This window comes from Panthera uncia (genome assembly GCF_023721935.1).
Source record: "Panthera uncia isolate 11264 chromosome D3 unlocalized genomic scaffold, Puncia_PCG_1.0 HiC_scaffold_8, whole genome shotgun sequence".
Taxonomy (NCBI): Eukaryota; Metazoa; Chordata; class Mammalia; order Carnivora; family Felidae; genus Panthera; species Panthera uncia.
In genome coordinates this window covers 70348138-70487342 of record NW_026057586.1, presented here as the reverse complement: position 1 = coordinate 70487342, position 139205 = coordinate 70348138, and the positions used below count along the sequence as shown (strand labels likewise).

The window sequence follows — 139205 nt, the reverse complement described above, 5'->3', positions numbered from 1 at the left end:
AGAAGAAGAAGAAGAAGAAGAAGAAGAAGAAGAAGAAGAAGAAGAAGAAGAAACTTGAAACCTCCCTTGGGGAAAATATTGAGAAGTAAATTCTATCTTCTGTTGACCAATAGGGAAGGAGTGCGGGGTAATGATGATGAGAAAGGGATCAGTGGGAGTGGTGGATGAATTCTTTTCCTCATAGCATTGTAAGGTCACTGGGTAACCTTGAACAAATCCCATGATCTCTGGAAGCTCCTCCTTTCTAAAGACAGGGACATATTGCATATGGAAACAGCATTTGTAAATGCTTGTTTTGGCAGCATGAGAAAAGTTCAAAAGATAGGTTCTTTCCCATGTGTCTCATCAGTATGATATTTCAGGAATGGTAATTTACAAATATGCATACAGCAGATCGTAAGGTTGGTGCCACTCTTGACCTCTGGAGAGCTCTGCTTCAAGAAATATGTTTCCTTAGCAGGACTTCTACCCCAGAAATTCAACTCACAACTGGCAGGAAGTATTGAGTCTGAGCTGAGGCAGATGGGAGTGGTCTGAGTTTCTGTGAAGATGACCTAAAAACCGCAGCTAGCATTCTCTGACATCCAGGGGGTGGGGCTTGACAGCTAATGAGTCTGGTTCCAGAAGAAACAGTGCAAACAAGGCTATCTAGAAAAGTTAAAAGAAACCCAGGAAATAGAGTGAAATAAAAGCTTAACAAAAGTAGCACAGCACAGCAAGGCAATAAAACAAACACTTCATAATTATTTTAAATGACAAAGGTACTGATAATACATATGATCCAAGAAGAAGTACATGTTCCAAAAAAAAAGGAAAATACAAAATACTGACCACAATACACAAATGTACTCAGAAGCACACTTGAAATAATAAAAGTAGAGGAATTCACAAAGCTACAGTAATCAAAACAACATGGTACCAGCATAAGGATAAACACATATATCAATAGAATAGAGAACTAAGAGTCCAAAAATAAATTCATACATCCCTGAACAACTGATTTTCCACAAGGTCCCAAGACCATTCAATGAGGAAAGGATAGTCTTTCAACAAATGGTGCTGGGACCGCTGGATATACACATGCAAAATATGACACCAAAAGTACAAGCAACCAAAGACAAAACAAACTAAACTTCATCAAAACTGAAAACTTTTATTCATCAAAGAACTATCAAGAAAGTGAAAGCAGGGGTCCCTGGCTGGCTCCGTTGTTGGAGCTTGCGTCTCTTGATCTCGGGGTCGTGAGTTCAAGCCCCGAGTTGGGTGTAGAGATTACTTAAAAATAAACAAACAGATAAATAAATAAACACATAAATAAATATTAAAAAAAAGTGAAAGCACAACCCATAGATTGGAAGAAAATATCTCATATATTTGATAAAAATCTACTACCAGATTACATAAAGAACTCTAACAACTCAACAACAAAAAACACAAACAACCCAATTTAAAAATGGGCAGGGGCTGGAAATGCAAGCTGGTGCAGCCACTCTGGAAAACAGTAGTTTCCTCAAAAAGCTAAAAATAGAACTAACCTGTGAACCAGCAATTGCACTACTAGGCACTTATCCACGGGATACAGGTATGCTGTTTCGAAGGGATACGTGCACCCCCATGTTTATAGCAGCACTAGCAACAATAGCCAACGTATGGAAAGAGCCCACATGTCCATCGATGGATGAATAGATAAAGAAGATGTGGTATATATACATACACACATATATATATACACAATGAAGTATTACTTGGCAATCAAAAAGAATGAAATCTTGTCAGTTGCAACTAGGTGGATGGAACTGGAGGGCATTATACTAAGTGAAATTAGTCAGTCAAAGAAAGACAAATATCATATGACTACACTCATATGAGGAGTTTAAGAGACAAAACAGATGAACATAAGGAAAGGGAAACAAAAATAATATAAAAACAGGGAGGAGGACAAAACATAAGAGACTCATAAATATGGAGAACAAACAGAGGGTTACAGGAGGGAGTATGGGAGGGGGGATGGGTTAAATGGGTAAGGGGCATTAAGGAATCTACTCCTGAAATCACTGGTGCACTATATGCTAACTAATTTGAATGTAACTATTTTTAAAAAATGGGCAGGGGCACCTGGGTAGCTCAGTTAGTTAAGTGTCTGACTTTGGTTCACATCATGATCTCATGGTTTGTGGTTTCGAGCCCTGCACTGACAGTGCAGAGCCTGCTTGGGATTCTCTCTCTCTCTTCCCACTCTCTCTGCCCCTCCCCCATTCTCTAAATAAATAAATAAATAAGTAAATAAATAAACAAACTTTTTAAAAAATGGGCAAAGGACTGTAATAAACATTTCTCCAAAGAATGGCCAACAAACATGTGGAAACATGCTCAACATCTTGTTATTACTCATTAGGAAAATGCAAATCAAAACCACAATGAGATACCTACCACTTTACCCCACTAGGATGACAATAATGAAATAAGGGGGGTGGGTGGGAATAACAAATGTTAGCAAGGATGTGGAGAAATTCTCACACTCACACATTGCTGGTGAGAATGTAATGGTGTAGCCTCTATGGACTGGCAGTTCCACAAAAAGTTAAACATAGAATCATCCAGCAATTCCACTCCTAGTTATATACCCCAAAAAACTTAAAACAAGAGGGGCACCTGGGTGGCTCAGTCTGTTAAGCGTCCAGCTCTTGACTTTTGCTCAGGTCATGATCTCACAGTTTGTGAGTTCAAGCCTCACATCAGGCTCTGTGCTGACAGTGTGGAGCCTGCTCGGGATTCTCTCTCTCCCTCTCTCTCTGCCACTCCTGACTCGTGTACTCTCTTTCTCTCAAAATAAATAACTTGTCCGACTTTGGCTCAGGTCATGATCTCACAGTTTGTGGTTTTGAGCCCCACATTGGGCTCTGTGGTGACAGCTTAGAGCCTGGCGACTGCTTCTAACTCTGTGTCCCTCTCTTGCTCTGCATCTCCTCTGCTCATGCCCTGTCTCTCTCTCAAGAATAAACAAACATTAAAAGAAAAAAATTAAAATAAACAAACAAACAAACAAACAAACTTGGGGAAAAAAAAACCCTTAAAACAAGTATCAAACAAGAACCCGTACATGAATATTCACATCAGCATTGTTCGTAATAGCTGAATGTGGAAAAAACCACCACCAACTGATGAATGGATAAAAAAGTGTGGTATACCCATACAAAGGGATATTATTCGGTCATAAAAAGGAATGAAGCACTGATACATGTTACAACACAGATGAATCTCAGAAACGTTAAGCCTACTAAAAGAAGCCAGACATGACAGGTCAAATATAGTATGATTCCATTGACACGAAATGCCCAGAATAGGCAAATCCCTAGAGACCTAAAGTAGATGAAGGATTGGGAAGAGGGGAGGATAGGGAGTGATTGCTAACAGATAATAACTTTCTTTTCAGAGTAATGAAAATGTTCTAGAATTAAGATGGTGATGATGGTTGCACAACCTTGTTAATATACTTAAAACTGCTGAATTGTAGCTATAAATGGAATTTTATAGTATGTGAATATAGCTCAGTTAAAAAAAGAAGAGCATTCATAAGTTTTTTTGTTGTTCAATTTCCTTAAGCTCACTCTATTTTGTTTTTAAATGTGTTTTACATGTGTCTGTGTCTTAATGGTGCAGGGACATACTGAAATCTGAAGGCTCATGTGCCTCTTTTTTTGCAACTCATGAGTCATCATCATTTCCCAACTCATCCCTGATCCCTAGCTGCATATCAAACCTCTAGCCATTACCAGAAGCCATTACCAAGGTCTTTCATTCTTCCACACCTGTGCTCATGCTGCTCCTTCTGCCTGGACACTCATGCCCTATGTCTACCTCATCGAATTCTATTTTGTCTTTCAATACCCAACACAAATGTCACTGGCACCTTGAAGCTCCTCCAACTTTGCCCTGACCCAATTCAGAGAAATGTTACTTTCTCTGTACCTCTCTCTGTATGTTCCTCTACAGCGGTATTTCTTATACTATATTGTAATGGTTTGGTGCCATGTTGGTCCCTCTTCCTCCCTCTTCCCTCTTCACCCCAGACAAGGACCCTGAGGAGGCACAGCTTTCCATTTCATCTCACTAGCACCAGTGTAGTGCTTAGAACAGAGCAGGAAGAGAAGAAACCAACACTGAATGAGCACCTAATAAGTGTGCAATGATCTTCACAACCATCCTGTAAAGTATACATTACCATCCCCATTTTACAAATGAGTAAACATGTTCGGAAAGGTTGAATAACCTTCCCAAGGTCATTCAGTTTTTTAAGTGATGGAGTAGAGGAGTTGAGATCAGAAGTGGACTTCTGCTCAAAGCGAGGGTTCTCCCTGTCAGTACAATGAAGTGGTTTTTAGCACAGGCTATGGGATCGGACTGCCTGGGTGCATATCCTGGTTCTTCTTCCACTTACTATTCTTGTGCTTTAGGCAAGTTACTTAACTTCTCTATGGTTGTTTCTTCATTTATAAAATGAGGATAATAATTGTGTCTGCAGATAGGTTTTTAAAAAAATTTTTTTAATGTTTATTTATTTTTGAGAGACAGAAAGCGCGCGCAAGTTGGGGAGCCACAGAGAGAGACAGAGGCAGCAGAATCTGAAGCAGCTCCAGGCTCTGAGGTGTCAGCACAGAGCCTGATGCGGGGCTTGAACTCATGAACTATAAGATCATGACCTGAGCTGAAATCAAGAGTCGGATGCTTAACCAACTGAGCCACCCAGGCACCCTTGCACATGGGGTTTTTATGAAGAATAGATGAGATAGTATATATAAAAATACTTAGAGCAGTATCTGGCACATACTAAGAGCTCAATAAATGTTATGATGCTTATTTTTACTGTTTACTGTTTGGTAAACAGTAGATGGCTGGGTAAAATGTACATCATTCTATGCAGACATTGCTGGATTATTCAACCCACTGTCAAGTGAGGACTATAGTCTCTTAGGAAACCAGAGGACAGATGTTAAAGCTCTAACAAGCAAAAATACTAATGTAATAACACTTGGACCTTTTTAAGACTTTTTGAGATGACGATGGAGGAAAAACTGAGAGGAAAGCAAATATTTTCAACTCCATTTCTGGATAATTTGGACTTGCTTAAATTATCCAGCATAACAAGAGCAAAATCAGAGGTTCAGCTAGACTCTAGCTTCTGATCCTAGATGGTATCAGTAACAACAACAACAACAACAACGACAACAACAATAGCAGAAGCTCTCTATATGTGTGAAGCACTCTTTTTAAAAAAATTTTTTTTTTATTGTTTATTTATCTTTGAGAGAGAGAGAGAGAGAGAGAGAGCATGAGCAGGGGAGGGGCAGAGAGAGAGGGAGGCACAGAATCTGAAGCAGGCTCCAGGATCTTAGCTGTCAGCACAGAGCCCAAAGCAGGGCTTGAAATAACAGACTGTGAGATCATGGCCTGAGCTGAAGTCGGACACTCAACCCACTGAGCTACCCAGAAGCCCCTGTGAGGCACTCTTCTAGATGCTTTACATATATTAACAATTTAATGTTTATTGGGGCAGATTTTCCTACTATATCCACGAGGGCAGAAACTCAGAGCAAAAGGCATGTTATTGCTCTGATAGCAGAGCCATTCTAGGAATGGGAGGCTTTCTCATAAATAACGATGACTTGTGAAGGTGACAAAAGGTTAGGCCACTCAGTGTTGGAGAGGACAAGATCCTGGAAAGTGGAAGTGCTCCACCACTGCCTCGGTAGCAACAGCCTGGCTGCAACTGGGCAAAATTTCTATTTCTAATGTCAGGATAATAAGGAAGTTGTGGCCAATACTGCATAAAACTCGAGACACTTAGCAGTGATGGCTGACTTCCAACTGAGCCATTAAGGTAAATGTAAGAGAAAGCTCCAGGTAGAAATATCATTAAGAATTCAGAGAATACACTGAGTATTTGAAGCTTGTACTTAACTTCCTATTATCGAACTCAGGGTCTTGACACGCTGGGGCCAATCTTGAGTCCACTTATGACACTCCCTTGCATCCATAATACTACTCATTTCTGTTATCTGGGCTTCACAGAGGTAATTAGGGCAGCAATCTCTTATGGCTGGGTCTCAGAGCAGGAAGATGTTGATTTTTCCTGCCCTTGCATTTCCTTCGAGTCACAATCATTCTATGATCTTCTTTGGGATTCTTTTTTTTCTTTTCTCCATTTTACTGTAACAGAGTCTGGAGAATATATAACAGTTATTAGTATTTCCTGACATACAAATCCTTTAAAGGATATCTCTTAAGAAGAGGTGGGATGGAGCCAACCTATGAGAAAAGATAGGTGAAGAGTTTCCAAGAGAGTAGTCCACGTGACAGTGCAGAGTGAGAGAGACACCTAGGAAGGAACTGAGATGATAAAAGGAAAAGCAGTCCCTGACACAGAACATACTCAAGAGCTGTTTGCTGACTGAGAGAATAAACAGTAATAGAAGAATGAAATACCAGGATTCTAAAGGTGGAACAGAAATATTTTCCCAGCTACCTTGTTATTCCCAGACCCAGCATATATTTAATAAACATCTGATTTACATATTGTTTACATAAATACAAATGCTAACTACAACCCTGAATGATAAGAGTAACTCATGGGAAACACCACAGTCAGGGCTTGGCATACCTGAAATACACAGATGAGCTTTATTTTTTACATTTTGAAGACACAGCAAAGATTAGGGCAAAAGTGGTGCATTCCTGAAGTTAACCTACAGGCCCATGCCACGTCACTGCCTAGACTAGGTCTAGCATTTGGCCAAGGTCAGTTGCTCCAACTCCAAACTCAGGCTTTCCTTTCCTGCTCCCTCTCCCTAATGGATTAGAACTCCTGGGCTCCATCTCTGAGCAACTATGTTAATTGCAAATGATCTTGATAAGCAACGAAGTCTGGATTTGAGGCTTGGTTTCTTACCTCAACTTTGAGACCCATTTCCCACCCACCAGCACCTGCCTTCATGGAGTCCACATACTCTCATTATGCTCATGAGATCTAAGGCTAGATCCAGAGCTCCTTTGAGCCTTCTTCCCAGCCTGCTTTTGTCCTGGTACCTCCTTAGCACATCCCCACTCACCTACATCTTACTCTGATTTTTCTGTCATTAGTCCCATATCAAACTGCTTGCTGGGCATTTCTACATGCATATGTCAAATTCAAATTCCCTATGTCAAATTCAGAAGCCCTGAGGCCAAATCCATTACTTATCCTCAAATCAGCTCCCTTCTTAACCTCCCTGGCATGGCTATGAGTCAATTAGAATGGATGCACAACCAGTCAGAAATTTACCTACCAGTCAGTAGTCAAATCAGTGCATTCGGTCCAATGTCAGCCTTGCCCATATCCTTCCAGCCACTTCTAGTACTACTCAGCTAAGCTTCTTGAGAGAGTTGTCCATTCTCACATTCTCCCTTCATCATCTCCTTTTCCTTCCATAATCCAAACATTTAACTCCCCCAGCCCCCAACACCAAAATTCCTCGTGACAAAGTCACCTATGGCCTTCTTTTTGCTAATACCAATGGATTCTTTTTATTTTATCTATCTATCTATCTATCTACCTACCTACCTATTTTAAAGTTTATATGTTTATTTTGGGAGAGAGAGAAAGCACAAGTCAGGGAGGGGCAGAGAGAGAGAGTCCCAAGCAGACTCTGCAGAGCCCGATGATGGGCTTGAACCCACGAACTGTGAGATCATGACCTGAGCTAAAGTCAGATGCTTAACTGACTGAGCTACCCAGGTGCCCCATATTTATTTATTCATGTATTTAAAGTTTATTTATTTTGAGAGAAAGAGAGTGTGCATGTGAGCAGAAGAGGGGCAGGGAGAGAGGGAGAGAATCTCAAACAGGTTCCATGCTGTCAGCGTGAATTCTTTTTTTTTTTTTTAAACATTTTATTTATTTTTGAGACAGGGAGAGATAGAGCATGAACAGGGGAGGGTCAGAGAGAGGGAGACACAGAATCCGAAACAGGCTCCAGGCTCTGAGCTGTCAGCACAGAGCCTGACTCGGGGCTCGAACTCACGGACCGCGAGATCATGACCTGAGCCGAAGTCGGCTGCTTAACCGACTGAGCCACCCAGGTGCCCCTTAGCTCTTATCTTACACGACCCTCCTGGTAGCATTTAATAATGCTGACCATTCCCTCCTTCCTGAAACACTCCTCCTTTAGCTTCTCTAACATCACACTCCTGATTGCAATTTGCCCATCTTTGACTGCTTTTTATTGGCCTTCCCCAACCTGCTTTTCCTCTTGTTCCTTATCTCAATGGCACCACCATCTCCTAAGCTTCCAAATCAGAAACTAACTTCCTTAGCTTCTCCTCCTACTTGCTCCTGACATCCCTCAGTCATGGAGTCTTACTTTTCTTCTTCCTAGTTTGCCTCTTTTCATCCTCATTACCTGAATTTGTGGAGCATTTACTATGTGCCAGGCAGATGTGTTCTCAGTGCTTTAATCCTCACAGCAAGCCTCTAAGGTAAATTTTATTATCATCTCCAATTTTCAGATTAGGAAACAGAGACATAGGGTGGTTAAGTAACATGCATAAGGTCACTTAGCTATTAAGCAGCACAGCAGGATTCAAACCCAGGTGACCTGACTTAATTCTGTATCCAGCTCCACTATTCTCTCTTACTTACATTAGTCCAACAGTCTCCTTGTTGGCGGTCTCCTTGTTGGTCTTCCAGCTTTCTGTCTTGACTTCTAATTCTCTACCCTGAAGCCTGAGTGATCTTGCTAAAACATGTCACTTTCTTGCTTAAAACTTTTAGTGGCTCCTAAACAAAAACAAAAACAAACAAAAAACTTTTACTGGCTCCTCACTGCCTTCAGGATAAAGTTGACACTCAGGAACCTCCATAACCTGGTCAGCAAGTGTTCACCTCTTTGGCTTCATGGTTTTGGGCCTCATTTTAGTCACCACCCTAAATTCCCCACTAGCCACAGTAACAGGCTACATTTCCAGGCTTCTGCACATTGTCTGACCTACCAAGAACACTAACTCCTTCCCCATTCAGATTTTACTTTTTCTGATAAACCTTTTCTAACCTCTTAAAACCAGGCCATATGCCCCTCCTGTGAGTTCCCACCACTCCCAGTACTAATCTCTACCATAGCATTTATTTCACTGTTGTTTTGCCTACTAGTATCTTCTTGAGAACAAGGACCCTGTAGAGTTCACCCTCTAGTACTCGGTACTTAGTGCCTGCCTGGTGCACAGTGGATGTTTAATAATCATTGAATCAATAAACCTTTATTGTCTTATCACATTCTTTAACACCTACTTATAAATATCCTGTATTGTTTTCATTTTCATATGTGTTATCCTGATCTTTATAACCAGATTCTAAGTTTCTGGAAGATAGCAAATATACTCAGTATTTGAAGTTAGAGGTTACTGACACAAAAACTGACACAGCTGAAATTTATTCAGGGATGAATGAATACCAACAATCCAATGGGGTAGGTATTATTCTTCTCTCTCTCAAATTCCATTTAAGGAAACTGAGTCATAGAGAATTTAGTAGCTTTCCTAAGATGACATAGCTAGTAAGTGACAGCTGGGATTTGAATCTTGACATTGGTACCTATACTCTTAACCATGATAATAACAGGCTAAGGAAACTCAGAATTATGGATGCTAAGTAATTTACCCCAGACCGTACTGTAGTGCTGAGACTGGAACCCAGGTCTTTGCAAAGCCTACACTCTGAATTATTTGACATAATGCTTCTCTTGCTTTAAATGTCAGCACTAAAGCTCATACTAGGTGTTGATAAATTTTAAAAGCTGCAGCTCTGGTTTACTGAGATTGAAGAATATTCGATTTTTCCAAAAGAGGCCTAACTGTAGCTTGCTGGGTTAATTTACCTTAAATATCAACAGCTAGACTAGTCTTACCAGCCAATTAAATTTATAGTCTCTAGTGTTATCCCTGCAACACTGAAGACTGTGTTTTCCTCAAAGTGAAAACCATGTTTTCTAAGACTGGCCTCTAAGTAAAAATCTACTTGTGTTTCAGAAATTTATTCTTCCCTTTATTTCTCAAAACCAGTTATGTGATACTCCCAAGTTCTCTGCTTTTGGGTGGCTTCTCAGTTCCTCAGTGTGGAATGTCTTGTTTCTGAAAGTGACCTGTGATCCACAAGCCCTCTTGGCTGTTTTGTTTACCCTTAAAAAATTACTATTCTCTGTAGGCTTATTAGACTCTTTGTCTTTATGTGGTACTCTGCTTTTCCCCTTTCCTTCAAACATTTATTAAACACTTAACTGTGTATCAAAATGGAAATAATCTAATTCATTGAAGGCCATACTTTCAAAGAAAATGGCCTTGGGGTTTAGATATTGGCATAATATTTCCTTAACAAGCTTCATAAAATCGTCTCCTGCTCAGTTTGCAATTATACACCCAAATATCTTTCAGCAAAATCTCAGTAGCTATATATATATATATATTATATATGTATATATATATACACATATATATATTACATATAATATATATATTATATTAAATATAATATATTTAATGTTTATTTATTTAAGAAAAAAATTTTTAGTATTTATTTATTTTTGAGAGAGAGAGAGAGAGAGGGAGAGAGACAGAGCATGAGCAGGGGAGGGGCAGAGAGAGAGGGAGGCACAGAATCCAAAGCAGGTTCCAGGCTCTGAGCTGTCAGCACAGAGCCCAACGCGGGGCTCGAACTCACAAACCACGAGATCATGACCTGAGCCGAAGTTGGACACTTAACCGACTGAGCCACCCAGGCGCCCTAATGTTTATTTATTTTTGAGAGAGAGAGAGAGAGAGAGAGAGAGAGAGAGAGCATGAGCAGGAGAGGGGCAGAAAGAGAGGGAGACACAGAATCTGAAGCTGGCTCCTGGCTCTGAGCTGTCAGCGCAGAGCCTTATGCCAGGCTCAAACTCACAAACTGAGAGATCATGACCTGAACCAAAGTTGGACACTAAACCCACTAAGCCGCCCAGGCGACCCAGTAGCTACTTCTAAAGCACATTATTATGGAGAGAATAGCTGGAGTCAACTCATTAGATCTTACTCCAAAGATTTTTACCAACACGTTAGCCCTCTTTTGCTGACAAAAGATTCATAAGTCTTTTAACAGCTTTATGGCTTCCTTACCAGAGCCCTTCCACTAACATACTCTGTTATCAAGATGAACTGCCCATCTTTCTTGGGAAATGCTTTGGAGGCTATTTCCTGAGTTAACAATACGGCTTTGTCTCTCTGGATCAGTACTGATTTAATATGAAACCAAGAGTCAAACATCCCTGAAATATTTAGTAAGAGTATTGTATTCACAACATTGTCCTCAGGGATATAAACAATCCAAAATGAGTATATGAGTAGTGCTGTATCATATTATTATTGCAGGAATATTTCCAGAAGAAATATGAAATTTGGAGTAACTACAGGTCATGAAATATAGCCATATTGCTTCAATACATGACACAAAGTTCAAAACTAGATCAAGAAAAAGACCCAAACATCGTCAATGATGATGAAAGGCACATCTCTAACTAAATCCAATTTCCCTGAGGAAAGAAGGTACTCAACTTATTATAATAGAATACGACTTTGAAGGACTGAGAAACATGCCTATCATTCTTGAAAAAAATCAAATCACACTGATAAATACCTTACAGGCGAGAAAAAAAAGAGATGACTAAACTGAAAAAAATCTCCTCTGGCCTGTCTTATATCTTTTCTAGGTAGTGCTGTACCTGATAAGACACATGGCACAAAATATGTTTTTTCTGTATATCAAGGTGTGTAAATTACAGCAGATAGTAGTTTTCTGAATAGGAAACTTAGATAACAGAAACAGGTAAAGAAGCTTTGGGATTCTGAGGAAGAAATACTGGCACCCCTATATGGACCCAGTAGATAATCTGAAAATGGTACTACAGGCTTGTGTATAGCCTGTCTCTATTGTAACTGGAGGGGAAAGAATTATAATCTGGCAGAAGTAGCCCTTCAGAGTCTGAGGAGCTTTTCATCAGACAATAATTGAGCACTCACTGCATACAAAGGCAATAGATTAGCTGCTGAGGAATCAATCCAGAAGAACCCCCTGCTGCTGTGAAATTAAAAACTGCATTCTCAGAAAATAGTAATAATAAACTGCATTCTCATTTTTGCAAACCTATATATTTTATGTAATGAAACAAAATGTATATCATATTTCTCTTGTAGTGGTGTAAGAGTAGGATCTGCAAGGAAAAAGGACCTCCTCTTTGGCCTTCTGCCTACAGAAAAAGCCTATTGGTTCCCTGAAAATAGTGTAAGCTTTCTTTAGCAAGTGAAATACACCCCATTGTTCTCTCCTTGATCCTTTCACTTTTTTTTTCATAACACTTAAGACCACCTGACACTTTATATATTTATCCTTTATCTTTCCCTACTAGATTGTAAGCTCAGTAAGGGCAGAGATTTCAAGTATTTTATTCACAGACAACTTCTCAGTATCTGGAACTATATCTAGTATGCAGTAAGTTCTCAAAAAATTGTAAAATTAATAAAAGTGTTTTTAAAAAGACCCCTGAATATTATGTGAAAATTATTATAAAATTTTGGCATATCTGTGTATATATATATACATGTGACTAAATTTACAGACTCTGTGTAATTTCTAGCATAGGCCAAGTCAGGAGTCAGAGGATCAGAAGTTTGTGTGGGGAGACAGGAGCGTGACTGCAAAAACAAAGCAACATGTTTTATTAAAGGGACTGAAGGAATCAAACACAGCAAACTTCTGTAAAAAGTAAACTAAGTTTATCTCTGTCCTTTCCACGTCTGAAATCTGACTGTAGTAAATTCAAATTCACTTCACAGTGGTTGGATTGACATTAGCTTTCTTCCTTGATAAAGCTTTTGAAACTTATTTAAGGAATTTTTTTTTTCTGCTCCCTAAATTACTGCCTAAAGATACAAGCCCTCCGATCGAAACAGTCTCTCATTTCTATTTTGAGATTTGCCTGAGTCACAAGGTAGTCCTGGAGAATCACTCTGTTCTGTCTCTACATTTACTGAGGCTTCAAACTGGGAACTCAAACTGTCAGCCAAACAGGAAGAGGACCCTTCTGCTTAACTCCAAAAGGCCTAAGTCATATGTATGTGGTGAGGTTTAATGATGGATATAAATCACTGTGAAAGGATTTCCCACAGGGTGGAGGGGGGAAAAAAAAGTAAACATTGGACTTAACTTCCTCTATGAATTCAGGGCTGGTAGAAAGGGTAGACTATTAAATATAGCTGAGCAAATGTCCCAACATTTGTCTAACATGTGTTTTAAACTAAAGAGACCTCTTCTGTATACCTAATATGTATGACACTCCAAAAATATAAACAAAGGAAAGTGACTGATCTGACCCTGGCAATGTCATACTGTTTTTTTTTAAGTTCATAAAAACATATAAACCACAAAAGCCCTTTTTCTTTTTCAGGAATGAGTATAAAGAGTTACTTCCACCTAGATACTCTTTTTTGTGCCCCTTATGTGGTCTTGAATTCCTCCTACTAGTGTAGTTAGCACATTGTCCACCCTTGTGACTATAATTTCAAACCCTTCTCCCCACAATGATGCCTCTTGGCAGAGTTACTCTTTCTGTACTCACACAAATGGAAACAGAAGAGATGAAAAGCCCTGGGGATGCAGTCAGTGTAGGTCTCAAACTGATCTTCTGCTAAACACAACCTGAACTCTGCCTCTCTCTTCTCTGGGGGGAGTTTCTCTCTTGGCTTAGTGATCTTGCCTGGCATAGGAGGCTTAGGACCCAGGGGGCGCCTTTCAGCCGAAAAACACCTCGCTGCAGCAAGCTGGCTGGGAAGCTCCCAGTTCTAAAGAGAGGCTGTTTACCAGAAGAGCATAACAAGGGCAGGTCTGACTGCAAGGCTGGGACTGGGAGGCAGAGCCGACGCCAAGGGGACCCCGGTTGGGCACTGGTTGGTCAGTCACCTGCAAGACGAAGGAGAGGAGGATGCTCTTCGCCTGGGTGAAAACATTCCTCATCGGCAACATGCTCCTAGCAGAAGCCTATGGATCTGGAGGTGAGATTACAATCTTCCTTCCTGCAGCAACTTCATCAAGTAGAAAGGGGTAAAGCTCCCTATTTCCTAAGCATGGCCAGGCTACACAGGAAGATGATAGGAAATGAAGCTTTTAGCTGGTTTCTTTTGTCCTATGAAGGCTTTTTTTTTTTTTTTCTTTCTCCTTTCCCTGTCAGTGGCTTGCAGCTCCATATTTGCCATTAAGAACAAAGGCAAGTAGCCACTTTCTTTTTCTTTTTCCTTGTCTGGGGCTCATGAGTGGGTGGAATTTGGGGTTCATCTCCCCTACTAAGTCCTACTCTTTCCAGGGGCTTTGCACAGGGTGGTTACAGCACAGGCCCTCCTTCCCCAGCGTCTTCCTGTGACTCTCCTGCTGAGGGGAGTGGGAGTTTGGAGTCACATCCAGGCAGCAATGAGGCAGGTTCCCTCCGTTTGAGGCTTTTGCCCGACGGAATTAAGGCTTTTGAAGAATTCTCTTGGGAGGGAGTGTTGCTTGTCCAAGTGTGGTCACATCCGTGAAAGGAATACCCGAGTTTATGTAACATGAAATTACAACACAGAGATGAATTTCAGGGCTGGCTGCCCCGGACCCAAAACTCCGAACGTCTCCAAACCCGAACCCAGACCTCCCCCACACCCTCCTCTAAAGTGGCCACAAGTTCCAGAGTAACAACCCCTTGCACTTGTGCAGTGCTTTCTGGCTTGAAAGAAAGAAAGAAAGAAAGAAAAGGAAGGAAGGAAGGAAGGAAGGAAGGAAGGAAGGAAGGAAAGAAAAGAAAGAAAAATGAAATGAAATGAAATGAAGTGCTAACAAGCTAACGTTGTCTGAGCAATGACTGAGGGCCGGCACCAGCAAGGGGCTTTAGAAGCGCTTTCTCTTTCTTCTCTTTCAGGCGTCACAACAACCCTTCAAGGCAGGTGGGGTTTTCCAAGTGAGGGCAGGGGGGCCCCGACCGGCCCAGCGTCGCCCAGCCGGGATAGACTCGGCTTCCCTGCCGGCCACTCAGTGTCCGGGGGGCTCCTCTTCATCACAGGCTGCTTCTGGGACAACGGCCACCTGTACCGGGCGGACCAGCCCTCCCCAGCACCGGGCCTCCGATGCCTCAACTGGCTGGAGGCGCAGAGCGGCCTGGCATCTGCCCCCGCGTCGGGTGGTGAGTGTCCGCCCCGGGCGGCGGGCGGGCGGCGACCGCGGTCTGGGTCCTGGCCCCGTCCCATGGCGCCTTCTCTCCCTTCCCAGACACCGGCAACCACAGCTATTGCCGGAACCCGGACCAGGACCCGCGCGGGCCCTGGTGCTACGTCAGGGGCGAGGCCGGCGCTCCCGAGAAGTGGCCTTGTGAGGACCTGCACTGCCCAGGTACCCTCCCAGACCCCGAAGCCCTCAGGACCCCAGAGCCCCCAGCATGTTAGGCAGCCTGGGAGCGGCCCTTACACCCGCTGCGCACGTGCGTCCGCGCGTTGCCGGTCGGCCCCGCCCCGCCCCCGCGCCACCCGATTGGCCAGGGCTGTCTCCAGGCCGCAGAGCCCAAAGCCCATTGGCCGCCGCCGCGTCTCTGAGTGAGCTCATCCTCCGCGAACGCCTTGTAAACAACCGTGGGAGGCGAGGCCCCACCCCTTGGCCGCGAGCTCCCTGCCTGGTGCGCAGCCTCGGGGAGCCCGCGAGACAGTAGTCCGGGTCTCAACGCCCTTAGGTAGCCCCTCCCTCAGCGTTTAGTGATCGTTTGGGGAGCGTATGCTGTGTGTTAAGGCACTCTATTCACAGTCCCTCCTGGAAAGAAGCTGGTTGTGGGATCTGAGCCTCAGAGAAGTTTAGCGACGTATTCAAAGCAATGGCAGGGTCCAGATTTGACTCTGTTTCTCAGACTCCGGAACGAAGGCTTGTTGCTCCCGAGGCAGCAAGACCATTCTCTAGGGTTAGATTAAATGGGATATATAAAGCATATAACATAGGGATTGGCAGGCAGTGTGGGCTCAGTAAATGTGAGCTGCTCACAGGGGTCGTGGATTGTTTCCTAGCGCAGAGGGGAGAAGATAGCAACTGAGCTGGGCCTTGGAAGATGGCAAGGATTCGAACAGATGAAGACGTGGGAGGCAGGAGAGGCTCTTTCTTATGTCCTTCCCCTCACATTTGCCTTGTCCCAACTGTAGTGTGACCCCATCAGACCTGGTCTTGCTCCTGGGGCAAGGATTGATTTCAGTATGTACAGACATTCTAAGGTGGACCCTCTCCCCCAACAGTTTCAGCTGTGGAGTTCACTCAGGCTACGCTAATGAGAGATATTTTACACTTCACCTCCAGAGACCACTTCCCAGTCCCCTCCAACCTTCACAACAGAAACTGAGGAGGCGTCTGAAGTGCCAAGTGGAGATGAGGTGCAGGTGTTCGCTCCTGCCAACGCCCTGCCTGCCCGGAGTGAGGCAGCAGCTGTGCAGCCAGTGATTGGGATCAGCCAGCGGGTGCGGGTGAACTCCAAGGAGAAAAAAGACCTGGGAACCCTGGGTACGATTGCCTCACCCATCCTTACGCGAATCATCAAGAAATATTTGCCGATGGGCTGGGGTGAGGCTAATGGGACCTTGTGTCCTTGGCAGGCTATGTGCTGGGCATTACCATGATGGTGATCATCATCGCCATTGGAGCTGGCATCATCTTGGGCTACACCTACAAGAGGTCAGTAGCTTCTCTTCTGGGCCCTCTGAAAGGACGGGAGGAAGGTACATAAAGTTGAATCAGACTTTTTTGTAGCATACATACCCAAAAAGGAAGTGAAGTATTAAAAGAGGAAAACAAGCTTAAGATGTACAGACTTGGTTCTAGTCTTTACCAGGTGACCTTAGAAAACCCCTTTCCTTTAGTGTCTTTACTCCTCACCCAAAAGCATTGTGAGGTAGGAGTTCTTGTTCCTCATTTTACAGATGAGGAAGCTTTCATCAGAGAGGTGAAGTGACTTGCCCAAGGTCACACTCCCTGGGAGTGGCAGAACCTAGATTCAAACCCAACTCTTTTGATACCAAATTCTCTGCTGTCTAATCCAACATGCCTGGTATGGAAGCGAGTGGCACTGCAGAAATCAGTCTGGACACTCATTGCAGGGTCCCAGAGATTGAATTATTTCTGTGAGTTATAAAATTCTACTAGAAAAGGTTCCCAGCTACTCCTTTCACAGTTTGGGCTTGAATTTCCTGGGCCATAAGCAGGGATCTCCTATTTAGGACAGGAGGAAAAAAATGAGCTGGAGGATATAGAACCTGCTACTCATCACTACATATGAGAAAGCCAAAGAGGCTCCTCCTGGGAAACTCAGGGACCTGACCTGTGGCTGGGACAACAGGAGGAGGAATGCTCATTTTGAGAGGGCCCCTGAAATATCATGTGGAAAAGGCTCTCAAAGTCAGTGATGGGTGCATGATAAGCCAGAGTTGCATTCATTTTTACAGTGCTGGCTTGTTCTGGGAAAATTATTTGCCGTTCTGGGCAAAATCAGGGGATTTGACTTCTAGCCCCGAGTGCTTTGATATGTCTCTTCTGAGGTCTGAGAAGGCTTCCTAAAAGGGATGTGACATGGTGGCCTGCATTTTCCAGTGGTAAGTGCTGTGAGTTCACAGCCCCAATGGATCACCCAGCATTAAATAAACCTGGGGTGTCCTTAGAGACAGTGTAGTCAACCTGCTCATTTTACAGATGAAAAGGGTGAAATAGTGGGTAAGAATAACAACAACAACAACAAGAAAGTGAACACTAACCATATGCCAGACCCTGCTTCAAGCAATTTGCATGCTTTAATTCAGTTCACACAATCACCCTTATGGTATTATGATTACCATAATTTAATTTAATTTTTTATGGTTACCTCACACTTTATCTTATGAGGTAAATGCTGTTATTTACACGTTAGGAAACCAGTTTACATGTTAGGAAACTGAGGCAAGAGACGATACGTACCTTGCCTGAGGTCACACACCTAGCATTTGGTGGAGCCAAGTCTTAGTCCTGTCACTAGCTGTGTGACTTTGGGCAAGTTGCTTCTATTTCCTACTGCAGAGCACTGCTGTAGCTAAGGCATGTGATTGCTTAGCTCAGTGTGTAGCAGATAGTAAGTGGTCAGTAAATAATAGTTGTTTTTTTCTTTTCTGTAAAATGTGAGTACTGTACTAGCACTCTCTGAGACCTTGTTTCTTCTCTGATTTTCTATGATTCAGGGAGCAGAGGTTCAAAGAGAATAAGAATTGACCTAAGAGGGTCTCTTGACTTCCATTCCAAGGCTGTTGCCCTCAGTGGGATGGTTAACATGGCAGGTCCAGGGACACCTGTTTGTTCAGAGAGTTAGAGGAAATGATGTGGTAGCCTTGGCCTACAAGTCATAATCAGACCTAAACCTGTTGGCTGAGTTTAGCCTTTGAAATATTTCCTCTTAACTCAGCCACTGGATAGAGTATGGCTTTACTCCAATCTTGTGACGGTTTCCAGGCCTCCAGGTATTTGAACTGACTTAAATGTTCTTAATTCTGAGCTCAATTCTCATGTGCAGTGAGGAAGCCAGGCCTTTTTTTCTTCTAAATTTGCTTCTTTAGGCTGTCATAGGACTGCCCTGAAGCCTAGCATTTACTATCCTGTAAACTCAGGGCAAGGCACCAAGTCACCAGACTTCCTGTCACTAACTACCGGTCCACCCCTTTCCTCAGCAAAAGTGCTCTGAGAACAGACTATAACAGGAAACCGCATGTGGTCTAGAGGCAAGCTCTCAGCTCCCATCTCTCTCCAAAGTCAGAGAACAGAGTGTCCTGGAAAGAGCTTTTGTGTATAGGTTTGGTCATTCCTCTTCACCTCCGTTTCTTGACTATTGAATAGGGATATATGCCCCCTCCATGCACCCATACCCACCCACCCAAGATTATCATAAGTATTAAATATAAGCAGTAGGACACCAATCATGTTAGATAATAATAGCAGCCAACATTTATTGCATGCTTTTTATTTTTATTTATTTTTATGTTTACTTATTTTTGAGAGAGAGAGAGAGAGAGAGAGTGTGAGTGGGGGAGGGGCAGAGAGTGAGGGAGACACAGAATCCAAAGCAGGCTCCAGGCTGAGCTGTCAGCCCAGAGCCTGAAATGGGGCTTGAACCCATGAACCGTGAGATCATGCCCTGAGCTGAAGTTGGACGCTTAACCGACTGAGCCATCCAGGCGCCTCTGTTGCATGCTTTTTAAACAAATAGGGCTCTACTGAATGCTCTTCCCTGATCATCTGGCCCAAGTCTCATGACCACACTAGAAGGATCACTTTTTATACTGTTTTACAGTGAGCTGCTGAGACCTAGAAGAGTTAAGTGCCACATCCAGGCTACACAGCCAGTAAGATGTGTGCAAGGATTAACAATATCTCCCAAAAGCTCAGCGAGGCTCAGCAGTGTCCTGCAAATTTGAATTGCAAAGGATATTAGGAAAAATGGAAACTTTCAAAATAAAATAACTGGACTTATAAGTCAAAAGAACCAGGATCTAGTTCTGCAACTGCCATCAATTCTGGGTACAACATTGGACAAGTAATTTATGTTCCTCATCTGTAAAAAGTGCAAAGGTAGGAGGTTGGATATGATGATCCTCTCAGTTCTAATATTTCCTAAAAAGGCAATATTACCTGTTGGTGGCTGCAGACAGTACGGGTTCAAATCCTAGTTCTGCTGTTTGCTTAAATAAATGATTTAACCTTTCTGCATCTGCCTTCCCATCTCTAATCCTAATAGATACCATACAGGTTTGTTGTGAGGATGAAATTAGACAGTATAGTTGGACATAGGTTTTGTGTTCATAGCCTTAGCTGCCTTGAGGAACTTTTCCTGAGTAGCAGTGTGGTATAGCACTGCTTTCAACTGGGCAAACAGTGAAAAGAATAATTGGAAGAAACTGTGTTGCCTGAAGAAAGTCTGGGGTGTCTCTGTCACTCCAAAGAGGATGTCAGATGTGGGCAGCAGGTCCATCCACGCTTGCTGTCTCTGGCCCTGGGGCAGTCATGGATAGAATTACTGTAACCCCTGAACTCTGCCAAAGACCATGAGGCTAATGGGATGGAGCTTTCCCCTGGCTGGGAAGGGCAAGCAGGAACCAGGCTTCCTCTCAGGGGAATAAGGATGGCAGGTGGGTGTGGGTGAGGGCTCAGCCTGTCGGGTCTTTGTCACGGTTGTCTAGGCTACAAGACTCAGCCAGCCAGTCTGCAGCTCCCTCTCCCTGCCCTAAGTGCAGTGTCTGTGCTATCCAGAGGGAGCATTTATTTTCTGATAAAAAGGCAAGGGAAAAACTGTAAGTCAACACCACTCCACCCCTTTAGGAGGAGCTGAGTCAGTGAATAAACCTTTTGTTCTATCTTGGCTGCCAGACAACAGCCTGCCCCCTATCCCCCCCCCCCTGCCCCCCCCCCCCGCAAAAAAAAGTCATAAGAAGGGGCTGAGCTGTTTGATGGTCAGTGCAGCAGGCCTGGTGGTCTCAGATCTTAAAAGGAGCTGGGGACATCCTCTGCATCTCCAGGACTCATAGGCACCATTAACAGGAGGCCTGTGGGGTTGGGTGTGTTTTGAGGCTTGTAAATGGATGAGACTGTAATCCAGATGAATCCCAGCATCTCCTTCCTTTACCCTGACTGTTCTTCCAGTCCTGCTCTGCTCCATTAATATGAATTGATTTTTTTCCCCCTAAAGACTTGTTTATGATGATGCATCCTGACCATTATCAATAGGTGGCCACAGCCAGATGCTTGGTAAAGGAGGTAGCTGAGGGGGGCACCTGGGTGGCTCAGTCAGTTAAGCATCCCCCTCTTGATGTCAGCTCAGGTCACGATCTTGTGGTCATGGGATCAAGCCCTGCATTGGGCTCCATGCTGAGTGTGGAGCCTCATTAGGATTCTCTCTACCTCTCTCTTTGCTCCTCCACCACATGCGTGCACTCTCTCTCAAAATAAACTTAAAAAAAAAAAAAAAAAGGTAGGGGCGCCTGGGTGGCTCAGTTGGTTAAGTGTCCAACTTCAGCTCAGGTCATGATCTCACAGTCCGTGAGTTTGAGCCCCGCGTCAGGCTCTGTGCTGACAGCTCAGAGCCTGGAGTCTGCTTTGGATTCTGTGTCTCCCTCTCTCTCTGCCCTTCCCCTGCACATGCTCTGTCTCTATCTCAAGAATAAATAAAAACATTAAAAAAAAAAAAAAGGTAGCTGAGGAAAGCAGGACAACTCCAAAGCCTCAGTTTGTCTATAAAATGTGGATAAAACTATCTTGCAAAGTTAGTGTGGAAATGGTACATGTATAAAGTGCATGGCATCCAGTAGGTGCATAGGTAGCTCTTCTCATCCTGGGTAATGGGAAGGTCATTTCCTGGCACCTTAGTAGGCACTCCGGATGTATGAGTTCTCACTTTCTCTCTTCCTTTAGCCCTTTAGAGTTTGAAATTCAGGCCCTGGCAAAGGAGACTTGCATACTCCACCTCTTTTGTTAATTGCCACTTGGCCTTCTGCTGGCTTGAGGGCTCCCTTAATAAAGTTAAACCCAGACCTACATAGGCAACCTTGAAGAATCTGGCCTTTTATTATGGAGGAAAGTGTTTCCTTCTGTAGTGGCAGCTGTAACTGATGAGCAGTGCCCAAGGGCAAAGTGAATCTTAGGCTGAGTGGGGATGCACTTGGTCCAGACAACTGTCTTCCCAGGTCCCTCCATTTCCTTTTTGGAGTGCTCTGGGGGTTATTCTGCTGCAGGAGTTGGTGGTGTCCAGTAGAGACAAATGATAAGGATGGGGCAAGTGCTCAGGGTTGCACATGCAAAAAACTCAGTCACCTAGGGTGACTCACAAATTTGTCTTCTGTGACCTTACGATGAGAATCAGGGAATCAGAGCACATCTCATATGAGGGATCATCTAGAATATCAGGGGCCTTGGAGGTTATCAAGTCCAACTCCTTGTTTTAAAAATGATAAAATTAAGGCCCAGAGAGGAGGGGAGTTGCTGAGGTCACATAAACAATAATTGCCTTGGCTGGTCAGTAGGAGTTTCCTTGGGAAACCATATTAAGATAACATTGCTTGGTGAGTCAAGTCATATTCAGGGCAAATCATAATAATCTCCTCTGTGAGTTTTACAGCAGTTCCAGTGTTTTCAAAATGCATTCACATTCATTGTTATTTTGAGGCAGATACTGTCCCCCTTTCATAGATGAGGAAACCAAGGCTCAGCAAAGCTCTTTTGCCGGGTGTCACACAGCCAAGGCTGAGCTGGTACTAGAATACAAGAAAACTGGTTGATTTAAAGACAGTTCTGAGGCACCTGTGCAGCTCCCAGGCCCCTCCAGGCCCTGCTGTTTTCTCAATACTGTTCTCCAGTCTCTGGAAACTTGTCATTGCACCTTATACCATGATGAATATGTAATCCATCTGATCTCAGTTATCTTCCTGAGGTCTGAAGTAGGCTTCTTTTCTTTCACCTAGTCATCCATCAGCTGTCAGTTTCAAGGCCTCTTTGGGGTGGGCTCCTTCCAGAAAGATTTCCCGTGACAGTTGAGCCCATGTTTCTAGTTGTGGCTTCAGAGTATGTTAGTGTGGACCCAGATCTGGGTCCTGGGTGCTGGTTGTGGTATGCAGTGTGTTAGGCACTCACCAAACCCTTCAGCCTGCAACAGGGGTAATCCAGGCCAGTGGGAAGGACCCTACATGTGCAGCCAGAAGACTGGGTTTGAGTTCCTGTGCCACTGTTTCTTTGGGGTGACTCTGATCGGTTCAGAACTTCTCTGAATATTAGTTGGAGTCCAGCAGACTTGGGTTTGAGCCCATTATGTTATTGGAGAATTCTTTCACTTCTCCGAGCTGTTTCCTCATCTGTAAAATGAATGGTAAGACCTAATTCTTAGGGTTTAGCCAAGGATGAAGTGTGGTAAGGTACACATCATCCTTAGCATGGAGTAAGCACTCCATTTGAGTAAAATGGGGCAACACCATGGCCTAATTGAGTCATTAAGCACCATGAGAATTCAAAGATGTGTGAGCCTAAAGGTGTCTGATGGTCATTGTCTCATTGTTTCCCACTGACCTGAATAGCCCTCAGTCCCTTTTGCCCACTGTGTGGGCTAGGGACAGTCCTTATTTCCAGCCAGGGCTCACACCTTCCAGCACTTTAGGACAAGACAGCTGTCTCAGAACAGGTCAGTTTTCTGCACAACTTTATGGGTTAGGACTGAGATGGTTCTCTGGGTCTCTTGGAGCCCTGGGCTTAAAGAACAAAATCGTTATCTTAAGAGTCTCTCTTCTATACATTATCTTCATTGAGCCTGTCTGCAGCTGTCTGAGATTCAGGCTGCTACACACCCATTTTACAGATGAGGAAGCAGAGACCAGAGGTGTAAGAACTTCGTGTCAGGGCAAAATGGAAATCTTATACCTCAGCTACTGAATTGCTGACCATGGTTAGCCTCAGCCCCTGCCTGAGCGCAGCAATGCTATTTAATGAGCAAAGCCATTCAGGAGGCACAGCCTCAATGCTTACCTCTTTTCCTGCCAGGGGGAAGGACCTGAAAGAGCAGCATGACCAGCGTGTGTGTGAGAGGGAGATGCAGCGAATCACCCTGCCCTTGTCTGCCTTCACCAATCCTACCTGTGAGATCGTGGATGAGAAGACTATTGTGGTCCACACCAACCAGACTCCAGTGGACCTTCAGGAGGGCAGTGCCCCTCTCATGGGCCAGGCAGGCACTCCTGGGGCCTGAGCTGCCAACAATGGGCAAGAGCCCATGCAGACACTGGTGCAGGACATCCTACTCTCCTTCAGCTGGGAGGATCTATACTTTTTGTTGTGGTTAAAATCCTCCCTCGACTTTTTGTTTTCTTAACTCTAAAACAGAAGCAGGTGGTGTGCTGAGGGCAAGTCTGGGTAGGGTCCTACCAATGCTCCTCCTCCATCCCTTGGAGCAGGGTTTTGCCTGTGGATGGAGACAGTGGCAGCCCCCACAGCAATGCTGCTGACAAGGGCTTCCAAACATTGCTTGTGCCCTGGATCTGAACCAGGGACAGGCAAGGAGCTCCCCCAGGCTCCTCTGTGCTTTATTATCTAAGATGGCCTCAGTCTCTGCCTTTCTGTTTGTTCTCTGTGTGCTTGAGTGGCGCATACTGTTATCCATAGTTCGGGACAGACAGATGAGGAGGCAGTATTTCAAAAATATAGTTTTTAAAATATTTGGGATGGAACTCCCTACTGACTTTGAGAACCAGAAATGAATTTGTACAAAAGTCAAAACTATGGGTTGAGAATGGGATCTAGGCTGGAGGCTCCTGGGGGGTGCTCCAGCTTGCTAGCAGTGATGTGCCTTGATAACTGTGGGCTGGCCCTGGGCCCAGGGACTCTTCCTGTTTTGAAAGGAAAGGAAGGGAAGAATCGCACTGAACATTCCACTTGGGAAGAAGGTAGAGAAGGATCTATGGCTGCCTTAGGCCACAGGACTCGAGGGGGACCTGGGGAACCCTAGACAGTCTGTTCAGGGTGGACATTGACCTCTTTTCATTTTGCAGAGGTAAGACATCAGCCAACTAACCTATGGGAATTACACTGTGGGGCCTTGTGAGCTGCTTCTGAGAGGTTAACTCAGAAACTAAGCTCAGAGGCAAGGTAATAAAGTGCTTCAGGGCTTGCACCTGCAGTGGCTTGAGTTTGCAGGTGGCTCTGTGGCCTCCAGGCTAATGCATTCCTGTGAGGGTAGTATGGCTAGGCTCACAACCCCTAACTTGTAAAACAATCAGAACCATTGGAAGGGACCTTAGGGTTCCTCAAGCCTTTTGGACACAGGGACCCAGAGGGGGAAAGTGATGCCTAAGGTCATAGAGCATAGGCATGGCTGAGAGGAAAGTAACATTTCTCCACAGCACTGTGCTTCACTGAGCCAATGGCTCAGCAGGGCCTCCAAGTCCTGATGTCACACTTGGAGGCCTTAGCAGTGCTCCCTACCCAGAGCTTCCTTCCACTGCCCCATGTGGAAAGGGGGCTTAGAGGGGCCCATTCTCTTCAGCAGACTATTCCTGGGAGTGGTTTGCTGAGGGGCCTAGGCCTCATGGGTCCCTTGGTGTTAGTGATGCTGAAGAAAAGAACAGTACATTACTGGTTTCTACTTTTCTATAAAAGCATTTCTCTGTGTACATGTTTTATATACCTCATTCTGATACCTGCATATAAAGTGCAGTAAATTGCTCTGCATTTGACTTGTATAAATTAAAAAAACAAAAAGCTGTGTATCACCAAGTTTTTATGGGGTGCAAGAACATTCCTCCGCTAAGCTGGAAGTTTTTAGTTACCTTGTCCATACCTGTGTGGCAAGCTCTGGCTTTCCCTCATTAACTCTGGCCCTGTGACTGGGAGATGGCAAGTGAGTGGTGTGTAACTGTTGCCTCTGTTCTGTCATCACCAGGAATCATTCAGGTTGAAGCTGCAGGGAAGATGGGTATGCTGGTTTGGTCACTGCAAATCCTCTCCCCTTCACCATTTTTCCCAAGGTGGAGGTAGTTAAAATGAACATCCAGGCAGCCGTTGGCAGGGGCTGGAGACAGGTGTGATTGGTGGTGCTGCAGCAGCAAAAGGGGAGGATGGATGTGCAGAGTGGGCTGGGTCCTTGGGATGCAGGAAGCAGCTCTGAGCAGAGAAAGGCCCCTGGGGATGGTGAGGGAGGGGGGTGGGGTGGGGTGAGGGGAGTGGAGTGGAACTCCTAGAGCTCTAGAAGAAATTACCAACAGGACTTTCAGCACAAGATTTCAACAACATGTTCTCTGCCTCTAGGAATACCCAGGGTGATCTCTGTCCATGCCTAGACATTGCTCTGTAGTTCTACAAATAAGGGGCACCCTAGAATATCAGTTTTGCCAGGAACTGGAGTCTGTCCTTAAGTTGAACTTAAGGGTATATGGATTTGTACTGTGTCCAGGATCCCACTAGGCAGATAATATCCTGCCCAATGCTTCACATCTCCCATGTGTAGAAGAATAGGTCTTCTCTCAAGCATTTATAGGAAAACACAAGGTGTGGAGGTGACTTGCATTCATTTCTTCCCTTTATGAAGGTGGCACCCAACCCTGCAGGGAGGATATCCAGGCTTATAGGAGTGTACATGCATCAGAGAGTGGAAGTATATGGACCCAAGGGAAGCACTTGGCTGGGAGGTCAGAGTCAGACCTGCTTGAAGGACTGGGTTGCCTCAGGTGGGATGTGCATGTTCTCTGGAGCAGGTTAGTGTCTATATAAGAGGGGATTAGAGTTTGGGTGTGTGTGAGAACTCCTGCTATGGGGAGTCACAGGGTGGGGCCTGAAAGTGGCCAGCAGACCCTCCACATGTACCCTCCTCCTGCTGAGCCAAGCCCCAAGTCACTTTCTCACTCTCCGTATCATCAGTTATGTTAACTGCTTAATTTATTTGGTCTGTTCAACGGCCCATCGTGGGCCCACCACTCCCATGCTTGCTGGGGACAACTGAGGCACAACCAGCCACAAAATGCTGACTTAGGGCTGCTGGGAGCCAGGGCTCAATCCTACAGCAAGCTTGCACACTCCACACATTAAGTATGGTCTATATAGCAGGTAAACTCTGTCCAGAGATGACATCTAATCCCACAATTTATCAGGTCTATGTACAATATTTCACATATCACCCAACAGATACAGCAACAAAATAGTTTTAACATCAACCACTCTCTTGGATCACTCCCCACCACCACCTCCCCCATCCCCAAAACAACCACCACACATTGCAGTAATGTCCCAAACCCATTCCCAATTTGTTAAATATGGTGCAAGCTCACAGGAGGCAAATCTATTTGTGTTGAAGAGTCCCTGGAGCTCTGGAAGCCAAGGTGGAGGGTGCCTCTGGGGCTTTTCAGCACCCATCAGCTGTGTCAGGAAGATACAGCCAGGAGCTAGTGAGCTGGGCCAACCAACAAGGGAGGTAGAAGCCAGAAAGGCCAGCTCAGGGAGTGGTCTCCTCCAGCATCCCAGCTCTGGAGCTCTGCCACCACCTCTTCCTGCCTAGGTTGCTGCCTGGACCAGGCATAGTGAAGAGTGAGCAGTGGTTGCCACAAGGACAAGACCAAGAGACTGCTGAGATTCCCACTCCCTTGGCTTATACACTGAGCCTGTGGCAAGCCACACAATCCTCCAGAACCCATCTAACACTAAGCTATATGTCTTGGGCTTCTGACTGAGGTGCTCACCAGGCTATGAATGACAGCAGCCAGGATATGGGCTTTCTAGAAGACAGGGCCCCTTTCTAGCCCCTAGCCTCTTCCTGCACTTGTGGGTGAGTGCTTGTTGTAGGCAGAAAAGCCCAGGAGCGCTCAGCAAGAGCGGTAGTTTGTGAACATGAGGCGGAAGCTCCCCCTCACACTGATGTGGCCCCTAGGCCTGGGAGACGAGTAGAAACTAGCCTTTCCCTGACTCCTGGCCAGTTCCACCACAAACTAACCCTAACCCTAGGGGGGCGAGGCATGGGGTGGAAGGGGGGTAGCACCACTGTCATTTCACATCCTTGGATAGCCACCTGGCCACCAGTCTCTCTCTCATCCATACTCCCCCTTAAAGTCATCCTGTACCCAGTGCGACCAGAGACTTCAGAGCCCACAGGCAGGTTCACCCTGGAATCCTGCCCAGCAGGTCCAGGTCACACTGATTAGTGTAAGCAACAGCCTCCCAGAATCACACTGCCAGGGAGCTCCCGAGTGGTCATCAGTAACAGATTCCCCCAGCCCATGGGCCAGGCTTTTCTTTTTCTTTTTTTTCTTTCTTCACAGCTTTCAGGTGAGTGTTGGATTTACAGACAGTAACCAGAACCCCAAACCTGTGATGTGTTTCCTGGTGCTGCACCCGCTGGCCTCCTGGGGAGGTAGTAGGGATGGCTTGTTCTGCTTCTGAATAAGCCGCCAATCCACAGGAAGCCCGGACGGCCCTGCCCACAGCAGAGATGGGGCGCAGAGGGGGCAATGGTGGCTGCAGAACGCCCCCCTGCAGGGGGCTGGGCCAAGGCTAGGGAGGTGAGTCCCGGGTCAGGCCATACTGCATGCTCACAGTGTGGTCCAGCTCTTCCAGCTCTGCAGGCAGTGGGATGCCCAGCTCCCCCAGATACAGGGAGAGAGCCTCAAAGGAGTCCTCCAGTTTTGAGAATGCCGGTCTAGAAAGAAAAGGGGCGAGTCAGAGGCAGGTGAGACACGGACAGGGCCACGGGGTGGTGTGAAAGGCACCCAGGCCTGCATCTCAACCACTTCCTAGTTGTGTGACCTTGGGCAAGCCCCTTAACCTGTGCCTCTGCAGGAAATGGGGATATAATGTTACTGCTATTGTGTAGGGTTGTCGTGAAGATGGGAGATAATACTGTGAAAAGGCTGGACTTGCTCAAAGGGGTAGCTTAAAAAAAGAAAGTCCAGGAGAAAAAAAGCTCCTCTCATAATGCAATAATTTTAAGTGCCTTTTTAAAGATTCTTTCCAGTCCTTATACTGTCTTCACATCAATAGATCTGCTCAGGAAAGGACATTTCACAGACTCACCAGCTCTTCCCAAAGGGAAAACAAACACTGGGTTCCCAGTACTATGGAAACAGTTTAGCTGCCCTGGAACCCTAAGACAGCTCAGGCTTACTCCACCTCCTCCATGTTTTTGTTTAACCGTCTTATCACCTTCTCAGCGGGGCCCACTCACTCTCACCACCGTATTTAAAATTACAACTTACAGGTGCCTGGGTGGCTCAGTCAGTTAAGCATCTGACTTCGACGCAGGTCATGATCTTGCAGTTTGTGGTTCAAGCCCCCCATCGGGCTCTCTGCTGTCAGCTCGGAGCCTGGAGCTTGCTTTGGATTCTGTCTTCCTGCTCTCTCTGCCCCTACCCCACTCACGTCTGTTTCTCTCTCAAAAATAAACATTAAAAAATTTTTTAGGGGTGCCTGGGTGGCTCAGTTGGTTAAGTGTCTGACTTCGGCTCAGGCCAATGATCTCGTGGTTTGAGCCCCACGTCGGGCTGTGTGCTTACAGCTCACAGCCTGGAGCCTCCTTCGAATTCTCTGTCTCCCCCCTCTCTGCCCCTCCCATGCTCATGCTCTGTCTCTCTCTCTCGATAATAGATAAACGTTAAAAAAAAAAAATTTAAAAAAAAATTTTTTTTTAATTACAACTTTTACCCTACACATCCTCTTTCCTCAGCTCTGCTCTTTTCCCCATACTATTTGTCACTTTCTTTTGTTCAGTGAAGTTTATTCTATCTATTGTTTATCATCTCTTCTTAATAGAATGTGAGTTCTAGGAGAGCAGGCACCTTTGCTTTGTTTACTCCAGTGTTCAGGACAGTGTCTAACACATGGTAGGCACTCAGTCAATATTTTTTGAGTGACTTAAACACAGATATTTAGAATGACTAGGAAAGGATATTAGCAAACAAATACTGTGTAGCTTTACATTTTCTCCTCATGGTCTTACTCTGATGTTAGTGAAGGACTGCAGTCCTTTGGCCCATGAAGGAACAAAATGTAAAGCCTCCCACCAGCAAATCCCAACTCTAAACTGGACCTTGAAAACCATTTTATTTTTTATTAAAAACAATTTTTTTTAATGTATTTATTTTTGAGAAAGAGATAACACGAGAAGGGGAGGAGCAGAGAGAGAGGGAGACACAGAATCTGAAGCAGGCTCCAGGCTCCTAGCTGTCAGCACAGAGCCCGATTGTGGGGCTTGAACCCACAAACTGTGAGATCATGACCTGCGCTTGAAGTCAGACACTTACCCAGGTGCTACCTGGAAATCATTTTAAAATAAAGGTTATGTGCCAACTGGTTATCTTTTTTTAAAAAAAATTTTTTTTTTTTTAACGTTTATTTATTTTTGAGACAGAGAGAGACAGAGCATGAATGGGGGAGGGTCAGAGAGAGAGGGAGGCACAGAATCTGAAACGGGCTCCAGGCTGTGAGCTGTCAGCCCAGAGCCTGACGCGGGGCTCGAACTCACGGACCGTGAGATCATGACCTGAGCCGAAGTCGGACGCTCAACCGCTCAACCGCTCAACCGACTGAGCCACCCAGGCGCCCCGCCAACTGGTTATCTTGAGGGGATGGAGCAGGAGAGTGAGGAGTGCTGGGGAGCACATTGGTTAGTAGATAATAGAAAATGTATACTTCCTGTGCTATATATTTTAGTAATGCTTGAATTTGTTTTTTTTTTTTTAAAGAAACAGGATTTTTGAGAGCAGAAAAAAGTATAGATTCTAGTTTTCTAATGTACAAACTTGAAAACAACCAGGGTAATAATGAAAACTATAACCTGAGATAAATAAAGGTCATTTAAAAAATATTTCTTTAAAGGAAAAAATTAGTTAAATGAATAAAGATGCTCACTATAGTAATACCTATTGTAAGGAGAAACTGGAAAAACCTGAATATCTATATTATGTATATTATATGTTCAGACTATATCTTAAGTGAATTTCACATAGTCAACAAAAATGATAAATGGGAAGACTGGGTAGTATATTTTTTGCAGGGCAAAATATAAAACTTCTCTTTGAGGGGTGGCTCAGTCAGTTAAACATCCGACTTCAGCTTAGATCATGATCTCACGATTCATGAGTTTGGTCCCTACCTCAGGCTCCTTCCTGGCAGTGTGGAGCCTGCTTAGGACTCTCTCTCTCTCTGCCCCTCCCCCATTCACCCTTTCTCTTGCTTTCAAAATAAATACATAAACTTAAAAACATTTTTTTTCTTTATCTGAGATTATAGCTATATGAAAAAAAATGTATGTGTTTGGAATAGATAGGTGAAGAACACTTATTCTGTTGGAATGGCACAGGTTTGTGTGAATTTTCTTCTGTTAAAATTTCTTTTCATGGCTGTGTCTTTGTTATATCCAGGTCACTCATGACAATGCCTTTGTCCCCCCTACCACCTCACCTGGCACATCAGAGTTGTTAGGGTGGCTTCAGTGGTTGGTATTCTTGAGCTCAAGGCTTTTGCCACCCTTGTGCCTGGGAAGGGCCTGGGGATGGCTGAAGGCTGGGGCAAGCATCCAGGCTTATGTGAGCTGGGGAGAAGGGGTAGGATACCAACCTGCTCTCGGGCTCCAGTTTGCAGCAGATGGCGGCCAGGGGGAAGAAGGCTGGGGGGCAGTCTGTGGGGACAAACTTCTCCCAGAAAAGCTTCACGTTGAGACCAAAGTCCAGTGTTCGGGGCAGGCAATCAGGATCTGCATACACCTGCCCGATGATCTGCAGGTGAGAAGATGGCTGGTCAGGAATGGGCTGTGGTGTGTGCGGCCATAGGGCAGGGGAGAGGGATATTGGTGTATGGACAAGAAGGATGGGCAGAAGAGGGAGGTAAAAACCAAGGTTAGAAAGCTATCCTCCATGCCCAAATTTTGCTAGTCCAGACTTGTCTCTCAGCTGAGAGTCTGGTTACTGAGGAGGGTTTAGAAAAGACTTCTCTGTAGCAAAAGCACAATGTTTCAAATCTGGAGGAGGAGCTTCTATACATCCCACCCTGCCCTGCTGTGTGCCCTTGTGTCTATGTCCCCTGCCAGAGTTCAGGCTCTGTGAAGTGAGGTTCTGGGTCTGATGCATGTCTGAAACTTCTTGGCACCAGCCTCGTGCTTTGCACACAGTATATGCTCAATTGATCTCTATTAAAGAAAATGATTTTAAAAAACCCTCCTTCCATTATTCCAACTGTTCTTGTCTCTCCTCTACCACTCACCATTTTGTAGGAATTACAGAAGGCTCTGAACATATGTGTTTGAGTGCTTTCAGACAGACTGAGCTAAGCTCCTAAGGGGAGGAATCTTTCCAAGACTCAGTCTATACACCTCACAGTGCTTAGAACTGTGCTAGACAGGCTAGCACTTCTTGTGATGGCTACTTCCACTTGTGGGGCTGAGGGCAACAGCACTATCAGGGCCTGGGGAATGGGGATCAGAGTCAAAGGTTACACTGGCCCAACAGCTAAATGGACAGCCTCATGCCTTTCCTAGTGGAGTTCCGAGTCTCACCTGCCCCTTACCGGCTATGCGACTAAGAGCAAGCTGCTGCCCCTTTCTGAGCCTCAGTTTCCTCACCTGAAAAAACCCTGCCCAGTCCTTCTCATGGGACTGATGAGACTCAAATGTGTCAACAGATGTGTGATAACTGCACAACCCTACATTCATGTTGACTTTATGGTGAGCTACTCATCGTTAGGAGAAGCAGTCCCAGTTCTGAGGCAGGGCAGAGCCATTAGGCCTTCTGCCTCAGGCCTGGCCTCTGTGCAGGCCGGAGCTCACCTCGCAGAGAACGATCCCAAAAGAGAAGACATCCACCGTCTCATCGTAGCTCTTTCCTTGGAGAACACAGGAGAGCAGGCTGTTAGGTTTGGTCTCTTATCTGCTCTGCACTAAGTCTGGGGCCAAGCCAGGCCACAGCCAAGAACCAGGGCTAGAAGAGGCTCCATGGGGATGCCTTGAAGGCTTCCCAGGAGAGGTACCATCTGAACATCTTTCCTCAGCCCTGGGTGGGCTGCCTCAGAAAGATCTTATAAAACACACTATCCAAAATGAAACTACATTGGACATTGAAAGAGAAATGGATCAGGGTTCATCTGGACTCTGTCATTAGCTAGCTGTATGTTCCTGGGCAAACCGCTGAACTTCTCTGGGCCACAAGACTCCAAAAAGTGTTGGGGTGCCTGGGTGGTTCAGTCAGTTAAGCACCCGACTCTTGATTTCAGCTCAGGTCATGATCTCACAGTTGTGAGACTGAGCCCCACATCAGGCTCTGCACTGAATGTGGAGCCTGCTTGGGGTTCTCTCTCTCCCTCTCTTGCTCTCTCTCTCTCTCAAAATAAACAAACATTAAAAAAAGATCACCAACAGCTTTAAAAAAAAAAAAAAAAAAAGACTCTAAAAAGGGTTAAACCAGCAGGCCATTTCTGAGACCTCACAACCCTATATATTTCAAGAATCCCAGCCAGCATCTCTGGCTGGTTTGAGCATTATCCACAAGGGGGCACCATAATTCAGTTCTCAGCAGGGAGAAGAAAAGGCTAAATCTCTTGGCAATAAACAGCTTGAGCTCTCAGCTACACTTGGGGCATAAAAGCCACAGTCAGATCTCACCCTAAGCCCAGGACTTCAGGGAGGAAGGGGTTTATAAGGCCCAGTCTGGCAAGGGATAAAAATCATCCAGCTGTCAGCTCTGGGTACCTGGCCTTCCACTTCACCCAGGACTCTGATGCAAGATGTGGCTCCTAACTCCCCTCTGGGGACATGTCGCCTCCAGTGTCCAGTGTCAGGACTCACCATTCAGCATCTCAGGGGCCATCCAGTAGGGGTTTCCTACCACGGTATAGCGCTTCTTACGGTCATTCTTACGCAAGGTGCGTTTCTTGGTGGTGACCTTCTCCACTGGGGGCTTTTTCCTCTCTTCAACTATAAGCCGTGACAGCCCAAAGTCTGCCACCACCACGGTCTTATCCTGGTAGGACAAGGGCCAGATCAGGACTTGGTGAGGACATTCCCAAGAGAAACTGAGAAGGGGAGAAAAGGTATGTAGCAAAGGAGAGTCATAGCTCATGCTCTCTCTGGTAGATAAGGCTCAGTTATTTGTTTTCTAGCAGTCTGGTATCTGCTCCTCAGACTTCCCAGACTTGGGGGTGTTCACAACAGAGCCCCTGCAGCCTGGAGGGGTAAGGCTCTGGGACTTGCAGAGTGGAACTCAGAAGCAGGAAAAGGGATTTTTTTTCCTTTTTTTTTTTTTTTTTTTTTTTTTTACCCCATCCTGCCAGTTCCCCAAAAGATTTAAGGCATGGCTAGAACCAGGATAAGACAGAAAAGGATAAGGTGTAGGGAGTCAGTGGGGGGATTTAGAGGGAGACAAGCTCTTCAAATAGCTACAGGGCAGTCATGTGGAAAAAGGGTTACGATTGTTTAGTGTGGATCTAGAGGGTGGAGCCAGGGCCAGTTAGTGGATACCTGAGAAGCTAGATTCCAAGTTAATCGCAGAAATGACATGCTAACAACCAGAGCTGATGGTTGGTGGGAAAAAACGCTGGTCCCAAACTGGCCACTGTACATTTACTAGCTCTATGGCCTTAGACTGAGGCTTCAAGGTGCCACAGTTGTAGAATAGGGTCCTCAGTGAGCTGCTTTACAGAACTATCGTGGTGAAACCAGGAAAAACAACAGGGCTCTTTGTAGTGTTAAGGAACTTCTGAAGTCCCCTCTAACCAAAGGATTTCAAAGGCTGCTACTGGGAGGAGGTATTATTGTGTCTGCATGTGTTTGAGAGCCCCCAGAAGACAGGGGAGGGCATCAGGTGCAGCAGGAAGGGTAAAACAGGAGTCCTAGTGACACCTGAGGTCTAAAGCAGAAGGACAGTCTCCTTTGTGACAAGACATGAGGGCTGGCCCTGGGGAAGCCCAGAATGGTTGGGACATACCAGCTTGATAAGGCAGTTGTGTGAGTTCAGATCCCGGTGGATGATGCACATGGAGTGTAAATAGGCCTGGAACAGAAGTACGAGCTGAGGCCAATGGCCAGTAATTCAAGCAGATGCAGACCCTGGAACTGGGGGAGCCTGCTCTTCTCCCAGGCCATCCCCACTCAGCTTCAGAACCCAACGTGGACCTTAGGGCAAGGGCCTCCTGCTGTCACCCCCTTGTCCCAACACTAACAGAAAGCCAAAGGCCACCTGGGCTTCCTCTCTCTCCCTGCTGCCACCTCTTGCCCATCCTTTGGTTCGCTGACCCCAACCCAGTGCTGCTCTAGACCCTCATTGCTCCCTCCCAAAGTCCCCAACTCTACTGGGCCCTGGCCCTTGCATGCCCCCAGCCCCTCTATCCATTTTATGTAGATCCAGGCCACCTGAAGTGAAGGTCCTCAGATGTACTGCTCCAGTCCCCCTCACCACCATCATCACCATAATCTCTGACTTCAGCTACCCTCACTGCCAGTGATCAGAGAAGTGACTTCCTCCTGGCCAGCTGGCTCTGTATTTCTGACATTCTCCTTCCCTGAGACTCAGCACCCTCCTTGTTCTTCTACACTTTAACCTCTCCCTCTTCCTACCCCAATGTTTTCACACAAGTCTTTGCTATTTCCACCCCTAGTCTCCACTCCTGGCTCCTGTCACTCTCTGTAGCCACTTCCTTTTCTTTTCTCTTCCCCAGCAAATGTGGAAGGAGCTACTTCCCTCCTCCCCTGTCCTTTGCAATAATGCTTGCATCCCCTAGGCTCCTGGCTCTGCTCACATACCCAGGGAGCTCTGCCTGAATCATGGTAGCTCTTGTGACCTGCCTGCTTGCCTGTCCTTTCCCCAAAGGCTGCCAGAACTTCTCCCACGCTACCTGCTCCTGAGACTCCTGTGTGGCTGCTGTTTCCTTCTAGTCTCCTTGGTGTCAGCCCTTTTTAAAGCCACCTTCTCTACATACGCTGATGCCCACTAACAGCACATCAGCCTCAGTCGACACTAGGTCTTCCCAAACCTGTTTCCCCAACATCACTGCCTCCCCAGTATCTGGTAAGTGACACCACCATTCTTCTAGGTACCTCAAAAAAAGCACAGCTCTGCTCACAAAACTTCCTTAAACATCTTTTACATCTGTCTAAAAAGATGCTTCCTAAGCATCCTAAGTAAAATCCAGACTCCTTAGCCTGAAATATAGGGACCTTAATGTACCCAAGACCAACACTGTCTTAATGGACACCACATGAAGAGCGGTGATTAAAGCTTCAGGCTTGGGGTCAGACTGACAAGCCCAAGCTCCTCTCTCTTTCTAGCTTTCTAGCATCAGCTTCTCATCTGGAAACCGGGGCTGTCATGAGGAACAAACATATACATGCATGTCAGTCCCTCAGCTCAGTGCCTGGCATACAGAAAGCACTCAGCGACTGTCACTGGTACTACTACTACTATATAACTGGTATCATTCTTTCCCAGGTGAAATAGACTATTACTTCCTCTCTCCTCCCAGGTATTCGCTGCTATCATCACCTCAACCTTGGTGCCTCTCTGCCAAGAGGAACTTTTATCCAATTCTGACCCATCCTTCAGGGCTCAATTAGAACACTTCCCCCTTCTCTGATTTCATAGGCAGTGAGGTTCCCTGCTTGTTCCAAGCTCCTGCAGTGGCTAGACGCTACTAGTTTGCCTCTCCAGTTTTCCCTTGAAGATTTGGAATTCTTTGAGGTAGATTGTGAGCTAAGAAAAACAACTGGGGGCAATTTCAACAGCCCAGAAAGAAGCTCAATAAATAGCTGCTGACTGACCCAGCCCATACAAGCTGCCCAGGATGGGGTCTTTGCCTTCTAGTGCCTGCCTGCAGTCCCTCCCCATCACCACCTCACCACCACTCCCACACCTGGCAGGGCTGTTGGCAGAACTCACCATTCCAGATGCGATGCCTTTGGCAAATCTGACCTTCTGCTGCCAGGGGAATGGGTCCTATGGGAAGGGGGAATGCCCATCAGAGGCTGTTAGGACCTGTCCCATTTGTGGTCCAGGCCCCATGGGTCAATATCGTCTGCCAGTGAACCCTCCCTGCCTGTGCCCAATCACGCTCAGCATGCCCCTTTGTAGGCAAAGCAGCGAGGGTGGTGTGCTCACCACACTGCGCAGAAAGTCCTTCAGCGTGCCCCCTTCAATGTACTCTGTCAGCAGGTTCAGCTTCTTGTCCTTGTACAGCACACCAATGAACTTGAGCACATTGGGGTGGTCCAGGCTGCGCATCACCTTCACCTGGGGGTGACAAGGCCGAGGAAGGTGGATGGTTACTTTCCACTATGTCTTCCTCACCCCTTCCCTCCAAGGAGTCAGTCTGATAACTGTTACCTGCATCTCCTACCTCCAGTCTTATGTGATGGGGCAGGACACCTCCACATGGATAGGGATGCCTCACAGGCCTCACCCTGGGATGCTGCCTTTCTAGGAATTGTACTGGGGGGAACTAGAATGGGAGGGTCCAGGAGTGAAACAAAGGCCTGGAGGGCAATACCTGAACCACAGGAGTACCAACCAAAGGAATGGAACAACTTGGGAGAGGTGGTAAAAAATGTGTAAATGCTCAAGAGATGGCAATTCTCTGGAAGGCCCCACTCCAGGCTCCCTTAGCAGGGTGTTCAGGTGGTGAGTATAATATCTAGTTGTCCTAAATTGGCCTGTTTTCTTGTCCATAATCCCCACTAACTGTAAGCTCCTCTGAACCACATCTCGTTTGTTACTGTATCCCTTGTACCCAGATCATGCTGTCTTTAGTAAATGTTTATTGAATAGGTCATTATGCTGTAATTTAGAAGGGGCAGGATATTCCTCTACCGCTATTTTCGGCCCAGCTTTTAAGAAAGTGATTCTATAAAAAAAAATTGTTTACATAAAAAAAAAAAAAAAGAAAAAAAAAAAAAGAAAGTGATTCTAAAATAAGTTTCCACCTAGGGGTGCGTGGGTGGCTCAGTTGGTTAAGCGTTGACTTTGGCTCAGGTCATGATCTCATGGTTCGTGGTTCAAGCCCCACATCAGGCTCTGTGCTAATCGCTCAGAGCCTGGAGCCTGCTTTGGGTTCCGTGTCTCCCTCTCTCTTTGCCACTCCCATGCTTGCACTCTGTCTCCTCTATCGAAAAGAAACATTAGGGGTGCCTGGGTGGCTCAGTTGGTGAAGTGTCCAACTCGACTTAGGTCATGATCTCGTGGTTTGTGGGTTTTAGCCCCACATCAGGCTCTGTGCTGACAGCTCAGAACCTAGAGCCTGCTTCAGATTCTGTGTCTCCCTCTCTCTGCCCCTTCCCTCACACATTCTTTCTCTCTCTCTCTCCCTCCCTCTCAAAAATAAACATTTAAAAAAATTAAAATAAACATTAATTTTTTTTAACATTTATTTATTTTTGAGACAGAGACAGAGCATGAACGGGGGAGGGGCAGAGAGAGAGGGAGACACAGAATCGGAAGCAGGCTCCAGGCTCTGGGCCATCAGCCCAGAGCCTGACGCGGGGCTCGAACTCACGGACCGCAAGATCGTGACCTGAGCCGAAGTCAGACGCTCAACCGACTGAGCCACCCAGGTGCCCCACATTAATTTTTTTTAAAAAAGTAACAAAATAAAACAAGTTTCCTCCTGAAACCGTTATTTAGTAAGATCTACCCTCTTCCAAGAGTGACACCACACTCCTAACCCCTACCCCACCTTTTTACCTCAGTCAAAAAAGTCTTCTGTGTTTCCTCATCACACCGAATTAACTCCTTCATGACCATCACTTTGCCCGTGGCTTTGTGTGTTACCTAGTTACAAGGAGGACAACTATTAGTGGTGCAGAGTTCCGGGGAAATATGTGAAAATATATGCAACTGGCCATCCCATCCCTTGGAAGACATACTGAGCCAGATGAGACCGACAGAATTCATGTGTAGAAGACACAGCATGAGGCAACAGGGGCCTCAAAGGGGAGCGTACCCTCTTTGGAGAACGGGGCATGCATAGAGGGGAGGCAAGAATGCAGAAAAGGGAAGTGAGGAGGCAGGAAGGGACACTGCCAAGCCAAGCAGGGACTCTGGTTATCTGACAAAGGAGTGAGTCCCTTGGGTGAACAGAAGTCTGGGGACAGTAGGGGTCAGTGCCACAGACATGCACCAGGGAACTAGGTGGGTCAGGGTGAGCTCTCCAGCCCCAATGCCCTGAAAGCTGAGACACATGGCTTACCTGACCCCCCCTCCCAGCTCTCAGCAGAGGAGGAGGAGAGAAAGAGAGAGAGGTTAGTCCCTAAGACTATTCATCAGGGAGGCAGGAGCCACTCCCCTGTGTGCTCCCTGCAGTATACCCAACACTCAGGCCTCTGGGTACCTAAAAACATCACTGCCTGGAGATGGCAGGGCCATGGGCAACAACTCATCCCAACCTGGGTCTCCAGGTCCACCAAGCTCACTACAACAGCAATGCTGCCCTTAGGTGGCCTGGGAGGGCAGGAGTGTAGCCCTCACACCATCACCTGCAGCAAGGAAGGGGGCCTGGTGTCCTGCAGGGTATGTATGGGGTGAGACCATGTGGTAAGAGCTCCCCAAAAGAAGGTGAGAGAAGGGTAGGGGGCCGAGAAGCAGACCAGCTGCTGCCTGTGCTCACCTTGATGGCCTGTCCAAAGAAGCCCTTCCCCAGGATCTCCCCGTGGATCAGGTCACATGGCCGGAAGATCTGCTGTGAGTAGCTGCTGGAACAGCGGAGGGATTCTGAGCGGCTGATGTCACGGCTAAAGAGCAGGGGCTCCTTTGGGGAGCTGGGGCCAGGGGACTTGGAGATGCTGTTACTGCGCCTGAAGATAAGGAAAGATGAGGGTAGGGATAGGGTAGTCCTCAGAGACTTGCCAGAAAAACCATGGAGGTAGAAACCCCAAAGCTACCTTACCACCCTATCCATCCCAATTTCTGTAGTTCAGGTACTATGATGAGGGGAAGGAACTCTTATGTCAGACAGACATGCCATTTTGGGGCTACAAACATCAGTAGTTTATTTAAGTACAATAAAACCACATTCAAAGCAGGAACCCTATAGTGCTCAATATAGGACAGCACTGTAGGATGGCAACCCACCACTTTACATGCCTGCTTGATTCAAGGTACGGAATTGGGTTAGAGTGGTAGCCTACCACCATCCAAAAAATGACCAAATGGGATTCTGGCTATTTTGCTCATTTTGTACCTGTCTATATTTCCTGAAATTTAAAATAATAAGCATGTATGATTTTTACAGCAATAAAACCAGTGTATTTACATTTTTAAAAGCAGCCAGTAATAATAATGGTTGATAACTGTTACCGACTTCCTGAAGGACAAGAAAGGCTGAAGTCCACAGCACTGCAGGTGAATTACAACCCTGCAAACTTCCCTCCAGCACATCTTCCTATTTCATTTGGGCTACCCAGAAAGGACCACACACAGGCTTCTCAACTCTTGCTCTTTTGCTCTGCCTTCCACCAACTGTGCCCACAGAAGCACACAAGGTGTGCTGCCTTCTGCAGTATGGCCCTCCAGAGATCTAAGCAGTCCCTAGCCACCCCACATCTTCCTGCTTCCAAGCCATGTTCTCAGGCCTTCTCTGCCCTCTGGCACCTCACCTCTACCAGCTCACGCGTTCTGAGGCCACAAAGACAGCCAGAAGTGCATGCCCAGAAATCTGTGGGGAGGGCCCTGTTTCCAACAGGTGCCAGTCAAGGGCCCTGAGTGATTCAGTCTGTTTGATCAGGAGGGCGGATAAAGACCTGACTCCTAATGATACTAACAACACCTCACATTGAGTTAGTGCTGACCCTGTGATGTCACTGTGCCACTTTGCATTCTTTCCACACTGAATCCTTACATAAAGGATTGTCCTTACATAAAAGACAGCCACCTTTGTCTTAGAACTCCACTTTATAGATGCAGAAACAGAGGCTTAGAGACATGAAGTGATGTGTGAAGGGAGGGAGCTCAGCTCAAAAGCATGGTATGGGTGTGTCTGCCTGGAGAGCCACTGCTTCAGACTCCTGTTCTTTCAGTCTCCCTATTTGGCACCTGTATCCAGGGTGATTGCTCCCTCCCCATGGACTTGGAACTATGAGGTTTTGATTGTTGGTCCCTCAAATCTAAAACAGCTTGCATCCATCTCTTGCTTTACAGTTTTCAGTGTTCTTACTTCCACTTATTAATCCTTTCTGTGCCCCAACTCCAGCCTCTGAACCCCATGCTTTCCCCATGGGCCATGCTGTCCTTTGGGGGTCAGCGTTTCTGCCTCCTGAGTTCAGCTCAGAAGTTCAGTGGACAGAACCGACTCTCTGGTTTCTAACGAAACCTGGCAGACAGCTGGGTCAGATCATGTACAGGCCCTGGCTGTGAACTGTGATCCCTATGGGGAGAGCTGGGTCAGCACAATCCTCATGGCCCATCTCTGGCCAGCGGGTTTCCTTCCTAACTCTGCTGGCCTCCCAAAGTCAGCTCAGCCTCATCTGAAGGATAGGCATTGGTCAGCATGGAATCAGGGTGGGAGGCAGCACCTCAGAGAGCGTCTCCTTAGTGTTCCTTCCAAATTCTCCTTGGTGTCCAGGGTGTTGAGAGTAGGGGAGTGTCCGGCATTCTGCATGCGGGGAGAGAGCCGTGCATCCAGTCGCAGCTGGTCCAGGCGCTGGGAGACGGGGTCATGTTCAATCAAGAGCTGAAGTGTCTGGCTTGTCTTGCTAATCGCATCCTCTACCTGTAGCCAAAAGCAGTGTAAGGCTGGCTCCCACAGGCTGTCCCATCCTAGGCCACCCACCGTCAGCCCACATGATCTTAGCACAGTATGGCCAATGCTCAAGTTGGCTAATGGTGGCCTCTAGCTGCCAGTAGCCCCAGTGCCCTCTCACTGGCATCCTGTCAGATATCCCATCTGTCAGGCCATCCCTGCTGCCCTGAGAATGTGCCAGGCTGACACAGGTCATCAGTGGTCACAGGCTCAGTGGCAAGACAAAGAGATAGACTGGGGGTGGAGAAAGGCAAAGGTCCACAGCTTGATCTCCCAGAAGGTCTATACCATGTTCCACCCCCACAAGACAGACTGGACACACACTGTACCTCTTCCACTCTGAGTGTGCGGACAGGGGTCCCATTGATCTCCAGGATGCGGTCCCCGGGGTGGATGGCATTGCGGTTGTTGGGACTGATGTGCATCCGGTTGACCCTGGGCCAGACAAGAGTTGAGGCAGGAAGAAGGCATCCTAAAATTGTGCTTGACCAATTTTACTTGTATAGGAAGGTTCACCATGCCCCAGGCCCCTACATGCCTGCAAGGCCCAGACAACTCACAGGGGAAATGCAACACCCTTTACAAGGTGCCTCATCTCAGTGAAGGGCACCCCCACTCACCCAATGGCCTAAGCCAGAGCCTTGGATGGTATCTCCCCTATCCGGAGTTCTCTCACTGCTCCACAACCCTTACCATCTTTGAGAATCCTGCCTTCACTTCATCATCATAGTTACCAACATCTCTCACCTGGATCTTTCAATAGAACTGGTCCCTGGTCTCTACATCTGTTCTAGATTTCAGCTCAGGTCACAATCCCAGGGTCATGGGATTGAGCCCTGTGTCAGTGTGGAGCCTGTTTAAGATTCTCTCTCTCCCTCTCTGCCCCTCTCTCACAGCTTGCACATGCCCTCTCTCTCTAAAAAGAACCTCTGGTCTAGACAGATATCTCAATGAACTAAAGAAGCTCAATCACCTCTGTTCTTCAAAAAAACTACCCATCACCAACACCATTGCTGATGTTTAAGTTTTTATTAACACCACCCTCTACATTTCCAGGCTTGCTCCTCTTCCATCCAACATCCATGCCAGCAATCCCTCTAGAACGCTAACTTGGTTGTATCACCTTGTTGCTTATCCCTTAAAAGACCTGCTGAGTGTTCATAATCCAGGCCCTACATAACTTAATAGCCCCCTTTTCTGGCTATTCCCAACCACCTAATTTACACCAGACACAATCATAGACTCCCACCTCTGCCCTGAACACAATTCCCTCCCATCTTCATCTAATGAGGTTTTAGTGCAGATCTCAACTCTTGGTGACTTCCCCAACCTTAATACCTCTCACCTGTACTGCAAGCACCTAGTAAGTGCACAATCGCTATTTATAGGGCTGGCAGCCATAAATTCCTCATTACTGGTATTAGATGAACACAGGCTCTTTCCCCATCTGGTCTCTGGCCTGGACCTAGGATGAAGTCTTAACCTCTTTCTCCTCCATCCTCCATTCACTCAACCAACAGAACGGTAATCAATGAACATATACTACATGCCAGACACAGTTCCAGGACCTGGACATACAGTACTGAACAAGATTAAGTTCCAGAAGAAACTCGTTGGGAGGACAGATGATAAACTAATACTCATAATCAAGCCAGATAATTTCAAAGAACAAACGTTATCTGAAACTTGACACATGAAAGGTGAGCGGTTCTGTCATTAAGTATCTTGTGGGAAGCAGCCTAGGCAGAAGGAAGAGTAAGTGCCAAGGCCCAGGTGCAGTTACAGCACAGTGAGCTCCAGGACAAAGATATGAGATGTGGGTGAAGAGAACTCTGCACCCCTTGAGGCCCATCTATGGACTCTGTGTAAGGACTCCTGCTCCTGGGGTTCTCAAAATACTCACTCTTTTACTTGCACAGTGGTGGCATAGTTGGAGCAGGCACTTTCCACAGACACAGAGAAGCCCCGTCTGCCCTCCGTGGTGGCTGGCATGGAGATGTGTGTGACAGAGTAGGGCAGCTGGTCCTGAACAGACTCCGTGGAGAGTCTCTCAAACATGGGTGCCAGCACCACCTCATTGTGGCACTTCCCACTAGCAAGAGGAACATAAAGGTGGTTAAGATCCTGGAGCCCCACCTGGAAGCCCCCAGTAACCACTGTACCATGTGGCTTCAAGCAATAGTACCCACAATCCCACTATTACCATCCTTGCCAAGATTCCAGTTGGTTGCTCAGAAAGAAGAGCCCAGGGTCTCTGGGGTAGGCTGGAAGTGGGGGTGAGATGGCCTGGGTTCTCTTCACTCTGCCTTTGATTCACAGTGAGAACCCAGCCCTCTTCTCCATTTTGGGCCTCAGCCTGACTTCTTTGCCAACTGAGGCAATTGCGCAAATGAACTCTAAGAGGCCTTTCTTTTAATTTTCTGGGATCCTTCTCTGAGAGCACCTTCTGAGCCATTCTCTCCTTCTGGGAAGACTGCAGCACAAAGTGTCATTATTCTCATGGTCGGTAAGGACAGAGGGCAGAGAGATGTTACTTGTCTTGCTTACAGATTACAGAGCTGGTTATAGGCATTGCTGGGATAGGAATCCAGTGCTCTGATATCCCAGTACTGTTTCTGCCCCAACTCGCACTGCCATCTGTTCCTCTCTCTTGACTGCTCTTGTAGGGGAGAGGGACACCATCTTACCAGTAAAGGGTGGCATGCTGCACCAGAGCATATGCATCCCCATCCTCGATGATCACCTTGCAGCTCATACAGGCAAAGCACTCTGGGTGGTACTTGAACTCCCCGGCCACCTGTGAGCAGGTGGGGAGAAGGGTAGACAGATGACAGATGGAGGAAGTGAGCTGTCACTGTTGCTGGAGAGTAGGGGTGGGTGAGTGACCTCTTAACTGACTGAGACACCCAGGCGCCCCTAGAGAGACCTCTAATTAAGGATCTATAGGTCCTTTGCACAACTCTGCCCCAGAGCTTCCAGAGGACAAGTCAGATTGGTGCCTCTCTGTCATTTCTGAGATTACAAAAAACTGTTTTGGTCCTAGCCAAGTCCCTAGAAGTCATCATCCTCACTAGAAAGACACATAGTTCCTCTAACACAGAGTTGGCAAATCCATGATTGGGCTTAAAGTCCTTTTCTGAAGCAGGTAGTGGAGGTGGAACCTCTCTCTACCAGCCCATTCCAGGGTCTCCTTTTCAGATTCCCTCTACACAACTTGGGTGTATTCTCCTCTCAACCTGTAATGCTCTCCTTCAAGGACTTTATCCATTGAATTAAGTCTCTGCCCTGCCCGCCCACCCACCCATTCCCAATATTGGACTGTTGAGTTTTTTTTTTTTTTTTACCTTAAAAAAAATGTTTATTTATTTATTTTGAGAGAGAGAGACAGAGAGAGCACACATGCTGGGGAGGGGCAGAGAGACAGAGGGAGACAGGAGAATCCCAAGCAGGCTCTGTGCTTAATAGCACAGAGCCTGATGCAGGGCTCGAACCCACAAACCATGAGATCATGACCTGAGCCGAAATCAACAGTTGGACACTCAACCTATTGAGCTACCCAGGTGCCCCTGGACTGTTAAGTTTTTAAGGGAAGGATACTACCTGGCACTTAATTGGTACTCAACAAACATCTGTTAAGTGATTGAAGAAATAAAAGGGGAGGCCTTGGCTGATGGAAGAGTAGAAGATGAAAGGCCATGGGAAACCAGAGGAGCTGTCAATGGACTCTGATGACCGAGAGGGACTCACTCACCATGACAGGCCCTGTCATCAGCAGAGAACACCCATGGCAGAACTCCCCAAACTTTCCCCAGTAGTCCTTGTGGCAATAAAGCTTCCCATCCTTCTCATAGTACCAGTTGGTGAGGGAATCCTGGCATTCTGAGCACCTGAAAGGCAAGACAAGAAAAAATTGTTGTGGATCCCTGGAACCAGGCTACATAGGCTGCCTCTGGCTCCCAGGTCTAACAACAAAATGGACAGACCTTTCCTTGATCCAAAGCCAAGATGGAGGAAAGTTACAGTTTACTGCCATCTCCCCAAAGGAAGCTGATTCAGAATAAAGAAGATCCCAGAAACCAGTTCTGTATTGTCTGCCTAACCTGGTAGACCAGTGTCTGTTTATTAATTTTTTTAACATTTTTGTGTCTTGAAGCCCTCAGAGAATCTAGTAAGAATCAAGAAGCCGCTCTTGCAAGAAGGCATGTACAAGGAAAATGTACATATTATTTAGGTATGGGTGTGTGTGTGTAGGTCTGAAGCCTAGTCATGGCCCCAGCTAAGAACCTCTGTTCTAGATTTCAGCTCAGGTCACAATCCCAGGGTCATGGGATTGAGCCCTGTGTCAGTGTGGAGCCTGTTTAAGATTCTCTCTCTCCCTCTCTGCCCCTCTCTCACAGCTTGCACATGCCCTCTCTCTCTAAAAAGAACCTCTGGTCTAGACAGATATCTCAATGAACTAAAGAAGCTCAATCACCTCTGTTCTTCAAAAAAACTACCCATCACCAACACCATTGCTGATGTTTAAGTTTTTATTAACATCATTAACATGTAGCATTCTTGTGAAAAAATTATGCTAAGCATTAAGAAACAATCAGGCAAATCCAGAATGTGGGTCATTCTAAGACTACTGTTCTTGACTCTTCCAAAAAGTTAATGTCATGGGGAAAAAAAGGTACAGGGATTAAAAAAGCCTAGAGACACAGCAACCAAATGCAGCACCTAAACCTTGGATTCAATTCTGGATTGAAAAAGAAAGCAGCTATGAGTGTCATTTTTGGAACTGAGGAAACTTGAATTTGGGCTATATATTAGATTATACTGTGAAATTACTATCCATTTTCTTAGATGTAATAATGATACCTTGGTTAGATAGAAGAATTCTTAGAAGAAACATATTAGAGTAACTAAGAGTGAAAGTCAAGATATCTACAACTTACTTTTACATAGTTCAGCAAAAAATAAAATACATCATGTGTGTACATAAAGAGAAAGTGGCTTAAAGTTAAGTCTGGGTGAAGGATATATATGGGTGTTCTTGGAACATTTCCTTCAACTCTTCTAAGTATTTGAAATTTTTCAAAATAAAATAATGGGGGGTAAACAAAATTCCACTAGCACTGTGCAAGATATACATGTTAGACTCCACAGCTCCTTTCCCCTCCAATTACCTGGTTGTAAAGCTCCACCCCTCAGTCAGGCTGGGTGTGTTTTCAGACCAAGTTTGCACAAGATAAGCATTTCTGAACCTCTCCTCATTTCTGAACCTCCCAGCACCCAGAGCTAAGGGCTCCCTGCCCTTGTGAGCCCATGCCACCTCTTTCTTTCCAGTGAAGACTCTATTCTTGTTGTCAAGGCTTCACACCACCCTTCACTGGCCAAATCCTTGCTTCTGAGAGGCAGGATGGAGTGGCCTCTTAGTGTGACTCCTGACCCTGCCACTTACTAGTTAAATCATCTTGGGGAAGTTACTTCACTCCTCTGACCTCATCTGTCAAATGGGCTACTGTGGAAAGGAAATAACATGTACCAAACTATATATAGTTTATATAAAAGGCTAAGTACAGTAGGAACTCATGAAGTGTTAAACTGCTATTAAAGATGATGATAATGGTAGCTGCTCACACTATTTGCCATTTTTCCTCCACTAGCTGGGTAGCTTTGGACTTCTCTCAGTTCTTCCTCCTTGACAAAATGTGACTAATAGCACAGTACTACAAAGAACACCGTGAAGACTAAATGAGCTAATGTATGAGGAAAGCCTTTTGCAAACTGTGAAGAGCGGAACTAGCTGTATTATTACAGCATCTTGCTAGGCACTGCAGATATAAGAGATAGATATACAAGGTTCCCTACTACAATTTCCAAGAGCTTATAATGAGCTGGGGAAGAGAAAGTCTAAACAAAACTTAATTAACAATGAAAGGTGAGAGGTCACAATGGGTGCTACTACTACTGGGCACTGCAGGAGGGAGGAGGGAGACCAGAATGAGTTGAAGCAGCTACGGAAAGCAACTGAGCCAGGAAGGTCTAGAGAAGCAGGACCCTGAGAATCGCTCTTTATGGAGTGTCCACGTCTCTCTGGATGTTTAACACTGATGGCTTCTGCCATCAGTCATCCCCATCCTGTAGCATCTCCTACTTGTTCTTTTTTTTTTTTTAATGTTTATTTAGAGAGAGACAGAATGCATGCAGGGGACGGGCAGAGAGAGGGGGACAGATGATCCAAAGAAGCCTCTGCACCGACAGCAGCAAGCCCAACGTGGGGCTCAAACTCACAAACTGCGAGATCATGACCTGAGCCAAAGTTGGACGCCACCCAGGTGCCCCTCTCCTACTTGTTTTATGGACGCTGAACTTAAGGGACTTGAGAGCCAGACACAGCATGAAGAGTATGGATATGAAATACCTAGAATGGTACAGTGTGAACCATTAATTCTAGGAGGCAAAGGGGGAAGACCTGTTCTGGACATGCAGCTCAAATTCCTCTCAATGTAAAAGGCATGCTGGATGAGCTCTGAATTGGGAAGAGGCCTGGTTCAAGTTCTTGGGAGCTACAGGCTCTTGGACAAGGCCCTTTCTTTCTCCAGGTATAGTTTCTCCACCTATAAAATGAAGGAATTAGACTATACCCACATCCCCTTAATTCCATGCATATCTATGTCTTTCCCTAGATGATCTAAAGTTCCAATCTCTGAACTACCACTTACCACCTAAGTGATCTTGGGCTGGCTGCTTCATTTCTCATTTGTGAAATGAGACAAAGGGCAACATCACCACCTATATTCAGGGTAGCAGTGAGGACATTAAATCCAGTTCTGAAAGACTGTGAGGAGCCTAGCAAAGGGCCAGCACTAGGAGCAGGAACTTCATTCTTGCCTCCCAGCTTCTGACTTGAAGCTCCTAGGTACCTATCTTTCTCTTTCATTAGAGTGTGAGTTCCTGGAGGACAGGAACAGTGTCCCATTTACTGTTGGTAGACTAAGCACCTAACAAAGAGCCCAGCACAGTAAGCCCTAGCAGAGGTTTCCAAACCGAAAATGGTGGGAGTGGCAAGAACCAGCAATCCACAAACATTCTGTGGCTCATGGTCAGCAGGTCCTGCCCTTCTGCTGTCTGCAATGGAGAAAAGCTGGTGCACACGTTATTTGCACCCAAATGCAGGCCTGGGCCCTGTTACACCCTCTCAATGGTATGTGTGCTGCAGGGCACAGGAGTACCAGAACACGTCCTCCTTTCCACTGCCAATATTCTGCTTTTGTTTGTTGCAGGTAGCCCTGGCCAGGCCCAGGAGAGTGGGGAGAGAAACGAGTGTAGACATGCAGGAGAGAGCCACGCCAGACTTCTGGGAAGAACACCTGCCTGGAGAGCGACATCACCAAGGCACACCATGTGTCAGGGAATGCCTTTGAAGGGCATGGCCAGCGAAACAGCCAAAGTTGGCTGACACAGGTATGTCTGAATAACAGGAAGGTGAACAGCTGGTAGGAAGGCTGGTTGTGGGTCCCTAAGCTGTTTTGTCACAGAACACAATTAGTTCTCAGGTCACCCGAGTGGTAGACTTAGAGTCCTAGCTTAGATATTAAGAACAATTACTGTCGACTGTTACTTAAATGCCAACCATATTCTGGGCACTCTATGAGGTGTCTTACTTATATCCTGGCCACATCCTGCAAGGTGATAGGATTATCCCTATCTTATAGAACACTGAAAAGCAGAGTCAAGTCACTTGTGCAAAGTTGCCTGACACACACACAGGATGGAGCTAGAGTCTTAACCTATGTGTACTTGGCTATGAAGCCATTTCCAGTAGACTACATCACCTGAGCACCTGAGTAATGCAGCACATCTACTAAGCTGGGCCTCAGGATTTGCATCTGTGAAAATGAGAGCTCAAGTCCCCTTGAGTGTTAAGCCTTGTGAGGCTTCCCCTTAAATCCAAGTACTGAATTTAAATGGCACAATGATTCTCCTTCTTCCTTTAGTCCACAGCATTGTTCTCCAGCAGTCTCTGCCTTTTTAAGAAAAGAATCTATGGGGCACCTGGGTGGCTCAGTCTGTTAAGTGTTGGACTTCAGCTCAGGTCATGATCTCCTGGTTGGTGGGTTTGAGCCCCACATTGGGCTCTGTGCTGACAGCAGAGAGCCAGCTTTGGATCCTCTTGTCTCCCTCTCTCTCTCTCTCTGCCCCTCCCCAACTTGCGCTCTCGAGTTCTATCTCTCAAAAAGTAAATAAACATTATGGGGTGCCTAGGTGGCTCAGTTAAGCGTCCGACTTCAGCTCAGGTCATGATCTCACGATGTGCAGGGCGTTTCCTGGTTCGAGCCCCGCATCGCGTGGGTTCGAGCCCTGCTGTCAGCAGAGTCCACTTCAGATCCTCTGACCCCCTCTCCCTGTCCCTCCCCTACTTGTTCTCTCTCTCTTTCAAAAATAAACATTAAAAAAAAGAAAGAAAGAAAAAAGTAAATAAACATAAAAATAAAAAGAATCCAAAACACACTCTGGAAATGTAAGGTGCTACCCCCAAAACGCCCCCCTCAGATTGTTAGAGGCCATGGCCACGATATGTTTCTCCCAAAGCCAAGCCTTTTTTATTGCAGCTTTCAATTTTTGAAAGTTTCAAGTGAATGTCAAAATCTGCCCTAGCAGCAGGTTGCCCAAGGGCATTCAGCTTGGAGGTAGTGGAGCTGGTGGTGGAACCCTAAATAGAGGTCTGAGGTATCAGACCCTCTCCTGAGCAACCAGAGGGAACAGAGCTGAAACCCTCCAGTCAGGGGAGATCACAGACAGGCCCACATGTGTTGAGGATAGCCGACAACCTTGAAAATTCCTCTCCCAAAGCACTATGGTCAGTTCAGTGGGCAGCTCAGATCCAAACTAAGGGCCTAAAAAAAAAAAAAAGACTTTATTTTTAAGTAATTTCTACACTCAATGTAGGGTTCAAACTCACAACCTGATCGAGAGTCATATGTTCCACTGACTGAACCAGTTAGTGGCCCCAAACTAAGGACTTATGAGTCAGTAGGGAACACAGTTTAAAAAAAAAAAGAAAAAAGAAAAAAAAAGATAATCAGGTTGAAATTCTCAAAATAACTCTTTCAAGATCTGGGTCCACATTCTTTCTTTGTCATTTACTATCTGTGTCACTTCAAGGGCCACTCTGGGCCACAGTTTCCTTATTTGTATACCAGTGATGATAAAACCTCACCAGTTTATGAAAATTATGTACAGATGCTCAAGCAGGTGCCCAGTAAATGTCCATTTCCCTCCCTCCCCTCTTTAACTTGAGAACAGCAAGGGCAAAATAGACAGACTCCTTTCCCTCCTGTGCCTAAGCAATATGGATCTGCATCTTGGCCTGGAACCAAACAGATTTCTGTGAGTAAAGAAGGTCCTAAAATGAATCATTTATCTAATAAATTAGAAAACATTTATTATTATCAATTACTATCAATTAGGAAATAGTTACTGTGCATCTAGGATGTGCAAGACCAAACAGGCAAGGTGCTGTGCAGGGAGAGGCCAAGTGAGATAAGACATAATAAGCCCAGCCCTCACGCACATGCAAATTTTTCAGACCAAATGTTTACAGGTAATATTTCAACCTTATGTGGTTGAAGTAGTCACTATTACAGTAGATTTACACAAGTTAAAGAAAAAGCCCACCATGGGGTACCTGGGTGGCTCAGTCACTAAAGCATCTGACTCTTGATTTAGGCTCAGGTCATGAGCTCACAGTTTGTGACTTCAAGCCCCGCATTGGGCTATGCACACTAACAGCACCAAGCCTGCTTGGGATATTCTCTCCTTTCTCTCTGCCCCTCCCCCCTCAAAATAAATAAACAAACTTAAAAAAAAAAAACAAAAAAACAAGCCCTCCCATGTCCTAGTAAAGGCCTGTTGGATGCTCATCTTTAGCCTCCTGAATGAGCAGAGAGACTGTTGGGGAGAAGCTGTTTCTAGACCCTTGCCTCTGAGCTCTGACTGGGCTAAAAAGGGAAAATGGACAGGTCTCTGTGCCACAGCCTGAGGGTACTGTGACCAGGGATGCCAACTCTCCCCCAGGCACAGAAGGGTGGATGTAACAGGCACCTACAGATATTGGCCCATCAGAGCCCAGTCTCCTACCACTAAAGATCCCTTTATTACTCCTCCTTCCTGTAGACTCCGTAGACTGAAACAGGCTGTCAGTGAAGCTGTAATTATTATAGACTATGATGTTATCCTGCTTAAAAAAAATTAACCAAACACATAACAAGCCTCTGATCAGCAAGAAGTAAGTGTTACCAGAGTGCGTTGATTCAGTTCCAACCAAAAGCCAGGAAACCTGTAGATTCAAGTAATTTGTGCAGTCATACCGATTAAGGGTAGAGCCTCCATGATTAGTAAAAAAATGGAAAAGAGCCTGTGTGTCTTTGAGGAGCCACATGACTTGTGGAGTTATAGGAATCATTCACCTGATCCAAGTCCTTCACTTTTTAGACGAGGAGTCAGGACCTAAGGCAGCTGCCAAAAAGTTACTGCTAAGCTGGGAAGAGTTAAGAATAATTTCTCCCTTTAAACACAGGTTGCTTTAGGATACAAAGATGCACCTGTTCTCTTTAAGAGACAATGTGTAAACCAAACCCATTAAATCAATGTTAGACATTAAGGGAAATTCTATAAAAAGAAAAATCCTTTAAAGATGTCAGACAAAAGCCACTACTTAATTTACCTCTTCTGTAAATTCCAATTTGAGACATTTTCTTACTTGGAAGCACACCAAAATTTTATCTCCCCCTTCACACTAGTGGCACTCTGCTGAGGGCAGTCTGTCAGGTAGGGATGTATAGGGTACAGAAATTACATTCTTCATTCCCTGCTCCCTCTTCCCTCCCTTGTGCACTGTCACGCCTGATCATGTCCCCATGGAATCTGGTTGCGTCACTTTCCTGCAACCACAGCCCTAGTCCAGTGGACTTTGTACTCCCCCAGAGACTTGAGGTCAAGGACTTAATTTGTTTCACAGAATCTGGCAAGGTTGTGTTCAGGGAGTCTAGAAAGCCCAATCCTATGCTCTGCAGAGGAGGAACTGAGGCCCAGGGAGGGGACTGGCACCAGGTCAGAGAGGAGCCCTTGAGAATGCCCTGTAATAAGGGAGGGGGCTGATGGTAGAAGCGATTTTCTGACCAGTGACAGTGGTGATCAATTAGACTGATACCTGGGAGAGCAGAAAGTCTGGGTGGTCCCTCCTGTGGGGCACAGAGCCCTGAGTGTTGGCTATCTCTTCAGAAGTGGCTCCAGAAATGTAGCCCCTCATCTGGGGGAGGTGGGAGGGTCTAAAGCGAGTCAGTAACCCCCTGACTCCAGCTGGACAAATAAGAACTGGGGCAGAGAGAGGGTAGTCAGATTCCCCAGAGGCATGGAGACAGAGCAAGACAAAGGACAGGTGGGACCTGGGTAGCATCAGTGTCATGACCCTCAAAGGTCTAGGTTGAGAGTTCATTATCTGCTTTAGCTCCTGAGTTGTGTCTTGTCCCGAGATTAAAAGGGGCACAGCATTCCTGGCTCCTAAGGGAACAACCCCTCCCCTAAACTGCCTTTCCAGGATTAAGAGTAAGAGGGATTAATGAGGCTCTGGCTGAAGTAGTGGCTATTTCAAACATTTGGCATCTTGATTCCACATGGTAAAACCTGCCTCCTAAACTCAAGATCAATTCCCATTGGCTCTTCAGAAAAGAATCTCTGCCATCCCTCCGATGTTCCAGGCAACCTATGGGGGCCCTTTCTGGATTCCCTCTGCTGGGAGAGAAAAGCAAATCTGAGACAGCCCTGGGGGGAGGTGCGAGCAGAGGAAGGTGCCTTTTGAAGGATGAAACAAACTCAGGAATACGACAAAGGCTGGCCAGAGAGACCCCACATATTAACTCTGTTGAAAGTGGTTGCCTCGTCAGTAAAATGGGGATACTTAATGACATTAGGTTTTGAGAGAATCAAAGGATAAAGCGCCTAGGAGGGTGCGTGGAAGAGTCAGCCCTGAAGGCCAAGTTCTCTTCCCCCTCCCCCATATCCAAAGGCTTCCCATCACTCAACCAGGGTCCAGTAATTCCCTGAAACCACATGGTATTCTGCTTTTTTGCTCAGGGCATGGCCACCTGACTAGTATCCCAGCAGCAAGGTCTGGGCATGAAGCTGGGTTGGGGAAGCCAAAAGGGAGAAGTCAACCAGGACCACTGGTGAGGGGGAGGCAGCCCTTGGAACAGGCTGCTCCCAAAGAATGAAAACAAGCCCCACCCCAGCCAGGAATGGCTCCATTCAAGAAGGGACCCTGAGGGCCAGAAACCCCCTGGGGAGTTTCTGTTGGAGGTAGGGTGGGGCAGTGAGCAAAGAAAGGCAGGTCAGAAGTAGAAAGTTTCTACACCTCCCAGAAGCCCCATAGAAAAAGGCCCCCAGAAGTCTCAGGCCTGGGGACCTGACCTGCATAGGGCAGGGGTGGGGTGGGCTAGCCTGAAGCTCAGGAACACCCCAAAGCCAACTGCTCCAGTCTTGGAAGCACCTGCCCAGGCCTTTCCTTAGCAACTGTACTCACCTGAGAGCTCAGAAACCCTTAAAGCCAGAGGCAAATATGCCTGCCATTAATAGAAAAAGCGTTTATAGAGCGCCTACTGTGTACTAGGCTGCCCACACCCAGGTTTTGCCAGCTTCTTCCATGCCGTTTGGCAAAACCTGCCCATCCTGCTTGTTGAGGCAAATTCCTGGCAGACAGCAAGGCCTGCAGGTAAGACATGTGAGAGCTGGAAGAAAGCACCCCATTTGTGCTCTTCCCCCGGAAGCAGTAACACCAAGAACAGGCAGGGTCAGCGGCATCTTTTGGAGGCTCTTTCAGGTGTGCCTGGGAAGGAAGGAGAGCCGGAATTCCCCAAGAGCTTCCATCTGGGCATATCCCTCACCTCACCATTCCTAGACCATGGTGGGAGCCTTCAGCAGGCCTATTCTGCTTGGGAACAGCTTCTACTAGCTTCTGCCTGACAGAACCAATGGTCAAAGGATTAGTGAAATCTGAGGCCTCTGCCCTTCCCTCAGGACCAGGGGCCAGAAGAGGAGATGGAAAAGGGACTCTGAGCCCAACTCACCGAAAGGGGTCTCTGGAGGTGAAGTAAGCCGGGACGGACAAGTAACTCCCCATCTTCTTCCCACACCAGATAAACAAGCTCAGCTGCAAACCCGTCTGGGAGTGCCTCAGGCTGGCTGCAGACGGCCACCATGACAGGCCCAGGGCTCCCGGCACCTCTGGCTGCGGGCGGTCTGCCCAGCGCTCACCTCTCCCTCCGGAGCAGCCGAAGGGGCGTGAGGACTCCGGGCCACTTGCCCCCTGGCAGATTCCCGCAGGGGCTCATGGCTCCTCCCCAGTTCTCGGAAGCTCCAGCAGACGCTGGGGACTCCGGGAGAACCACCTCTCTGCAGAGGCTATACACACACACACACACACACACACACACACACACACACACACACACGCGGATTCTTGGGCAGGGGCTGGTGACTAGCTAAGAAAGAAGCGCTGCTGTCAAGTTAGCCTTCTTCTTCGGTCCCTCCCCTGATGAGGGAGGGAGGGAGGAAGAGGAGGGGCTCCTCGCGGAACCGAGGTGTGTGGTTGGAGCAGCTATTAGGAAATAGACCTTGCAGGCAAGGGGTGGAGCTGAGCTGGAGGGAGGCTGCAGGCTAGCACCATAGACAATAACCAGGACTGGCTGAGCGTCCATCCCTGAACTTGGGTAAGGGCAGGGCAAGAGAGAGAGAGCCCATCTGCCCCCAAGTGTCCCTAGCCTGAGGAGTTGCCCAAAGTATAGTAACTCTGCTCGGAGGTGAAGCAAAACAAACATACCAACTCCAGGCCAAGCCACGCCTCCCCTCAAAAGGGGTGGGTGGGGGATGGTCTCTCCGGGTTGGAGAGACAGATCTAGAGACCCAGGTCCAGAGAACTACCCTCTAGGTTTTGTGCTCTGGGCTGGCATCTACTGGGTCCTGGTGTTAGGGTCCCCATTCATCCCTTCCCTCTGTCTGGCCTGAGGACAGCCCCCAGGGCTAGCCAAAGGGGGCTGCCATTCCACTTCTGGGCAGAGCTGTGCTGGGAAAGAGGAAACAAGGCCTGGAGTGGTCACTGACACCTGACATTTCTCCATGTAGCAAGCACTGTGTAAGCACTCTCTTATTTCTCCGAGATGGGAATTACCTCTATAAACAAGGAGATAGAGGTTGAGAGATTAGCTAACTAACTCAGGCCAAAATACTAGTCAGTGGCAGGGCTGGGATTTAAATGTAGGCCCTTGTGAGAGCTCCAGAGCCAGAGCTCTGAGGCTGGAGCTTATTCTGACTCTTCAAGGGGAAATAGCTCCCTCAAAACCCTTCTGCAAGTAGGAGACAGCATAGGGACTAGAGCCCAGATCACCTGTCACCCCTTTTTCATTTATTCTTTCATTGCCAGAATGCCATCCATTGGCCTCGGTGGGCAGTGGCACTTTTTCCATTGTGTCCATGGTAACCAAGCTTCTCAAACAGAAAAATGAGGCATGATGGAGGACAAGACTGGGAGTGCCTGTGGGGATGATGGGCCTTAGTATCTGGAGTGGTGGCCTGGCTGAGGGGATGACCAAAACATAGCCCACCGTTGGGAAAGCCTCTTGTTCCCCTGAGTGCAGGACTGTGAGGGGAAAAGCAAGGTTGCTAGATTGGGACACATCCAGACCCCACTGCTGGACTTGAGGGAGTGACAGTAGCTCTCTCCCACCAGGCACACATTCCTCTCCACTGAAGTCACCCTATCACCGTGACAGGAAAGTCTGTGGCAAAGGTGGTGGCTGGATTACAAGGGAACCTTTTCCCATTCCTCTATTGATTGGATACACGGGTAACAATGAATGTGATAAAACAGATTGCGTTTGCACCCTGTAATAAGCTACCATTTATTAAACACTTAGTTCCTAGCTCTGTATTAAGAGCTCTGCATCTTTCATCTATCATACTTTAATTGCCAATATATGGGGGTAGATGTTACCCCCATTTACCAGATAAGGAAACTGAGGTTCTGAAGGATTATATCACTAGTCTGAAGACAAACAGCTAGTAAGTGGTATAGCTGGGTTTCAAAACCAGTAAGTGTGACTTACTGGTCACTTACAGGGTCAGGACACCTTTTCTGTAAAGGGCCAGAGAATAAATATTTTAGGCTTTGCAGGTCTACACAATTATAGATTGTCACAGCTACTCAACTCTGTCACTGCAGTGTGAAAGTGCCTGTATATAAAATGTAAACAAATGGATGTGACTATTTTCCAATAAACCTCTATTTATGGACAATGAAATTTGAATTTCATGTAATTTTCATGTAACATGAAACACTCTTTTGCTTCTCAACCCTCATTAAAAAATGTAAAAATCAGAGGCCATAGTTTGCCAACCTATGCTCTGCAGTGAAGGCACTCAACCACTTGGTTTACTGCCTCTAATAGTGAAGACCAGCTTTTGACATATGTACAGAACTCAGCCACCTTTACCTACTGCCATACAGATACCACACTCCAGCCCCAGAAGCAGCCAGCAGGAACAAGCACTGGCCAGGCGCTCACCCTGCACCAAGAACTAACTGCCCACAGCACTCATACATATGAATGAATTTTAACCCACACTAGTCAGTAGTGCTAGGATTTCTCCCTTTTTACAGAGATAGGAACTGAAGCACAGTCTAAACTGCTTGTGTGAGGCTACCCAGCTGTACAAGTGTGAGGTGAAGCCAGGATTCGAACCCAGGCTTTTTATACTGAGCTCCGCCATTGCTATGCTGGAGCCCAGTCTGGGCCCAGAGCCAGACTGTCTGGATTTGAATGTGACAACGCACTGCGCGTAAGCCCTTGGCACAGGGTCTGGAACACATTAAGGGTTGATAAATGTGAGCTGCTAATATCATTAAGACTATTGTTACTACCACTATGGGCTAGCTATGTCGCCTTCAGTAAGTTGTTGCCTCTGTCTGGGCCTTGGTTAGGTCTCTAAATAGCTTCCAGCTTCAACATTTGTCAGCCCTATGAAGTTGCAGAGGGCTGCTTGTTTTCCTTTGGTCTCTAGTGGAGTTTAAACCTCTTGAGCAAGCCCGGAGGTGAACAGGATCCCAACGTGGGGGCCACACAGGAGCCACAGAGGAGGTGGAGCACAGTGGAAAGGGGAAACACACAGGATACCAAAAGCCCTGTCCAGCTGGAGAGCTAGGAGCTCTCTTTCTCCCAGTGACAGAGCCAACTATTTCTCACCATAATCTATTATGTTCCCTTGTAATTCGATCAAGCAAGAAGGGGGCCCCAAATTAAGTTTGGAACTAGCAAATTATCTTCTAATTGCACCCTCTGATTTCCATCTGATGAACAGAGTGCAGATGGAAGAAAATGCAAGCCACAAAGAGACTGGGGCCAGGGAGCCCATGAGCATAACTCCTCTTGACATTTCACACAGCTCTGCTGTTCCAGCGGCGGCAGGCGCAGTGAGTCGGTGTCTAGGAATGCGAGCAGGAGGCTGCAGGCGTTCTCTGTTCCCCCCACTCTGCTTACAAAGGATTCAGTGGGTGGGTGGGTGTGTGGGGAACTAGTGTGAGGGCTTCTCAATGCCATGAAAACTGCCTCCCCCTCAAAGAGGGGCAGCCATCTCCCCATGTCATGAGCTGAAGTGGAAGCCCCTCCTAGGTGGAATCCATGTGACCTCCATAAATCCAGACTTCAGGAGGAACCACTGAAGGACTGATCACCAGATGTGATAAGCTGCTGGCTGCTCAGACCAATGTGTGTGGTTCCTCAAGGCCAACTTCAAAGGGCCTAAACCACCCAGAACTGGGAGGTGAAAGGTTATACTGGAGACTATACTTCCCCCTCCTGCCCTTGGATACCGGCCCTGCGTGGAAAGCTGCTCTTCTAGGTCCCTAGAGCAGCTGGCAGAGGATTCAGCAGCTACAGCTGCCAGAGGCAACTGCAAGGATCCTTGTACTGGCAGTTATGCACAGGATAAGATGGCAGGAGAGGTACTAATCTCCTGCACATTTTAGAAGTTGCAAACCTGACCAGAAGCCAAGCAATCTGATTCTTCAGGACCAGCTGAGACACAAGGCTTCAAGGTGTTTGTGAGAGGCTGGAGGCGACAGCCTTCAAGGCTGGTCGCCCTAAGCAAGCACTCTAGTGAGGAGTGGTGAATCACCCCCGGCAGCTCTGGTCAGATAATCCGAAGCCCAAGGAACTGTGTTGTGTGGGGCCCTCTATTGGCCAGGAGGACTCCAACCAAAAAATGGAACTGCTGGGACTCTACCACTTCTGAACCTTGAAAGGTGAGCATTTCCACTCTCATCTACTGACCACTGTTCCAGCCTCTGCTTCTCTTCTCTGTAGTGCGGAAACACTACAGCAGCCATCATCCTTCTAAAACAGGAGTCCTAGAAATTCCACTGACAGAAATTTTGCCCAGAGAAATATTTGTACGAATGTGCCAGGACATGTGTCCGGCACGATTTAATACTAAAAGATTAGAAACAGTCACGTGTCCATTAATAGGGGCGGGCTAAATATAATTACACAGGCATACAATAAAATATTATGCAGCTATTAAAAATAATTAGGTAGGGGCGCCTGGGTGGCTCAGTCGGTTAAGTGTCTGACTTCAGCTCAGGTCATGATCTCACAGTTCGTGAGTTCGAGCCCCGATTCGGGCTCTGTGCTGACAGCTCAGAGCCTGGAGCCTGCTTCAGATTCTGTGTCTCCCTCTCTCTCTGCCCCTCCCCTGCTCATGCTCTGTCTCTGTCTCAAAAATAAATAAATATTAAAAAATTAAAAAAAATAATAATAATTAGGTAGACCCTAGGTACTGAAACAGAAGTTGTCCCAGGTAAGGTGTTACGTTAAAAAATCCTATGGGAATGCAAGCTGGTGCAGCCACTCTGGAAAACAGTATGGAGGTTCCTCAAAAAACTAAAAATAGAACTACCCTACGAACCAGCAATTGCACTACTAGGCACTTATCCACGGGATACAGCTGTGCTGTTTCGAAGGGACACGTGCACCCCCATGTTTATAGCAGCACTAGCAACAATAGCCAACGTATGGAAAGAGCCCAAATGTCCATCGATGGATGAATGCATAAAGAAGATGTGGCATATATATACAATAGAGTATTAGTCGGCAATCAAAAAGAATGAAATCTTGCCATTTGCAACTACGTGGATGAAACTGGAGGGTATTATGCTAAGTGAAATTAGTCAGAGAAAGACAAAAATCGTATGACTTCACCATATGAGGACTTTAAGAGACAAAACAGATGAACATAAGAGAAGGGAAACAAAAATAATATAAAAACAGGGAGGGGGACAAAACAGAAGAGACTCATAAATATGGAGAACAAACTAAGGGTTACTGGAGGGGCTGTGGGAGGGGGGATGGGCTAAATGGGTAAGGGGCACTAAGGAATCTACTCCTGAAATCATTGGTGTACTACATGCTAATTTGGATGTAAATTTTAAAAAATAAAAAATAAAATAAAATAAATCCTACCATCAGAGAGTAAACATAATAATTCCATTGTTTAAAAATTCTATGTGCATAATCCTTAAAGACCATCTAGAAGATTGCACTACTTGATTATCAGTTTCTCCTTTCAAGTAGTGAGATCTCTCGAAGCAGGGATAAAAACAGTATTAATTTTCTACCCTTTTGATACTGTTTCCATTTTTTCTTATATACTTAATTGCTGCTTTTTAAGGCGATAAATGAATAACAACAAAAAAGAAGCCCCAAGATTTAGAGCAAATGTCTCTTCACACTTTTTTCCTAGTGCTCTTGTCCAAAAGCAAAGCCTGCCTGGGTACACTGCACACAGAACTCCTGGGGCTGTTTCTTCAGCTTCCCTACCAGAGTCATGGCTTTGGCCACCTCCTGCCCCACTCTACTTCCTGACCTGGCCACACAGGCTTTCCCAAACCTTTGCTCTCTTAGCTCTTTCTGTAGCTTCCTGTATCTTCAGGCTGGTGGTTGCCTCCTTTTTCTAGATCCAGCTCCAACAGAGCACTCAATCTCCTTTGGAAAGAGTTCCCTTGATGTGTCCCTAAGCACCACACGCAGGAAGGGCTCTGACCCCATATCTGTCTAGTGCCAGATCCAACGACATGAGGCCCATACCAGGCTCACCCTTCATCCACAGATGCCCACTAAATAAACATGTAACTCAGGACCCCCCATTATGAGCAACCACAGTACTAGAATGGCGGTGGTAACTAATGTTTATAAAGCATTTTTAATTTACAGAGGGCTTTTATACTCATAATCCAGTTTAGTCCCTGTAACAACCTCATGAGGAATACCTATAGCACAGACCAGGTAAGGGCAGCCTAGAGGTATTAGGTGATTCATCCAAGGTTACTGCTGGGAAGTACAAGACTGAGATTAAAAGCTACCTTGCTGACCTCAAAACCCATACCTTTTCCTCAACATGAGCCCTAGCAAGGTGTTCAGGAATCCCACCTCTCCAATAGAGGGCCCCAAACTGCTGGGTGTGTTCAATTCCTGTATCTGATTTTTCTAGATTTCCTGCCCACATTCTTACTGTCAGGGTATCATGAAAGAGCTTATCAAATGTCTTAGGGAAATCAAGAGAGGGTCTCACAACTAGCAACCCAGTGAAAACATGAAGTCAAGTCTAATTAGTCATGGCTAATTCACTACTGCTGAATCCTAGTAATCGGCTCCTTTTCTAAGTGCTCACTGTCCACCTATTCCAATATCTGCAAATTTCCACAGAATTCCATCAGAATTTGGTGAAGAAGTCAAGTTAAAAGGATTATGAGCTCACGTTTTCCAGCATCTCTATTTCCTTCTTTTTGAAAACTGAGCCAGTTACCCATTTCCATCTTTATTTCACTGATAGGTCCTTGGTATATGGCAGGTATGGCTCAAATAACCATTATACTTGGGGTACTGCCCCCATTCGGTTTCTCCAAAGTTACTAATAGAGGTTCTGTTATTATGCCACAAAGATTTTTCATTTTTTTCTTTTTTCAGTATACTGGGAAAGAATTTTCCAGTCTAAAAACTAAACACATTTCATGTGATTGGGTACCCTCATGCATCTTGGGCTTCACATCCTCCCTCCCTAGTTTCAAGTTCATGAGCTGTAAATCAAAGGATTGGACTAAATCTCTAAGGTTCTTTCCAGATTGCCATGACACTTAAGACGAATGCCAAAGATTATCTTTTGTTAACATGACACCACATTCCAGAAGTTGTGGACACTTAGCTCCCACTCTGCAAAACACTGACTAAGTTCCAGGAGTTAGGCACTGAGGTGGGCTTGTTCACATATGCTTTCATTTAATTCTAAAAACTTTGTGAGGTTGAGGTTGCTATCTCCTTTTCACATATGAGGAGCTAAGGTTCACAATGAAAGCTATTATTCAAGGTCACACACAGGTCTAGCAATCGGCAGAGCTGGGATTTAACCCAAGTCTTTGGATTTCAGGTCTGAGACAGTAAAGTTGCCTCAAATAACTATTTTACACTTGCTATTTGATTTACAGTGGTATTTCTGAAAATGTGGTTGAAAATGTGGAATAGCAGCATCAGACTCCCGGGGGGGAGCTTATTGAAAATGAAGACTCCTGGACCTTACCCCAAGCCTACATAATAGGAATGGCTGAGACCATGCACAAGAATCTGCATTTTAAACAAGCCCCAGTGTTTCTGATGCACATTGAAGATGGAATCCACTACTTTATTCTTTCCTATGGGCTCTTCCACTTGATTTCATTCTTTTCTCATACTAACCTTGAGAGGCAAGCAGAATAGGTCACTATTACCTCCTGGCTACTAATGAGGAAATGACTTGAAGATAGGCTGTTCACCTTCTTATTCTGGATTGAGAATAATTAAAAATAAATGTTTACAAAATGTCTACATTTTGTAAAGCCTTGGCTCACTGGGGACTTTCACCTTCCTAGTGTTGTTCTTACTCATTTGCAACCCCATAGTAGCTGCCTCTCTTTTTCCTTCAGTGATACTGTAGTGTTACTCAGGGTATGGTGGGAAAAGAGGACTCCAGAATACAGGTCATCACATGAAAAGGCCACCTTTGGAACTGAAACAAAACACAAGGGCTGACATTAGCCAATTTCAGAAACAGCTGATGCTGCTGTAAGAGTCGGGGCTATTGATGGGAGCCCAGTGGAGCATCCTTGGATCAAAGCAGGATCACTACAGAACAGCCTCAGGAAGGTATTGCCAGAAGATGACCAACAGAGAGAAAAAAATTACCCTCAAATCTGGCCTAAGGTACTTGGGAGGTTTTTCCTGGTAATGGTAACAAATGTGGAGAAAGAGAATTTGCTAGCACTCCTCCAAATACTGCCCAAGGGAAGGGGGGATTCCAGCCCTTGGAGGAAAAATACAAAGCAAATTAGCACAGTGGACTGCCACAGTGCAGAAGGCATGCCATACCTTGACTTTTGATAGATCTCAGCTTTGGAATGACACTTACGGACAGAGGTCTTACTCCATGCTCCCATTTCAGAAGAAAAGCTCTTGCCTGAAAGAATACTGTAGAGCAAAAAGATGGTGAAGATGCATATTGAAAGGGCTTATCCATGTGTCCAAAGAGAAAGGTGGTCATTTGACAAAAACATCATTCGCCTAACAAACACTGAGCACCCACTGCATTCTGGGCACTCTGCTAAGCTCTAGGATACCAAGATGAACTAGATATACCTTCAGACTTGAAGAATTTCATACTCTAAGAGTGTATGTGTAAACATACACTTAGATGTGTAAACTTAAGTGTGTAAACAAATATTGACAGGACTATAACTGAGGTATGAGAATAACAAAGAGGGAGAAAGTCTCCTATGTTTGGTGGGGAAGGTTCAGGGTGGATTTGGCTAGGCTCCTCCACAGAGGATGAGGTGTATCAGTTGAATCTGAAGGTTGATTACCAGGCAGACAAGAGGAATTCCAGCCTGAAGAAACAATACGTGCAAGTGCACTGAGGGAGAAGAGTATGGTCTGTAAGCTGCAGTACAGGGCACATGTCAAGGGTGATCAAGAGGAGGCTGGGATGGTGGGAGAGGGCAAGGGCAGATCACCAAGCGCCAGGTCTGCTAGGTGAAAGAGTCATCCACAGGCAGTGAAGAGTTATCAGAGGTATTTAAGTAAGCAGAGATTCTCAATTAATGGAACATAAAGCCTCAGACACCAAAGAGGGTGCTGGTTTTTAGTTGCCAATTAGTCTCCTTGAATGTGCATTTTTATCTCAAGTCTACAGCTGGCTGCACTTATGTCCATATGAAGTCTGCTGGCTAAGTGTTCGCTAACGGCAGACCATGGCTTCATTCTCAGGCAACATCTCTACTGAGCTGGTCATTTTAACAACTGAGATTTGCCTGTATGGGCTGTAAGCACATAAGAGTGAAGTTGTAACCTCTTGTAAATAATCATCTACTGTTGCTATGTGATACAACTGAATGTCCAACCTTCGGTGTCTAATGCTATGTTTACATATTCTTCTCCTGGCCGCAATGGGAAAAAAACACTTTGGATATCTTAACAAATCTGTAGGTAATGCCAGGAAAAGAGCCCTGGCCTGAAAAGAGAAAAACTGAAAATGTGACTTGGCTAAAAACAGACTTGCTCTGTGATCTGAGGCAAGCCATTAAACCTCTCTGGGCTTTAATTTCTTCCTCTGTAAAAGGAAGGAGTTAAGTAAGCAAAAAATTCCACACACAGGAGGTCAATACTGAAGAGAGACATGAGGAAGGGGTTGTAGTCAGAGAAAGGTTGACTGGTTCACCATCTAGAGACCTCTCCAAGGCTAGCATTTTCTGGCTGAATGATCCTACTTCAATGAAGCCTTGTTTTTTTGGCTTCTGAGGTCCGGAAACAGGGCTTCATAGCACCTGGAGAGGTACAGACATTCTAGGATGCCTCTAACCATTTATCAATCCCACGGTCCATTTACGAGTTGACACTTGAACTTAGAATACCCACATCCCCCATACAAGTACTACCTTTAGACCCTTCCTGTTATCAAGATGCCCAACAAGCTGAATTAGGCATCAGAAGGTTGTTTTGTGAGTATGGACTTAAAGGGAGATGAGCAGCCATGGAGAGAAATTTCATTCTGGTACTGGCAAGCCAGCCAAATCAGCCCTGTCTATAACAAAGAACTCCCTTCTGGTGACCAAATCCAAATTAAATATTTTTATCTGGACATACTACTAATTTTGCCTCACTGATTTTTCACTTTCTGTTTCACTGCTGGCCACTCATTATTCTTCTGGGCTTTAAACTATTTTTTTCAGGGGCACCTGGGTGGCTCAGTCGGTTGGGCGTCCGACTTCGGCTCAGGTCATGATCTTGCGGTCTGTGAGTTTGAGCCCCGCGTCGGGCTCTGTGCTGACAGCTCAGAGCCTGGAGCCTGTTTCAGATTCTGTGTCTCCCTCTCTCTCTGACCTTCCTCCGTTCATGTTCTGTCTCTCTCTGTCTCAAAAATGAATAAATGTTAAAAAAAAAAATTAAAAAAAAACCTTTTTTTCAAGTATTTGTTAATGTTTCTTTATTTTTGACAGAGAAAGAAAGGGAGAGAGAGAACAAATGAGCGGGGAAGGGGCAGGGAGGGGGGTGGGGGGGGGGGACAGAGGATCTGAAGCGGGTTCCACACCGTCAGCACAGAGCCAGATGTGGGGCTCAAACTCATGAACTGCGAGATCATGACTTGAGCCAAAGTTGGATGCTTAACCAACTGAGCCACCCAAGTGCCCCTCAAGTTTTAATTTAAATTCTAGTTAGCACATAGTGTAGTATTTGCTTCAGGAGTAGAATTTAGTGATTCATCACTTACATACAACACCCAGTGCTCACAACAAATGCCTTCCTTAATGCCCATCACCCATTTAGCCCATCCCCCTACCCACCTCCCCTCCAGCAACCCTCCGTTTGTTCTCTATAGTTAAGAGTCTCATCATTTGCCTTCCTCTCTGTTATTTTCTTGCTTCCCCTATATTCGTTTCCTAAATTTCACGAGTGAAATCATAGTATTTGTTTTTCTCTGACCTACTTATTTCACTTAGCATAATATACTCTAGCTTTATCCACATGGTTGCAAATGGCAAGATTTCATTCTTTTGATAGCCGAGTAACATTCCATTGTGTATATACCACAACTTCTTTATCCATTCATCAGTCGACGACATTTGGGTTCTTTCCATAATTTGGCTACTATTGATACTGCTGCTGTAAACATCAGGGTGCATATGCTCCTCCAAATCAGTACTTTTGTATACTTGGGGTAAATACCTAGTAGTGTAATTGCTGGGTCATAGGGTAGTTCTATTTTTAACTTTTTGAGGAACCTCCATACTGTTTTCCAGAGTGGCTGCCCCAGTTTAGTACAATATTTTTTTTAAGTATTAATTTATTTTTGAGAGAGAGAGAGAAAGAGAGACAGACAGACAGACAGACAGAGACAGAGTGTGAGTTGGGGAGGGGCAGAGAGAGAGGGAGACACAGTCCACAGCAGGCTCTAGGCTCTGAGTTGTCAGCACAGAGCCCGATGCAGGGCTTGAACTCACAAACCATAGGATCATGACCTGAGCTGAAGTTGGATGCCTAACCAGCTGAGCCACCGAGGCGCCCTGAATAAAATAATTTTTAATTGAAAAAAAAAATAATTACTTCTTCAGATATATAACAATCACCAATTCACATATTCTTCTGCTCTGGGAGACATTTGGCTCCCTAGTAGCTAATAATAAATGGCTAATACTCATGAGTGCTCACTGCACATGAAGCCCTGTTCTTACCCAATACTACACAGGACTTCATTCATTTACCCCTCGTAATAATATTAGGAACTAGACAAAAGGTTAGTATCTTCGTTTTACAGATGAGGAAATGAAGCACAAAAAGGGTAAGTAACTTGCCCAATGTACACAAGCAATAAATGACAGAATCAGAATTCGAACCCAAGCAATCTGGTTCTTAAGTCTGTGCTCTTAACTACCACATGATACTGTTCCTATTACATGTAGATCTGACTAGTTTAACCCCCCAGAGGACAAACTTCATTTCCAACTTCTTGGGGAATCACCAACCTATTCACCCCCTCCCTGCCCCAAATCACCCATAAGTAAAAGATATTATGTAAATATTCCATTTTTCCACTCTATACTTAACGTACATCTTTAGCTAATATCATCTTTCAAAGATTTCTAAAATTTAAAAAATAAAAAAACTTACAATTAGAACTGAAACTTGTCAGATTTCAATTCATAATTAGTTCCGTCTAGAGTAGTTGGGCTCTTTCTTCCCTCTACTGCCTTTCTCTTCACAATTTGTTCCTGTCTGGCTGGTACCTACAAAGAAGCACAGCTCAAGACCTGCTGCTGAACAGGATTCCTGGGTCATCATCTCTGGCTCCTTTGGGGGCAGAAGACAAAGCTTTAACTTCTCACTTCAACATCGCAGGCAACTTTCCAAAACAACCCAATGTCTAGAACCAATTCCTCTCTGCCACTTACAGTACCTGCAGACTCAGTGGCTGCTAAGGAAAGGATGTGGGGAAGAGGAAGGGCAGGGAAAGGCCTTGCTTACATCATGTCTCTTGGCCACCCTGGCAACTCATTCAACAAATATCCCTCACATGCCAATGATGTGCTCAGTGGTGACACAATGAAGGGCAAAATGTCCCATGGTCCGTGATCAGGTTATACTTACAGAATATTAGAGGTCTCAGGATGTTATTAAGGAGATGATCAAATGAATAAACGTAAAATTAAAACCACAAAAAAAAAGCATCAAAGGGAAGGTCTATGAAAGCATAAAACAGGGGGTCATGACCTATTCTATAACTATTTCTTTGAGACATTCAGGTAAAGATCTGAAGGATGAACAAGAGTTAATTAGGCCAAAAGAGAGTGAGAGGGCATTCCAGGCAGAGAGAACAGTGGGAACAGAAGGCTGTCAGAAGGAAGCAGGGTGTGTTTTGGACCCTGTGAGGAGGAGCAGTGAGACTGAAGTAGAGTGAGCAGGAGGCTATGGGGAGAGGCCAGGCCACAAGGGGCTCTGTAGGCCACATTAGGGACTGGTTTTTATCCAAGAGCACTGCAAAATCATGGATGCATATAAGGATGGAGAGATGACAGTGTGACGTGCTCAGATTTTTTTTTAAGGTCACTCATTCTGGCCGCTCTGTGGAGAATGGATTGGGTGGTGCAAGTGACTATGCAATTAGAAGGCTACTTTAGTCACCCAGGTGAGAGACGATAATAGCCTGGAATAGGGTGGTAGTAGGAGAAATGGAAAGAAATGGACGCATTCAAAATATAACCTAGAGATAAAACTGACAGGTGTGGATATTGGGGATGAGAGAGAAGAGGTATCAAGAAGCACTTCCAGGTTCTGGCTTAGGCAGTGGGGTGGATGGTCATGCCATTCAATGAGACAGGTTATACTGAAGAGAAGCTAATCTGGGGAGGAAGAATGAAAGTCCAGCTGGATCTGGGATGCCTGGAAGACATTCAAATGGGCAGGAGAGGCTCATAGTAGGATAGACAGGACAAGAGCCCAGTGGAAAGGTTTGGATTGTAGATACAAACTTTGGAGTCATCAGTGTGTGGAGGAAGCCATGGGTGTGGGTGAGATTGCCTAGGGAGAAACAGAGAGTGTGCCTGGAGGAACAGCAACATTTCAGAGCTAGATAGAGGATAAGTTAACTGGAATGACCAGAAAAGTGTGTGTGTGTGGGGGGGGGGGGGGAAGCAGGAGAGTATGGAATGTCATGGAAGTCGAGGGAAGAGAATGTTTCAAGAGTGACAAAAATACTAACATAATAATAAATGCTACCATCTGTTAAGTCCTAATTATGGCCAGGCACTGTGCTAAGGGCTTTGAATACATGATCAAATTTAATGCTGCACAACAACCTTTTCAGGTGGGAAGCATTTTACTTCCCCTTTTATAGATGAGGAAACTGTGGAAAGAAACTCAAGGTCAGCTGACTCAAGAGAAACTGGGATGGAAACTCAAACAGGTTGACTCCCAAAATCTTGCTCACTTTTCTCTACTAACCTCTAGTGTAACTTGGAAGGTCATACAAGATGAAGACTGAAGAGTGGCCAGTGGATGGACTGATGTGGCTGTCCCCTGGAAAGTTACTAAGGGAACACTGTTTCAGGGGAATGAGAATAAAAGTCACACTAGAGCCCACTATTAGGACTGCTCCACATTATTACTGTTTTTCAGCTGTCTGAGGGAGCCAGTTAGGAGACCAGGCCAATATGTTAAATCTGTATCCCCAACAGCATCTAATTTGGTGCCTTTGATATAGCAAATGATGCTCAAAATTATACATGAACTGGTAACGTAAACAGCACAAAATTCCCATGTGCTGCTCACTGCTAACCCTTCACATTACACCATCCTCATGTTTTCAGAGTGCTTTTTTTTGTGAGATCCTGACCTGAGCTGAAATCAAGAGTCAGATGCTTAACCAACTGAGCCACTCAGGTGCCCCTCAGAGTGCCTTCTTATCCATTACCGCCTTGATCCTCACAACAAGTTCATGAGGTGGATTACTTTTACTATATCTCATAGATGAGGAATTGAAGTTCACAGTGGCAAAGGAACTTGCCCACAGTTACAGCCAGCCTGGCTCAGCTAAGACCCAAATTCAGCTCTTCTGACTCTAAGTCTACTATTCTTTCTGGGGAGTCCTAGTGGAGAGAAGACCCTCTTCAGAGTCAGGGAGACCTGAGTTCAAATGTTAGCTCTGGGTGACCCTGAGCAAGTTCCTCTACCTCTGGACCTTCCTGTTTTTGTGTAAAATGCAGTTGTAGAGTTATTGTGAGGGTTGAATCAGATAATCTAAGTGAAACTCTCAATACAATGCTTAATAAATATCTGTCTTCCATTACTGGCTCCACCCTACCCCTCTTCATCTCTGCCCCAGACAGCAGCTGTGGGGCTTCTCTGGGATCTTAGTTCTCTCTTCCCAAAGAACAGAGCAGTATTAAGGCATGCTGAAGGTAACATACTGCTGCTATATACCAGAAGTCCCACTCCGTGTTCACGCTGGAGTTGTTTGTGGGGGCAGAGGAAGGCCCAGCTGTTTGTCCTCTGTCAGGCAGGCCCTAGTCCGTTTAACTGCCAGCCTTAATGAGTTGCTGGCTGGCTCTTCCTTAGAGATAAAGTAGACAAATAAGCCAACTAGAATCAAAGGCTTGGGTCAGTAAATGCGGCAGCAACAACAACATTACAACAGCAGATGGCAGGGTTGCTCCACGGACTCCCCCAGCAGGAGCCAGAGACCCAGGAGAAATGTATTGGCACTTTTGTTAACATTTGAGAGTTCATAAAGCTTTTGAATCAATAGCCTTCAATGTTATCTGACACCACCTGTGTGTGGCAAGCAGGGTGAGTGTTTTTACTCTGAAGCTACAGAAGAGGAAACTGAGCCTCAGGGAGGTTAAACAACCTGGCCATATTCAGGAATGTAAAGAGATTCATTCTTGTAAGCAAGGAGTCAGAACACCTGGGTTCAAATCTCAGCTATGCTACTTACTAGCTCTATGACTGTGAGCAAGTAACTTTCATTTCCCTATTTGTAAAATATGTATGACCAGTATTACAGTTATTAGGTTGTTATAAGAATTAAGTTAGATGATACAAATGTGAAATGCTTAGGACAGTGTCTGGTACATAGTAAACACTCAAAAAATGGTAGTTCTTACTATAATTATGATGCACCATGCTTGTTTAGATGGGGGTGTAGGTAAGAAAATGAGCATGGCTTCCAGCATCACAGAAGATACCCTGTCGTCACCCAGCCTATTACACCACAGTCTCTGGTGGCTACGTGTATAATTTCTTCACCGGCCTTTCCTGGAATCACAAATTTAGCGGAAATGGTCTGTTGCCTGATGAAGTGACAACAGCTTTCTATCTGTATTATTCCTTTTCCAGAACATAGGCATTAGAAATCACTTCTCAAGGGGCGCCTGGGTGGTTCAGTTGGTTGAGCGACTGACTTCAGCTCAGGTCATGATCTCGTAGTTTGTGAGTTTGAGCTCCGCATTGGGTTCTGTGCTGATAGCTCAGAGCCTGTAGCCTACTTCAGATTCTGTGTCTCCCCCTCTCTCTACCCCTCCCCTGCTCACGCTCTGCGTCTCTCTGTGTCTCAATAATAAATAAATGTTAAAAATAAAATAAAATAAAATAAGAAAAGAAATCCCTTCTCAAAAGAGAAAGCTCAGAGTCTGTTCATGATCCCAAGAAAGGAGGCCTTGAAGAGTTCCCAGGAGCCTTCAGGATGGTGGGTTTTTCCTTCTGACAATGCTATTAGGAACCAGGTCAAGTCAGAGAGTCCCAAGTAAGGACAATAAAGACTAATTAATAGAGGCAGTTTTCCCTCTTCCCACAACCCCTCCTCCTTGGCTAAACACTTCTGATGAGGGTGAAAGGACAATCATCAGAAAGCTTGTCAAGGTTCTTAGGTTTGCCAACATGCCAAGTCATTATACAACATGCCAGCTCCATACTTGACCTCAGCTACAAACAACATGTAGTCTGGCTGTTTTCCTGGCCTCCCCCATGGAGAGGGGAGCCAGTTTCAGAGAGCTTCAGAGAGAATGGCCCCAACTCTAGAACCAATGGCATTGCCAGAGGTACACAGAGTCCAAATAGGCCTGTTGCAAAGGTTGAGGAGAGGAAGCAGGAGGGCTGGTCAGCCAAGTGTCCAGGGATCAGAAGGATCCTGGCCAGGCACCCAACTGTACCAGCACAGTTACAGACTAGGCTACTTCCAGGAGGTTTGTCAGCTGGCCTCTGCTGTACAGTCCCAGGTTCCAGCCTTCAGTGGCTTCCTATTGTCTGGGGCACCTGAGAATCTGGCGGAAGGCTACCAGAGATAGGATTACGGATGTGGCTGCAGATGCGGGGGATGGGGTAATGTAAGGAGAAGGAGAAGGGAGGAGAGTTTGGGCCACACCCCAGTAATTTCTTCATTGAATATCCAGCTCCACCCTGTGACTAGGAAAACAAAGGTGTGGGGGAAAGGGAAAAGAAAAGTCATTTCCTTTATTGTAACTAACTCAACTGGGTAAGAACAAGGCTGGAAGGGAATCACGAAAAATGAATTTCTTTGGGTAGCATGGAGGGAGGGTCCTACTTTCAGCAGACCTGTGCCCAGACACTCTGAATTCATCAGAGAATCACAGATGAGCTAGGATGAAAGAAAATTTCAAAGACCATTCAGGCTGATGCCTCATGGTCCTTACAACAAATACAAACAAATACAGTCCTTCTCAGCCCTGAAGATCTTCCTCCAAACTGGACAAAAGTCAGTTGGCTCCAAAGAAGCCAGTCTCTCCAGGGCAAATTACCAGGCTCCATCCGAGGACTTCATGTCATCCAGTTTTCGTGAGAAAGCTCAGGAATCAGGAAATGTGCTCCTTAAATAAAGCTGGATTAGACAGATTATGTCCTTGAGACAAAGCTATAAATGGGAGACCTATTCCAGATGTTCTACTTCCCCCACAGGCATGATCTTTGGTGTAACTGTGCCAAGGTAGTTCAAAGTTAACTTTAATCCCTGAGGCTCTACATTAGAAGACCAAGAGGTGCGTAACAAGAGAAATAAATCCATGCACATAGGTGTATATAGACACACACTCACAATATAATATAAAGTGACAGCTACGGATTATTATGGGTATTCTATGTGTCAGGTGCTATGCTGAACAGTTTATCTAGGTTATTACATTTAATTGTGATAGCCTGTGAGATGAGTACTTATCCCCATTTTATAGATGAGATGCCTAAAGCTCAAGGCAGTCAACCCAAGGACAGTTAATAAATTGCAAAGCCAGGATTTGAAACCAGACAGCCTCCTTCTAGAGCCTGCACTCATCCACCATGTTAACGTGCCTTACTTCTTTCTCTCTACACATATATTTCTCTCTACCCCCCACTCTGACACACACACAACATGCACACAAATATGTTCCCTAACAAGCTAGCATCTGACCAGACCCACACATGATGCAAGAATTCAGTACTAAGGTCAACTCTGACCATCCATGACCTGTCTCTGTACCTCTTTTTGTCTTTTTGGTTTCAGGCCTCTCAACTGTGATATGAAGGGGTTATGTCACACAATAGGTGGTCCCTTCTGGTTCTGAAGTTCTCTGGTGTTAAGAGAATCCAGAAATTCAAAAAATTAGCTTCTTCTACCCTGTCCTGCTTATTTTGGATGGAAAATATTAACACAAATAGGAAAACAGCAGGGATAAATATGACCCTATGGGTTAGGTGCCAAGGTGAGCCTCAGCCTGGGAACTCATCAGGATTAGCTTCAGCTCTAAATGAAAGTGGTAGCCAAAGGTTTTATCTGTAGGGTCCCCTTATAGCTCCGATATTCTGCTCTAATCCTTACTAAATAAAGGTAGTAAGTAAAGAATCAACTTCCTTGAGGGTAAAAGGAAGAACCAAGGCAATTAGATCCACAGAGAAGACTGGAGAGCTCTCTGAATTAGAGCTGAAAGGGCAGAAAAAATGCTAGTTCCTCTCCAACTCTTCCAGAGGCCAGAGCTCTCCAGGCCAACCCCCCACATAGTTCCCGGGTGGAGGCAAGTGCTTAAAGGTCAATTAAATTACTTGATATCAGCACGGGGGATGCTTTGCAACAAGAGCTGTGTGTGGGAGTTGGAATCTATAGCACATGGTGCCTGTCTACAGTCTGTCTCATTCTCAGGATGTAAGCAACAGCCCCACTACTTCAGACCATGAGGGCACACATGCCCACCCAGCCTCTGATGTGGAATGACTGTAGGCCAGGCACTGTTTTATGTTCTGGAGAATGCAGACAAGCTCCCACTCTTGAAGATTCCAATCTCACAGGGGAAAGAAATAACCATTCAGTGGGTGCCTACCATGTGCTAGGCCCTTGGCATATATGATTTCATTCTATCTTAACAAATCTATGAGATAAATTTTTAACATCCGTGTTTCCCTGATGAGGAAACTGAGCCTCAGACAACAGGAACAAATCTGACTTTAAAGTCTCTGTTATTTTCAAGAAACTGGGCTGCCTTCAAACAATAATCTCAGAGCTATAATAAAGTTAAATAACAAAAAGCAGGAAACTAGGGAGGCATCCTGTGGTGAAGAGCTGGCTCTGCCAACTGCACTCAAGAACAACCCTTGAGGCACCTGCGTCATCAGTAGTGTAGCTGTGGGAAAGTCATTCTTTCTGGGCCTCAGTTTCCTCATTGGTAAAGTGAAGGTGCTGGGATACCCTGGAAAAGGCTGCTCCAATCCCCCTACCCCATTTTTAGCTGTACCTGGCCCACATATGGCTCTTCCATTTGTTCATGTGCTCTTCCTTGGCACATTCTTCCCTGTCCTCTCAACCCATACCAAAATGGAAACTCTCAAGTCAGAAGCTTGTTTTTGTATTTTCCAGAACACGAAGTAGTGGCTGGCAAAGACAGGAGGACAGACCTACTTACCGGAAGCAAGAGCTGTGCCAGGCTTCGTTGACAGTCCTGTACCACCTCTGGCTTGGAGCAACGTGGTCCCCACAGCCCCGACACCTCCAGGCATCTTCACCTACACACAAAACCAGGAGGTTGAGAGGTAGCAGGGGGCACAGGGACGGGATTCCTACCATGCTGAATAAGACCGAGTCAACAGACTTATATTGAAAGGGTGGTCCAGTGCTCTGCTAAATACACAATTCCTGCCTCCACAAGATCTTTGGTAAGCACTTATCCAGCTTGCTCATCTCCCCAGGGACAGGGAATTCATGACCTCAAAAGTAAGTCTCATTCCATTTTTTAGAAATGGTTCCGATTATTCCTTTGTCCACAAAACTTGTCTTTTCCTAGAACTTTCAGCCCTTGCTTATTATAGCTCTGAGTAGTTTAAATGAACAAGGTCTCTTTCTTTTGACTTCCTATGACTGTTCTCAACCAGCACCCACAAAAACTTCTCTGGGTTAAACATGTTATTCCCTTTTCCTATTCCATCACTGAGTCCAGGAGCTCATTCATTCAACCAACATCATAGGTCCTCTTGTCAGACCCATGGGTCCTCTCCAAGCTCTATGATGGAGACTGCTGGATAACATCATCTCTGTTCTTCAAGGAGCAAATCCACTGAAAAAGAACCCTTCTTCCACATTATAATTTTTCCCTTAGTAGAAGCAAAGTGCTATTTTAGTTAAGAGAAATTATGGGTATAGAAGGGAAAGAACATTTAATGAACACCTCCTATATACCAAGCCTTGTACTAGCTGCTTTCACAGACCCAATCGCATTTAATTCTCAAAACAATCCTGTGAAAGAGGTATTAAATTCATTTAATGGGTGGGAGAACTCAAACCTAGGGCTAGAGGGTGACAGGCCACACAACAGATTTAGCATTCCAACTCAGGCCCAACTCATCCTAAAGCCCATGCTCTTTATACTCCACCATGTTAATTTCTGCTCATTCCACTTAGGGGAGTCAGAAAAATCTTTGCAGAGGAAGCTAATACTTGAGCTAAACCTTGAAGGATGGAGTAGATTTGCCAGGGGCTGAGAAAGGATGGAGAAAGGCTGTATAGGCTGAGAGACTAGCATGGGCAATAACACAGAGTGAATCCATGTCCCTCCAAAAGGGACAAAACACAATACTTCTGCTGTGGCTCAGATGCCAACTTCTTGAAATAAAGAAGGCAGCTGAGATCAAGCTATGGTACCTGACTCAGCCCTAGAAAGCAGGACAAGGTTGTTACAAGACTCCCTTGTACACTCCGTGTATGCAGCTTTGTTCTCTCTGGGTAACTCCAGACTGCCACAGGCACGGTGACAGTCACTGAACCCTGTTTCACAGGCACAGGGGTCATGAATAGACAATGCACATCTCCAGACACTTCAAGATTGCTCAGCAGCATTCTGGGGTAGCCAGAACACACAGGCAGCTGTCCTTACACCCCAGAGGAAAGTTAAACAAGCTGGCAGAAGGCTTTAAAATCTCGACCCACCTGCTCCTCTCCCCCAGTTCCATAGTGATAGGACATATATGCCATCATCACCTGAATCTAAAGTTCTCAGACTCTCAGGGCACCTGGGTGGCTCAGTTGGTTAAGTGTCCAACTTCAGCTCAGGTCATGATCTCAAGTTTTGAGTTCAAGCCCCGTGTTGGGCTCTGTGCTGACAGCTCAGAGCCTGGAGCCTGCTTCAGAGTCTGTGTCCCTCTCTCAGCCCCTCTTCCACTGGGGCTCTGTCTCTCTAAAATAAATAAAAGGTTTAAAAAAAATTAAAATTCTCAGACTCTCAAGAGGGGTCTTTTTGGTTTTTTGGATGGTAGTAACCAGAGAGTGCACTATAATCCTCACAAAGTCCAAGGTTCAAAGTCTGAGAGACTTACTCAAATTGGGTTATGGACAGTGGGTGAGACAAAGAATTAGTAAGAAGGTTTTCAATGAAGACAGGCATCCAAATGAATCTTCCAAGTTTGTTGTTGTTTTTTTTTTTTTTTTTAAGTTTATTTATTTCTTTTGAGAGAGAGAGAGCAAGCAGCGTAGGAGCAGAGAGACAGAGAGGGAAGAGAGAGAGAATCCCAAGCAGACTCCACACCATCAGTGCAGAGCTTGATGTGGGGCTTGAACTCATGAACCATGAGATCATAACCTGAGCTGAAACCAAGAGTCAGACGCTTCCAACTTATAGAGGTACAGATCTGAAACATTTTTGGAACTCTTGCATGGAAGGGTTTTTAGAGTCAGTTTGTGAACTGCTGTGTCCTACCCCCAGCAAGTCTCATTATTCTAAGCCACATCTTATTTCTCATTTTTACTTTTTAACTGAAAGGAATGGTCTCTAACTTGACCACCCACTTACTCAACAATTCAGCATTTTGGCCCTGGATGACCTCTGGCTGTTTACAAAATTCAAAAAGGATCAGGACTTTCCACTATGAAGATATCTGAGGTAACTTGTTATTGACACACCCTCCAGAGCATGCCCTTTCCCCAGTCTTGAGAAACTCAAAGCCACTGAATGAACACTTACTTAGAATCTGCTTTGTGCTAGGCTCCAGGAGCACAAAATCAAGACCCCTACTCCCTTTTCTCATACCCACCTGGTTCCACCTTCCAAATGTTTCTCTAATCCTTCCCTGTCTTTCACCACAGCCTGAGTTCAGGTCTTTGGCTTCTTTTCCCTATCTACCACACAGTTTTAGCTGGCTCACTCAGACTCCCCAGTGTCCACAGAAGAAAAGGCTCAATTGTTTAGCATGGCACTCCTGTAATAGATTCCATCTTATCCCACCTCTCAGAAGATGTGCATTTTCCATTATCTCTACCACTACTCCCTTCCCCATTGGCTCCTTCCAAGTATTATTTAAATTAGTTCAAGTCTTTCCCATTAAAAAAAAAATCTGGATTCCATTTTCTTCTCTAGCTACCACCCTTCTTCCCCTTCACAGCCACACATATTAAAAACCTGTCTACACATCACTGCTCTCATTTCCTCACTTCCCACCTGTTGCAATCTGACTTCCACCCTCACCATTTCTCTGAAACTGTCTCACCAAGGGCCAAAGTGACTGCTTATTGCTAAATTCAATGGACACACTTCAGTCATTCTTTCAGAAAATATTTATTCTATGCCAACTATGTATCCAACCCTATTCTGGGGAAAGAGCAGCAAATGAGAAAGAGATTTAACATAGATATTAAACTATAATATACTTATTTTAATTATAATTGGGGCAAGTGGTATGAAGGAGAAATCAAGTTCATAACTAGGAAAATGGGGTTGGGATAAAGCAAACAAGCATTCCTTAGGGAAATAATTTTCAAACTGAGCTCTAAAGGATGGATATGAGGGGTGCCTGGGTGGCTCAGTCGGTTAAGCATCCAACTTCAGCTCAGGTCATGATCTCCCAGTTCATGCGTTCGAGTCCCACATTGGGCTCTGTGCTGGCAGCCTGGAGCCTGGAGCCTGCTTCGGATTCTCTCTCTCTCTGCCCCTCCCCTGTTCATGCTGTCTCTCTCTCTCTCTCAAAAATAAATAAAACATTAAAAACAAAAGGATGACATAAATTAACAGGCAGAGAGGAGGAGGGAAGGATAACACTGGAGATGGGAGTGGAAAGAAGACATGTGCAAAGGTCCTAAGGCAGGAACACAAAGTCCTCACATATCATTAAAGTTGGCTATTGTCAGCTCCAAAGGATGAGGGGAACCAAGACAGGTCCCTGGCCTACTGTAGTCCTTCAACAAACTTTTACTAAAGGAATGAATGGCTGTCTACAAGGTGACCCCAAAGAACCTTTATCTCTCATCAGCAACAAAGGAATGCTCTAAATCACATCTTGATCTATTTTCTGTTTCTGCCATTCACATTCATGTTCTTGCATCCTAGCATTCACATCTTGAGCTATTCTGTGTTTAGGATACTTTACTGCCTTTTCCCTTAATCAAATTTCTATCCTTCTTTGATGGTCCCCCAAAGGCAGACACTGTTTGTTCCATTTTGTCTATACCTGCTTTACATCATTTGTTTTGTAATTATAGTTCATTATGTTTCTATTTCCTTCAGTCTCACCCTCTCTGTGTCCCCCATCCCCACTGCCAGCTCTAAAGGACAAAGACTGCATCTTGATTATCTTCAAATCTCCAGGGCCTAGCATAAAACCTGGTACAGAACAGAAACTCTTTGTGTGGCAAATCCAACTGAAATGTTGGATCCAGCTGCCAACTATGAAGGTAATTTCCAAAGATAAGCTCCAACGGTCAGCAGGGATGATTCCACTCAGTAAGTATTCAGGCTCTCAGGATGACTACCTATGGGTAAAGCCACATGTGGATGTGCAGGCCTCAGTTTATCTGTTATGCATTCACACTGTTTTTCAGTTAAAGTACCTGAGCAAGAATATTCACCCAGACCTTCAGCTTCTCAAAACCAAATACTCTTCAAAAGAATACTCGTGGCTTCTTCCCCTCCCTACAGCCCTGAAAGTTGATGATCCTTTTGCATCTTTTTTTTTTTTTTTAAGTAGGCTCTACACCCAATGTGGAGCCCAGTGTGGGGCTCAAACTCACAACCCTGAGATCAAGACCTGAGCCAAGATCAAGAATAGGACACTTAACTGAACCACCCAGACAGCCCCAACTTTTTTTTAAAGTAGGCTCTACACCCATATGGGACTTGAACTCATGACCCCGAGATCAAGAGTTGCATGCTCCACTGACTGAGCCAGCCAGGCATCCCAACTCTCTTACAACCTTTATTCTAAGAAATGAAAGAGAAATATAATAATACAAAGACCTAGCAATTTCTGTGAGGCCCAATGAAAAACCCATCCAGAATCCAGTCTGCCTGGGAAATATTTCCTCTCAGAAAATACCTCATTGTACCAGGACATTTACTCTCTCCCTCCATAGTGTTTATCTCTCATATTTGCAGACTTATCAACAGTGGCTACTGATTGGCAGAGGCCAGAAAGGGAGTTTGATTAAGTAAATGTCCCCAGTAGCCTCAAAACAATAAGGGGCCCTTATTAAGTGTTTAATAATCAGAAAACTGTACCTTCACAGTTACTATTGGAATTTGTTGCTTTTAAGAAGTTGTGAATGTGCCATGCAAAGGGGGTGAGAATTACCACAAATGGTTCATTACAAAGGTTCTCATCTTCAGGATCTTTTGAATCCTGGTACAAAATATATTCAGTTTAAAAATATATATATATATAAAATCAATTTACATATGCTTCTCTCCCCCAACTTAATAACTGATGATGTGATTCTCAAATAATCTATGAATTCACTGGGGCAGGCACTAGGATGACAGGATGGTAAGGCTGGAAGGGCCTTTAAAAATCATCTACTCTAGCCCAATCCTTTCATTTTTTTGAAAGAAAAATGGGCTTGAAGAAGGAGAGTCAAGTTGCCTAACCATCAGAAAGCTGGTCCGAGAGGGGCTCAAACCCAACTTCTGAAACTACCAGACCAGTTGCATTTTTATTATTGTATGCAGCCTTAGACAAGTTAGGACTTGCTTAAGACTACACAGTTATTCAGTGGAAGGGCTCAGCCTGGTACTCCAGCCCACAGCCAGTGCATTTCCCACAAGACACTAACATTCCCCTTAATCTTGGTCTAAGAGCTGGGTTTCTGCAAACTAGTCCTTTTCAGACTTCAAAGTGGTGAGAAATTTCCAGGTACTGAAAGCTCATGAGACCATAAAGCCTAACCTGAACCAACATGCACAGATCCTATCCTTTCATTTGAGAAAAATCTTTGATGCTTCTCATGTTCCACTAGACAATGAGAACCAGGAACAAAACCAGCCAATTCAGTGCAGCACAAAACAACAAGGATGGTAACTGCTGTGCCCCCCTGGGAACTGGCAGGTCAGGTGTATAAATCCCACTTGTTCCAGGATAAAGCAGGAAGCAGAGGGGCAGGGCAGCAACTGGTGATGAGCAGCCAAGAGAGAAAAGATCACCCTTTAATGAAGTAAGTACCAACAAGACTAACAGTATGATTAACGTTCCTCCAGATACTCTCCCCTATATCCCAAAGATTTTTCCTCTGCACTAGCTTCCAAATATTACCAAGGGGAGTGTCTATAGAAGAAATATGACATGATTTTTAAAGGACTTTCTGGACTTCTCTGAACCTTAGATTCTTCTTTCATAAGAAGTGGGATCAAATTATTTCTTCTAGCTCTGAGTCAGTGACACCAAATGAGGGTCTCTCATTTTGCAGGTTAAGGCACATACACAGACATCTCAGAAGGTTGATTTTTGCTGTTGTTTCCATCTGCCCTTTAGTAGTAAGGGTCAACCAGAAGAGCTGGAGTAACCTAGGTGTGAAACCTGGTTCTGTGTCCTTGGGCAAATTATTTAACCTCTCTGAGCTTGTCTCCCTTAATCTTTAAAAAGAGAATAACCGGGGCACCTGGGTGGCTCAGTCGGTTAAGTGTCCGACTTCAGCTCAGGTCATGATCTCACAGTCCGTGAGTTTGAGCCCCGCGTCAGGCTCTGTGCTGACAGCTCAGAGCCTGGAGCCCATTTCAGATTCTGTGTCTTCCTCTCTCTCTGCCCCTCCCCTGTTCATGCTCTGTCTCTCTCTGTCTCAAAAATAAATAAACGTTAAAAAAATTTAAAAAAATAAAATAAAATAAAAAGAGAATAACCATCTATACCTTATAGGATTCCCAAGAGGATTAAGAGAAATAACTAAATATATGTGAAAATACTTCCTGCAGTGCCTGACACTTGGTTGGCAACTGAAAGCTTTTCTTCTTTCTTTCATGTATATCTAGGGAGTTGGCAAGGGAAAAGGTTGAGTTGAATTACACTAACCTCTAAAATCTGAAGGGAACATTTTCAAAACAAATTCAGCAAATTTTTTCTACGTGCCCATGTGCAAGACAAAGACTATGTCATGAACTTCTGGGGCCCTTGGTGAGTACTCATGCAGGTGACAGAGACAAGGGGATATGTACAGAAATAACACGTCAGAGAGGGACAAACCAGTTGCTGGGAGCAGGGCAAACTTAGTAGGGTAATAGGATACTTGGTAGAGAAACAAGTGAGACAGATGGTTCCTGTGGCTTTCCAGCACTCAGGTTCTCACTTCCAACCATAAGTCTACTTAGCTGTGAATGAATAGGCATTTTCTTATCAGAGAACTGGTTAACCAATTAATACATTCCCAAACAGTAGTTCTCTACTCATTGTCAAACATAGAGGGAAAAAAATTAACTACTTTGAGTCCTTACAATGTGCCTGGTGGTGTTCTAAGCACTATGCAAACATGAACTAATCAAATATAAAGATCCTATAAGATGAAGACTAGTATTGAAGGATCATTATTGTTCCCATTTTATGAAGAGAAAATTGAAATGCTCAATTAACAAGTATTAGATCTGAGTTTAGACCACAGGTCTGCTAACTCCAAAGTCTATGTCTTTATATTTAGATTTTCTTCCCTAGGAAAAGGAAATTACAGGCAGAAAGACTTGACATAGAATGCCAGGGTGGATGATCAAAGTATATTCTAAGAGAACTCGGCAATGGTTTCATGTTCTAGCTACTGTTGGGTATAGATTAATAGGTAAAAGAGTCTAATTCTTGCTACTACATAAACAAAGTCAACCATGAGAAGGAAGATAGGCTTGTAAGAGAATGCTAGAGCTCTAGGTCCTCTCACTGAAATGCCAAACTGATCCTGCATACACACAAACTGATCCTGCATCTGTTCCTAATATGCCCCTGAACCCTAGCCCTTCCAGGTTGCAGGTAATTCCTGTGGTCAATGCCCTCTTCTCCATTCCTATCACTAACACTCCACCTCAGGGCCCACTGTATCACCCCCAGATTGGTGCCTTCCTTACTCTTGTCCAATCTATCATGCCCACCAATGCCAAATTGATACACACAAAATACACACATCATCATGTTCTCTGCCTCTAAACCTATGGTCTCTACTGTAGTCTGAAAAATTCCACAAATCTAGCATTAAACCCTCCGCAGTCTGGCTTTACCTACCCTCTCAGCTTTATCTTTCACTTCCTGTAACTGCCCCATTTCTCCATTCTTGCCTCTATCACCCATATCAATTCACCATCCCTTTTGAGAACCTTGAAACTTGCCCAGCTATGCTTCCTACTTCCAGTTTCTTCCCTACCAGGATATCATACTGCACCCTCACCCCCACCACTTTTAATCTACCCAAGACTTCTCAAATTTTACCTCTTAGAAGTATCTCCTGACCAAATCTGGTAGCCACCCTGGACACCTTGCTGTTGTTCAAACATGCCAAGTACATTCCGGGCTCAGGGCCTTTGCTCATTCCCTTCTATTCCCGACACCTGAAATGTTCTTCCCTCAGATATCCAAATGGCTTACTCCCTTCCTTCATTTCTCTGCTTCGATGTCATTAATCAGGGAGGCTACCCTTCCCTGACCTCCAACTGTTCCTATGACTTTATCCTACTTTATTTCTCTTCAGAGGATTTATCCCTGATGTTTGATATTCATAATATTTACATACTGTCTATCTCTTCCATCAGAATACACACTCTGAGGGGTACGTTGATGGCTTAGTTAGTTGAGTGTCCCACTTTGGCTCAGGTTGTGATCTCACAGTTCCATTAGTGATTTAGACCCCCACATCGGGCTTGCTGCTGTCAGCCGGTCAGCGCAGAGCCCACTTCAGATCCTCTGTCCACCTCTCTCTCTGACCCTCCACCACTTGCGCTCTCCCCAAAATAAATAAATACTTAAAAAAAAAAAAAAAGAACATATACACATACTCTGTTGGGGAAGGGATTTGGTCTGTTTTGTTTCCTGTTGTTTCCCCCAGGGCCTAGAAGTGCCTGGCACATAATATGAATTCAATATATATTTGTGGAATGGATGCATGAATAGAGTTCTCCAACATCTTTTAAATTCCATAATGTTATCACACACAGGCCTTCTAAAAATTTGTCCTGATTTGCCCATTTTTTTCTTAATTACTCTCAACTGACAGTGAATTTCTCAAAGGCACAAACCACATATTATCCATTTCTACAAATATTTATTAAGGACTTATTATGTGCTATGTCTCAAGTAGCCTGGAAAATTGGAAAGAGCACTGGAGGAGAAATCCTAGTTTAGTCCTGACTCTACCATTAGTTGAGTGACCCTAGACAAATCCATTTTTCCCCCTGGGCCTCAGTTTCTTCATACATGAAACAAGGAGAGTAACATTATCAAGTCTCTCCTGGCTCTAGCATCTGTTAAAATTTATAAGAGGTAAAACTTGGCCCAGCCCAGTGCCTTAGACATCACAGTACTCAGTAAATATTTGGTTTCTTTGTTGTTGATTCTCCCGTTACACAGGAATCTGAGTTGTCTTGGAACAGTTCGGACAGAACAAGTAAAAGTTTAAGCCCCACTTCCTTCTGACTCCACAGGATAATCTCATTCTAATGTTTGTGATAATAAAGAATTCTGGTGTTTGTGAGAGGACAAAGCACTGAATTTGAAGTTGGAAAATATGAATTCTGATCACCGCCATTTACTTGGCCGTACAACCTTGAACAAGTCATTTCTGAGCCTTAGTCTCCCCATCCATAAAAAAAGACATATTGGCCTACTCACAGCTCTTCATAGGCACCTTTTAATGCTGCTCCATCTACCTGGAATGTTCTTTGCCCTTTCTTTGCTGGACTTACTCTCTACTTATTCTCAAGGATCAGCATAAACTTGCTTTTTAAAAGAAAAGTGTCTTCTTGCCACTCTCCTCACCCGTGGTGTACTCTTACAGCACTTACTTCCACTGTTTATCTCAAACTGTTATAGCATTTATTTCTATTATTACCTCAATTATTTACTATCCGTCTCTAAGGCTGTATCCACCACAAAGGCAAGGACTGTATCCATTTTGTTCATCATTATACTACTCAGTGCTTGCATAAGCACAAAAGTATCCCACAGATATTCTAATGGACAAATGTCTAAACTAATACACCTAGACACTTTAATGCCTCTACAAAGCTTTTTGGTTCACTCAGAGAAATCTAATAAACACTTATTGCACTCTAAGATCTTTTACAAGTTTCTGAGAATCAAGGTTCGAGACAGGTAACTGACATACATGGAGGTTAGAAAAAAAGTCACTGGAAATCATTTGAACTGAAAAACTCTGGAAGCTTAAAAAAAAAAAAAATCAGAGAGAAAGGGACAGGGAACATTTTTACTCCTAGTCTTCTCCAGAAGCCTATTATCCAGAATGAAGAGAAAAATCCCAAGCTTCCATGGTAAGGAAATGACCCATTGGTGGCCTGGTCCTTGTATTCAGGATGGAGGAAGTGACTGTCCACAGGCTGAAAGCCAGGAAATGGGGGCAGATATCCAAGACAGCCTCCCTCCCTCCACCATTCCCTTCTGTCACCTCTAGAAAGCTTCTGGATGCTGACCCTGGTCGACCTAGAGGCTGGGCCTCCCACACAGGTGGCTGGGAAACAGAGGCAACAGAAAGTCCTAGTGCAGGGGGACAGGCCAGGAGGACAGGAAGCTGCAAGGTAGTGCGTGAGGTGACCAAGAGGGGACTGTAGGCTCAGCTAATCTAACTCTGAAGCTACCCTTTACCTTTGGACAACTCTTCGCTCTAAGAGGCGTTTGGCCACATTCTTCTCCTGTCTCAGAGAGGCCAAGGGAAGACCCAGCTCCCATGGAGGGTCCAGAACCCGAAGTGGCCTACCTTCCCCAGGAAGAATGCTTCACTGTCTCCCTAACCCCTAATCCGTGTCCTAAACCCCAAGGGAGCCCACACTCCCAGCTTCCTGCAAAGAGCCCTAAGACCTGCCTAAGATCACAGGCACCAAGATACCCGTGAGACGCCCTGGATCCGGTCAGAAGTCACAACTATCCTCATTTCCCACAGAAAACCCAGAACCCAGGGTAACTCTCCATCCCCATATAACTGGCCCAAACCCTGAGAATCCCTTCCTTACTCTCCATATTCCACAAAGCCCTCACTCCAAGAGAACTCAGGCCCCAGCTTTCTTAGAAAGAATTTTATTTTATTTTTTTAAGTTTTTGATTTATTTATTTTGAGTGAGAGAGACAGAGAGAGAGAGAGAGAGAGAGACAGAGAGAAAGAATATGAACCCCGAGCAGGCTCGGCACAGTCAGCGCAGAGCTCAATGCGGGGCTCAAACTCCCCAACCGTGAGAACATGACTTGAGCCAAAACCCAGAGTCGGAGGCTTAACCGACTGCGCCACCCAGGCGCCCCCTTAGAAAGTTTTCATTTGGGGACCTGCGGCCGCCAGATTCACAAAAAAAAAGCTGGTTCCCTCACAGAGCCCAGCATCCCTTCCTCGAGGGACCTCAACCCTCAGCAGCCCAACCGGCATATCCCTCGCATCCTTCTGTCTTCGGCCCCCCAATTCCCGAAGCCCCACAACCTCCGAGTCCTCGGGGAGCGTTGTGCTCACTTCCCCAGTTCTCCTGCTAAAGTGCCGGGGTCCATGGGGGTCCACTCAGCCCGAAACTCCCGAAGGGAGCTACCAGCTCCCTTCAGGCGTCCTGGGCCCGGGCTTCCGAGATAACGGCGGAACAGAACGGCGCGGCCCTTCCTTACCCGACTGCGCGGCCATGGTTCCGGGGACGCGGAAATGGGGAGGAGGTGGTGGGGACTACAGCAACTCCTCTCAACTCTCGCAGCCGCCTCAGGCGCGGGAGGACCGCGGCCCCCCGGCGCAAGCTGGATGCACCGCCTACGGCGCCCGGGGAGGACCAAACCGCACCTGGCACGGGGGCCCGCCCGCCGACGCCCCGCCCCGCTGACGCCAGGCCACGCCCCCTGACTCGGGCTCTGTGGGGGCCCTGGTGCCTCCCAGAGAGACCGACGCCTTTTGTTGAGTGCCTGGGCTGGTAAGGGTGATTGTCCGCGGCCGTGAGGTGGTTTGTCAGCATAGTCCCCGGGACTCCTGGGAGGTCTCAACAGGAGATCCTCAGCCCATTTTACAGATGGGGGCAGCTGAGGACCCGAGGAAAGAAGTTCTATTACCTCAAAATGGCTCAGCTCACTAGGAGCAGAGGTGAGATGGGAACCCAGGTCGCCTAACTCCCAGGCAAAAGCTCTTTCTAGTAGAGTGTTTAGGACCAAGAATATGAATATGGAGGGGCGCCTGTCTGGCTCAGTCATTAGAGCATTCCATTCTTGATCCTGGGGTTGTAAATTCGAGCTCCGTGTTGGGTGTAGAGATTGCTTAAAAATAAAAATCTTAAAAAAAAAAAAAAAAAAAGGAATATGAATATGGAGAAGCTACTCCACAAATAACTTTGGGGATTTAGAGTGGACTTTTCTTAGGCTTCCAGCTCAAAGAAGCCACTTATCTGCCCCCACTGTGAGTAAGCTGGCACTTAGTAGATAATCTCTAGGTCAAAGATGGTGTGAAGGTGGTGCAACCAGCATTCTAGGGGCAGATTCTTATCGGGGCCAAACAGGTATATAAATAAATGCAGCACACCAGATCTTCCAAATTTTCAAGACAAGCCCAAACTCCAGGTATTTAGGTGAATTTTCCCACTTTTTAAAATGTTGGTAATATTCAGAAGTTCTAAAAATGCCATGTAGACTAAAAGGAACACACTTGTAGACTGGATTTGCTCTGCTGGCTCTTCTTTGTGGAGGAGAGAGCCCTGGACAAGGAGTTAGAACAGCAGGCTGGTTCCTGGCAGCTGCTAGCTGGCTGAGGGGCCTTGAGAACCACTTTCTTTCACTGGGTTTGGGAGGGAATTGGGGTCCTCCATGTGACAAAGGGTGGGCTGCATCAGCAGGACCCTGCAGTCCTTCCCATCTGATTCTCCTGTGATGCGTGTTTGGCGACTGTCATTTCCTTAGACTGGATTTAGGTCATGGGAAAAGTGTCCAAATGACCAGGAAGAGGCAGGAATGGGGCCCAAGGAAATGGATCATGACACCCCCGCTAAAGACAAAGTTCAACTCTGCTGCTGTCTGGCTCCAGCACTCCAATAAGCAAAGGTGGGCACAATTCTCTTTTCTACCTGACCTGTGTAATACAAATAGGAAGCAGGTCAGACGTTTCTCCTCTGGGTGTGGCAGGTGGCTCCTGAAATCCTGAGTATAGAGAAAGTGCTGAGGGGGTGGGGGAGGGGATGTGCCTGACTTCCGGTAATTCCTGGGAACCCTCCAGCGGTTGGCTTTACAGTTTCTGAAGAATTTCTGGTCTGATTATAGCAACTACAGGATTGTGTGTTGAATTAAAGTGGCAGGGATCCAGGGGACTCTGACAAGCCACCTCATGGTGGGCAAAAAGGGAGCAGGGATTTTATTCACCCTACACATGCAAAGAGGTAATGCTGTATTTTGCCAGGCACACAGGCACTGGAAGCTTTGGAACCAAGACCCCTGTTTGTCTTCCCTCTCCCTCAGCCCCACAGCAAGGCACCCAGGTCTGTCTGTTCTCCCTCCTTATCCTCTCTCTTTCCACTTCTTTCCCACCTCCAGCCTCATGGTGTTCACTAGAAGGGAGTAGGGGGATAACCAACTCCCCCAAGTTCCTTCCAGGGAAGTTTAGGTAACTCTTGAGAAATGCAAATTGAAATGTAAAGAAAGAAAATAGCAATCTGTAGAAATGTATAACCAAAAGATATCTTTCCAGTATAGGCCCAAAGAATATTCCAAGATCACTTGTGAACTCCAGGGGGATTTCTGGAAGACAGAAAATCCTGGGTAGGGAGAAGATGTGAGTTTCTAGCACCCAAGTCACCCGTTCACACTTTGATTACCCCACCATAGTTTGGTCAGTCCCTAAGGCCAGATCCTGCTGACTGACAATCAACTCTTTGGACCTATAGAATGGGAACCTGGACACTGAAAAACACCTGAAGGTTCTGACTCTGCCATCCTGAGGGAACGGGTCTACTGATTCCCAGCTACACCTTCCGATTGTCACCTATACTTTCATCAAATTGAGCCTGTCTTTGGCCTCTAGTCTCTCCACTCCTAGAATCAGTCCCATCCAAGAGCAACTGATTAATCCTCCAGAATTATGTGTCTGCTCAAAAACCTTCAATAGCTCCCTGTTGCCAACAAAACAAAGGCTAAACCAGGCCCTCATGAGTGAACTACATCTCACTTTGCAGGCTTTTCTCCTACTCCCTTCACTCCAGAACTGTTTTTCCAGAATACATTCTGCCCTTGTACCACTCTACCATTTCCCTCCGTGTTCTTTGTAATTTTGTTGCCCCTTTCTACCTATTCTACCCTATTCTTGTTTCTAAATGCTTACCACATTATCTTCAATTATATCATTTTGCAAACCCTGTGAACTAATCTAAATCTGCACTGATATAATAGCCATTAGCACATGTGGCTATGTCAGTTAAAATGAAATAGAACTTAAAATTAAGTTCCTCAGTCCACTAGCCACATTTCATGTGCTTGCTAGCCACATGTGCCTAGTGGTTACTGTGTTGGACAGTCCAGATAGAGAACATCTCCATCATGGCAGAAAGTCCTGTTTTAGACAATGATCAGTAAGGGCTGCTAACATCACAAAAAGGGACTGCCAGGCATCATGTGCCTCGTGAAATGATGCAACAAGAGGTATATAGTACCATTTATGACATAGTCTTACTAAATACCCAAGCCTGAACCTGGTCAAGCTTCTGGATTTAACAATTTACAGGAAATACAAGAGTAAGAGGAGCTTATTAACACCACAGTGATGCATATAGCAAAACTGAAGCTGTGGGAAACTCAATAGGACAAATGACAGATAAACTGTGGGGTGCCTGGGTGGTTCAGTTGGTTAAGTATCCGACTTCGGCTCAGGTCATGATCTCACAGTTCATGGGTTTCAGCCCTGTGTTGGGCTCTGTGTTGACAACTCAGAGCCTGGAGCCTGCTTCAGATTCTATGTTTCCCGCTCTCTCTGCTCCTCCCCCACTTGCACTCTGTCTCGCTTTCAAAGATAAATAAACATTAAATTAAAAAAAACATGTAAACTGCAGAAGTAAGAAAAGAGGAACCTATGGATGTAATAAGAGACTTAGGAGACCTCCAATAGCAAGATATGGATCTGATTTGGATCTTAATGCAAGCAAACTGAACAAAAAAGTTGAGACAACTAGGAAAATTTGATCAATGATTGGATATATGATGACATTAAGGAATTATTGTTAATTTTTTCAGGTACATAAAATAGTATTTTGGTTGTTTTTGAAAATCCTTGAGATGCATATTTGAAATACTTAATAGATGGCATAGGACTAGGATTTGCTTCAAAATAGTCCAGGCAAGAGAAAGGGAGCAGTATGAGGGTGGGGACAAAACAGGATTGGACAGGAATTGATGGTTATTGGGGTTGGGTCATAGGTATGTAGAAGCTTTACTGTCCTATTCTACTTCAGTGCATGTTTTGTTTTCCATCTCTTATTGGGCTTATGAGTTCTTGGAGATCCCTGATCTTTGCATTTCCTATCATATCTTAGTGCTGTTCAACTTGATTAAAGCCTTAGGTCAAAGTGGAAGAGAGGGAGAAAAGAGACCTTTTCAGAGGGATGACCTTGTAGCTCTAGTATGTGTGTGTGTGTGGGTGGGGGGGTGGTGGAGCCTGAGGCGAGGCCAGGTTTGTAACCTATCTTCCATCTCATACTCTGCTACTGAGGAACCTTAGGGAGCTGTACATCCACTGCTCCAGGTAGAGGGCTTGGCCAGGGTCCCATCTGCCCTGTTGCAGAGCATGTGAATAACCTGTGATTGTCCTCAAGGTTCTGATTGTCCACAAGCTAAGCTCCATTGTGGTAGCCTTAAGCTTAGGAATTCCATACACTTGTCAGGACTGGGGCTGTCAGGTTACATCTTGGGTAGGACTGTATATGCAGCCAGTCCTCTAGCCTGTGCTTCTCATCCCTAATTATCGATGGCTGCCTGAAGACTGCTCCTCATTGTGACATTCCCACGTATGCAGAAGTGTTTCCCAGAGGCCAAATCAGTGTGATTACTCCCCAACCCATTCACGCTCCCCCCCCCCCCAATTACACAGACAAGTCCACAGCTCACAGTAATGTAAAACCATTTGTTTAATTCTAAATCAAATCACTTTCACAACAGTGAAAATTAGTGACTGGTCAAGATGTGCCACTTTACATGGTGTCATTTTCTGACTGCGGTCGGGACCTGGTCCTAATCCACAAAGGGGGCAGGGGTGGGGGTGGGGGGCGGGCTGGACGCCAACATAGAAAACACACAAAAGAAACGAAAACTGCCTTGGCAGAGGGGCAAGGTGGTGAGCCTGCAGAGGGGTGGTGGGAAGGGGGTTTCCTGTTGGGGCTGAGCCAGCAGTCCCAAGTTGGCTCTCCTGCCCCAGCTCCCAGTAGAGGGTGAGTGAGGGGCCTAGAAGGTTCAAAATCAAAGGGTACATGGCCAACCTGGCTTTGCTCACAGGTTCCTGGGATGCCTTTGCTGGTGAAGTTCTCCTGGGCTCACTCTACTTCGTCAAAGAGTCCCAATAATTTGTCTTCCTACCCACAACCCTTTTTTAACTTTTCTTCTGGAAACCCATTTCTGTTGGGCCCATCTATCTGAAGTCCTCTCTCTCACCACTAGGTGGGGCTACTGCACTGAGCAATCTCACCAATTCACCTGTGCTGAGAGGTTGGGGTCCCTCTGACTTTTGGGATTTCCAGGAGGTGATAAAAAGAGCACTCTTGAGTGGGTGTCCCAAGAATGTTTAAAATCCATCAGGGACACTGTAAAGCTGGTAGCTTAGTCCTACCAAATGGATTCGGCAAATGAACCACCTTTTCAACACTTAACGTTTTGTCTGATTAAACACTGAACTCTGGCATTGACAGGTACAGAAGGGAAGGGGTGGGGGCTGTGGACAGGAGAGGAGGACTTCCCCTGTCTTCCTCAAGGTCTTGGTTTCCACATGCTATGCAGAGCCACAGCTGGAAAAAAGCACTAGGTGGGGCTTTCTACCACTTATTGGCTATGGCTAGGGGTGAGCCAGGTGCAATGTGGACTGGTAAAGTGACAGAGAGGCCCCCAGAGGAAGTCCATCTTCCACGACCCCTGGGATCTCCTGGAAGAGGCTGAGTTTCTAGGAAAAGGCCTGACCAGGAGAGTGAGAACCATTCCACAAGTGAACTGTCCTCCTGCCTGGAACCACTCCCTCAATCAGATTCTGAGGAAAAAGTTTGTGAACTAGAAAAACAAGTCAAGGGCTTGGGAAAATGACTCCCCTGGAAATTTCCTGGGGAAAACCACACCATGTCATCGTGCTGAGGCTCTCTAGGCCCTGCTGTCTGGCATTAAAAATCAAGGGCTGCCTGCTACACAGTTGCATGACTCCCTGGTTTTAGTACACATACAAGGAGTTTTCAGGGGTATCCACCAAGCCATACCCAAATCAGGGTCCTATGCGGATCTCCCCACTCCTGCTTCTTCATAAAGGACAATTTGGCTTCTGGGGAAGATGGTCTTCAACATGCGCTGACTTGACAAAGCCCCCAGTTCCCGTTGGGTGGGTCTGAGAGGACGCACTTGGAGCTTTTGTAGGCTTGGGGAAAGGGCTGCTTGTTCAGTTCCTACATCAGAGCTCCAAATCCCATCAGAGTCCCAATGGCAGGTCTTTCCTAATGCGCAGTCCTGGCTTCAGCAGCAGTCTCGGCTGTGTGTCCTCTGGCAGAGAGGCGCAGATGCACGTATTTTTGGGGGGAGAGAGGATGGGAAATCTGTGAGTGAAACCACATGTCTCTGGGGATAATACATACCAGGAAACCAGGAGGTCATTCAAGCCACTCTCTGGAGCCAGAGACTGAGCATGGCCCAGAGCCAATGAAAGATCTTTGGCTCTCTGGTGAATTCATGAAGTGACTCCAGCTTTAGATGCTGCAATTATGATCTTTATAGGACAGCAATTTCTTGCATTTCTGCTAAGGAGGAGGAGGAAATAGAACACAGTAGCACTGGGATCTGGAGCCTCACTATATGGGGAGTCCCACTGATTTTGGAAGCCACTTACCAAGGGGTATTTAAAGAGATGAAAGAAAGTTTCTATTTGGTTCATCCCTTTGTTTTTGTAATATTAAATTCAGGTGAAATTGTACTGACAATTTCTCTTTTCCTGCCTCTTCCCTGTGCAGAGTCAGGACCTGCTAAGCTGGCTGGAACAGGACTTCATGGTGTAACTCATGAGAGACGACTCAATGCCAAAGACTGAGGTTACAGCAGGGTGTTTACAGCAGTGGCCATACTCCAGAGTCCTTGACAACAGGTCTTGAGTCCCAAAGCTCTGATGGAGAAGCAAAACTCCTTGATGTGTTACTGACCCCACCGATTCCAGGGGTCAGGATTAGCCAGGGAGCCAAACATCGAGAGTGGGTGTGGCATGTCACCAGTCCAGAGGCCCTGCCATGGATATAGGCTGGGACCCAGCATTAGGCAATCAACAGCCAGAACATGATCACCAGGGCCACAAACAGGAAGAGGCGTGATAGGAACTGCTCATCCACATACTGGGGTGTTCCAGGGACAGCTGGAGAGAAAGGAGGGAGAAGAGAGGCTGTCAGAACACTGCAGCTGTGTGCACTGCCTGTCTGAGCCAGAATTGAGAACATCAATCTTCATCTCTTTAGAACAGAACTCTGCACACTAAAAAGATTTCCAAACCCCAAATAACATCAGGCAAAACAAAACTTGAATTATGAAGATATGTGGAATAATATAACAATGAGGACAAGGTCTCCAATTTATCCTAAGAGAGTCTGGTCTGCAGATGTACATAAAACAGGAAGCTCTTGGAGGAAATAATAAAAGAAAAGCTGCTGTTAAGCCTCTTCTGTGTGCTAAGTGTTTTGTACACACACCTTGCTGGGTATTATTATTCCCATTTTGTGTAAGTAGAAACTGAAGCACAGGTATGAGGTGACCTGCCCAAGATCACAAAGTTCACAAGTTAGTGGCAGAGCCCCAGTCATGCTCTCAGCCTCTCTGCATGCTGCCTTGAGTCACAGAGTCTCTAGATTCTGGCACTGTTGAGCATGGAGGGGTCTTAGCCCCACAGAGTGCCTTCCTTTTCTAGAGGATAGAACTAGGGCCCAGACAAGGCAAAATGGCTTGTCTCTTCTATCACACAGCAAACTAGGGACAGAACTGGGCCTCCACTCCTCCCTGCTTTGAGAAAAGCTATGTAGGGCTCCCTGTCCAGACTTTGGGGGAATGAGTGTACGAAAACCAATCCAGGATGGGCAAACATATCAAAAACTGTGATTGTAGCATGGGGATAAAGTGATCTCTGGATCAGTCTAGTCTGGCTATAGAGCTCTCTTTAACTGAGGAACTCAGGTTGAGCCCTGGACCAGGAAGAAGGGAAGGAAGCTGCCAAGCAGGTTCTTACTGCCTCTACAGGGCCCTGTTCCTCCTTCAGGGAAGGGTACACCCTGCCCTGTGGGGTCTCCTTCCTTTGAGAAAATATGTAAATGAAGGAGAAACCTTTGAGGTGAAGGAGGTACAAAGGGCATTCCAAGATTTCTTGGTGCTATACTATTCCCCAGACAGGTGCTCTGATGATTCATGCAGGCAGGCAGTCAACAAAGACTTACTGATTGCCTGCTATATGCCAAGCATCAGGGTAAAGGCCAAAGAAAACTGGGATGACCCAGGAGTAGGTTTCTGTCCCTAAGAGCCTAAGCTTCTGGCCAGGAACCACACACTGGTTCCTTCTGCAAATACACTGAGTCCATCGCAAATGAGGCTCCAATAAGTACAAGCAGAATTCAACCAACTTCAGCACCTCTGCAGATTCCATGGTAAGGATCTTGGCTCTGGTGTCAGATTGGGATAAAGTACAGGGTACCCACCTTGCTGCCTAGTTCTACATGGAATGCAGCTGGTACCTTTAAGCTGGCTGGAAAGAGAAAGGTAGTAGCAGGTAACAGACCTAGAAAGAGTTATCAAAGGGATGGGACTTGGGACCAGCCCCATGTGTATCCTGAGGGAAGCTGGACAGAGATGCCAGAGAATAGAGAGGCCCTGAATCCTGGTGGGTTGCCTCACTCTTCCCTGCCCCCAAATGGTGAAAGTGGGGGATACGTGAACAGGATGAGGCTTTTCTTCAGCTAGGTATACTAGGCATTATTTTATTCTTTTTCATTTTATAGGCACATAGTATGTCTTGGGAAACATACTGAGCATTTTCTGATTTGTGAAACGGAGCTAGCTAATTGCACACCCATCCCACAGGTGTACACAGGCTTGTGGTGAGGATCCCCTGGGTTTGTGATGGCAAATATTTTGAACATGCCTAATATTTGACGGGTGTGCAATATCATTATGACTACCAGTAATCTGGAAAGAGTTCACATTTTGAAAAGCCTAAACTTCCAAGCAGTGACAATTATCTGTAATCTTCATACTAATGAATTCCAAGGAGCCTCCAAGCAGGATTACCAAGGAGATAGGGTCTTACCTGGAGGAGGCCGCCCATCATTTATATTAAATGCTGTGGCAAATATCCCAAAGGGAAATGCCCCAATTCCAAAAGACATCTGGAAGCCACCATCTCCAAATCCAAATCCTTGAAATCCCTGTGTGGAAGAAGTGCAATTCAGAAGAACGAATACATTTCTCCTGCACCTGTCAAACATGTCACCTGCAGGTGGCACCTGCCTCTCCTCCCTATCCTCTGCCACCTGTTTCCAAAGGGGGAGGGACATCTTTTCCTCCCATCTAGACCCCAAGGCAGAGGAACCCTGAGGTTCCCCTAAGGAACCCTGGCCCCGCTAGCCTTCAAGGAGTCCCAGCCAAGGAATTGTGAATGCCAGAAAGGCCTGGTCCTGGTCTAAAGTAAAACAGTCTGCTAATGCAAGTCAGGGTTCTTAGAGCGCCAGTTTTTTCCCCAGAATCCCACACTAGTCAGTAAAATTTTCTACATGCTTTATAATAGCAAAATTGGCAACAATCCGTACACCCACATTATTGGTAATAGCAAAAAAGTGGAACCCTAATTAACCGACAATGGAGGTTATGATCAAAATCTTGATACATGCTCTCTAAAGACCATTATGTTGATAGTGCAGCAACACAGAAAAGCTCTTGTGACCAAGTTATCAAACAAAACTGAACACTATGGTCACAAGTACATGACAACATGTAGGTATGTGAACAAGATACAGGTAAGTATTTTCCCTCAAAATTTTCTTTTAATATTTTTACAAAGAATTTTAAAAAATGTAAAATACTTTATTTTTTTTTCTGATTACAAAAGTATATATGCTTGTTATAAGAAACTTATACATTAGAAGAATAGTGGACATAGAAAGTCAGAGGTCTCTTCATTCACCATTTCAAGGCCATGCTCTCTCCAATAAACACTGTTACCAGTTTGGCATATTATCCTCAGCTTTCCCCCCATAACATGTTCTACACTGCATCGTCTTTCATATGAAAAGACTCAGTAAAGGGGCACCTAGGTGGCTCAGTCGGTTAAGCATATGACTTTGGCTCAGGTCATGATCTCATGGCTTGTGAGTTCAAGCCCTATGTCAGGCTCTGTGCTGACAGCTCAGAGCCTGGAGCCTGCTTTGGATTCTGTGTCTCCCTCCCTCTCCCCCTCCCTTGCTTGTGTTCTGTCTCTCTCTCTCTCTCTCTCTCTCAAGAATAAATAAACCTTAAAAAAAAAAAAGATTCAGTAAGAATTACAACACTGTGAATAAGCAACCCATTTTTTACCTTGACCAAGGTTGCACAGCTTGTAAAAGGGGTAGAGTTTAGACTGGAAACTAGGTCAATATGATCTGAAAACCCATGCTCTTACTTATTGTGCACATCTTACAAAAATTTTCTCTCCTCCCCCACATCCCTGGGTAGATCCTTAGAACAAATGATTAAAAAATAATAAGAAAATTTACTGGGTCAACTGCTCTCCACAAAGAGCTCACTGGCCTTCATTTGTGAGTCTTTTGCAAGTTATGAAAGTGGCTGTTCCTTATCCCATACCGAGCAGCCTGGCATCCAGCTCCAAACTTCTTGCTGGGTGGCACTACCTATAAAACCTAACAGCAGATAAACTAAGAGAACAAATCTACAGAGAAGAAAAACAACCAGTTTTCCATCTCCTCAGTGTAGAAATGCCTCCTATTCAGACCCGGCATGGTTGAGTCTGAGGGCTCCTGGGACCGAGGCTGCCTTACCCAGAAAAGTGCAACTGTTTAATCAGGAACTACCACTTCATTGAGTGCAATCCCGAGGACTGACCTTCTGGCCTCCCTTTTAGCAACATCTATACAATCCCCTAAGTCCTTACATTTGGTGGGTATATGTTCTTGGGGCAAAGTAGACAAAAAGCATCACTGGTGGCTGTGGGTGCTTGTATATGCTGGAAGTGTGCACCACAGTAATTAAGGCCAGGGCCTCTGGCTTCCTGAGGTTAGGAGCCAAAGTTCTGTTGAGAAACAGAGCCTGGAAAGGTTAAGGTGATATTACATGGTAGTCAAGGGGTAGCACTAGGTCAGTATGTCCAACAACCTATGATCCTAATTCTTTTGGAGAAATGAAAAACTCTTGTGACCAAATTATCAGACAAAACTGAACACTATGGTCACAAGTATGCTCAGGACAATATGCTGGTAGGTGGACAAGATATAGATAAGTATTTCCCCTCAAAATTTTTCTTTTAATATTTTAATCTAGAGAAATAAAAATATACTTTTTTGGGGTTCTGGTAGTATGGATAAGTATTTTTATTTTAAAATTTCTTTAGGGGTGCCTGGGTGGCTCAGTCCGTTAAGCATCTGACTTCAGGCTCAGGTCATGATCCCACCGTTCAGGAGTTCGAGCCCCGGGTCAGGCTCTGTGCTGACACTCAGAGCCTGGAACCTGCTCTGGTTTCTGTGTATCCCTCTTTCTGCCCCTCCTCTGCTGCACTCTCTCTCTCTCAAAAATAAACATTTTTTAAAATTAAAAAAAAAAATAACATTTAATATTTTAACTGAAAAAAAAATTTTTTTTTAATTTTTTTTTAACGTTTATTTATTTTTGAGACAGAGAGAGACAGAGCATGAATGGGGGAGGGGCAGAGAGAGAGGGAGACACAGAATCGGAAACAGGCTCCAGGCTCTGAGCCATCTGCCCAGAGCCTGATGCGGGGCTCGAACTCACGGACCGTGAGATCGTGACCTGAGCTGAAGTCGGACGCTTAACCGACTGAGCCACCCAGGCGCCCCTTAACTGAAAATTTTAATACTAACATCAGATTTAAATGAGCAAATTTTTTGAGCTAGTGATTCTTCTATGAATTTGTCCTGGTAAAATAACCACAAACCTGCTAAAAAGTGTATCTATAAGTTCATCAGAGTATTTTTAAAATAAAAAAAAGAAAACAGTTCAATGTTCAACAAAGGATCAAATAATGTTAAGTTCATACAACTAAATACTAAACAGCCTTTAAATAAAATGTTACTACATGTAAAATCTCAAGATACATCGTTAAAAGTCTTCCACTCTGATATAAACTCCGTAAGTTTATCTCTGCTATGTTCACTGATCTATCACCAATGCCTAGAATAATGCCCAGCATAGAGAAGGCACTCAGAATGAATGAAATTTTAAAAAGAGTTACAGGAGCAAAATATTGTAAAAAAAATAATAAAATATATGTATACATATCTATAAATACATGCACATGAAGAGATTTACAAAATTTATAGAATAGAAAATAGACCAAAATATTTCCAGCAGTTTTTTCTGGATGGTGTGACTTTAAGTGATTTTTTTCTTCTCTTTCTCCTTTATGTATTTTACAATTTTTCCTTTACTTTTATAATCAAGGAGAAAAAGTGTAGGGCCAAGATGGAAACTTCTAAAGCCATGAACTCATTTCTAGAGGCTTCTCCTAGAATGTTCCTCACCCCTCTGTTCTCTGGCTCTGGCCTCTGTCCTTGAGGACGGGGAGGGGTCTTCTCTCTGAAACAGAAACATTGTAAAATAAATATTATAAAATGTTTACAGCTGTTCCTTGAGTGGAGTGGGAGCTCTTCACCAACAGGGTAAGGTCCACTGTGCCTAGCATACGAACTTATGCCAAATTAAACCAAATCCTAACCTTCGTTCTACTTGCAATGGTTTTTTCAACCGTATAGAAAGCCAGGGAGAAAATTCACGTATAAGATGTTCACCATATTGCACTATAGCCTACTCCTCTCACAGAGAGCCTGGCTCAGACTGGTTATGAACACTAGCCAGACACCCTCTCTGAACCTGTGTAACATAGGGGTCATGGATACTAAAAATCCCAAATCCAAACCGAAACAGAGCTGAGATTCAGGGTCTCTCTGATCTAGCCCTGTTAACTTCAGCTTTACCTCCCATTATTCCTTGGTAAGTACTCTACACTATGCTTTTTGCTTCTGGGTTTAGTCCCTACCATCATTCATCCCCAAAATACTAGACTAAGGGTTTGCTACCCATTAGGCACTAGGCAGGATATGACCAATACTAAGCCTGTGACAAACCCTACTCTTAAGGTGCTTATGGTTTAAATGGGGATACACCAATCACAATACAGCATGAGAAGGGACTTCTTGAATAGAGGTATCAACTACCTAGGGTGGAAGCATGGATGAGAGCAACTAATGTGGGGAAGAAGGGTCACTTCAAGGAGGGGGTAACTTCAGGCCTGCTCATTAAAGACAGATAGAAATTACTTGAGGAGGAGGGTGTTGAGCAGGCCCAGGGAGGGCAGAAGAGGCAAAGGGAAAACAAATACAAAGGCTCATGAATGTGAAAGGGTAAGTTCCTTTAAGAGAGGTCCAGTATGTCTAGGTACAGGGTATGCTGGGGTGAGGTGGGTTAAGAGAAGGTAAGAGATACCGCTGGGGAGCTTCGGGGTGTGTGAGTGCATACCTGTGTGTGTACGCATGCACCAGACAGAGACCAGCTCTCAGAACTTGTGTTTGTAGGAAGATCCACACATACTTCAAACTCTGCAAAGCTTTCCAGACCTCCTGTCTCCTCCTCCCTCTATACTTTATGTATCACTATTGCAGCAACCCCCTCCTTGCAGACTCTCCTGCTGGACACCCTGCTTCCAAAGCTGCTATTTCACAGCACTCTGCACACTTAAAATTGTAATACCTTGTGTGCTGCCTAGCACACTGCCTGCCCACTGGCAGATGCTCAGTGTATTACAGTCCAGTAAGTGGCAACTTGGGCTTCCTCCCTTCCTGACAGACTGCCATCTGGATCCTAGGTGCCTCAAAACTGAGGGTAAGTACTTAATAAAGGGTGGGGTGAGAAGGTGCTGAATGGAAGAAAATTCCTGTCCAAAGTAAGGAGTGGGTGTAAGACGCCTCACCTGGGGTCCTGCTGCCCAGTGCTGCCCCTGCCATAGAGGGGGATGACCTTATCTCTGCTGATGCCAGCTTTGCAAACTGGACACACCTGTCTGTTAGGTCTGGTCTCCAACCACTGCAATCAGGAAAGAAAAATGCATGAATGGCGCAAGAAGCCCACCTCAGAGCAGTCAGGGTCAGAACAACATGGACCAGAGGCCTCAAACTGGAAACACCAGCACCAGCAGGGAACACTTCAAGGAGCCCAACTCCTGATTCCTACTCCTGGCACTCAATAAGTATCTACCAGTGGTGAAATCAAAATTGCTTTTAAACACCATCATAAATTAAACAGGCTTCCTCATGCATCATGATCTCTAGTGGCTCCCAGCAATATAGCAGGAAGGAACTGCAAGCCTGGAGCTGTGTCAAGGAGTCTGACTGACCCAGCTGGTATAACGAGCTTCAAAATCTCTGCATTCCTCAGTAGACCAACTGTAAAAAATAAATTTTTCTGTGATTTCTCATTTTTACAGCATTTCCTCAACAACTTTGTATCCCAGGCATCAACATCTGAACATAACTTGGCCATTTTCTGGTGATTTACTATGTGCTAAAAGACAGACTTTGCTTATTATCTAAATTTGCTGTTTTTTAATGTACTTTCATTGATTTTTGCACTCAACTACTTCTTTCAATACTAAAAACACTAGAATTCTATTTTGGGTTTCCCAGGCTCTTTCACTAGTTATAAAGCATTTTGCTTAACCTTCTCTAAAACAAATAAAAATGATAAGAACATATTATCTGTAGTGTCTTCGTAGACATTAAATAATTTATTTATTTAAAAAAAAATTTTTTTTAACGTTTATTTATTTTTGAGACGGAGAGAGACAGAGAATGAATGGGGGAGGGTCAGAGAGAGAGGGAGACACAGAATCCGAAACAGGCTCCAGGCTCTGAGCGGTCAGCACAGAGCCTGATGCGGGGCTCGAACTCATGGGCCGTGAGATCATGACCTGAGCCAAAGTCAGACGCTCAACCGACTGAGCCACCCAGGCGCCCCGACATTAAATAATTTAATACATATATATTTTCTCAGAATTTATCTTAGAACATAAATTGTATCTTTAGATCCAATGATATAAAGTTTATTATATAAATGTGAATCTAAGATTTTGGGGCCAAGGAGAAAGCATTTAGAGATTTTATATTCCACTTCCTTTATCTTACTGTTGAAAGCTTCAAAACTTATGTGTTATGTGCTCTTTATAAATTTACAGAAGACATGTTCTACCAGGTTCCACTGGAGTCAGAATGCACAGCTCCGAACATAGTGGGAATCCCTCTCTTGTTCCCCCCGCTCCTTCCTCCTACCTGAATTCTGAGGCTCTAGAGGTCTGGAACTTCTGTCTTACCCCAATGTTCCCAAGCCACCTACTACTATGGGGTTCTGCCAACAACCACGGGGACAGTCAGCGCACAGTAATCATCCACAGCCAGTTGTAAATGCCAGGCCCTGCTCTGCGTCACCAAGCATGTGGCTGGGTCTTGGTGAATACTAACTGGTTTTCATAATCATCTGAAGCTAGGAAAACAGATTTTCTCCCCTCTCACAAAAGCTCTCTGTTGAGACCAAAAAAATTTCTCTTTCTAACATTTTCATAGTTGATATGTAGGAAATACTTTTTGTAGAGGCCGAATCTCAAAAATAAACACCTAACATACTATCAAATCCAACCCAATCTACAGATGGAAAATTGTGAACCAGAGAGGTGGTGGCCTGCCAAGGCCACAAAGGCCATCAGTACAGTCAGGACCATCCCAGGTACTCCACTGACCCCTGTTTCACCAAGTGCTCATCGGTAGGCAGATGTATAAAGAGGGTTGGGGGTAAAGCAAGCAAATGAACCCACAAACAGGGGAGATTGCACCTTCTGACGGTAGTCTCCTGAGACTAGGGGTGTCTTGTGCAACCACAGCTGATGAAAGACAAAGTAAAATGAAATGCATCTTACCTGATGTAAACATGGCCAACTGCCAGAGTCCCCAGGGCACCAGTCATCAAGGAGAAAGAGAATGGGGGTAAAGAGAGAAAAATGCTTTCATTAGCAGAGACACTGAGGGTGGGAGGAGTTTAAAACTGGGACACAAGGTGGAACTGTGGAGTACTGCAATCCCACCGAGTGTCTGTGGGGAATCACTAGTATCAGAAATTAGAAAAGATTGGGCTAAAATCACAGGAAAAATGAGGCAATACAGACAAGACCCCAGTCTCTACCCTTGGGATCCTACTTGTGAAGGACCTCCAGGTCCCAGACCATCCCAGACTCAGCTTCTTTACAAGTCAACCTTTGAGAGGTTGTGGCATCTGAAGGAATCCAATAAAAGCTAAAGACCCTTTGTACAGAAAAAAATTCATGGAGGCATTCTCATATATACATGCATACCTAAGTCTCACAATGTGTGACTCTAAATCTGGTTTAACAAAATCTTCAGGCTGTCCTCAACCCTGAGTGCTCTGCTGGCAGGAGGTAGCTTATAAATTCGAATCTACTATAAAAACATCTTTAAGTAATAAAAAGCATGGGGATGCTGCTTGGCAGAAAGGGCTACCTTCAGCTTATATGAGTTGCACTAGAATGAATTGCTGCCCAGTCTCTCATTTTTCAAATGAGGAAACCAAACTCAGAAACATGAAATGACTTACCTACAGCACCAGGACTAAAAAGTAAGCCTCCTGACTATTCTATCACCCAGCACTAGGTGCAAAACAAGACATTTACAGAATTGAAGGAAAAGTTACTCTAACTCCAGATTTTCCACTTTTTCTCTCTTGATTCATTCATCCAACTAACAAATATCCACTGCACACCTATGAGCCAGGAGAGTGGAAAATGTGGACACGGTTTCTGTCCCTCATAAAACATGACTCCTCTAGCCGAGTAAAATTTGGACTCAGAGGATAATTCCTTTCCCAGTTCCTGAACCAGTTTAGCCTCACAATCCAGATATGCAATCTCACTGGATATAACAGACACATCTGACATCTGACTCCCACATTAACCTTGCAGTACCATTCCAAACTGAGCCTAAGGCACCTCAAATCATGGCAGATCTCCCCTAGCAACTTCCCTCAAAGGCTGTGGGGGAGAAGTGAAAGTAACTTTCCTGTAGGGGAAAGTTCAGAATTATAACAAAGATGGTGATCACTTCCATTTATTAAGCAACTATTGTGTGCCAGGCTGTGGCTGACGAGCTTTTCATTTATTAATATTACTGGAGGGTCATATTAACCTATGACAAAGTATAATTATCTCTTCATTGCACAAATGAGAAAACTGAAGTACAGGGAGGCTGGTAGATTTGCTCAGGGACAAACCACTCTAATTGGAAGCATCTGTTTCATTTTAGAGTCTGTGTTCTTTCCAATGGTACCTTCATTTAGTTCTTAATTATGACACTCATTTCAAGTCCTGGTTATATGATTCCCCAGAGAATCTCCAATTTCTAGGAGACAATAGTTTCTGCATAAAACTTGATGATTAGGGCAAGAGCTACCAGAACAAAATCTGCCCCATTCTATTTATTCACCAATAAATTTATCTTTGTCACTGCTGCCAACTTAAACTCCCTTAAATACTGCTTAAATGTCCTTTTCTTCACGCCACTTCCCTGCTCAAAAATATCCCACAGCTTTATGTCCTCAATCAAATCTGGGTTTGATAATCTGGCCCAACCCTCCCTTAATGACTCTTGTTTCCTAACACTTCCCAGCCTCCCATCCAGGGTGCTATTTGAGGTATACAGCAGCCTCGGGGTCTCAAGGTCTCATATCTAAGAGTGCATATGTCCATCCCTAGAAAATGCCTGCACTGGAGGGCACATATTCTTTGCCTTATCTGTCATTCTTACCCCTCCAGTTACTCCAATTCACCCTTCCAGGTCAAGTTCAAAATCAAGAGAGAAGAATAAAATCTCAATATTTACCCAGAATCTCAGAGCCAGGAGGGGCTTCTATAATGATGGAGGCCAGAATGAAACTAACCCTGCCACTTCATTTTGATATATGTAAAATATAGCAACAATTATTAGGATCACCTATTAGGATCAACACTCATACATAGTATTTACTGTGTGCCTCATGTTCTTCTAAGCTTTTTATGTATTTAGAGTCATTTGATGCTCACAAACAACCCTGTAAAATGAGACACAGTGTGTGCAAGCACCTTGCCCAAGGTCATCCAGTAGGAAAGTAGCAGAGTCAGGATTCAGAACAAGGAAGTCTAGTTCTACTGTCCTTGCTCATAACCACTGTACATACTGCTTCTTTGCTCAGCACAGCAAGTGGCACATAGTAACTGCTCACTAACTGGTGAGTGTTTTCATTTCAGAGGTGGGGGTACAGAGTCCAGAGTTGGGACATGATTTGCCCAAGGCCACTCAGCTCATCAGCAACAGAACTGGCATAAGAACCCAGGCCTCCTGCTTCTTGGGCCTGATTGTATCAGGCGATCCAAAGTGGGTGGGAAACCCTTGTTCCAAAGCTGCCCAGGGCCACAGGCTTTCAAAACTTAGTAGTGTGTCTTTTGGGGCGGTGACAGGGATACTGACCAGAAGAGGTGGCCACACAGGCTGATGACGGCGTCCTTGGCTGTGTCCAGGCAGATGTTGCACTCGAAGGTGCTGTCCTGCCCTCCACTCTCACCAGCACCATTGCTGCTACCACTGGGCCCCCCTGCACTGGAGTTCTCAGGGGATGCAGAGGCCGAGGGCCCCTTGCTTGCCATCCTTGGCTGTCAGAAACGGAGTGAAGATTCTCCCCAGGAAAATCCTGAAAGACAGAGAGTCCTTGATTGCCCATTTCTACAGCCCACTCTCCCTAGATTCCATAGCAATACCTCCATTGTTTCTCAGTTCTGAAGTTCAGATTATGACTGGACCCCTAAACAGACTTCGCAGAGGCTACAAAGGATGACACTCATGGGGCACCACCCAGAGAACAATGACTCAGATACTTTCATGAACATGGACTAAAATGTACCACACAAATACACTGCACAAATACACAGCATCCTCCTTCCAGATGGTTCTCCAGAGGAACTGAGAACCTTTCCCACATGACCCTACATTCTCCCAGGATAACCAATCCAGGTAACAAATATGTGCTCGATAAAACTGAATGTGCACAGGCTGTCCTTTAACTTTAGACTGCAACTATATTGGCGGGTGAATCTGGTTAGGCCAGAAAAGTTGTGACTGGTATATGCCAGAATATAAGTGTAACTGTGAAAGGTTAGGAAGCTAAGAAGAATCAGAAAGGCCATTCAGCCCAATGTCTTTGAAAATGTTTTGCATTCTGCCTTCTATCGGGTTAAAATACTATCTACTTTGGGGTGCCTGGGTGGCTCAGTCGGTTAAGCGTCCGACTTGGGCTCAGGTCATGATCTCGTGGTTTGTGGGTTCGAGCCCTGTGTTGGGCTCTGTGCTGACAGCTCAGAGCCTGAAGCCTACTTCAGATTCTGTGTCTCCTCCTTTCTCTGCCCCTCCCATGCTCATGCTGTCTCTCTCTGTCCAAATAAACGTTTAAAAAGAATTTTTTAAAAATACTATCTACTTTATTTGGTCTAAATCTATCAACTCTTTAGACTCAATACATTTAAAATTTTTTTTTAATGTTTATTTATTTTTGAGACAGAGAGAGACAGAGCAAGAATGGGAGGGTCAGAGAGACAGGGAGACACAGAATCTGAAACAGGCTCCGGGCTCCGAGCTGTCAGCACAGAGCCTGATGCGGGGCTCGAACCATGGACCATGAGATCATGACCTGGGCCAAAGTCGGACGCTCAACCGACTGCCCCTAGACTCAATACATTTAAAGAAGAGATTTATGTCACTGCTGTACATGGAAAACCAGTATTAGTTACCATAAGTGAAAGATAACTACAAACATAATGATAGAAAAGCTGTTTATCCGCATACTGAGATCATCTGGCACATACAATGTGTTGGGCAAACTTGATCTGGTCCAATCTCTTTAGGAAACTGCACCCCAAGACCTGTCCTCTGATGAATATGGAGCTAAGACCGGGACTCATGACACCCAGTCTGTATTAAACCATTGTACCACCATGGATCAAGCTGGCCAACAAATGCTAGGAGAAAGACACTATTGTTCAACACTGCCTCCAAATAAAAGAACCTGCCAGAAGCTGAACACAAAGAAGGACAAAACCAACACCAACCATACCCAGAAATTCTGGGTATAGATTAAGAATCTGTCAAGAGCCTGGTCCAGCCACCCTCACCACCCTAGAAATTCTAAGTAGGAGATGCTGGCTGGTAATCATAGCCAGAAAACCAGCAGCTTGGATGCTGACTTCAGTTGAGCCTCCAGCTTGCTAGGTGTTTCGGGAACCTCCCTTCTCCTCTGTGGCCAGTTTTTTCATCTGTAAACTGAGGCACTGGGCTACATTGTCTCCTAGTTGTTTCCTTCCAGCTCTAAGACTGCCATCCCAGGTCATCTCATCCACTCTCTCCAAAGCAGGCAGCCCCACCACAAGTCTGGGACTCACCACTGGAGTACCAGAAGACTGTTCTGATTCCAGCTTCCAAAGTTCAAAGAGATGTAAAGACCAAAAAGCCAGTCTTCTCAGACCAAGAAGCCTTCCTACACACCACCAACTTAGAACTCTGGACTCACAAGCACCCTCCTCACGACAGCAGCTCAGTGACTTGAGCAGGGAGAGGAAACCAGCTCACCACCACTTTTTCACATAGTTACATCATTTTACATAATGTCCCAGAAGGGCAGCTGGCTGCTGGCAGCACCAGTGCCTCATTGGCCTCAGCTCCAAGACCTTCCCCCTGACCCAGTGCTTCTTTCTCTCCATATACAAGTGTTCTCTCCTTCTTAGGATGGAGCCTGCTTCTGAGGGCCATGTTATGGCCTTCACATGTCGTTCCAGCTCAAGTACCTGACAGATGTGAGTTTTTTTAAAATATATTTACCTTTTAAAATTAAGAACTGTGTATACAGAAGTAGAAAGACAATCATAAAGTCAGGTTCACTGATCAATCTTAATGATAGTCTCCTGCTGTGATGCAATAGGAAGTACATATCACCAACAACGAAGCACTCTTAATACATAGACTCTAATCATATCTCTAAAATAAATTACCCACTTACAGAAAATATGGGGCATAGATGCGTGTGTTTAACAACTCCAGGAGGATGCAATCAGCAAATCCAGAATGTGGGACCTTTCATAGGACAAATAATCCAAGTTCTCCAAAAAATAAATAGCGTTAAGTGGGGCATGGAATTCTAGATTGAAACTTGAGACATATCTGCCACTGGAACTGTGTGGATCTCACTGGAACCAGGTTCAAACAAGCCAACTGTAAAAAGACATTTGTGAGATGACTGTCAAAAATTAGATTTAGGCTGGGTATTAGTGGTATTAAGGAATTATTATTAATTTTATTGAGTATGATAATGGTATTGCATAATTTAGAAAATATTCATCTGCTAGAAATCCACACTTAAGTATTTATGATGGAATGATATTTGGGATTGGCTTTAAAATACTCCAGGAGGAGAAGTGAAAATGGAGAGAAAAGATGAACAGGGAAGGTGATGGTTGTTGGAGCTGGATGATGAATGGCGATTTATTCCATTAGCTTATTTTTGTGTCCTTATAAACTTCCATAATAAAAGGTATTTTTAGAAACATGTTAGATTGAAGAAGAGTATGTGCCTGAACTTATTTGGGTAAAAACAAAATACACAAATGAATACACACACACATACACACAAATATATGCAAAGAAAATGCCTAAAAGGCACAAACTAAACTATTGACAATTATTTCTCGGATCAGGGGCTGGGGAACTTTCGAGTTTCATATTCTTATTCTGATTTAATGTTTTATGACAAACAGGTATTACCTTTATAGTAACATTTAAAAAATTGGGGTTGCCTGGGTGGGCCAGTTGGTTAAATGTCTGACCACGGTTCATGGGTTCAAGCCCCATGTTGGGCTCTGTGCTGATAGCTCAGAGCCTGGAGCCTGCTTCAGATTGTGTCTCCCTCTCTCTCTCTGCCTCTCCCCCGCCTCAAAAATAAACATTAAAAAAATTTTTTTTAAAGAAATTGTAAAATGTATGTGTACTATTACATTTGTTACAATAATGATATTATTATAAAATGTCTTTTAAAGTGTGGAAAAACATACCAAACTGTTAATAGTGACTATCTGCATTGGTGGGAGCTTAGAGGTAGTGATTTATACTTTCTAAGTCTCCCACATTTACAAAACTGACATTTTTACACATATTAATTTTGAAATGAGACAAAAGACCAACAGTACGTTAAAAAAAAAAAAAAAAAAAGAACACTTTCCGATCTTCCAGTTTTCTCCAATCCTGAAAAGTTCTGAGTTCAAGTCCTGAATACACCACTCTGGGTAGATACCTTGAAGGCTACAATCCCTGTTTTCACCTGAAAAGTGAGGGTGTCATGCCTCCTACAAAGGGCTGTGAAGGTGACCCTATGAGATAACACAGTGACCCAGAGGGCCCAGCAAGGTAGGCTGTTGCTACTGGGGAGATGTATATAGACACCTCTTACCCTGGTCCATTACCTCTCTGCTCCCTAAACCCAACAAGGCTCTGCATGGCTCATATTACTTAGGGATATAAGTCTTGAGGGGACAGTCAGGACCAAGGTAGGTGTTGGAGTGGGAATGGTCAGGAGACAGTTAACAGGACAGACAGCTCAGTGTGTAGGCAGTAGCAGGCCTGCAGCAGGTCAGGCATTGGCATAGGGCTGCACATTCCAACTCCAAGCAGACTACATCACTCTCATGTTAATTCTTAGTAGACTGACCACATGGTCGCTACTCAGGCTCTAAAGCCTCCTCCTAGTAGGCACTCAAATATTTGCTGAGTGGGTGCAGGCATGTGTGATTGGTTTTGGTCAACTCCCAGGCCAGCTGCTCATAAACCGCTCTTTGCAATAAATACATCCTGGGCCCCAGAGTCACACACCTATCCCCAGAGACCTCTCCACACCTCCTTTCTACCCTCATGTACAGGAACCTCACCACACCAAGGCGACATGGCAGAGATGAGCAGCCTTCCCTGGGGACTGTCCACTGAACACCTGCAGAACAACAGAATGTGGCCACAGCTTCATGGGCCCAGGAATGGGACAGTGGCTCAGAGGACAAAGGGTCCTGGTTGGCTCAGGAAGAGTAAAAGGAAGGCAGGCCCTTAGCATGCCTGAGCTGCCATCTTACTCAAACTTTCTCCTGGTCCCTACAGGAACCAAGAACTTCAACCTGACTACATAGCAACCTTGTTGTGGCTGGTTCTGTGCCCCAGTCCCTACTTTGACCATTCTTCACTCCTGATCTGAATCAGCTTTTCAAACATATTCACATCTATTACCACTCTGCTGAGGTAATAGCTTTTACTATTTTACACTCCATTTCACAGATGAGGTCATCAGGCCAGGGAGGTTAGAGGACTTGCACAAGGCCAGGCCATCATACAGTGCCAAATTCAGACTTTCCAACACAACATCAGTGCTCTTTTCATTCTGACATGCTACCCTTTAATATGCAGCTTTACAAAATTAAATACCTGGTCTTTGTTTCGCTCAAATTCATTGTCCAATGCTGCAACTGTTCTTTGGAGTGTGAAGCAAACTCACCACTCGTGCATTTATGCGTTCAATCCACAGATCTCCAATACCAATTACATTTGATGCTTGGGGCTACCAACTGTGTGTGTGGAGGGGGGGGTCACGAAGAAGAGCAAGGCCAAGTTGAGGCTCTGGAATATAGAATAGGAGCTAACGAAGACACATGGATAATTATAAGAATTCTTAATAAGGGGCTCCATCAAACTTGCCTGTTTTTCCTAAACAAGGCACCCTCCCAGAAATCTGGTTCCTAGACCTCCTCAGTGATTTAAGTAGGATTTGGATCTGGATAATGCCCAAGAATCTGTTTTTCAAATAAGAATCTTATTTTCAAATAAGGGTCCCTACTTTCCACTCCAGGTGATTCTTTGATGAAGAGTTTGGAAACCCAGCTCTCAAAAGGGGAAGAACGCTACCAAAAGCACAAAGCAATATGGCACAGCACAGAGTTTGGGAGGGACAGTGATCACAGGGCCTGTCCTTCAGAATATACACCCACCCCAGCTACAGTCCACAGGCACTATGAAGGTCAGATAAATCTTTGGGTTGGGGGACAAGTCTGCTGAGATCTCAGACCAGCACGTGCTCCATCCAAGACAGAGCTGATCATTAAAGAAACAAATTCATACCTAGTTTTAAAAAACATTCCTAAAGTTGAGATGTCCAGAGTGGCACCATATGGTGCTGGAACTAAAGCAGATTTGCAATACGTGATGATCCCTTAGGAATGCAGAACCTGGTAGCTGAAATTGATTGACCCAGCCTCACTCCTATTACCTTCCCAGAGCTGGCCTGGCCTACCTCACAGGAACTGAGCAAGGGAGAGAATGGAAAAGTTGCATGTCCCTGCAGGAAACACTGGGGAACTCGACCTCATGAAGAAATCTCTTCGTAACATTCTTGTATTCAGTTCTCACGTTCTAGAGAACTGTAGGTATTCAAAATCTGCCTTCTCTACCCCTTAAAACTCTAAGAGTTCCTGGACCAGGGTGTACCAAGGCATCTAAGAATGTTAATCCTAGTTATGAAGATTACAAATTTGGGTGATAAATAATTGGCATGATCCAAGTGGGTACCCAGCAGAGTTCTTGTTCCTGTGGGCACATGCTTGTTCATACAGAAGCTTTCTTCCAGGAACTGTAGCTTGCCTGAGCCTGTCTCTGCTGCTCATTAGGATGCTGTTGGATCACATGTAGGCAGAGGCGAGACATGCATTCTGAGAATGCCTATATCACACTCAGAAGTTTGGAGTGGGAAGAAATCTGAGTAAGCTGATTGGAACCTGGAACACATAGAAACCAGGCTCTAACATTTTAGAGTCTAAAATGGAGTTTAGGTAGGTCCCAGAGGCCTGGCCCTCAAATATAGGACCAAGGGCATGAATGGCCTTTAAAGTCTCAAAGGACAGAGGAAGTTGAAAAGACTGGCCTCTTTTTCTTGGGGATGCACTGGTTCTTTTCTATGGCACCCTTTAACCTCCCTATCTGTTCAACCAACCCCTCTCTTACCTTCAAAGATTTATTAAACAGCTTATTTGCCAAGCATTCAGGATACAGAGATAAAGGGTTTATCTAGGGAGACACAGACAAATAAACCAACAAGGCAACCTTACCTTCAGCACAGCGCTTAGCTTACTATCAGCACAGCACTGAGTGCTGATAAAAATATGTACAGAGTGTGTGACGGCAGGCAGGGCATGGTGGGGAGGACGAAACACACAGCACATAGGACAAGCGGACAATTTATTGTGCTGAGTTCAATGGCTGGAGCCCAGGACACATATAGGAGTGGCAAGACAACAAGGGTTGGGACTGAGGCAGGAAGAAAGGCCTTGGAGTCCTTGTGCCCTTCATATCTAAATGGGGATTCTGGGGTCAGCTGTTCCTACTTCTTCAGATTTTCTTCTGCTATGTTTGAATCGAAAGGGTTTTTTGTTTTGTTTTGTTTTAAACTTCAATGCTTTTTCTTAAAGCTTATCAGGTTTCCTAAGAAAGGATGAAGCAAGATTTGGACAATCCCTGGCACAAGCTTTTAAGGGTCACCCAAGAGCTGCCTTTTGTCATCCTTTACTGTCTTAAAATGTTCTTTAACTTTTTAAGGACTTTTGTCCTTAAAAACACACATGGCAGAGGAATTTGATGGCTTTGGGTTCAAATCTCAGTTCTGCCACTTACTCTGTAACTTTACATGTTATTTTCTCTCTGAGCCTTTGTTTTACTCATATATGTAAAAGGGGCTATTACCTTCCTCATAGGATAGTTTATAAGGATTAAAGAGATGCAACAATAAGGGACTAGCACAGTGCCAACACAGTTAAGTGCTTAAGAAATGTTAATTTCCCCTCCCTGTAAGGTCTGACGGAGTACACTGAAGGTACGTGTACTGCTTCTTTATATTCCCCACAGAGCTATGTAATCAGGTACTTGTTTAATTTGCTCAATGAATAAGTCACAACTTCCCTTTATGAATGATCATCATTCTTTGAAGGCATAGTAGGTGAAACATCAGACCTGTGTATGAGAAAATCCAGAATGCGACACACTTAGTTTCATCCAGGCAAAATCCGATTTTCCATGAAAGTATTAAAATTAGGAGTCATGTTATATATGTTATCACCATGAATAATATCAGCTAACACTCAGTGCCATTTACATGAATTACCTCATTTAATCTTTATACCCTGCCTTTGAGGTAAACACCACTATACCATTGTTAGCATCCCCTGGGATGTTAGATTAAAACTTAGATTAGTTAAATCATTTAATCATGGTCACAGAGCCAGTCAGAGGCAAAGCTTCCCAACTCCCAAGCCAATGTGCTTAACAGTACCTCAGTGATCTGTTCGTATGTCCGTCTCCTTGAGCCCAGACACAGCTTCCAGGTGCCTTACTCAGCACAGGGGCAGGCACCTCAAGGACACCTCACAAATGTGTGTGGGTTGATGGGCCTGATGGCAAGGAGTACTTAGAACTATACAGCTCAATATGACTCAGTTTAGCCAATTGAAGTTGTAGAAATCAGTATCCTAAAAGAACAAGATATTCTTGGGGCTCCAGATATTCTGGGTGGCTCAGTTGGTTGAGTGTCCAGCTTGGGCTCAGGTCATGATCTCTTGGTTCATGAGTTTGAGCCCCGCATCATGCTCTCTGCTGTCAGCATGGAGCCCACTTCAGATTCTCTCTCTCTTTCTCTCTCTTTGCACCTCCCATGCTCACACTCTCTCTCAAAAATAAATAAAAAACATTAAAAAAAAAAAAGACATTCTTTAGCAACGTTTTTCAGAACTGGAAATGTTAACATAACTGTTTTAGACTTTTTTTTTTTTTTAAGTTAAATATTGCCCAAACTCTTAAAGAAATGAAAAAAAAAAAAAATCAGGAATTTGCACCAGAAAAAGGTTTGGGTTTTCCCAAATTGGTACCCACCTCTATTAGAGATAACTACTGACACAGAGGTTGAATTATTCACTGAACTTTCTATTTCTCACTCTAAGTCAGACACCTCCTAGAGCCACAAGCACAGTTCTTGACACAAAGTAAATGTCTGATGAATGCATATGAATGAATGATGAGGATCTGCCAATTTCAATTCAAACCAATATAATTGCATAAAATATTGTATTAAAGCAAACATCTTCAGATTGGACAGATCTCAACTGAGGACTGTGGATTTCTAGGATAATACAGTGAAAGGAAGAATCTGGAGCCAGAGGACCTAGTCTGATGCTCAGCTCTGCCACTCACTAAGCCAGAGTCCTCACATGCAAATGGAATAATTGTATCTACCCTTCCTTTGTTATCAGAAAAAGTTTTCATTTTTTTTTTTTTTTTAAAGTTTGGTTATTTGAGAGGGAGAGAGTTCAAGTGGGAGAGGAGCAGAGAGACAGGAACAGAGTATCCAAAGGGTGCTCTGAACTGACAGCAGAGAGCTTGATGTGGGGCTCGAACTCATGAACTGCAAGGATCATGACCTGAGCCAAAGTCATACACTTTAACCAACTGAGCCACCCAGGTGCCCCCAGAAAAGTTTTCAAAATGAGACTTTTGCTTTTGTTTTCATGCAGTCAGTAAATCCTTGTTAATATAGACTCTATAAAATCTCATTAATTCAGATTTTACCTGAGGTTGACCTAAGAGTGCTAAAATATTCTGAAAGTAGAATAAAAAGAAAATGAATGACAAGATTTAACTAATTAATGAGAAAACTTTTTTTTTAATAAAATTTATTTTGAGGGAGGGAGAGGGAGAGAGAGAGAAAGAGAATGCGAGCAGGGGAGGGGCAGAGAAAGAGAGAGAGAGAGAGAGAGAGAGAGAGAGAGAGAGAGAGAATCCCAAACAGGATCTGCGTGCTAGTGCAGAGCCTGACATGGGGCTCAAACTCAAGAAACATGAGATCATGACCTGAGCCAAAGTCAAGACAGACACTTAACCGACTGAGCCACCCAGGTGCCCCAAGGAGAAAACTTTCTAAGAACTTAAAAACATCCAGCTCAGGTCATGATCTTGCAGTTTGTGAGTTTGAGCCCCGCGTCGGGCTCTGCGCTGACAGCTCAGAGCCTGAAGCCTGCTTCAGTTTCTGTGTCCCCCTTTCTCTCTCTGCCCCTTCCCCGCTCATACTCTTTCTCTCAAAAATGAACAAACGTTAAAAAAATTAAAAAAAAATAATTTAAAAAAAAAAACAAAAACATCCAGCTCATACTTGACAAAGCAATAATCTCACTTCTCCATTCAAAGGGAGGTCCCAAGGAGGACCATCAGGAGAACATATATAAGATAAAACAACTATGGTTTAAAATAATAAAACCAAAATGACATCATTTTGAATAATATGTAAGATTGACTTCTACAAATCAGATTTGTGTCCTGAGCCACCTGATATTAATTGTCAGAGCAGTTTGGGAAACATTTGGAGAATGGCCAAGAACTATGCTCAGTGAAATACTGAGCAATATTGAGCAATTAAATATAAATCAGACAAAGTCTGGTTCCTGTCCTCAAGAAGTCTATAGTCTAGTGAGAATTTAACTGACATTAAAGAAAAAAAAAAAGCATCTCACACTGAAAACCCCCTCTGCAGAGATGGCAGTAAGTAAAGACAAGTAATTTTCCTGGGCTTTTGCCCAGTACCCACTCCCATATTCAGAGAGCTGTCCATCTTTAAAAACTCCCTCCATGCCTATTCCACAAGGCACTTCTGAGGAGCAACTGAGAGCATGGATATTAAATAATCAGGTGCTATAGAGACTACCAGGGGAGTCAACCTGGTCCTAGGGTGGAATGGCCAGCCAGACTCCTAGGCCATTTCCACAGAAACAGGCATAGTCTACTGCTTCTGATTTCTGTGTGTCCTTAGGCCAGCTGGGGCACAAAGGAACCACCATTCAGTTATGTCATGTTCCCACTGCTCAATGGAGATGGACTTATGACATCCTAGCTGATGTGAAGAGTAGAAAAGTAGGGTCCATGATAGCTATGTGGCAGTTCAGGCCACTTCTGAGAATCTTAAGCCAAAACCCACTTGGTAGCTTTTTACATGCTTTAAATACTACATTTCTGGCAGTGATTACTTGGTTAACACATCAATGGCACAAGCAAAGAAGAAAAAATAGACAGATTTCATGAAAATTTAAAAATTTTGTGCATCAAAAGACACTATCTAAACAGAGTAAAAAGGCAACTTACAGAATGGGAGAAAATATTTGCAAATCATATATCTGAGAAATCAGTATCCAGAATATATAGAAAATTCCTAAAACTCAACAACAATACCTTTCAAAAAAGGACAAAGGACTTGAATAGACATTTCTCCAAAAATACACAAGTGACCAAAAACAACATGCAAAAATGCTTAACATCAGTAACTAGAAAAATCCAAGGGGCACTTAGGTGGCTCAGTTGGTTGAGCGACCAACTCTCAATTTTGGTTCAGGTCACGAACCCAGGGTTATGGGATTGAGCCCTGCATCAAGCTCCATGCTTAGCCTGAAGCCTGCTTGGAATTCTCTCTCCTCCCTCTCTGCACCTCCCCCTCTCACACTCATGCGTGCTCTCTCTCTCTCTCTCTCTCTAAAAAAACAAAAACGCATATACATATGGATGTCCATATATATCCATATATATGTACATATATATGGATATATATGGACATCCATATGGATATCCATATATATCCATATGGATATATATATAAGAAAAATCTAAATCAAAACTATGAAATACTACTTCATACCCATTAGGATAGCTACTATTAAAAAAACAAAAACAAAACAAAAAATCCACCAAACAGAAAATAACAAGTGTTGGTGAGGAGGTGAAGAAATTGAAACCTTTGTGCACTTTAGGATGGAAAGTATAATGGCACAGCTGCTATGGAAAACACTATGGCAGTTCCTCAAAAAGTTAACAACAGAATTACCATATGATCCAGCAATTATGCTTCTGGGTATATATATCCAAAAGAACTGAAAGCAGGGTCTTGAAGAGATATTTGTACACCCATGTTCCTATCTGCATTATTCCCAATAGCTAAAACATGAAAGCAACCCAAGTTTCCATCCACACATAAATAAATGGATAAACACAATGTGGTATATGCATACCATGGAGCATTATTCAGCCCTAAAAAGGAAAAAAATTCTGATACACACTACAACATGGATGAACCTTGAGCACATTATGCTAAGTGAAATAAACCAGTAGCAAAAAGACAAATACTGTAGTACTCCACTTATTTAAAAAAAAATTTAACGTTTTTTTTTTTTGAGAGACAAAGAGAGACAGAGTGCAAGCAAGGGAGGGGTATAGAGAGAGGGAGACACAGAATCTGAAGCAGGATCCAGGCTATGAGATGTCAGCATAGAGCCAGACAAGGGGCTTGAACTCACGGAGTGTGAGATCATGACCTGAGCTGAAGTTGGATGCTTAACCGATTGAGCCACCCAGGTGCCCCTGTAGTACTCCACTTATATGAGGTACTTAGAGTAGTCAAAATCATGGAGACAGAAAGAATTGTGGTTGCCAGGCATAGGTGAAAAAAGGGACTGACAAGCTACTGCTTAATGGGTATAGAGTTCCAGTTTTGCAAAATGAAGAATTCTGGAGATGGATAATGGCTGCACCACAATATGAAAGTACTTAATACCACTGAACTATACACTTAAAAATGGTTGGGATGATAAATTTTATGTTATGTGTATTTTATTACAATAAAAAAAATTGGAGGGGTGCCTGGGTGGCTCAGTCAGTTAAGCATCTGACTTCGGCTCAGGTCATTATCTTGTGGTTCGTGGGTTAGGTTCCCATGTTGGGTTCTGTGCTGACAGCTCAGACCCTGTAGCCTGCTTTGGATTCTGTGCCTCCCCCTCTCTTTGCCCCTCCGCCACTCACACTCTGTCTCTCTCTCAATCTCTCAAAAATAAACATCAAAAAAAAAGGTGGAAAAAAGATCCCTATATTTCCACAAAAGGTAATTTATTATACGATTCCCTTAACAGAAAATATCTACAATAGGGGTGCCTGGCTGGCTCAGTTGGTGGAGCATGACTTTTGATCTCAGGGTCGTGAATTCAAGCCCCATGATGGGTGTGGAGCCTACTTTAAAAAAATAAAATAAAAATGGGTGAATACTGTCTTTAAAAAAAAAGAGACAATATCTACAGAAGACAAATTCATAGAGACCAGAGTGGATTAGAAGTTACCAGGAACTAGGATGAGGGGCAAATGGGAGGTTATTGTTTAATGGGTATAGAGTTTCTGTTTGGGGTAATGATAAAGTTTTGGAAAGATAGTGATGATGGTTGCACAACATTGTGAATGTACTTAAATGCCACTGAATTGTACACTCAAAAATGGTTTTAAAATAGCAAATTCTGTGATGTATATTTTACCACAATAAAAGTTTTTAAAAAATAATCTGGGCTTCTTATTAGAAAGAAAACCAGATTTCCACTCACTAAAAACATGCTGATTAATTGTTGTATATATCATTATCTATACAATAAGATTTACTGACTTATTAAATAAATGAATGGTTAAGTAAATGTATCAGAAGCAATGCTTACCGAAAAGGCTGGCAAAAGCATGGAGACATTAACATTACAATGCTAACAGGAAAAAGCAAGCTATAGAACTATGTGCAGTGAATGATTCTAACCACTAAAAATGTACCCAGTGGAGGAGAAACAAGGAAATAAAGCAACTGTAACAAATGCTCTCTTAAGATAAGGAGCTAGAGATAATGGGGGGTGGGAAGAGAGGGAAGCTTCTCTGTAGTTTCCAAAATGTCTAAAATGAGTATATATTACTTTAACAATTAAACTTACTGTTTTGTATCCCTCACCCCAAAGAGTTTTAACCTAGAACTTCCTGATTGTTTCTAAAAACAAGTCCCGATGTTATTTGTCCTTTTTAAGGTACTGTGATACCAGTTAATAAGGGAAATAGGGCTTATTAAAAAACAAAATGTGGAGAATTTATTTAGGTTGAAAGAAACCTCTGTATTTCATACAGTCCTAATTCCTTGTTAAATAACCCTCACTTCTTTGCATAATAGCTCCAACCTGAGGCTGGACACTGGACAAAGAAAAATTTAATGGTGGTCAGCAGACACCCCCCACCCCCTGCTAACACCTGCAAAGATACCTCTCTAGAACCTCCTGACACAACACTGCATAATTCACTGTACAAAGTACAAAAAGACTGGTTCGAAGAAGTATTGAATAGAACTTATTATCAACACATTATCAATGTAGCTGATTACCAACTCTAATCTAATCAATACAATATTTCTTTTGACCTAGCTGGTCATGTCCTTTAATTTCTCTATTTTATCATCTGCCTAACTGCACTTCTCTCCACCACATTATTATTAAGAGTATGCATGGGGCACCTGGGTGGCTCAGTCGGTTAAGCCTCAGACTTCGGCTCAGGTCATGGTCTTGCGGTTCATGAGTTCAAGCCCCACATCCCCACTGGAGCTTGTTTTGGATTCTGGGTCTCCCTGTCTCTCTCTCTGCCCTCCCTCCCTTGCTCACACTCTGTCTCTCTCAAAAATGAACATAAAAAAAATTTTTTTAAAGAGTATGTTTAATATCTCCAGAGATAATTTGTCTAGTACCTACTCCAGCGACCTGCTTCTCTAAGCTTTTCCCTAAGATCTTGTTTTCTACCCAACTTCACCAACCCACTTCTGTGGCCATTCTCTAAAATTTGTCATTAACTATTACTGGACTTTTTTTTTTTTTTTAAACGTTTATTCATTATTGAGAGACAGAGCAAGACAGAGCATGAGTATGGGAGGGGCAGAGAGAGGAGGAGACACAGAATCTGAAGCAGGCTCCAGGCTCTGAGCAAGCAGTCAGCACAGAGCCTGATGTGGGGCTCGAACTCACACACGAGATCATGACCTGAGCCAAAGTCGGATGCTTAACCGACTGAGCCACCCAGGTGCCCCAACTATTACTGGACTTTTAAAACATGTATTTCAGGGGCACCTGGCTGGCTCAGTCAGTAGTGCATACGACTCTTGATTTCTTGATTTCATAAGTTCAAGCCCCGTGTTGGGCATAGAGCCTACTTAATTAAAAACAACAACAAAACATGTATTTCAGTAGTTTCATCATCTGACCACCACTTTCTAAATTCCAGCAAATTTCCTCCTCCTACTATTCAGTTTGATAAAACTTCAAATAACTGGGATGGCCAGTTCATTAACTTTACCCTTTACTGTATATCAAGACTCTTCAAGTCCTTACTTCCCTTTTATCTTATTTAGATCTCATGGTCCATCCTTTTATCCATATGCATACCTCCATAATTTCCTTCCTCTCCCTTAGTTTCCATCAAAGAACTTACTTTAAAAAATGTAAACCTAATGGGGCGCCTGGGTGGCGCAGTCGGTTAAGCGTCCGACTTCAGCCAGGTCACGATCTCGCGGTCCGTGAGTTCGAGCCCCGCGTCAGGCTCTGGGCTGATGGCTCGGAGCCTGGAGCCTGTTTCCGATTCTGTGTCTCCCTCTCTCTCTGCCCCTCCCCCGTTCATGCTCTGTCTCTCTCTGTCCCAAAAATAAATAAAAAAAAAACGTTGGGAAAAAAAAAAAAATTAAAAAAAAAAAAAATGTAAACCTAAAATGTAAACCTAAAAAACAAACAAAAAAACCAAAAACCAAAAGCCAAAAAACCAAAAAAAAAAAAACCCCAAAAAACCAAAACAACAACAACAAAATGTAAACCACCTAAAATCATTGTTGCACTATATGCTAACTAACTTGGAAATGAATTACAGAAAAAATAAATAAAAATTAGAAATAAACTTTATTATCACAACCATTAAAAAAAAATGTAAACCAGCAAAATAATGCCTTCCTACTTATTGACACATTAAAAAAACTGAATATGTCCACACAAGGAAGAAGGAGATTTGGTGCAAATCACTTTACTGTGAATTTATGACCTCAAAAGACCCCTTGCAATTTCCAGCAATCCTTCCATAGTTTCAGAGTCAATCTAACTTATCAGTCTGTGAGGGCTGTTTCATAACTTTTTACTCCTTCAATTACAAATGGCCCCTACCTTCTCTTCACCTTCACTAATGACCATCCTTATTATTTCACTGAAAAAAATAAAAACACAATCTGCCTTATCTTCCTACTTCCAAATAGGACAACCTGGCTGTCTGTAGGCCTATATTCTTTTTTCTCTCTTTATTACCATGCATGAACTATCTCTGCTCTTAACTAAGGCTAAAGTTTCCAACCATACCATGGATTACATTTCCTCTCACCTGTTCAAGATATTTGCTCCCCAGAATATGTTTTGCATCTTCAAAGTTTGGTCCTTGGCTAAATCTTTTCTTACTTCTAAATCAGTAAGAAAGATCTGTGCTATCTATACTGTAATGTCTCCCATTTAAATTTCTACATACTCTATTAAAATACTGTTAAATTGAGTGAATGACTAAATTAATGTTTTTCAGGAATATGTCTCTATTTGGTTCCTAATTGTGAGGATAACCATATCTCATTCCTCATCCCCCAGTTCTTCTACTCTCCTTTCACAGACCAACTAATCTCTGGAAAAGGAAACATATAGTTTCTAAACTTTCAGTCCTCTAATGCTAGGAAAGCTCCTAATATGGTATTAAGCCTGAAGTAAAGAAGGAATAGTGCATATTAGTCTTCTTGAACGGTCCCCTTTTAGTTGAATGTAAAGATTTTGCATTTTGGACTATATTTTTTTACTATGGACACAAATTCTACCAACAAATAAAATGCCTGAGGATAACATAGACAATCCTTGCTTGGCACAGTAGTGCACACAATAAAAATGCAAGCTGAAGCTATAAAAAATGATCATGGGGCGCCTGGGTGGCTCGGTCGGTTAAGCGTCCGACTTCGGCTCAGGTCACGATCTCGCGGTCCGTGAGTTCGAGCCCCGCATCGGGCTCGGTGCTGACAGCTCAGAGCCTGGAGCCTGTTTCGGATTCCGTGCCTCCCTCTCTCTCTGACCCTCCCCCGTTCATGCTCTGTCTCTCTCTGTCTCAAAAATAAATAAACGTTAAAAAAAAAATTAAAAATAAAAAATAAAAAAAAAATGATCATAATAATAAATGGGAAAAAAATCACAATTGTCCATGAATTTAAAAATTTTTATCACATTAAAAACACTCTTACTATTGGTACACATGTACAGTGAGGTGAAAAAGTAAAATTAATACTCATTTAGTTTACTGTAGCAAAATATTAGAAGCATTGAAAATTAAAATTTTTTTCTTTGTAAAAACTTGTATTTTTGAAAATATTTTTAAAGTTTATTTATTTTCAAGTTTATTTATTTTGAAAGAGAGAGAGAACAAATAGGGCAAGGGGGAGAGAGAGGAGAGAGAATCCCAAGCAGGCACCATACTGTGAGCACAGAGCTTGATGTGGGGTTCAATCCTATGTACCATGAGATCATGACCTGAGCCAAAATCGATACTTAACTGACTGAGCCACCCAGGTGCCCCTATTTTATTCTGAGAGAGAGAGGGCATGCACACACATGGGAGGGACAGAAAGAGGGAGAGACAGAGAATCCCAAGCAGGCTCCACACTGTTAGCATGGAGCCCAATGTGGGGCTCGAACTCACGAAGTACGAGATCATGACCTGAGCTGAAATTAGAGTCGGACACTTAACTGACTGAGCCACCCAGGTGCCCCATCTTGTAAAAACTTTTTCAAAATTACTGTTTTATTCTTAATTATATGTTTAAGATGATCTGGTTATATAGCCAAATGCTTTGGGGTCAAAAGAGGCATGGGTGCACTGGTAGCTCTGCCACCAATATCACAAGTCCAGGGTATCCCAAACTGCCACTGACTCCTCTACTCCCTGTCTGTGACCAGACAACCATGAGAGTAGCTCCCAGGTGGCAGGATCTCCTAGTGGTCTTATCATATTTTGAATAATACTGTAGGACCTCTTTTACTTGACCATGGCCACCCCAGCTCTGCCAAGATCAGCAGGAGTAGTTGGGGTTGAACAAGCTCTGAATGGTCAGCAGTTTCAAAGGGGCAATTACTCTGTGCTTCAGCATGTCCAAATCCAACTCCATTCAGATCAGGGCGTTATTGGCATTGCCTCAGAGTTTGCAGTTCAGCTCACTCTACGTTACTTCAAGGGGCTTCAAGGAATCTGCAAAGTCTTTGAATACTTACATGCAAAATTGTGCATGGTGACAAATTACGCAATTACAAAATGGGCAAAGGATCTGAAAAGACATTTCACTGAAGAAGATGGCCAATATGCACATGATGCATATTGCACATGCACACAGATGGCCAATATGCACATGAAAAGATGTTCAATATCATCAGTCATTAGAAAAATGAAAATAAAAACTTCAACGAGATGCCACTTCACAACCACTAGGGTGGATATAACAACAACAACAACAACAACAACAACAACAACAAAGGACAAGAAAATTGTTGAAGAGGATGTGGAGAAAATGGAACCCTCACATATTCCTAATGAGAATATAAAATGGTGCAGCTGCTATGGAAAACAGTTTGGCAGTTTCTCAAAAAGTTAAACATAGAGTTGCCATATGATCCAGCAATTCCACTCCCAGGTATACACATCTAGGAGAACTGAAATTATGTTCAAATGAAAATTTGCACATGAATGTGCAGCGTTGGTCATAATAACCAAAAGGAAGAAACAACCTAAATGTTAATTAATTGATGATAAGCAAAATGTGGTATAACCATACAACAAAATATTATTCATTAATAAAAAGTAAAGAAGTACTGATATAAAACACAACATGGATGAACCTTATGAAAACATTATGCTTAATCAAAGAAGCCAGACACAAAAGGCCACATATTGTAAAAAGGTCACATACTGTGTGAATCTATACTAATGGTTGCCAGGGGTGGGAAGAGGGGAGAATAAGGAGTGATTGTTACATGTACAGGTTTTCTCTTGGGAGACATGAAAACGCTCTGGGTTTAAAATAGTTGTGATGGTTGCACAACCTTGTGAACATACTAAAAACTACTGAACTCTTTAAAATGGTGAATTTTATGGGGCACCTGGGTGCCTCAGCAGGTTAAACGTCTGACTCTTGATTTCAGCTCAGGTCATGGTCTCACAGTTGTGAGATCAAGCCCTGTGTTGGGTTCTGCACTATCAGTACAGAGTCTGCCTGGGATTCTCTCTCCCTCTCTCTGCTCCTCCCCCACTCTCACATGCACATTCTCTCTCTCTCTCTCTCTCTCTCTCTCTCTCTCTCTCTCTCAAAATAAATAGATAAACAAACACTTAAAATGGTGGATTTTATAATGTATGAATTCTGTTTCAGAGTTAATTGAAAGACATTCTACAAAATAATTGGCCAGTCCTCTTCAAAAGTTTATCGTCATGAAAGACAAAAAAAGACTGAGGAACTGTCTCAGATTGTTGGATATTAAGAAGCCTTGACAACTTGGGAATGCAAACTGGTGCAGCCACTCTGGAAAACAGTATGGAGGTTCCTCAAAAAATTAAAAATAGAACTACCCTATGACCCAGCAATTGCACTACTAGATATTTATCCAAGGGATACAGGTATGCTGTTTCAAAGGGGTACATGTACCCCAATGTTTACAGCAGCACTATCGACAATAGCCAAAGTACAGAACGAGCCCAAATGTCAATCAACGGATGAATGGATAAAGAAGATGTGGTATATATATACAATGGAGTATTATCCAGCAATCAAAAAGAATGAAATCTTGCCATGGATAGAATTAGAGGGTATTATGCTAAGCAAAATTAATCGGAGAAAGACAAATATTATATGACTTCAATCACATGAGGACTTTAAGATACAAAACAGATGGACATACAGGAAGGGAAGCAAAAATAATATAAAAACAGGGAAGGAGACAAAACATAAGAGACTCTTAAATATGGAGAACAAACAGAGGGTTGCAGGAGGGGTTGAGGGAGGAGGGACAGGCTAAATGGGTAAGGGCATTAAGGAATCTACTCCTGAAATCTCTGTTGCACCATATGCTAACTAACTAAAAAAAAAAAGAAGAAGACTTGACAACTAAATGCAATGTGGGAAACTGGATTGGGTACTGGAACAGAAAAAGGACATTAGTAGGACAAATGGCTAAATCTGAATAAAGTCTACAGATTCGTTAGTACTAGTACTGAATTAATGTTAAATTTCTTATTTAGATATTTTAAACACAGTTCTGTAAAATGTTAACGTTAGGGAAAGTTGAGTGAGAAGTATACAAGAAGTTTGTGTATTATTTTTCCAAGTCTAAAATTATTTCAAAATAAAAAAGTTGAAAAAATGGGGGCGCCTGGGTGGCTCAGTCAGTTGAGTGTCTGACTTCAGCTCAGGTCATGATCTCATGGTTCGTGGGTTCAAGCCCCACGTCAGGCTCTGTGCTCAGAGCCTGGAGCCTGCTTTGGATTCTGTGCCTCCCCCTCTCTTTGCCCCTCCCCCACTCACACTGTGTCTCTCTCTCTCTCTCTTTCAAAAATAAATAAATATTTTAAAAAAATTTTTTAAGTTAAAAAAATTAACACGGTGTAAGTCAGGGGCTAGCAAATTTTTTTCTGTAAACGCCATATAATAAATATTTTAGACTTTGTGAACCATATGGTCTATGGGCAACTACTCAACTCTTCTGTCAAAGACAATCTGTAAATTAATGGGTGTGGCTGTGTTCCAATAAAATCTTATAGTTTTAATTTTCCTTTAATTTTCACATATCACAAAATGTCCTTTTTTTTTAATGTTTATTTTTGAGAGAAAGAGGGACAGTGTGAGTGGGGGAGGGGCAGAGATGGGGAGACAGAGAATCAGAAGTGGGTTCCACTCTGATAGCAGAGAGCCTTGAGTGGGACTCGAACTCACGAACTGGGAGACCATGACCTGAGCCAAAGTCAGACACTTGATCAGTTCAGCCACCCAGGTGCCCTGAAAATATCATTCTTCTTTGGATTTATTCTCCACCATTTAAAAATATAAACTTCATCCCTACCTCACATGCCATCCAAAAACAGACAATGGAGCAAGATTTGGCCCATAGGCCATAAAACGCAGACTCTCTAGGTCAGAATTTGCCAAAGTTAGGGGCACCTGGCTGGCTCACTCGGAAGAGCATGCAACTCTTGATCTTGGGGTCATGAGTTCAAGCCCCATGTTGGGTGTAGAGATTACTTAAATAAACTTAAAAAAAAAAAAAAGTATTTGCCAATGTGTGCTTCAATTAAAAAAAAAAACAGTGTTTTAGGGGTGCCTGAGTGACTCAGTCAGCTAAGCATCTGACTTTGGCTCAGGTCATGATTTCACAGTTCATGGGTTCGAGGGTTTGTGCTGACAGCAAGAAGCCTGCTTTAGATTCTCTGTCTCCCTCTCTCTCTGCTCCTCCTGGGCGTGCGCTCTCTCTCTCAAAAATAAATAAACATTAAAAAAAAGTGCTTTACATCAATTAAGTTTGGCGACAGTACATTAAACAAGATTAGACATGTTTCTTTATTACAGGATATCTCAGTGCCTTTAATGTGGTACTATACACTGAGAAGTTCCAAGAAAAGATAATGATATACAGCATTTTCCAAATTTATTTTTACTATAGAACACTTTTTTTCAGAGGCATGTCTTAAGACTAGTGGCCTGAAGAACACACTTTGGAAATGCCAGTTTAGGTGCTTTTTGAAAAGGAAATTTTCAGATTAAGAAGTGTTAAAGACATCACCAAATTACAATCATTTTACCCACCACCTGGATAATATCTGAAAAAGCATTCACATCCTTTTTTTTTAATCCTAGGAAACACAAGCAAAGCAGGAAGGTGAACACAAGCAGGAAGTCTTGGCTCAAACCCAAACTATTTTGGGGGGTGGAAAGGATGTGAGCAGAATTGGGTCATAATATGGAATCTTTGTTCCACAGGGCAATGTAAGCATTCCTACAGGTTTTGAAAAAGTTATCTGCTTGGAGTTTTCCTATCCACAGAATAGGAACTTTGACATTTGATTAGAAAGCTGAAAGATATGCTAGGAGCATTATCTGTAGTTTATGTTAGTGAGGATGAACTGGCAAGTCATGTCCCTAAGAGGACTGGCTTTAAATGCTGGATGAAAAGTTGGCTGACAGATTGCAAAAATTCTCTCATTAGACACAACAGCTATACAACACATTGCTGGAGAGAGGATTAAAGAGGGATTTACATCCCAGGGAGGAAAGGCTGGCCTGAACAACCCTGAGGGCCCTTCTGATCAAGGGTCCTCAATTCCATGATCTTCAAAGAGTTCACTGGTTTCTACTGATCAAACACAAAGTCTTTAGCAGCACTTCCAAGTTATTCTAAGAACATAAGCTACATACCAATAGGGTGGGGAATCTCCTTAGTTATTCAACAATAATGGGCCATTCCAAAGTCCTTGAAAAGAAGGATAGTGCACAGGACAACCAGGAACAGACTGCATTAATTCAAACCCACTGGCCTTCTAGAAAATGTAGGCTGGTGGGGATGGAGGTGTCAAGAAGAGAGGTCAGAAAAAGGAAGTCAATCAGCACCAGAAAGATTCAAAATAGTTATTCAGAATCACACATTTCAAATTGCAAAAGACTGCCATCTAATACCTATATACCTCCTTCAACAGGGAGTTCATTACCTTTGAAGGCAATCCATTCCATTGCTGGTCATCTCTGACCAGCATTAAGTTCTTCTATTAAGTCAAAACCTTCTCTTCCTGTAGAATCCACTTATTGGTCCTAGTCTGCCTCTTTCAACCCCAAAGATAAAAGTGGAAGCGCTCTTAACCATAACAATTCCCCGCCCTCCCCCTTTAAAGACAGTTTCCTTCCACTGCTCTCTTTTCTGGGCTAAACATCCCATCTTTCAAAGATCCGGAACCGGCTCCAGCTGCTTCAAACCAAAGAATGGATAACTAGTTCCCACAGCAGGAAAGCACTTAAAATCAGTGGGCTTCAAACATCAGTATGTACAGAACCCCTGAGATGTACGTTCAAAACGCAGTTTCCCAGGTTCCAACCCAGATTCTAATTCAGAGGTCTTATCTGAGTCTGAATGCAGATGAATGCATTCAGAGTCTAAATGCAAGTAACCTGCATTGTAAAGCATGTTCCCAGGGCATTTCAAAGCAGTGTAAGAACCATATTTTGACAAACACTGCCCTGTTTTACAAATGAGGAAACTGAGGGGCGCCTGGGTGGCTCAGTCGGTTGAGTGTCTGACTCAGATCATGATCTCGTGCGGTTCGTGAGTTCGAGCCCCGCTTCGGGCTCTGTGCTGACAGCTCAGAGCCTGGAGCCTGCTTCAGATTCTGTGTCCCCCTCTCTCTCCGCCCCACCCCTGCTTGTGCTCTGTCTCTGTCTTTAAAAAATGAATAAACATAAAAAAAAAATGAGGAAACTGAGGCCCAATAAAGGGAATGGATTGGGTCCATAGCGCACAATTAAAGTGGCTAAGTCTCTAATCGGCTCCCTTACTGCCAAGCCCAACTCTGTCCCCCACGATTCCCGGCCTTGGCCTCTCCACTCGAGGTAAAATCATTACAAGCACATCCATCTGAGAGAGGCGGCCTCAGGCCAGAGCCAAAGAGTTAGAATGAGTCCCTGTCTGGAAAGGAGAGCTTGTGGGAGCCATTTCCCTTCTCGTGGCCTCAGTTTCCCAAACTGTAATCACAGGACGGTAGAACACAACGCCAGCTCGAGCTCTCTTCTGGGGCGGAGGGCGCGGGGCAGAGCCGAGGTTGTTGTCTCTGCGCCGCTCGGGCAGGTGTCTCAACCCGTGGGCCCGGTAAAGGCAGAAACCCTGCCCGCGTCTCTCAACCTCGACGGCCCGTACGCTGCCACCCTAGCCCATCATGTACCTACCTCTATTCAATTAATGCCTCTGAGGACACCCCAGCGTATCCATCCGTCGCCCGCCCCGCCAGTCTTTCCGTTCAGGCTGTCGGATAAAACCTGCAATTCCCTCCTACGCGGACTCCGGTCACCTGACACAGGGCCGCCCCTCTCCGAGGGACTTCCGGCTACAACCGGAAGAGGTTGTTCCGCCGCGCTGTTCTCCGCTCCAGCCGGCTCTAAGGTTCCGCCTGAGGGCAGGAAGCGGAGAAACAGAGACCCGCCCCCTTTCAAAGAACCTGAGTCCGGGCAGGGAAAGTACCAGATAAGCTTGAAACATCTTTTTACACCAGAATGTAAGGATAATGGGCATCAGAATGATGGGAGCATGTCAAAGGACACGGGAGCTAACTTGAAGGAGCTACCACTGGCTCCTTCACACACAAACTAGCTGTTTGAGCATCAAAGTAACATGTTAGTGACAGAGTATAACTAATTGAATAAAATGGTAACCCATGAATCTTTACTGATATAAATAAGGAAGTAAATAAATAAATAGGGAGAATGAAAAATTCCCTTTTTTTTAAGATGTAGTTAGAAAATCAATTATGAATGATAAAAATAGAAGACGAATTATTTACACAGTAAAAGTGTCTCTCATAAATTACTTACTGACTACAAAAGGAAAATGGTAATTTTACAGAGGTATAACCTCGAAAAACAAGTGAATCAAAAATGATCAAAGTTAACATTACCAATTATAGGTCAAGTAACGATCTTGTGTCTCCCAATGAGATGCACTGAGAAAGACACAACATCTCTAATGTGATATTTCTGTCAAAAATGCATAACCCAAATCTCATGAGGAAGCATGACATAAACCCAAATCGAGGGCACTCTACAAAATAACTGTCAGTATTATGAAAGGCAGAGAAAGGCTCAGGAACTATCCTGGTTTGAAAAAGATTGAAGAGACATGACAACAAGATGTAGTATGTGATTGGATTCTGGACTGGGAAAACAAGGAGCAGAATAGGTGTAATGTACCATACTGGGACAAGTGACAAATTTGAATATGGATGTGGACTAGCTCTTAATGCATATTGTATCAACATTAAATTTTCTAAATTTGATTACTGTATTGTAGTTAAGAGAATGTCCTTGTTCTTAGGAAATATTCACTGAAGTATTTAGGGATAAAAGGGCACACTGTCTCCAACTTAATTTCAAATTATTCAGAGAAACGTGTGTGTGTGTGTGTGTGTGTGTGTGTGTGTGTGTGTGTGTATTTGGGGGGGATGATTAAGCAAATAAAGCAAATATAAACAAGTAGTGAATCTAGGTAAAGGGTACATGGGAGTTCCTTATGTTCTTTTTACAATGATACAAAAATTAAAATTTATCCTCCAAATGGAGGCAGTTCCTGTGTTTTAGCCAATTTACTTATTTATTTATCCAACATTTGTGTATGTGCTAGGCACTGGTGATATAGTAAGAGACAAGATCTTTGCTTTAATGCCTAGTGGGAAGAATATCAAACATGATCACAAAGCTAATGGAGTACTTATCCTGAAAATAACAATAGCTAACATTTGCTGAGCTGAAGTAAGCACACTCCACACAACAGTTCATTTGACCCTCATAGCAGTCCTTTGAATGATTTTGATGATTATCTCCATTTTACAAAAGGGTAAAGAAAAACTTTTTAAAGTTTACAGAATTTTATCATTTAATTAAAAATTTCCAAATCACATACTGATAAGTGGTGGAGATGCGATTTGCTCCCAGGCAGTTGTTCTCTGGAATTCTTGACATGTTCATTGTTTCATTAATTCAGCAAACATTTATTAACTGCCTACAATGATCCCAGGGACTGTATTAGAGGTTGAGTCTGAGTAGGTGGTGAAGGTAGTAGATGAAATAAGTGCATAGATGAAATTCCTCATCTGCTAGTCTTCTTTTCAGGTTTCCTGTGGAAACACAGGAGATGTTTCCAGTCACACAAACCTGGATCTGAGTTCAGGCTCTGAGAAAAAGAAAAGCAATCTCTGATATCTAGGAGCTGGCCTGGCACTCACAGGTAGGTCTTGGTGTTCTCCTGTTGAACATACTCCCTGCCCCCAAAGTATTTAACACAAGCTCAAATCCTAAATGTCCTTTCTAACACTCTGGTACTGAGATGTCCCATCATTTCTCCTGATTCACATCCCCTGCTTTGCTGCAACAAGTAATAAACCTAGCCTGTCCAGCCACAGGTGTGTTCTTGGTGGTCTTTGATTGGAGGGCATTTAAAGTCCCCATGCTTACTAGCTATGTGACTATAGACCAGCAGTTTCACTTACAGAAGCCTCCATTTCCTCATCTTTTTAATGTAGAAATTTGTTTCTACCACAAATGGTTGTTGTGAGGATATAGAACAGGCTTAGCACTGAATAAGCTCTCAGTATACTTTTAAAAATTCCTGGGGCGCCTGGATGGCGCAGTCGGTTAAGCGTCCGACTTCAGCCAGGTCACGATCTCGCGGTCCGTGAGTTCGAGCCCCGCGTCAGGCTCTGGGCTGATGGCTCGGAGCCTGGAGCCTGTTTCCGATTCTGTGTCTCCCTCTCTCTCTGCCCCTCCCCCGTTCATGCTCTGTCTCTCTCTGTCCCAAAAATAAATAAAAAACGTTGAAAAAAAAAATTCCTGCTTGAGCTATCTCCTTTGAAAAAGTCACCAAGTACCATCATTATGAAAAAGACATTGAAGCATTAGCTTCAGTTAAGACAAACTCATTGATTATATTCTCCTTTGCTGTATTTGTTGGGCTCATCAGGCAGACTTAAAGGCAAGAGTTCAACTTTTCCTTTGTCAGAAATCAGGTCATCCTCATGGTCTCTTCTTGAAAGCAATAATCACATTCCTGAAACTTTAATGTTAGGGAACCAGCACTGTTTATTTCTTCATGCTCTTGTTATTAAAGATGTTCCCAAGAAATAACAGAGTTGGAGCTACCAAACTTAGAAACACTTCAACTTCAAAAATATATCGAGTAATATCTTCTCTATTTTAGCACACTAAGGCACTTATGGACCATAAAAGCACTGTTGGTGATGTTTGCATTTATCCTGCTAGGACCCAGCCTGGATTTCATATTATTTAATGCTTACAACAAATTATGCTGAATAAAAAATATTCATTCAGTGGGAAAGAATAAAATAAATAGAAATGTTCTGATTTCTTCCTCTGCTTGCTCTGAGGATCCCAACGGTTCTCATTTTAATAGCTCTAACATTTCTCCTGCCCCATCCCCTCCTCTCCCCTTACCCTTCTAATACTAACACTAATATTAATACTAATACTAGCAGCTAATATTTGTTGAATGTTTATTGATGTGCTACACATTATGCTAAGGGTTTTGTGCAATTTAATCCTCACCTTCAAATTGTGAAGTAATACTATATATGAGGAGCTAGAGGCCCAGAGAAGTTAAGCAATATACCCAATGCCATACAACTGGTAAGACTCAAGCTCAAGATTAGACTCTGCCTACAAAACCTGCTCCTGTTGAAATGCTGCCTTACCACCCAGGGCCAGAGAGTAGGGTCTGTGAAGGGATGGAAGGAGGGGTGGGCTGGGAAGGAAGAAAAAGGTCGGGGGGGGGATGGTAATCCATGCAGAGGCATTCAGATCTTCTCCAGAGTACAAGGGGGAGAGGTGGAGGTTAGGAGTATAAGACAAATAGGAGGCCAGTGTAGAGTCTCAGAGGGATCAGGAACCTCAGTCAAGGAGTTTGGGGGCCAGGAAGGTTGAATGGTGGGGAAAAAAAAAGTAATTAGGTGGGAGAAAGCTGTGATTAAGGACTTGAGGCCTCAGGTGTATATCTGCCAGGTGAGGAGAAGCCAAGAGTCTGGTACCTTCTGGCTTATTTGATCTGTTGAGGCTCATAGGTCCTTGCTCTTCTCTGAGCCTGTTTTTTCTTCTGTTCAGTGCAGGGAGAGAAAATTTCAGGATCCTAGGAACCAGCCCAGTTCTGTTAAGGTAGCATCACTTTTTCCTCCAGTCTCCTCACATGACATAGGGAAGAATGTTCCCTGGGCACGGCACATCACCCACCCTCATCCCAGGTTGGGGTCAGTTTCCCCTCATGGGTATACGAAGCTCAGAGAGGAAGACCATGTCTGTAGACAGAAGGGTGAATATGCCAGATAAAGTGTCCCTTAATCCTACTGAACTCAATCCTTCCACAGAGAAGGTTGGCCAGTTAGGAACATGGCCTCATTTGTTACCCAACCTGAGGCAAATGTGCAAATCTTGCTGCATGGCCTTCAGGCACGTTACCAAACCCCTGGGCCTTAGGCTCCTTTCATTCTCTGAGCTTGGGTCCTAAGGTTAGGATGAAGCTCACTGCCCCCCTACATTCAAGCCTTGTGCTCTGGGACAGCTCAGGGTCAAGTTCTTCTGCCTCCTGCTGGGGCCTGGCATAGGTCTCTGCCCATATGGTGACCCTGATGGCTGAGGGCAGAGTGAACAAGTCTGGGTTGCTAAGTTGGGGTCTGAATAATATTATTTGTTTAGGGACATGGCCACTAGGTGGTATCAGGGCCATATTCTGGAATCTACTGGGAGCTGGATCAAGAAGACCTTATTCCTGGGTGATAGGCTCTTCCCAGAGGATTCTGGGATGTTTCCAGCATAGATGAAGTGTGGACAAATCTCTAGAAAACCAAGGAATGGAAAAACCAATAAAGAAGAGGAAAATCTGGAAGGCACTAAGAAATCATGGGGTCCAACCCCTGGACAGTGTAGGGAAGGAGATAGGGCATTCACTGGGCAGCCCATCTCTGCCCTGCACCTCTGGAAGCCCAAGAAGGAAGGGTTGAATGTTTACTCAGGGCCTAATAATATGTGCCAGGCCTAATGTGTGCTAGGCATTATGGAGAGATCCTTCTTTTTGTTATTGTTGGAAAATTAAAAAAAAATTTTTAATGTTTATTTCTTTTTGAGAGAGAGAGACAGAGAGACAGAGGATGAGTGGGGAGGGGCACAGAGAGAGGGAGACACAGAATTCGAAGCAGATCCAGGCTCTGAGCTGTCAGCACAGAGCTGGATGCGGGGCTTGAATACATGAACTGTGAGATTGTGACCTGAGCCAAAGTTGGATACTTAACCAACTGAGCCACCCAGTTGCCCTGGAAAAAATTTTTTAATGTTTATTTATTTTGAGAGAGAGGGATAGAGAATCCCAAGCCGGCTTTGATCTGTCAGCGCAGAGCCCAAGGTGAGGCTTGATCTCACAAACCCCGAGATCCTGACCTGAGTTGAAACCAAGAGTTGGACACTTAACTGACTGAGCCACCCAGTTACCTTTGGGAGATCCTTCTTAAAAAATTTTCTCAGTGAATCTTCTCAACAGGTCTTTAAGGAAAGAATTGTTGACTATTTTACAGAAGAGAAAGATGAAGGTCAAAGTGATAAAGAAATGTGGCCAACATCACACAAGGAAGTAGAGCTAGATTCCTTGCTTCAGAGTCCTGGAGGATGAGCTAGAAGTCAGGTTGCCAAGTAGAACAGACAACACCCAGTTAAATCTGAATTTCATACAAACAAACATCTGAGACATAATTATACTAAAAAATTATTTGTTGTAGGGTGTCTGGGTGGCTCAGTCCATTAAGCATCTGACTTTGGCTCAGGTCATAATCTCACCGTTGGTGAATTCAAGCCCCACGTCAGGCTCTGTGCTGACAGTGCAGAGCCTGGAGCCTGCTTCAGATTCTGTGTCTCCCTCTCTTTGCCCCTCCCCTGCTCATACTCTGTCCTTCTCTCTCTCTCTCAAAAATAAATAAACATTAAAAAATTATTTTTTGTTTATTGTAACTCAGATTTAAGTTGGTGACTTTTATTTTTTGCTAATCTAGCAATTCTAGATAGAGGAGATGCCCATGGCCCCAACATGAGAATAGGCAGAGCCTAGGACTGTGGAGTCCAGGAGAGAAGTTTGAATGGCACTGTGACCCCCTCTCAAGTCTTGGGGACAAGTCCCAGGCACCAAGGCCACTTGTTCTCTGCCACCTGGACAGCTTATGGTTAGGTGACCCTGGAAACTTTATTAGGGTCTGGGGGCAAGAAAAACCTAAAGGAACAAAGATCCTCACACTCAGCTTTTTCTCACCCAGCACCCCCTTGGTTCACATTCAACCTCTCCCATTCCAGGAAATTGTTCCACCCTTTGTCCATCCGTGTTCGTGCTAGAAACCTGGAATTACTCTTTTTTTCCCCTCAAGACTAGATATAATTTGCATACAAAAAGGTCAAAGTCTTAAGTGTTCAGTTCCACAAATTTTTACATATGAACACATATGTAACAGCCACACAGATCAAGATACAGAGCTGTGCTGTCCAATACAGTGGCTTTTAGCCTCATGTAGCTACTGAGAGCTTGAAGTGTGGAATCCAAACTGAGACACACAGTAAGTTAAAATACCAGACTTCAAAGACTTAGTATAAAAAAATAAAGTAAAATAGATCATTAATAATTTTAAAATATCTATTACATGTTGAAATATTTTACACATGGATTATGTGAAAATATGTCATTAAAATTCATTTCCCTTGTTTCTTTCACTTTTTAAACCAGAGCTAGAAAATTCCAAATTACTTTTTTGGCTCACATTAGTGTTCTATTTTTCATCACTGGTATAGACAGAGTCTGATTTATTCATCTGTGAAAAAGGGACTCAGAGAGGTGGAGCTGACGTTCACACTAACCAACTGTGGCAGAATGAGATAGGAAATCAGGTCAGTTTTAACCCTGAGCCCATGGTTCCCCACGTGGACTGAGTGGACTGCCATTTGACCTCTTCCAGGGTGATATCTTCTTTGAAACCCAAATTATTTTTTGTGGGGACCTAAAGTACACTTGCCCATCCTGGGTTGGGGGCGTCAAGGAAGAGGGGGCTTCCTGGAGGGGATAATTAAATTGACACTTGAAGGATGAGTAGGAACAAGCCAGGTGAAAGAGAGTGTTTGGGGCAGAGGGAATAGCATGTACAAGGACCCTGAGAGGGACTGGTGATTGAGGAGATGAAGGCAGCTCTGTGTCGCTGGAGCAGAGAAGTGGGGACCTTGTAGGTCAGCCAGGCTCAGATCCTGCAGGGTATGACAGACTTTGACCTGAAGTTCAGGGTGGGTCAGGGGACAAACCTGGCTAGGCCTTAGAAAGATCAGGCCAGCTGCAATTTGGATAACCCTTATTCTAAAAGAGAAAACTTAGATCTAGAGAGACAAAGGGCTTGTCAGGGTTCCATAGCAAGTCAGAGGTAGAGCCCAGATAAGAAGGAACAGGCAGGTGCAAAAAGGGACCAGAAACTTGCGAAGACAGCCTTCCTTGTTCAGTTTCTCTAAGAGGTGTTGGTTTTGGGTGCCCACTAGATGGCAGCAGAGGCTCAACGAAATACTGTGGGTTCCAGAAAGGCCTACTGTGCTGTCCCACAGGCCTTCCTGCTCCCATGCCCTGGTATGGGCATAAGAGGGCTCCTCCCTGGGACCTCTTGTCCAGACCCCAGAGCAACAGGAAGAGTGCTGGGGATCCAGAGGCTCCAAGTCTGGTTCTAGCTCTAATTCACATCTGCTGTTGACCTGGGGCAAATTCACAGAACTGTGCTTGAGAACTTGAGTCATTGGGTGTAGAAATGGGAGATTTATTATTTAGTCTGCCAGCACCTGAATTCTGCAGTCAGATCTCCTCCTACCCTTCTGATCTTTCCATTATGCTCCCCACCCACCCTCTTAATCTTGTTGAATGAGTTAGACTCACAGAGCCCCTAAAGGGCCCCAAGGGCCAATCTAACCCCAAAAGGGAAGAAGGGGGTGTGAGCTAGGGTCTCTGAGTTATAGCCAACAAACAACCCAGGTTTCAACCTCAGCCAAAGAGCCCTGTGTAGCATGAAAAGGTGAATAAGCAGCAGAGCTTTGGGCAAGTCCAATCTCCACCCTGTACCTCCTCTGTGAAGTGAGGCAAAGAGTTGCTGCCCTGCTTGTCTTTCCTCACTGCTGGGTAGGGTTACCAGATATAGCAAATAAAAATACCAAAAACCCATTTAAATTATAATTTCAGATAATCAAAAATAATTACAATGTTGGGAGCATTCACTTACACTAAAAATTATTCACTGAGTTCTGAAATTCAAATGTAACTGGGCATCTCTATTTCATCTATCAACCCTACCACTTGGGCTTGGTGAGAATATAAAGGTCAAGTGCCATGTGAATAGGAGGGGTGTGATTCTTGCACTCAGTGGAATCCTGTCCCATATCCCAATGCCTTCTGTGGCCCCCATGTTGAGCTAGACAGAGCTCTCAGGGCCTATTTTGCCCGCTTGTTCCTGTTGGGTTTTCCTACATTTCTGGGGGTGGGATCTCATGCCACATGAGTGACTCATGTGGGCTATTCATGGCCTAATGTGAGGTTTTCCCCTCAGTAAGCTCCTTTTCCATTCTCTGATCCTTACCATAGTCCCTGGGAAGTTAAAAAAAAAAAAAAAAAGAGGTAGGCATGAGCGTATCAGTCAATAGATTACATCATGGGGATTCAGCCAAGACAAGGAAGTTGCCCTAAGATGCCCAGTGAAAGGAAGTGGAGCCAGAGGTTGAATCCAGATAAGGATCTACTGAACCTCTTAGGACCCTACCAGCAGGCTGGAGTCAGTTGGGAGAATGGAAGGATGCCACATTCTGCAGCCTGGGGAACTGGGCATTAAATTAGTCACACTGCGATCCTGCCTGGCTCCTACCTTCAAATCCCCTTCTACTTATCAAAGCCTGCTGTATGTCAGCCACTGAAGTACCTTATATACACTTATATTAATCCTCATGGTATAGGTACTATTCTCATCTCCATTTTACCAATGAGGCACAAAGAGGCAAAAGGACTTGCCTAATATCCCACAGAAAGTAAGGGAGAAGATAGGACTCAAATCTGGGTCTGTCCTGGGCTTCTTCTATTCCATTACACTGCTTTCCCTACCCAAGGAATTGGATACATCTGCAGTTTCTAGGTGGCTAAATCACTCTACAAACAATGACAGTTGTGTTTCTTCCATTTCAAACTTGACAATTTGTGTTTCTTTTTCTTATGTTATTACATTGGCTGGGACTTCCAATAGCATTAATAGTAGGCACCCATGACATATACCTGAATCCTTCTCTGTTAGTTGTGTATTGCTTTGTAATAAGTATCTCAAAACAACAAACATTTATCATCTCACATAATTTCTGAAATTGGGAATTAGAGAGTAGCTTATCTGAGTGGTTCTGGATCAGGGTCTCACAAGGTTACAGTGAAGATATCTGCCAGATCTCTTCAAAGAAAATATGCAAATGACCAGTAAGCATGAAAAGATGAACAGCTGTTAGGAAAATGCAAACAAAACCTATAATGAGATGCCCACCAGGATGGATATAAGATAGATAATAACAAATATTGACAAAGATGTGGAGAAATCAAAATTCTTAAACACTGCTGGTGAGAATGTCCAATGGTGCCGCCACTTTGGAAACAGTCTGGCAGTTCTTCAAATGGCTAAAGATAAAGGCACCTGAGTGGCTTAGTTGGTTCAGTGCCTGACTCTTGATTTTGGCTCAGGTCATGATCTCACGGTTTGTGAGATCAAGCCCTGCATTGGGCTGCATGCTGACAGCACAGAGCCTGCTTGGGATTCTCTCTCTCCGTCTCTCTCTCTCTCTCTCTCTCTCTCTCTCTCTCTGCCCCTCCCATGCTCTCTCACACATGCACGCACTCTCACTCTCTCTCTCTCTCTCTGTCTCTTAAAATAAATAAACTTTAAACAAATAAACAAAGGGGTGCCTGGGTGGCTCAGTCAGTTAAGCATCTGACTCTTGATTTCAGCTTGGTCATGATCTCATGGTTTGTGGGTTTGAGCCCCACATTGAACTTTGTGCTGACAGTGTGGAGCCTGTTTGGGATTCTCTCTCTCTCCTCTCTCTGCCCGCCCCCCCGCTCTCTCTCTCTCTCAAAATAAATAAATAAACTTAAAAAAATAAAACAATCAAACAAATGGTTAAAGATAGAGTTACCACATAACCCAGTAATTCTACTCCTAGGTATGTGCCCAAGAGAAATTATAACATATGTTCACACAAAAATGTTTACACGAATGTTTGTGAAAGCATTATTCATAATAACCAAAAAGTGGAAACGATCCAAGGGTCCGTCAGCTAATGAATGGATAAACAAAATGTGGTATATCTATCAATGAAATATTATTATCCACTCTTAAAGAGGAATGAAGTTCTAATATATGCTACAACACAGATGAACCTTGAAAACATGCTAAGTGAAAGAAGCTAGTCACAAAAGACCATATATTTTATGAGTCCATTTATATGAGATGTACATGAAGTAGATTAGTGGCTACTTAGGGGAAGGGACGAAGGCAGAATGACTGTTACTGGTTATAGGATTTCTTTTTAGAATGATGAAAATGTTACGGAATTAGGTCGTGGTGATGGTTGCACAACTTTACATATACTTAAAACCATTAAGTTGTATACTTAAAATGGGTGAATTGTATAGTATGTGAATCATATCTCAATAAAGCTATTACCAAAGGCGGTGGGTATAGGGGAGGCCAGGTGGTGCAGTATTCATCTGAAGGCTTGACTGGGCCTTAAGGGTCTGCTTCCAAGTGGTTCACTTGCATGGCTGTTGACAGAAGCCCTCAGTTACTCACCACATAGGCCTTTTCATAGGGTTGCTTGTGTGTCCTCATGACACGTCAACTGGCTTCCCCAGAGCAAGTGATACAAGAGAAAGAGCAAGAAGGGAGGTAAAATGCCTTCTATGACTTAGTCTCAGAAGTTACATCAGGTCCACCACATTTTATATATTAGAAACATGTGACTAAGTACAGTTCACACTGAAGGGGAGAGGAAGTAGTCTACACCACTTTAAGGGAGGGGTATCAGAGAATTTGTGCCCATCTTTAAACCACCACAGCTTCTAATGTTGTTCAATTAGAATAGTTTCCATGGTCCCTCTGACTCCCCATCTCTCTCTCTCTCTCTCTCTCTCTCTCTCTCTCTCTCTCTCTCTCCCTTTTCTACTCTAGTTTAATAAGTTGTTGAATTGAATCTAATGTGTTTTTTCTACATATTGAGATGTCTAGTTTTAAATACAGTGTGTTTCATTATTTATTCCCTCAGACCTAGGACTAGGCTTAGTTTATACCAGGTATTCTTGGGGCTGAACTCCTACCTGGAAATCTTATGAGGGATGGTCCTGTACCACAGAGAAGACTGCCTTCTGGGCTTCCTCCCAGATTTTAGACTCCATCTGCCCATTGAGTTTCCTCTTTTGGTCTGTAGTGGGGGCTGCCTCAGCCAAATGTGTAGATAAATTCCCAGGTGTGGCAGCATCAGCATCTGTAGCAGCATTGGAGTGGATGCCACTGTCCTCCTGGACAGCCCCCAACCAATGACTGGGCACAGCCAGGCACTAGGGCCTGCCTATTTCTGCCCAGCCAGGGCTCTTCCATAGGGCAATTTTTACATCAGAGCTCCCTGTTGGCTGGCTGATGTTTGCTCAGAGTGGCACCTCAGTGTGATGCCCTTACCCAGTTCTCCATCCCTTCTACTCTCTCCCCATAGATGTCAAACTTGCAACACAGTCTGAAGGCTTTCCCTGCCCAATCCTGCTTCTTCCCTCCCCCCTTTATCTTTCACAGGCACTTCCTCCAATAAGTCTCTTGCACTTCTAGCTCCATCTTAGTGGTGGCTTCCTAGAGGACCCAAGTGACACTCAGGCCCTGGCTCCCCTGGGCTGCCAGACCCTGTCCCCTCAGGGGATGAGTTCTTCTCCATCTCCCTACTTGAGCATGCTCTGTCCCCCTTCCCTCCTCTTT

General features: G+C 44.4%; 3 protein-coding genes and 2 long non-coding RNA genes across 11 annotated transcripts; 3 read left to right on the top strand and 2 right to left on the bottom strand.

Annotated features, from left to right (window-relative positions):
* Window positions 1-13763: 13763 nt before the first annotated feature.
* PIK3IP1 (phosphoinositide-3-kinase interacting protein 1) lies at window positions 13764-25356 on the top strand. Of its 2 annotated transcripts, none has more exons than XM_049619034.1 (6): window positions 13764-14103; window positions 15138-15257; window positions 15344-15463; window positions 16406-16606; window positions 16699-16777; window positions 23636-25356. In XM_049619034.1, the coding sequence occupies exons 1-6, from the start codon at window positions 14034-14036 to the stop codon at window positions 23838-23840; spliced, it is 795 nt and encodes a 264-aa protein (XP_049474991.1). In that variant the 5' UTR covers window positions 13764-14033; the 3' UTR covers window positions 23841-25356. The 2 variants fall into 2 exon arrangements, with proteins under 2 accessions (XP_049474991.1, XP_049474990.1); XM_049619033.1 differs by having other exon boundaries at window positions 14997-15257.
* Window positions 25357-26503: 1147 nt separating this feature from the next.
* Window positions 26504-85639, bottom strand: LIMK2 (LIM domain kinase 2). Of its 6 annotated transcripts, none has more exons than XM_049619027.1 (16): window positions 85513-85639; window positions 73887-73986; window positions 45090-45225; window positions 44026-44135; window positions 43242-43430; window positions 41668-41773; window positions 41112-41308; window positions 39209-39395; window positions 38287-38373; window positions 36709-36840; window positions 36490-36546; window positions 34543-34608; window positions 33405-33579; window positions 32391-32446; window positions 31187-31344; window positions 26504-28271 (listed from the first exon to the last, which is right to left on the bottom strand). In XM_049619027.1, the coding sequence occupies exons 1-16, from the start codon at window positions 85526-85528 to the stop codon at window positions 28127-28129; spliced, it is 1917 nt and encodes a 638-aa protein (XP_049474984.1). In that variant the 5' UTR covers window positions 85529-85639; the 3' UTR covers window positions 26504-28126. The 6 variants fall into 6 exon arrangements, with proteins under 6 accessions (XP_049474984.1, XP_049474987.1, XP_049474988.1 ...); XM_049619030.1 differs by lacking the exon at window positions 85513-85639 and adding an exon at window positions 66619-66734 and having other exon boundaries at window positions 73887-73973; XM_049619031.1 differs by lacking the exon at window positions 85513-85639 and adding an exon at window positions 50155-50220 and having other exon boundaries at window positions 73887-73949.
* A 153-nt stretch (window positions 85640-85792) lies between these two features.
* Window positions 85793-92739, top strand: LOC125913975 (uncharacterized). Its single transcript, XR_007455170.1, has 3 exons — window positions 85793-85972; window positions 86779-86919; window positions 92052-92739. It is a non-coding gene; the product is annotated as an uncharacterized LOC125913975 (long non-coding RNA).
* On the bottom strand, window positions 89966-127423 carry RNF185 (ring finger protein 185). Its single transcript, XM_049619035.1, has 7 exons — window positions 127336-127423; window positions 103851-104070; window positions 101255-101273; window positions 99260-99372; window positions 97815-97869; window positions 94376-94493; window positions 89966-92443 (listed from the first exon to the last, which is right to left on the bottom strand). The coding sequence occupies exons 2-7, from the start codon at window positions 104024-104026 to the stop codon at window positions 92346-92348; spliced, it is 579 nt and encodes a 192-aa protein (XP_049474992.1). The 5' UTR covers window positions 104027-104070; window positions 127336-127423; the 3' UTR covers window positions 89966-92345.
* Window positions 127424-127466: 43 nt separating this feature from the next.
* LOC125913976 (uncharacterized) lies at window positions 127467-130429 on the top strand. Its single transcript, XR_007455171.1, has 3 exons — window positions 127467-127661; window positions 129271-129385; window positions 130355-130429. It is a non-coding gene; the product is annotated as an uncharacterized LOC125913976 (long non-coding RNA).
* Window positions 130430-139205: the final 8776 nt, after the last annotated feature.

What these genes read in the sequence shown, in the direction of transcription:
- PIK3IP1 (XM_049619033.1), top strand. Translation starts at nt 14,034, where the DNA reads ATGCTCTTCGCCTGGGTGAAAACATTCCTCATCGGCAACATGCTCCTA. An exon ending in AGAAGCCTATGGATCTGGAG is followed by an intron (nt 14,104 to 14,996) that starts GTGAGATTACAA and finishes CTTCTCTTTCAG; the next exon opens with GCGTCACAACAACCCTTCAA. An exon ending in ATCTGCCCCCGCGTCGGGTG is followed by an intron (nt 15,258 to 15,343) that starts GTGAGTGTCCGC and finishes CTCCCTTCCCAG; the next exon opens with ACACCGGCAACCACAGCTAT.
- LIMK2 (XM_049619027.1), bottom strand. An exon ending in AGAAGACTTTTTTGACTGAG is followed by an intron (nt 36,841 to 38,286) that starts GTAAAAAGGTGG and finishes TGTCACCCCCAG; the next exon opens with GTGAAGGTGATGCGCAGCCT. An exon ending in AGGACTTTCTGCGCAGTGTG is followed by an intron (nt 36,547 to 36,708) that starts GTGAGCACACCA and finishes CCCTTCCCATAG; the next exon opens with GACCCATTCCCCTGGCAGCA.
- RNF185 (XM_049619035.1), bottom strand. Translation starts at nt 104,026, where the DNA reads ATGGCAAGCAAGGGGCCCTCGGCCTCTGCATCCCCTGAGAACTCCAGT. An exon ending in ACTGGGCAGCAGGACCCCAG is followed by an intron (nt 97,870 to 99,259) that starts GTGAGGCGTCTT and finishes TTTCTGTTTCAG; the next exon opens with AGAGAAGACCCCTCCCCGTC. An exon ending in CAGAGCCAGAGAACAGAGGG is followed by an intron (nt 94,494 to 97,814) that starts GTGAGGAACATT and finishes TCTTCCACACAG; the next exon opens with GGATTTCAAGGATTTGGATT.